This window comes from Prionailurus bengalensis, chromosome A1 (genome assembly GCF_016509475.1).
Source record: "Prionailurus bengalensis isolate Pbe53 chromosome A1, Fcat_Pben_1.1_paternal_pri, whole genome shotgun sequence".
Classification (NCBI taxonomy): Eukaryota; Metazoa; Chordata; class Mammalia; order Carnivora; family Felidae; genus Prionailurus; species Prionailurus bengalensis.
This window is the reverse complement of record NC_057343.1, coordinates 52,065,538-52,209,716: the sequence shown is the minus strand read 5'-3', so window position 1 is coordinate 52,209,716 and position 144,179 is coordinate 52,065,538. Positions and strand designations below refer to the sequence as shown.

At 40.0% G+C, this 144,179-nt stretch overlaps 1 protein-coding gene across 2 annotated transcripts; it reads right to left on the bottom strand.

Annotated features, from left to right (window-relative positions):
* Positions 1 to 77,648: 77,648 nt before the first annotated feature.
* SLAIN1 (SLAIN motif family member 1) lies at positions 77,649 to 139,825 on the bottom strand. Of its 2 annotated transcripts, XM_043581147.1 has the most exons (8): positions 138,980 to 139,825; positions 125,295 to 125,434; positions 96,741 to 96,890; positions 95,451 to 95,600; positions 93,039 to 93,380; positions 85,905 to 86,060; positions 80,452 to 80,734; positions 77,649 to 78,737 (listed from the first exon to the last, which is right to left on the bottom strand). In XM_043581147.1, the coding sequence occupies exons 1-8, from the start codon at positions 139,600 to 139,602 to the stop codon at positions 78,662 to 78,664; spliced, it is 1,920 nt and encodes a 639-aa protein (XP_043437082.1). In that variant the 5' UTR covers positions 139,603 to 139,825; the 3' UTR covers positions 77,649 to 78,661. The 2 variants fall into 2 exon arrangements, with proteins under 2 accessions (XP_043437082.1, XP_043437091.1); XM_043581156.1 differs by lacking the exon at positions 96,741 to 96,890 and having other exon boundaries at positions 138,980 to 139,823.
* Between the last annotated feature and the right edge of the window lie 4,354 nt (positions 139,826 to 144,179).

The window sequence follows — 144,179 nt, the reverse complement described above, 5'->3', positions numbered from 1 at the left end:
AACCCCTAGTGACTGATGTTTCAGTTGGATTATCTGTCCCGTCTGTCCCTCAGGATGAGCCCCATCAGCCCTACTTCACCCAGAAGATGTATTGGGACAGAGAAACAAGGTGCCTCAGATATGAGAAATTCCAGCCAAGGGATCAGAGAGGAGCTGAAACAACAGAGGTTTTTACCTTATGGTATTCCCGCAGTGGAAATGAATACACAGTTTCACACCACCAAGTATTTGCTGATGACCCCTCAATCCGCTATTTTCATTCTACACTATCCTGATTCTTTTAAGGGCACCAGCAAGTTTTCCTACTTCCAGTCTCTTTTATATATTACCATTAAACTTTTGTAAAGGAATTGATTCTTAATCATTTTCGGATGTTTACTGAATATTCGTTGAACTGAGCTAATCAGTACCTATAGCCTGTATGGTAATTAAGTACAAACCTTTTCACCCTCATTAAAAAACAACTTTTTAAAGTCTTCTATACAGCTCGAAATATATAACAACATATTTTTAATAGCAGAAAAGTGAAGGCTTAGCTCTCATATGCCGTACTTATAATTCTTGACTGATTAATGCATTGAATTATGTCTTGTTTGGGTAAAGTCCCAACCTAGGCATTCATTCAATTAGGCTCCTGTCTTTAATTCTATGGAGGAAACTTGTTATTAGATTAAATAAGATGAAAACTTGTTTACAATAACCATTATGGAAAAATATTAGGTAAGTCTATGCCTGGTTGCAAATCCAAGACTTCAGTTCAAACAAAGTGTTAGCACATCATTAAAAGTAAATCTGTAAATAATTTTTTCAAGTCTGGCTCATTAAAAATATGTCACTGAAAAGATCTTTCAGATTTGTAACCATCCTATCTGATGTTTGTAGAGTGCTTATATTGTCAAATAATGTAATTAACTTTTATCTTGGACACAATGTCGTTCTTTTTTTTAATTTCAATTTTATTTTATTTTTTATTTTTTAAAATTTACATCCAAATTAGTTAGCATATAGTGCAATAGTGATTTCAGGGGTAGATTCCTTGATTCCCCTTACCCATTTAGCCCATCCCCCCTCCCATAACCCCTCCAGTAACCCTCAGTTTGTTCCCCATATTTATGAGACTCTTCTGTTTTGTCCCCCTCCCTGTTTTTATATTATTTTGGACACAATGTAATTCTTAAGGGTACTCTCACCTTCCTACAAGTAGGAAATAAAATAGTAAATCTGGGTACTATGCTATATGACCTATACCAAAATATCAAATTTTAGAACCCCTTGTGGCAGGAAGTGGTCTTGTTCAAATCCTGGACTCCTATGGGCTGTGAGATCTCATTTGGAGATAAAGGTGTACTGGGAGCGGTATCCATCTGTCCTTGGGACAACTGTACTGGCCAGGGTCCCAGCAAGAAACAGAAGTCACTCCTTTGATTTTTTAAATGAAGAGATTGAATAAGGGAAGTCATTACAGAGGTGAGGGCAGAGTTAAGGGAACCAACAGGGGATACTGAGGCACTGAGGTTTTAGCAACAAAAGGAAGTCATTATTATCACTTTGGTTAAAGAAGCAAAGAGAGGAAATACTGTTATCAAACACAATAAAGGGTGGGCAACAGAGGAGGATATCCCAGGCAAGAGCTGCATTTCAGCTCCTGCCAGAGACAGGCTACCAGAGAGTGGAGGGAGTGGAGATGAACTGCCCCGATTATACCCCTTCAATCCTTTCATCTCCTGCCAGTGTTTTCCATTGGCGGCACCCGATCAGAATCCAGAAGGGAGCAGTCCTCAGGCCTTTGTCTTCTGGGGCACAAAGCAGGGCAGAGAAGAGAACAGGTTGTGGGAAGGGCATACAGATAAGATGGGCAAGAATCAACAAAACCCAAGGAAAGGAAACAAACAAACAAACAAACCCTCTATAGTTTCCCAGGTCGTTTTCTCCAAATTCTTAGAAACTTCACAATAAGTTCCTAAGAAAATTATAAATCCCTCCAGTTTTCAAATGGAAAATTCATCAAGCCATTCCCAATGGCCTTGGCCTGTACTGGCTGGGAAAAAAACAGCTGCAAGCTTTGGGCAGAGTACTTGGAGGTGTTAATCGGGACTCACAGAAACAGAAACAATCAACAAATCTAGTCTGTTCATGGCTGAACATGGAGTTCAGACTCTTATGGAATGATTACCAACCGAGGACCTGGAGAAAGATACACGTCAATGTACTCCAGGAACCAAGGGAAACACAGAACAACAATTTTATATCTTTCTCTGCTTCCAAACACCTCCATGGGGTGAACCATCAGCATTTCAAACTCAACACATACAAAAAACAAACTTACAATTTTTTCCTCTATCTAAATGCTCCCGTATCATGTGTCACCTAAGCCCACCACCAAATGTGCACACACATACTACAAACCAAACACCTGTTCTTCTTTCTAATAAAGAAGAACATTTCTCCTCCTTTCTAATAATGGACTTTATAATACTGTAGTCTGAGGAATGTATGGTCACATCGCCATGCTGGATTCCTCCCTATCCACCAAATCTAGAGCCCAACACTTCTGAGAGCCAACCTGACCCTACATGGGCACCCAATAAGAGTCAGCACCATGCACTGTGCTTTGCTCACTCCCTTGTCCTGAAGAAGTTTGGTTCTTCCCACCTAAAAGTTTCCTTCATAATCCCTTCTAGATCCCATGACCAGGGCTGCATCCATTAATGTCTTACATTAACTAGTTAATTAATTAATTAAGGCCCCACTTCTCTGGCACTGACTTTGGCTCAGCTGAGGGCATCATGTATACATGCCATCTGACTATTCTTTGTTTCCAGTATCTTCATGGAAATACAACCCCTACCTGATTTTGCCTAATCCAGCAACTGACTCACTTGATTGGTTCTTCCACCAAATTTGCTCCAGGCTCAGATAAGCCTAACTAAACAAATGCCCTGAACACCCACTAACTTCTAAATTTCAGATTCTACAAGTTCTCCATCCAGTTTTTTCTATAGTCTCACTAATTACTCTCCTTCAAGTCTATGTTGCTATATTTCTAGAGAAAAGCAATAATCTATTCTCTACCACATTCTCTGCTTGCATACAATCATCTAACTTTATAATGCTGGTATATTAATCTCAGTGAGGCTCGGCTGTGAACACTGAATTCATCTCCTCAAATATCTCTAAAGTTTTCTCACCTCCTATAAACTACAGACGAAATTCCTTAACATGGTAGTCAAAGTCTGGCCTCTACTTTCCTTTCCAACTTTATTCTTTATTGCTTTTCTTTCATCCACATAATATTCCAGCCTAACTCACTTACCATTTATTTCTGAAATACACTTGGACTTTCTGCTTTTAAGACTTTCTTTACACTACCTTCTTCCCTATAATGAATATCCCACTATCTTTATATGTCCAAATAACTCTTTTTGGTTATTTGAAGCCGTCGTTAATGGCTTTGCTTGAAAGCCACTAAATTTTCAAAACATCCTCTATTATCCTTAGATTTTATGAAGTTGTAAGGTATCCGGCATACGGTAGACTATAAATGCTAAGCGTCCCCTATCCTCTACCACTTTCTTCTATCTGAACAAAGGACATTATATTTTCCTCTTGTGAAATTCGTTACCTTCTAGCTTAACATTATAGTAACTATATATTTCATATTTCCCACGAGGCTATATTCATAAGAGCTAAATTATATGCTGTTCGATTTTATACATTCCATGCCATCTAGAGGAGAAAAATGTTTAATAAGTGCACTTTATACTTTGCAAACATTATCTCATTTAGGCCCCACAGCAATAACAACTGATATTCATACCCACATTGTATATATCAGAAAACTGAATTTCAGAATGATTAATTAGCTTGCATAATTTGAAACCAGGACTACAATCAATATCAGACTGTGTGAAAGCTATTGTTCTTTTTTAAAAACTCTGCAGCATTATGTGGATGGCTTCTTCATGGTACTGTGATGAGTTCTAAGGAAATTTAAGACCCTCTGGTCTGAAGGGCATTTCAACTCACCAATTATCTTCAGATACAGTTCATCATCAAAGAATATAACACTTTTATCAATTCTAATAGAAGCAACATCAAGAGATATACTCAGAACTAAAACCTGAGTGAAAACATTATAGACTTCAAAGGTTATGCTTTTTTTTTTTTTTATAAAACACGTTTATTCAAATATAAGGTACGTTAAAAAGGGCACACATCGGGGCGCCTGGGTGGCTCAGTCGGTTAAGCGTCCGACTTCAGCTCAGGTCACGATCTCAGGGTCCGTGAGTTCGAGCCCCGAGTCAGGCTCTGGGCTGATGGCCCAGAGCCTGGATCCTGCTTCGGATTCTGTGTCTCCCTCTCTCTCTGCTCCTCCCCCATTCATGCTCTGTCTCTCTCTGTCTCAAAAATAAATAATAAAAAAAAAACGTTAAAAAAATTAAAAAAAAAAAAGGGCACACATCGTAAGCGTCCGGTTTGATGATTTTTTACAAAGTGAACTCACCCATTTATCAGCCCCCAGATCAAGAAATAGAACATAATGAACACCCGTATGTCGCCCTTGTGTCCACTCCCAGTTTCTACTGGCATCCTCAAGGATAACCATTACCATGACTTTTAGTACCATACATTAGCTTTAACGGAATCAAACTTTACACAAGTGGAAAAAGAGTATTCACTCCTTTGTGTCTGTTTTCTTTCCATGAATGCTATGTTTCTGAAATTCATGTATGTGTTACATATAGATGTGCTATATTTATTCTCATTGCTGCATGCTATTATATTACATTAACATACTTTAACTTATTATTGATGAGCAACTGGGGAAATTTCCAGTTCAGAGCCAAGGCAAATAATTCCACTAGGAACAATTTGTACGTGTCATTTTGTGAACATATATTTGCATTTCTTTGGGAGAATATATGTAGGAGTAGGATTCCTGGGTCGTAGGATATGCATATTGATATGCCAAAATTTTTCCCAAAACACTCCTATTGACAGTGTAGTCAGCAGTGGACAAACAAACGTTCTGGTTGCTTTACATCCTCACTAGTGCCTTGTTTTTGGATTTTTGGGGTTTTGTTTTCCTTTTAGCCATTCCAATAAATATGGTTTTTATTTGCATTTTTCTAATGAATAATAAAACTAAGCACTGTTTGTTTCACAGGCAAACAGTTGGATATTTTCTTTTGTGACATATCCGTTCTAGTATTTTGTCCATTTTTTTATTGGCTTTTATACTTATTATTAATTTGTAAGGGTTCTTAATGTATGATTGCAAGTATTTTCTCCCATTCTGTGGGTTGCCTTTTCACTTCCTTAGTGGCATCTTATGATGAACAGAAGTTAATTTTAATATAATCTAGTCAGTTTCCCCTTTATGCTTGAGAGTTTTGTTTTTCTTCCTTTGGTTTCTGTCTCTGTTTAAGATATTTGCACCTGCTCCAAGGTCATAAAGATCTAGTCCTATGTTTTCTTCTAAAAGCTTTGTTATTTTTTCATATCATATTTAGACCTTGATGAAGACATTGATTTTTGTGTAGGTGTGAGGTAGGGTCAAGCTTCACTTTTTCCATGTGGATATCAGGTTCATCCTGAAACGTTTACTGAAAAGATCATTCTTTACCCATATATGGCAGGGTCACCTTTGTGACCAGGTGGCCATATGTAAGTATGTCTATTTCTGAACCCAAATCCAGTTCCATTAGTCCTTTGCTTTTCATCCTAATGCCATTAACACGTTCTGTTAATTACTTTGGGGAAGCACGAGTGTTTAAATCTGAAAAAAGTGAAAATACTTTTTCTCTTAAACAGAACAAATAAGGCAAACATCTGTGTCTTTTTCCCCCATGACTGTGAAATCTACATTCACCCAGGAGTTGGTGAAATCTATGGTCGGGTATTATTAACTTAAGGACTACTATTAGAAGTAGTTGTAGCTCAAAAGCTGGTCTTGTTTCTCCTTGTCAGAGTGATATTGATAGGCTAAGTCCGTTTTTTTCTTTCTCTTGCAATGACTATTGATATAGATCAAAGCACACAGACTGATAAATTAAGGAGGGAGTTTTACATAAACATTAGATTCATTTCCAAGATAAAACAATATCGTGATGATTCAAATTTTGATTATCTAAAATATCACCACAGTAAAATTTTCCAAGAGAAGACATAGAATTTCAAAATAGTTTTTTAAATGAAAGAGAGAAAAATAAAATCCTTAGTTCTGCAGAGAAGCAAAAACAGGGTAATATCCATTTGCTGGTCATAATTGTAGCTTCGATGTCTTAAAAAATGTCTGGTATGTAAGAGGTGCTGTATTAGTTTCCTAGGGCTGCTGTAACAAATTATCACAAACTGAGTGGCTCAACAAAACCAGGCATTTACTCCCTCACACTTTCATAGGTCAGAAACCCAAAAGCAAGTTGTCAGCAGTGCTGGCTTCTTCTAGATGCTCTGAGGGAGAATCCATTGCACACTCCTTTCTCCTAGCTTTCTGGCTGCTGCCAGCAACCCCAGGTACTCCTTGACTTGTAGAGGCATCACTTCAGTCTCTGACTCTGCCTTCACATCACCTTGCCCTCTAAGGCTTCTCCCTCTCTCTTCTCTTATGAGAAACTTGCTGTTGCAGTTGGGGCTCATTCAAATCCAAGATGACCTCATCTGGAGATCCTTAATTACCTCTGAAAATACATTCCCCCCACCCCCAAATGGCATCAAATCCACAGGTTCTGAGGGGACATTTTTTTTTTTGTAATCAGTGTGGGGGTGAGGCATCTTTCAACCTACTACAGGTGTCTACAAATATCTGTGAATCATCTGATAGACATCCTTTTATGTTTCATGATAATTTTAAAAGATAGAATCTAGCATTTTAAAAAGTTTGAATAAAAGTTGATTTTCCTGTTTTTATTCTGAGTATAGGGGTATAAAAACTATATGGAGATGAGCCACACTAACACTAGATGACAAGTTTTTGTTTTGTTTTTCCATGAGATTTTTTTTAAGAGTGAAGATGGGCATTTAAAAGTGGCATTTAAAAGTTGCAGAGAGGGGCGCCTGGGTGGCGCAGTCGGTTAAGCGTCCGACTTCAGCCAGATCACCATCTTGCTGTCCGTGAGTTCGAGCCCCGCGTCGGGCTCTGGGCTGATGGCTCAGAGCCTGGAGCCTGCTTCTGATTCTGTGTCTCCCTCTCTCTCTGCCCCTCCCCCGTTCATGCTCTCTCTCTGTCCCAAAAATAAATAAACGTTGAAAAAAAAAATTTAAAAAAAAATTGCAGAGAAAATTAATTTGATAAGGTTCAACATCCACTAATGGTAAAAAAAACAAAAACAAACCTTTCATCAAACTAGGAGTAAAAAAATTCTTCAGGGTGCCTGGGTGGCTCAGTTGGTTAAGTATCTGATTTCAACTCAGGTCATGATCTCATGGCTTGTGAGTTCTAGCCCTTCATTGGGCTCTGTGCTGCAGCTCGGAGCCTGGAGCCTGCTTCAGATTCTGTGTCTTCCTCTCTTTCTGCCCATCTCCCGTTCACACTCTGTCTCTCTCTCTCTCTCTCTCTCTCAAAAATATATAAACATTAAAAAAAATGAAAAAAATTCTTCAACATGATAAAGGTCATTTATAAAAACCTTATACTTAATGTCATTTTAAATAACCCTGAATATTTTCCTCTGAAGATGAGGAACAAGGCAAAGATTCTGCTCTCTTTTTCTCCCATTCCACAAGTTGTAGCCAAAGAAATGAGACAAGAAAACAAATTCAATGAAAAGGAAGAAATAAAATTGTTTACTTTCCATAAACATGACTATTTTATGTAGTAAAAACTACAGATAGAATGTACAACAACAACAAAAAGCTACAAGAACTAGTAAGTTAGGGAAGATGCAGAATGAAGGTCAACATACAAAAATCGATGATGTGTCTACATATATAGACTATGACATTGGACGGCCACTTTAGAAAACAATAAACATTTGGAAGATAACTTTTTAAGAAATACCACTTATAATAGCTTTACAAAGCACAAACTGCTTAGGATAAATTTTTAAAATATGCATAAAATTTTCTCAGTGAATATTACAAAGCGTAATTTGCTGAAACAAGTTAAGGAGGACCTAAATAAATGGAAAGGCTACCATGTACATGGATCGGTACATTCAATATTGTTAAATGTCAATCCTCCCCAAAATGAGCTATAGATTTGGTGCAATAAAAATCCCACTAGTTTATTCTTTAGGCACTGACAAGGTGATTCTAAAGTCCATTCTCACTAGTCAAACAATTATTAAAAAAAAGAACCAACTTAGATTGCATACAGTGCCTGACTTCAAAATGCACTCTCAAGGTCCAGTAGTCATGACAACTATGGCATTAGCATAAGGATAGAAATTTGTATCAATCGAACAGAAAAGGAAGTTCACAAAGAGACCTATCCATATAAAGTCAACAACTTTTAAAAGAGATAGCAAAGTAACTCAATAGGGAAAGACAGACTCTTCTAACAAATGGTATTGAAATGACTGGATAGTCACATGAAAAAAGAAAACACTTTGGTCTTAAACTCAAAGCAATCAATAAACCTGTGTGTAAAGCCAAAATTATATAACTTCTAGAAGAAAACATAGGTGAAAATAATATTTTTAAATTTGAGGTAGGCAAGATTTCTAAGAAATGGCAAAAAATAAACCATGAACCATTAAAAATGATAAATTAGGCCTCATCAAAATTCAAAATATCTCTCTGAGAGAGTCCAAGAAAACAATGAAAAGACAAAACACCAACTGGGAGAAAATATTATGCATTACATATATGTGAAAATGAGTTTTAACATGATTTTTCATCTGAAACACAGAGGACAGAAATGTATTTGTATGACTAGTTGCTCTATTCTCCCAAGATATTCTCCCCAGGATTGAGTATCACTTGCTCCATTGTAGAATCTTTGGAGAGTAGTTAATGTGTTACATACAATAGATGCCTTTGGGCGTCAGTGTTTCATTCTTTCACAGAAATCCCACTGAGAAGGAATGCCAACTCAATAAGAAGAAGACAATTAACCTAATTTAAAAATAGCTAAGAGACTTTTCACCAAAGAAGATATGTGAGTTGTCAATATTAATATGAGAAGATGCTCAACATCATTCATTAGTCATCAGAGAAAAGCAAGTTGAAATCACAATGAGATAGCACTGCATAGCCATTAGAATGGGTAAAATTAAAAGCCTTGATTATACCAACTACTTGAAAGAATGTGAAGCCACTGGAACTCTCATACATTGCCGATGGGAATGCAACATTGCGCAGCCACTTGGGCAACCAATTTCTTATACGGCTAAAGATATTTCCACTATATTAAATGCTATTCTATTCTTAGGTATTTACCCAAGAGAAATGAAACCGCATGTCTACAGGAAGACTTGTACACAAATGTTCTCTGCAGCTTTATTCATAAGAGCCAATAAAACTGGAAACAGTCCAAATGTCCAATAACAGGTTCATCCTCAGCACATATATATCTATTTTGACAGGAACCTAGCAATTCATCTGCACAGAACTTTGGAATGCAACCCTTCTTTTTATTGTATTTTATTTTATTTTATTTTATTTTATTTTATCTTATTTTATTATTTTTATTTTTATTTGTTTTACTTTTTAAATTATTATTATTTTTTTAATATTTATTTTTGAGAGAGAGTAAGCAGGGGAGGGGCAGAGAGAGGGAGACAAGATCTGAAGCAGGCTCTTCTCTGACAGGCTAACAGCAGCAGGCCTGATGTGGAGCTCGAACTCACAAACTGTGAGATCATGACCTGAGCCAAAGTCAGTCGGATGCTCAACTGACTGACCCATCCAGGTGCCTCGAAATGCAACCCTTCCAAAATTTCTAAGTTAAGGTAATTTTATGAATTCCTTTTCTCTCACATTAAAATGTGAAGGTTAGAGTTTATAAAAAAATACCATTTAAATCAAGAGGATGAGTTTGCTCTCACTCCTCTGTGAAGCAGGTATAGCAGGGATACGAGCTCTTCCTTGAGGTCAGTGGCAACTTGGGCTGCACAGTGGTACCACCTGCGAAGCATTAAAAAAAAATTACCAGTACCCGTCTCCCAACCAGGTTGTGATTCCATTGTGCCAAGAGTGGTGTGGGCAGAGATTTTTAAAGTTCCTTCCACCCCCAGGCGATCCTAATGTGCAGCCAAGGTTGAGAACCATTGCTATAGCATCAGCAAGCACCTCTCTTCCACAGTGGGAAGGATAAACTAGCAGAATGAATGGAGTTACTGCAACAATCAAATAAGTTCGCACACACACAAAACTGATTTTCACAAGGCCTAGCACGTGGTAGGTGCTCAACAAACGGGTTTTTTCCTAAGTTTCTACTTCCCCTCCTGTTTCCCCTCCAAAATTGCCAGTCTGGAGGCTCCTGGGTGGCTTAGTCGGTTAAGTGTCCGACTTCAGCTCAGGTCATGATCTCGCGGTCCGTGAGTTCGAGTCATGTCAGGCTCTGTGCTGACAGCTCAGAGCCTGCAGCCTGCTTCAGATTCTGTGTCTCTCTCTCTGCCTCTTCCCCATTCACACTCTGTCTCTCTCTCTCTCTCTCTCTCTCTCTCTCTCAAAAATAAATAAACATTAAAAACAATAAAAAATAAAATTGCCAGTCTGTCCTGGGCGGAGGCGGGGCGGGGCGGGAGAGGTCATGTTCTTTTTAGGTGACAGTTTAATCATCAAATAATACTCAGGCAAGAACCAACCACTAGAAGCAAATATCATTTAGGAATCAAAGGAAGAACAACAGCAAAAATGAGAAGAGGGTCATTCAGAGGGACGAGGGATAGATACCAAGAAAGGTTTGCCTAATCCAGACTCCTAACTCACTATCAGTCTCCTCAAGGAAGCCAACATCGTCATGCATAGAGATCCTTCCTTGGGAGTCTTTTTGTTCCTCAAAGATTCTACCATCATGGACTCAACATTGGTCATTAATGGAAGCATTATTAAACTCTCAAGAAGCACCGGAAAACCCTTCTTTCTATAGCTTTCCCACCTGCCTGCTAAAGCCACCCTTCACCCAGAAGGGCCCAGTCAAATCTCATGTCTTCCAAGGAAATTTTATAGATTCTCTAGAGTGGAATTTACTTTTTCCCTCCACCTTCATTGATGGTGAAGGTGGTGATGAAGGTGGTGAAGTTTCATTAACTCTTCATTGATGAGCACAATGCAACTTACCATGAAAGATATGTACGTGTGTAACAGTCTCTGACAGACCACATCATCCTAGAAGGCAGGGACCAGAATGACCGTCTTTGTATCCTTCACCACGTATGGCTCAGTGTCAGACATAACAAGTGCTAGCTAACTCCGGGGTTTGGAGTGCAATGACCTGCGTGTCACATAGGGTTCTTCTGTAATGTGATACATGCATTTCTTTTTTTTTTTTTTAATTTTTTTTTCAACGTTTATTTTTGGGACAGAGAGAGACAGAGCATGAACGGGGGAGGGGCAGAGAGAGAGGGAGACACAGAATCGGAAACAGGCTCCAAGCTCCGAGCCATCAGCCCAGAGCCTGACGCGGGACTCGAACTCCCGGACCGCGAGATCGTGACCTGGCTGAAGTCGGATGCTTAACCGACTGCGCCACCCAGGCGCCCCGATTCATGCATTTCTAAAAGTCCCTGTGCTGTGTGGTATCTTGCAATCTAAACCACGGAGTGTATAGGAGAATAGGGGTTAGGTGTACAACATTCATCAGCGACACTGAAAAACAAGATAGGAACTTGGTAGAAACAATCGCACGTGTTAAACAGTTGTAATTTTACACACACTGAATGAGTTTAGAATATGCAAATACTATAATGAATATGGCACTTTACTTCAAAAAGGCCTGAAGTTTGCCTGCAGGAGTTCTGTCTGGAAGGATTGCAGCTTGTGAGTCATTGTGGAGTGGTAGAAGAGGGGTTTTCTAAAACCGGAGGGGAAGTTACAATGCCAGATGTAGATGGGAGCCTCACGATGCACCCAGTGACCAGAGAACTGGTGGATGTCCGAGGTGTGTGGGGTGAGTTTTGTGTTCCTAGGCTGCCAGGGCCGGCTGAGCATAGTTTTCTGTGTTCGCCTAACGCTCCTGAGGGCAGAGTTGCACCTACGCAAATGTGAAATCCATTCATGCATAGGGGCGCTTGTACCCCAATGTTTATAGCAGCACTCTCAACAATAGCCAAAATGTGGAAAAAGCCTAAATGTCCATCAACTGATGAATGGATAAAGAAACTATGGTTTAGGGGCGCCTGGGTGGCGCAGTCGGTTAAGCATCCGACTTCAGCCAGGTCACGATCTCGCCGTCCGGGAGTTCGAGCCCCGCGTCGGGCTCTGGGCTGATGGCTCGGAGCCTGGAGCCTGGTTCCGATTCTGTGTCTCCCTCTCTCTCTGCCCCTCCCCCATTCATGCTCTGTCTCTCTCTGTCCCAAAAATAAATAAACGTTGGGAAAAAAAATTAAAAAAAAAAAAGAAACTATGGTTTATATACACAATGGAGTACTACGTGGCAATGAGAAAGAATGAAATCTGGCCTTTTGTAGCAACGTGGATGGAACTGGAGAGTGTGATGCTAAGTGGAAAAAAGTCATACAGAGAAAGACAGATACCATATGGTTTCACTCTTATGTGGATCCTGAGAAACTTAACAGAAGACCATGGGGGAGGGGGGAAGAAAAAAGAGGTTAGAGAGGGAGGGAGCCAAACCATAAGAGACTCTTAAACACTGAGAATAAACTGAGGGTTGATGGGGGGTGGGAGGGAGGGGAAAGTGGGTGATGGGCATTGAGGGCACCTGTTGGGATGAGCACTGGGTGTTGTATGGAAAAAATTTGACAATAAATTTCATATGAAAAAAAAACAAAAGAAATCCATTCCTATTCTAATTGTTTTCTGACATATTAATCACGTTGGAAGCAAATTCACGTTTGCAAAATAAGGGCTACAGCAGAATTGACCATATTATAGATATAGAAACATAATTAATTCATATTTGCAAATAGGCAGAAAGCTACACAAAGACACATGCCCTACTGTTTCCAAACAAAGCTAAAGTGAAATGAAAGTATGAGATTGTGAGCCAGGAATACAGTGTATCATCTCCTTGTGGGATGTAATGTAGGCAAGTCACTTAGGTTTACACTGCCCTTCTTTTCCATTCTCTAAGATGGGGATAATATTTTGTCTACTTACCAGACATGTGCAGTGAGACGACTGCATAATATTCCACAGACCAGTCAAGATGAAAGTCATTCTGGCAAATTCTGAGTCATGAGCTTTTATAAACTTCAAAATAAAGTTTTATTCTTTGCATATCAAAGACTGAGGTTTGTCCACAGATATGTTTTGTAATCTCTAGAATAAGCTTAGTAGTTGAGTGAAAGTCAACATTTCCATGTAAAGTGTACCAGTCCTGTGGTGCATTGTTGACAGACAAACAGCTGGTCATACGGGAGTCAGCCTTGCATCTGTCCATACTGACACTGAAGTGACCTGAAGCACATTGCTTCTCTGGCAGTAAAAACCTTACAGATTTGGACTATCATTCAATATTAAGTTTCCCTTTTAAGACAAATGTCAAAAAGGCAGCTTCATTTTCTCTTACCATACTGAGGAAATGAACGGATACTCCTCAAAAATGACTCAAGGCAAAAGACATTAATGGTTTTTCTATTCTGAGATTAGAAGAAAGTAGAGAACCACATGAATCCCACATGAAATCAGCTGGTCATTTCCTGAGATGCTGGCTTGGATTCATAAATGATAAAATGGGAAATAACTGTATTTTTCATTTATTGGCTATGATAGGGATATTTGTATAATAAAATGTTTTGTCTAATTTGCCATCTATCTACCAGGAGGTTATTTCCTACTGAAAGATGTGAAGTTTATAATTATCCTGCAGTCTACTTTTAGAAAACTGAGTTTCCTTTTCTATATATTCATTCCATATTTCTGAGACATCCTGTACTCCCTAAACAAAGTTGGAAATTTTATATTGGTTCTTAACGTCTTAAATTGACATACCTTTCAGAAGTTATGAATTTTGACACTTTGAAATGCTGCTAGAGTCAATATATTTATATTCTAATTTTCATATGACTCCTTACAGATTTTGCCAAAAGCTATATCAATAATAATAAATGGTCTAGTGCTTACTAAGTATTGTATTCTTCTTGTCATGTTATTATTTATCTATTTATGTATGTATTTATTTATAAAATGTTTTATTTGAGTATCGTTACATTAGTTTTAGGTGTGCAGCGTAGTGATACAGCTTTCCTACTTAATTTCTCAATAGCTCCATATGTTAGGTAATTAATCCTAGTATATAGACAAAGAAACTGAGGCACAAGGAAGTTAAGTAACTTGTTCAAAGTCCAAAAGTTGGAAGTTATGGAATGGTATTTGAAGCTAGGCAATCTATCTCCAGTGTTCATGCATTTAACTTTTGTGCTATGCTGCCCTCATATACATCATCATATGGTATACCTTATTAACCTTATGAAAAGAAAGCAATTTATAAATTTCTCCGTCGTCAATTCAGGATCTCAATCATGTTCCAAATCAGCTTAAAGTGCTCTTGCATCAAACTTACCTACCGTCACCCTTTCTTGCACACACTCATTTTATAGCTCTTGTTTCCTCCGCACTTTAGTTGATTTTGATGATTAAAGAGAACTGTTCATCTGCAACAAAAGCAGACATTTCTGCCGATAGCAATAAATGACAGCTGAAACAGCATTTAAAGTACATCTTGAATAAATGTTCAAAAGCATGGCCTTAGGGCAATTTCCTGTTTTACTGGAAAATCTACTTTGCTAGTGTCTGATAAAATTGTATGAACAGTGGAAGCTTAATTCTCCAAGGCATGTTCTATGAAGCATTTGACAGCTTATCTGATGAAATCCACTCTACCACCAGTTCAGAGAGACCATGTGCCCCTCACGGAGGAAGCCCAGTCTGAATGGCTCTTGTAGCCTTGGGGCTGATGTTATTAGTTCCTAAATGAACTGATTAGTGTTTCCTTGACTTATTTCCCAGCAACTGTACGAATGCCTGACACACCAAAGCTTTTCCATCTTGTACAATCAATCCACCGTTGAAAATGACTTGCTGGGGTGTGGAAATCTCATTAGAACTATTTAATATTTTGAGCCATCCAGGTGATTCAATCAATTTAGCCAAAATTAAATCACTACTTACATGAGATTAGATGAAGTGTCCATTCAGGCCCACAATTAAATGTTCCACTTCCCCTAAACTGTGGCAGGAATAAACAACCATTCTTATGCGGAATGCCAAGCTGTTGGCCCCGATGCCCCAGATCTGCCAGGAGGTGGTAGAAAAGAGTATAACACAGAAATTTGCCGTAGCATATTCCCCATTGCACAAGTTAATAATGTATTAACATTAATAACTCTTCAAATTCAAATGCAACTCCCAAGATTTCCTAACCTAGATGCAATGATCTACACCAGGGCTATGCCTCTTCTGATTTCTTTAACTGTCAAAGTTTATGATTACTCACATAACCAGTATCAGAGTCAGAGTCTTTGCATTCCAGGTAGTTGCCAGTGTGTGTGTGTGTGCGTGTGTGCGTGCGTGTGCGTGTGTGTGCGTGTGTGTGTGTGTTTCTCACCCTCCTTCCATCAAATGCTGATCAGTACTGAACGGCCTGGTTAGAGAGAACAGTATTTATGACCTGATGTAAACCTGATATTTCCAAAATGGCCCCTACAATGTATCCTTTGTGTTAAGCCATCCAGGACAGAGCTGGACAACCAAATAGCATTATTTTGGGGTCCCTATAGAATTTCTTTTAGGGTCCTCAAAGGATTATTTTTTTTCTCATTTAGGCTTTGATGTGCTGTCACATTATAAGGGTAAAAGTGAAAATTTTGGCTATATTTACCATATAGATACTATTGAGAATATTGTTCCTTATATCACACAATGTCTTCGTTATGAGAAAAGCCAAGGATATCTCTCTAGGGTCTCAAAATTCTTCTGCCTTTGAATCACTGGTTACTTTTTGTTTTATGAACACTGTGAAGACTGTAATCGTTCTTTCTCTTCCGGACAATGTAAAGCCAAAGGTCTGGCTTACTCTTACAACACGCACCAGTTTCTGATGAGCATTTTATGTACTGATCTCATTCGTGGCTTCATCCTACATTTTTAATCTCATCTACTCTTAGGATGCTTTTCCTCTTTCACTTATTTGACCATGGATAGTGTCTAGCTTCAGGGCGTATGTTCCTGAGCCACCTGAAATTTTACTAGAGCATGCCAGGGCATAAATAAATGAGTGAATAAACGACCTGGGGCTAAGCATATCGGTCATTCCCTCTCCAAGGTGATTCTTGCGATAATATGACAAGGGCAAAGAGGAGAAGGAAGATACAGTTATTGATGACCATGAAAATCTGACCAATTCAGTGATATAGAAAATTCTATTTGCTGACTCTGCATCATCAAGGAAATTGCTTAGCTTCTCTGAGTCCCAGTTTCTTTATTTTTTAGTAAGATGATATCTCATACAACGGTTATGAATATTTGATGCGACCATTCATTTATTCCAGCAGCAGAGGCACGACTAGGCTATAGTCAGTGTATACACACAGTACCACGTGTACTGCACATGGCTCTGGATGTTGGAACAGAAGGGCAAACAAGAGACGCAAAGTTCCTTCTCTTTGGAAGTGTGTAGTCTCATGAGGGGAGACAGAAAAGAAACACGTAAGCTGATAAACGAACAAGATCATTTCGGGTAGGAGTGAATGCTGGGAATGCTGTGACAGGGAAGTTCATCATCCAAGTCTTCTTGAGAAAGTAACCTTGAGCTGAGGCCTGTGTGTGGTAGGTAGCATCAGTTGTACCAAAGAGAGGGAGGTGCATCTCAAAGGGATTCAGGTAAAGTCATCAATAAATTCAAAGGCTATGAGACGGAACCCCTCTTGTTGCTATCAAAGAGCAAAAAGAAGGTCACAAGTCCGGGCATGGTGCCTAAAGACAGAAGGGTCAATAAGGAAAGAGGAGATATACAGCACTTTTTCTGTGCTTGGCCTACAGTCAGACTTCTTAAGTGGCAGATGGTAATTACCATACTGTAATATTTTTTTGTATTTTTTTAATGTTTATTTATTTTGGGGACAGAAAGAGATAGAGTGTGAGTGGGGAAGGGGAAGAGAGAGAGACACACACACACACACACACACACACAGAATCTGAAGCAGTCTTCAGGCCCTGAGCCTGACGTGGGGCTCGAACCCACGGAGAGTGAGATCGTGACCTGAGCCAACGTCGAATGCCCCACTGACTGAGCCACCCAGGCGCCCTTATACTGTAACATTTTTAAGCAAATGCTGGAAAACAGTGACTGCTTACGGTTATTTTTACCACGCTAGAAAGGAAAAAAAAATACTCTGTTTATTTCCCTCATAAGCCAAGACCTAGAGCACAGAGCAAGAACGGTGACAGATACAGTGGAGCAAAGTTAGCTTCCTAAAGAGGCAGCCAGAATTTGTTCCCTGGGCACAAATGTAAAATCATGAGCTCCGGAGAAGGTGCCTAAAGGCCTCACCAATACACACCCAGTGTCCACACAAAGTCCTGGCTCTTGATGAGGAGACAAAACTAGCAGCAAGATCTGGGAAAGGTTTGTCCTTAGCCCTGTGCCTTCACTAGTAGCCAAATGCCCAGTATGGAGACAGTCAAGCTCTGTCTCCCCTTCTGGAAAGGGTGATAAAAGAGAACCATAATATAGCCTCTGCTTTTCCAGGTAACTACTAAGATATTTTTTATGCACAAAAAAAAAAAATGAGAAATTACTATAGCACAACAGGCACAGCCAATACTCTGCAAAAGCTGAAGAATAATATGCAGGATATGCCATGTTTTACTAACACTAATTTGGGGGGATAGTCAAGAAAAATGTCTGGAAAATTCTATATAAAATAATCCTTTAGGAAAGCAATAGCTATTTATTACATCAATTAACACAATTGTAAGGGAGCTTTGGGAGAACATGAAGCCTTTTGATCATTTTAAACCATTTAAACTGTAGCCAGCATTCTGAATGGCCTCAAACTCTCTGGAGGCTTTTCATTGTTAAATGAGAAAAGTCTAGTAGTAGCCAAACCTGTGTAGCTGAACTATCAGAGGCATCTAGAATTATGTTGGATTCTTTCTTTCTGCCATCAACAGGGTGGGCTTTCCCAATAATGAATATGCTCTGTGTTAGAACACTTCTGATCTCAACCCAGAAAATGAAGCAACAATTAAAATGTCACTCCACACATATGGTTCTACTTCAGGCTACAGAAGCTTGTATCTCCCAGAGAGCCCGAAGACGTTCATTCTAGAGAACACACTCCCAACACCACTCCCTCGACAGTGTCTCAGGGGCCAAAACAAGCATTTGTTGCTGATATTTAGTAGAATCTGATGCCCTGAAATGGAGTGCTTTTCATCAGCCTTCACATTTCAGTCTCAGGGGGGGAAAAAGGGCAAGACTCCCCTCAATTCCAAAGTAGATACAAATGTGGAAGGAAGGATCTTATTTATTTCCCACTCCAGAGAAAATTTCTAGTTAAGATAACAAGTGGTGGAGGCGGGACAAAGAACAAAAACCAACAGGCCTGTCTACTGATGTGACTTCTTGATATCTCTGTGAGTTTTTATGAGATAAGAGCCATCTGGCAGTTGTTGGACAGTTGGGTTTGGGGTTTTGGTCTTACTCCTCTGTTGTTGCTATTGGAGTTTATTTTATGTAGAAAAATAGCAGCCAGAGCGGCTCTTAAAATCTTGCCCTTAACATTCTCCTTGAAATCTCTGGGACTTTTCATGGGGAGGACATGAAGTTGATTTATCACGGGGTTCTGAAAACAGTCAAGTCTTGGTTGATTAGCATTCTGTAAAGAGTTGAGTGAAGCTGCTCTGGATCTTTAAAGCGATTGATATTGCCTTTAAAAGACCCAAACTAGGCTTCACATACTTCATTGACCCAGTGTTCCACCTAGAACAGTAAATACACCTGTTTGTCTCTGTTAAAAAACGTTGAGAAGCTAACACCTTCAGGGACATGCTTGTCAAAGGACGGAACTTTCTGAAAATTTCAAATATTTCCTTTAGTTGTAATTTGTCGTGTGAATAAAAAACACAGTTATTTCCTCCAAAGATATAGCTCATTTTGTAACGGTGAGGCTTTCTAACAGAAAACTTGACTGAAATCATCAGGTCCAATATTCGCCACTTGGATTTCCCCCACCATTCAATCTAATGTGAGCTCCAGGATCTGGTAGCGCTGATGGGCTTCCGAGGTTAATGTTGCCCATACTTCTTTCTGAGGCACAGACAGAAAATGACATGAAGGTAGACGAGATTTTTCAGAGTTCTCCCAGCCCAGTCTGCTCTGTGGCCAAGAACTTCAACAGCAACTCAGTACATGTTTCTACAACTTCACATTTTCTTCATATAAAAACAACTCAGGGTATTTGCACATCAACTTACATCATGTGATTTTCAAGCAGCCTTCTCATCATCAACTCACAGTCTCTCCCACAGACCATACCAAAAGCTTGCTGCACAAACTTGGCCAAGATTCAAAATATAAATCACAGGTGCTGGTCAAGTTGATGAAGCATTGGAAGGCCATCCTAGACACATGCCCGGAAAACCTGCTTGGCTCCGAGAGGCAGCCCAGAGCCAGTCGGAATATGGGTCCCATTTCCTCCTGCACCTCTGAATCAGTTCTAAGCAAAGCCGGCCTCCTTCCTCTTCACAGAGCGGCAGCTGAGTGTGACAAAGACAACTTAGCCAAAAACAGGGGCTTACAAACTTGTTCAAGGGACATCTTGGAACATACTTGATCTCTCAGATTCGTTTACCTCCATGAAACAATAAACAAAAGAGGCGGGCCAAACCGCAACTCTTAGGAGAGTAATTGCTTCCCCAAGTGCTCCAGGACTCAGCTTCCTGAAATGTCCTCATTTGTCACCAGGCACAGAAGTCTTTCCGCTTCCTGAGCCACAACCGCGGAGTAGCAGTGCTGGGCAGCACGGTCAGCTGCTGGAAGTTTCAGGGAGCTGACTTTGGAGAACTAACGCGGCTGACTGACACCCTGGTAAAACAGGCAAAGGGTGGAGGCTCCACAGCTCCGTAAGTAGTTGACGACCCCGATTGCCCAGCTAGACAGATACTGTGCAGAAAGGAAAAGGTGGCAGGGAAAAGGGAGGTGTTGAAAGTCATCAAGAAGATCCATAGAACTTTCCACAGCAGTCTTATATCATGCCTAGTCACTGTCTGCTAAACGAGAACAGAAATGAGTTCCCCTTGCCCTCAACATCATGAAAGCAGGAGCAGCCAGAGGGGAGTCAAGAAGGCACCTGCTGGGAAATTCCTAGGGAAAAATTACCTGGCACTGCCCCACCAGTTAAAGGTATCTTTTAAAGAATTAAAAATGTCTCCTTTTCCCCCCAAATAAGTAAGTATTATTTGTAAAATCAGAAAATGAAAGGAAATAGAATACAGGACAAAGAAAGAAGAATATAGAAATATACAGAAGGATTAAGAGAAAGATGAGAGAGAGCGTGTGCACAGAGAGAGGGGAAAACCAACACAATAGCTCCTTCCAGGAAAGAGTTCTGAGCATAACAATGATAAACTATAACCACACTGGGATTAAGCTGAAGCTGACATTTGTTATGATTGAACTATTTTCATTTCTCTAGGATACAGGAAATCCAAGAAAATAGAAGCCCTTTGGTGTGAGCTTCAGCATTCAATGACAGAATGTTCATGAGCCTTGTCAGTAAGTCCTTAGAGAAGGAAACTAGGTAACTGTGCTACTAATCCCTTAGCATATGTTGTTCCAGTTAATTCTAGCAGCAATTTCTTGATGTGGTTAATATTCCTACTTTGTAGAAAGAAACCAAAACTCAAGAGGTTGATTGAGGGAAGGTTGCACAGGAGAAGAGCTAGGATTTAAATTCAGATCATGAGATTCTAAAAACTGTGCCCTATGTCTTTATCACACCCTGCCTGTGCACCTGAGCACCTGCATTTCAAGAACCCTCCTCCTGTGTTCATTTACTTAATGAAATCAAGCTTCACACAACGTAACAAAGACCCTGAACTATGGCAACCTCAGCTATTCTAATCTTTACATTAGAATATTGCTAACCATAAGAAAACTATTGGATTTTGGGGGGGATTTTGCATTCAGTGCATATCTTAGCCAGTTGCTGAATTGCTAAATGGTATCGACTGGCCCAGTTTAACCCTAACACTATCAGTCATTCTTGTCAAGGTGACCAGGGGTTCCATCTTGCTGACTCTGGTTGTCAGGACAGTCTTCACCTCACTTGGTATGGTTGACAGCATTTGACATTGTTGATTATTTCCTCCATTTTGCATGTCTTTATTCACTTGGTTTCCAGAGCATTACACGGTCCAGCTTTCCTTTTGCCTCAGCTGACGATCCTTTACAGTCTCTGGTGCAGGCAATTTTTCTTCTTCTGCCCCCTTCTCTACCCACATCAACTCCCTAATTTTATCCACTGCCTCAGCTTAAAGACCATCTAGATACCCCACTCAAAACTCTCCTATAAGATCCAGATTTATGTTTTGAATTGCCAAGACATCCTCCAATGGACATCTAAATGACTCTGCCACCTCTTAAAATCATTCCCCTTCCTCAGTCTTCCCAATTTTAGTAAGTGGAACCTTCCTTACATAGTGACTCTGGCTAAAGAAAAATTCAGGAGTCATCTTTAAATTCTTTTTCCTATTACACACTGTATCAAATCCAACGGTAATACTTTTGGATCAACCTTTAAAACTATTTCCAGAATCCAAACAATTCTCCAGAATCTACTGTCATTTTTTGAATCCCAGATCCCAACAACCCTCACTATATAACCGCAACAATCCTCATGTGTCTCACTTCCCATCAGCTTCCTCTCTTACACTTTTAGAGTCTACTCCAACTCAAGCCTCCAAGTGCCTGATCTTGCCTTGCCTGTCTCTATGATCTCATCTCCCATGTTCCCCTCCTTCATTGCCCTCCACTAATGTTCCTCTTCCTATTGTCCAGCAAACTCACACACTCATTTCTACCTCAGGACATTTTCATTTGCTATTCCCTCTGCCCAGAATGCTCTTCCACCAAATGTCATGATTGTTTCATTGATGCCTTTTCTCCTTAAAGAGACCTCCGCTAACCACCCACACCAAAAATATCTTCTTCCATCTTTGCCCTGCAGTACATGTTGTATTTGGTTTCACTAGATGTATCCCTAATACATTACATATTGTTTTGTTTGTAATCTGTCCTCCACTGAGATACCAATTCCATATGGAAAGTCAGCTGCCCCCTTTTCTCAATTGTATTTACAATGTATATAACAGTGCCTGATACATATTAGGTCCTCCAAAACTAAATCAACAAGTTAGTGTAAAAGAATGTAGGAAAGGAAATAGGTTAGAGATAACATTGCAGAGGTAAGCTATTGGTCAAATGACTTTGGGTTTTGAAGGCCACAGGAAGTAGTTTAGATTCTCTTCTAAATACAGTAGAAAACCTACACAAGATCTTAGAGACAAGAATCACCTAACTAATGTTTTAGGAGATGACTGCTCTGTGGAGAATGATATGCATGATTTCATGCAATCTCTTAAAAATCCATGTGCGAATCAGATGTTGGTAAATCAAATAATATTCTTAAGGCATTATAGTAATCCTCAATTGCATACAATAAAGAATCTGTGGGCAGCAGAACTTCTGCCTGTTTTATGGGCACAGATTTTCCCCGTGAGGTGGGATAAGAGCAGAAACAATTCCAGCTATGAACTAAGTAGATTTAAAAGAAAAAGTGTTAATACAGAAGAGGTACCCCTCAATTTTATCCCCTGAAACTTAGAGATCTGAATTTTTTTTTAATCATTTGTTTGAATAAGGAGAAAAGCTTCACTTCGTTGTCAACTTTTGAAAGTTACTTTCACCTTCAGCACATAGAAAGAATATATGGATAGAGAAGCAAAGTCCTAATGTGAAGGGAGCAGGAGGGGAAATTATAAGGCAAAGGAAGCTATCTTCACAATGTGGATTCATTTAAGCTTATTTTGTTTCATCAGAACAATATAACTTCCCCCAGAATAAGGATAAAGTCATGCCCCTGATTAATAAATTCAAAGCAAACATTGAACTACACAGAGTATGAAGCATTGCATATTCCTGCTATGTAACACGGCAATGGGGAACCATATTTTGTGGTATTGCACAATCTCAAAAACAGATTAAACACAGATGGAAACATTCCATGCCTAATTATGTAGTCTTTTCTTATCTCCAACGTCCATGAAATAAACAGAGCCATTACTCTAAAGGGAATTCCTAATTTGGGGAAATTGAGGCAAAGGCATGCCTAAGTAGCATGGGATACACAGCCAAATAAAAAGAGGCCTCACACTCAAAGTCCTTGCCTTCCCTTGCACAATTCACATTTCCTTTCAAAATATTTACATGCAGAAGATATTTAATGAAGATAATGGAAGAAACCAACTAACCCCAAGAGACGTGCACACGGAAATCTGAAACAGATGAGAAGCTCATTTGTAGCCAGTTGTATTTCGGGAGAAAGGAAAAGAAACACTCTCCCCCGCCCCCACCCCCACCCCACCCCATAAAAAGGATGGGTTTGAGGCAGACTTCCTAATTAAAGACAAAGAAACTCAAACCAAAGATGACACATCTCTCTGTGAACAATTAAAGGGGGATTGAACAAATGTGGGTGGCATGTGAGTTGTAAAAAATAAGTTTGGAAAACTCATGTAGGAGGATGACAATGTTTTTGCACAGGGACAAAGTGGGACAGAGCATGGAGAGTGCAATTATAAATGAAAAGGAAAATGGAAAATGAAAATCTGGCCCTTTGTGAAATATTTTCTCCTCTTCTTAACTGAATAACAACCTCCAAGGGAAATGCTATTGTATTGACTGTAAGCTCCTTGAAGACAGGAACGATGCCTTCCCACTTGTTTTTAAATCTCAAATATCAGGGACTCGGTGAATGTTAACTAATAATAACTGAAGAGAAGCAGAGAAGGAGGAAGAAACAACAGAAATTGAAGGAAAAGAGTTAAGTGTATTATCAGAGGCCTTTCCCTATCTTGCAACAGGAAGTAAATACGCAAAAACGGGGATTCACAGAATTCGGGGGCTTTCTTCATTTAAGTCTTTTGCCTTAATTGCTAAGTCAAAACCACTGTCTTTATAGTGAAGGCAACTGTCTAACCCAAAGCAGAGATTTTTTTTAATTTTTTGTTTTGTTTTTGTTTTTTAATTGGAAATACCTTTATTTTACATCCCTTTATAAAACATAATTTCAGTATATATTGAACCTTATTTGGTAGTTTTTTTTTTCCCCTTAGCATTTTAAATATGTTTTTTCAATGTCTTTCTGCTTCCATTGTTCCTAATGAGAAGTCAGCCATTAACTATATCATCTTATTTATTTTTTATTATTTTATTTTTTTGACAAATCCTATTTTATTTTTTAATTTTTTAATTTTATTTTTAATTTTTTTTAATTTACATCCAAATTAGTTAGCATATAGTGTAACAATGATTTCAGGAATAGATTCCTTAGTGCCCCTTACCCATTTAGCCTATCCCCTCTCCCACAACCCCTCCAGTAACCCTCTGTTAGTTCTCCATATTTATGTTTTGTCCTCCTCCCTGTTTTTATATTATTTTTGTTTCCCTTCCCTTACATTCATCTGTTTTGTCTCTTAAAGTCATCCTATAAGTGAAGTCATATGATTTTTGTCTTTCTCTGACTGACTCATTTCACTTAGCATAATACCCTCCAGTTCCATCCACATAGTCGCAAATGGCAAGATTTCATTCTTTTTGATTGCCGAGTAATACTCCATTGTATATATATACACCATCTTCTTTATCCATTCATCCATCGAGGGACATGTGGGCTCTTTCCATACTTTGGCCACTGTTGGTAGTGCTGTTATAAACATGGGGGTGCATGTGTCCCTTTGAAACAGCACACCTGTATCCCGTGGATAAATGCCTAGTAGTGCAATTCCAAATCAGAGATTTTAAAGTACACATTCGAAGAACAGCTTTGCATATCAGTACAGTATCTCAGGTCCTTTCAGATCTCAAAAGACTCAAGATTAGGTTTGGAGCCTGCAGACCAAAGTAAAGGTAGGAGATGCAAAGAGGCGCTTCATCCTGCTGGGCCCTGCAAGACTTCCCAGGTCCTTGCCAGAGGTCTGTCTGCATCTGCTCCTGGCCTTCCCTCTCCACCAAACCCCTGCAAGGTGATAGAAGGGAGCTATTGGCATCACTCCTGGATGCTTGTCACTCACTCCAAAGATGCTTTACGTACTAAAAAAACAATGACCAGAAGGAACTTTTGGTCCCTGTAAGACAAAGACAGACCTCTTTCACCGAACATGCAAATGCACAAGATTGCAAGCACTGTAGCTGTCCGTTTTGATGAAGCTGACCTTCCAGAAGGCAGAATTAGCCTGTCATCTGCTTTTTTTTTTTTTTTTTTTTTTTGGGACAGAGAGAGACAGAGCATGAACGGGGGAGGGGCAGAGAGAGAGGGAGACACAGAATCAGAAACAGGGTCCAGGCTCCGAGCCATCAGCCCAGAGCCTGACGCGGGGCTCGAACTCCCGGACCGCGAGATCGTGACCTGGCTGAAGTCGGACGCTTAACCGACTGCGCCACCCAGGCGCCCCTGTCATCTGCTTTTAAACACAGGTAAGCGTCATCTTCCATAGCACATCTGGATGCCTTATGCTGATGATCACGCTGAGGATTTGGTTGGGTGAGAATAATAATGCAATCCAAGGAAGCATTACTTGTGTCAGGAGACCTAGGACTGATGGAAAGATTCTGAAAGGAGGAATCTGGCTCAGCAGGTGAGCAGACACTGCAAGTCCAGGTGGGCATGGTTCAAGTTCCACAGCCAGTTAGTATCTGAGGAAGAAAGGAAGGAGGGTAGAGCCACCTAAGACACCTGAAGTGAGTTCTGCAAAAACAAGGGATACCGTGATCTGGGCTGACATACTCAAGCAGAGATTTCCAGCTGAAGGGACAGGATTAAACAAATACATTTATCTCTAGCACCCACTAAGCCCTAAAATTTAGAATGAAGGATAAAAAAAATGATACCAATTAATAAGAACAAAAAGACTTGCAGGTGAAACGGTAGGAAATAATATACATCAATAACATGTCAGAAGGTGGAAATCCCAAGGACGAGTTACAGTTGCCTCCACAGAGCCCAGATAACGGACTCCTCTCTGACCACAGCCAAGCCCTACCTGACTGGCTGGGATGTGGGCTGATCAAACAGGATCCATTCAAATCCTTGTAAGAAATGGTCAGACTTCCATTCCACTCCCCGACTCTTAGAGCTGGCCGACACAGTATAAACAGAATATAAAACAATCTAAAACAGGAGGTTTATTCTCTGGTAATGTTGTGCCAGAAAGGCTCTGTCAGGGGCAAAGGTGAAGCACCTCATGAAAACAAGGGAATTGTATTAATTTTGTATGTTGAATGTTTTAATGTTCTTCTCTGTGACTGAACAAAAGTTCCCAGGTCTGAGCTTGCAACACAGGGTGGGGGTTGGGGGGGAGAATAATTTATTGATACCAGTAGATATAAATTATCATATGGGCAGAGGGCTCTGTCTGCCTGGAGATCTTATGATGAAGCAGTTATACCTCATTTTTTATAGACAATAATAAAACAAAATGAGGAAAAATGAAGTGTAACAACCAAAACTCTTTAGCATCCAATTTTTTAATAAACACTTTATTATGGAGAATTTCAAACATGTATAAAAGTGGAGAAAATAATATAATAAACCCATTACCCACATTCAATAATTATGAATTTCAGCAATTATTAATTTTTATGGCCTATTGTTACATGTTTACTCTCTTCCTTCCCTGGAGCTTCCTTCTTTCCCTTATTATTTTGAAGCAAATCCCACATATCATGTCATTTCATCTACAAAGAGTTCAGTGCATGTCTTTAAAAAATAAGATGTATTTTAAAATTTCCTAGATTTAGAGCCAGCATGTTCTAAATAGGCACACTGATCAAAAATCATGTTTATTGGTTGCATTTTCTGTAGTCACATCTTTTAAATTAAAAACTAAGAAGAAGGTAAATCTTAGAGTCAGGACATCAAGGTATTGGAAAACCATTTAGAGATATGATCTCAGTGCCCTTATTTAGCCAATGCAATAGCTTAAGGTCAAGGTGTTTAAGTGACCTTCAAAAGGTAAGGTGCTGCTTGGAGGTGAAGTCTCAGCTAGAACCCAGCTTTATCTGGAATCAATGAGCTTCAAAGACATACATATTTTCAGTTGTATGGATTGTACAGGTAAGTAAAATCTACTGCCTACCGTGGTGACTTAGTATTTGCGTAACATTGACTAAGCCAGAACTGTTTCCCTGAATGGTTTGAGTTAGGATTGTCCAAAAGAGAAATTTATTCATGATTTAGAAGGTGGAAGAGAGGCAGTTGCCATGTTTACAGAAAAGATTGGTTGACAGTGAGGCGAGTTGCAGCTCACCGCATGCACCTTGTCACAGGTGTGCTGGGTCCCCTCATTGGCATGGAGCAACATCCAGGCCTTGATTCTTCCAGCTCCTTCCAGATTTTCAGCAGCTTCTCCATGGCAAAGCGTACCAGCTCTTTTGCAGTCACCCATGGCATCAAAGTAGGATGCTTGGAAGCAGTCAGAGATCACCACGAATTCCAGTTCATCCTCCTGGGTTTCACTCTGTCTGTGGCCATCCACATGCCATGCTCTTCTTCCCGTTTGAACTTCTCCCAGCTGACTTGGGCCCAGCACTCAGCCGCAAGGGCGGCATACTCAAGTAACTGCTTAACCAGCTCCCATAACTGCATAAGGTCAAATCCCTACAATAAGCCTTCTTTATCACCCAGTAGCGTTCTCCTTCTCTGATCAAACCCTTATTGGCACACCTGCATGACTAATTACACTGAAATCAATCAGTAATGTATGGTTTTGACACATTTGAAACATTGTCATTGACTACCATTTTGTACCTACGTAGGCTTTTTTAAGGTAGCACAATTCTCAAAGTCAATAAAAGTTGTCTCTGAAACCCACAGGTAATCTTTTTTTTTAATTTACATCCAAATTAGTTAGCATATAGTGTAACAATAATTTCAGGAGTAGATTCCTTAATGCCCCTTACTCATTTAGTCCATCCCCCCTCCCACAACTCCTCCAGTAACCCTCTGTTAGTTCTCCATATTTATGAGTCTCTTATGTTTTGTCTCCCTCCCTGTTTTTATATTTTTGCTTCCCTTCCCTTATGTTCATCTGTTCTGTGTCTTAAAGTCCTCATATGAGTGAAGTCATGATATTTCTCTGACTGATGAATTTTGCTTAGCATAATACCCTCTAGTTCCATCCACATAGTTGCAAATGGCAAGATTTCATTCTTTATGATTGCCAAGTAATTCTCCATTGTATATATATACCACTTCTTCTTTATCCATTCACCATCAATGGACATTTGGGCTCTTTCCATACTTTGGCTATTGTTGATAGTGCTACTATAAACATTGGGGTGCATGTGCCCCTTTGAAACAGCATACCCATATCCCTTGGATAAATACCTACTAGTGCAATTGCTGGGTCATAGGGTAGTTCTATTTTTAATTTTTTGAGAAACCTGCATACTGTTCTCCAGAGTGGCTACACCAGTTTGCATTCCCACCAGCAGTGAAAAAGAGATCCTCTCTCTTTGTCTGCATCCTTACCAACATCTGTTGTTGCCTGAATTGTTAATGTTAGCCATGCTGACAGGTGTGAGGTGGTATCTCATTGTGGTTTTGATTTGTATTTCCCTGGTGATGAGTGATGTTGAGCATTTTTTCAAGTGTCGGTTGCCCATTTGGATGTCTTCTTTGGAGAAGTGTCTATGCATGTCTTTTGCCCATTTCCTTACTGGATTATTTGTCTTTGGGGTGTTGAGTTTGATTAAGTTCTTCATAGATTTTGGATACTAACCCTTTATCTGATATGTTGTTTGCAAATATCTTCTCCCATTGTGTCGGTTACCTTTTAGTTTTGCTGATTGTTTCCTTTGCTGTGCAGGAGCTTTTTATTTTGATGAGGTACCAGTAGTTCATTTTTGCTTTTGTTTCCCTTGCCTCCAGAGATGTGTTGAGTAAGAAGTTGCTGCAGGCAAGATCAAAGAGGTTTTTGCCTGCTTTCTCCTCGAGGATTTGGATGGCTTCCTGTCTTACATTGAGGTCTTTCATCCATTTTGAGTTTATTTTTGTGTATGGTATAAGAAAGTCGTCCAGGTTCATTCTTCTGCATGTCGCTGTCCAGTTTTCCCAGCACCACTTGTTGAAGAGACTGTCTTTATTCCATTGGATATTCTTTCCCGCTTTGTCAAAGATTAGTTGGCCATACGTTTGTGGGTCCATTTCTGGGTTCTCTATTCTGCCCCATTGATCTGAGTGTCTGTTCTTGTGCCAGTACCATACTGTCTTAATGATTACAGCTTTGTAGTACAGCTTGAAGTCTGGGATTGTGATGCCTCCTGCTTTGGTTTTCTTTCTCAAGATTGCTTTGGCTATTCGGGGTCTTTTCTGGTTCCATACAGATTTTAGGATTATTTGTTCTAGCTCTGTGAAGAATGCTAGTGTTATTTTGACAGGGATTGCATTGAGTATGTAGATTGCTTTGGGTAGTATCAACATTTTAGCAATATTTTGTTCTTCCTATCCAGGAGCATGGAATCATTTTCCATTTTTTGGTGTCTTCTTCAAATTCTTTCATAAGCTTTCTATAGTTTGCAGTGTATAGATTTTTCACCTCTTTGGTTAGATTTATTCCAAGGTGTTTTATGGGTTTTGGTGCAATTGTGAATGGGATCAATTCCTTGATTTCTCTTTCTGTTGCTTCATTGTTGCTGTATAGGAACGCAACCAAATTCTGTGCACTGATTTTATATCCTACAACTTTGCTGAATTCATGAATCAGTTCTACCAGGTTTTTGGTGGCATCTTTTGGGTTTTCCATATAGAGTATCATGTCATCTGTGAAGAGTGAAAGTTTGACCTCTTCCTGGCCAATTTGGATGCCTTTTATTTCTTTGTGTTGTCTGATTGCAGAGGCTAAGACTTCCAATACTATGTTGAATAACAGTGGTTGAGAGTGGACATCCCTGTCTTGTTCCTGACCTTAGAGGGAAAGCTCTCAGTTTTTCCCCATTGAGGATGATATTTGCATTGGGTCTTTCGTATATGGCTTTTATGATCTTGAGGTATGATCCTTCTATCCCTACTTTCTTGAGGGTTTTTATCAAGAAAGGATGCTGTATTTTGTCAAATGCATTCTCTGCATCTATTGAGAGAATCATATGGTTCTTGTCCTTTCTTTCATTGATGTGATGAATCACATTAATTGTTTTGCGGATATTGAACCAGTCCTGCATCCCAGGGATAAATCCCACTTGGTCGTGGTGAATAATTTTTTTAATGTCTTGTTGGACATTATCTTGGTTAGCTAATATCTTGTTGAGGATTTTTGCATCCATGTTCATCAGGCAAATTAGTCTATAGTTCTCCTTTTTAGTGGGGTCTCTGTCGGGTTTTGGAATCAAGGTAATGCTGGATTCATAGAATGAGTTTGGAAGTTTCCCTTCCATTTCTATTTTTGGAACACCTTCAAGAGAATAGATGTTAACTCTTCCTTAAACATTTGGTAGAATTCCCCCGGGAAGCCATCTGGCCCTGGACTCTTGTTTTTTGGGAGATTTTTGATTACTAATTTGAATTCCTTACTGGTTATGGGTCTGTTCATATTTTCTATTTCTTCCTGTTTCAGTTTTGGTAGTGTATATGTTTCTAGGAATCTGTCCATTTCTTCCAGATTGCCCATTTTGTTATTTTTTTTATTTTTATTTTTTTACATTTATTCATTTTTGAGAGACAGAGCACAAGTGGGGGAGGGGCAGAGAGAGAGGGAGACACAGAATGAGAAGTAGGCTCCAGGCTCTGAGCTGTCAGCACAGAGCCCGATGTGGGACTCAAACTCACGAGCCATGAGATCATGACCTGAGCCGAAGTCGGACGCCCAACCGACTGAGCCACCCAGGCGCCCTCAGATTGCCCATTTTATTGGCATATAATTGCTCATAATATTCTCTTATTATTGTTTTTATTTCTGCTGTGTTGGTTGTGATCTCTCCTTTCATTCTTGATTTTATTTATTTGGGTCCTTTCCTTTTTCTTTTTGATTAAACTGGCTAGTGGTTTTTCAACTTTGTTAATTCTTTCAAGAACCAGCTTCTGGTTTCATTTTCTGTTCTACTGGGTTTTGTTGTTGTTGTTTTTTGTTTGTTTATTTGTTTGTTCGTTTTTGTTTTGATAGCATTAATTTCTGCTCTAATCTTTATTATCCTGCCTTATGCTGGTTTTGGGTTTTATTTGCTGTTCTTTTTCCAGATCTTTAAGGCATAAGGTTAGGCTGTGTATCTGAGATCTTTCTTCCTTCTTTAGGAAGGCCTGGAGTGCTATATACTTTCCTCTTATGACCGCCTTTGCTGCATCCCAGAGGTTTTGGGTTGTGGTGTTATCATTTTCATTGGCGTCCATGAACTTTTTAATTTCCTCTTTAACTTCTTGGTTAGCTCATTCATTCTTTAGTAAGATGTTCTTTAGTCTCCCAATATTTGTTACCTTTCCAAATTTTTTCTTGTGGTTGATTTCAAGTTTCATAGCATTCTGGTCCCCACAGGTAATCTTAGTTTGCACAATATTTTAAACTTTTCGTGGGCTGCTCAGTTCCATTTAATTTGATAAATTTGTAAAAATATGTAAAGATTTAGCAGAGAAAGTTTTGGAGGCTTCTCATTAATAATTGTGGGCAAGTTTAATGGTATGGAAGATTTTATTAGCACTTTAGAATAGTAGGGCTAGTGAGTTGAGTTTCCTATTTGTCTGCAGAGATGTGGCAGACCTTGACTTCAAAGTCAATTTGGGGTTTTCTGGAAAGTATATGTAAAATCTGAGGCTTGGCTGCAAAGAGGTGCCTAAGAAGCTCATGAAGATGAATAAGTGATGGAAGTAACAGAGAAAACTAGTCATTGCCTCATTTAGTCATTCAATAGTTTACCCAGAAATATTTATTGAAAACATATCTCTATTGTCTGAATATGAAGTAGTGAACAAGACAAACAGGGAAATGGGGGAAGAGCGTGAGCGGCCCTGGGGGCTGTTTCAGCTAGGGTGGTCAGGGAAGACTTCTCTGAGGAGGTGTCATTTGTGCTAAGACATGGGTGATGAGATTAAGCCAGCCACCCAAAGGTCTTGGAAAGAACATTCCAAGGATCAGAAACTGCAAAGGTCCTGCCTGAGGTAGAAATGAACATGGAAGTCCAATGTGGCTAAAACATGGGGAGGGCTAAGAGTGTGGAGAAGCAGGCACAGGCCAGATGGTGCAGGGCCTTATGAGCCCTAATTATTGCCATGGGGAACCATGAGAGATTTTAAACAGGGAAGAAATATAATCTGATTTATATGTTGAAGAATCTGTCTGGCTAGAGGGACAAGAGTGGAAGAAGTGAGACCAAGTAGAAAAATCAGGCATCTTCTGGAAGGCATTCTTCATGATGTGGTGAATCTTTTACAAGAATTATGGAGAACTACATCCCAGAGAACAGTTTTCTCTCAAGGCTGTCCAAGCCAAAAGCAAGATAACAATCTGTGGGCATCCTTAACATCCCAGCAGTGGCTGCTGGGTCAGCCCCACCTCTGTGTGACATCATATAACAACTGGGCATCAGTGCTGTTTCACCAAGCTGACTGGGCAGTGCAAGTGGGCATTCCCCCATGTGAGGATCTCCAAGAGCCTGTGAGGTCTGGAGTTGCAGTGCAAGCGGGAGTCACTGCTTTGAAGAATTATTAACCTCTGATCACTGCATAAGAGCATCCAGACCTCTTAGCAACTCCTCTGTCCTGTTAGGAAGTCACATGAGGAACTAGGATAACAGCAAGATGCTTAATTATTTGAGAATTATCTTAGCTGTGACTGATTTATCTCATAAGTGGTTTATTCTGTTACCCTGTTTATTTCAAAGCTATTTGAAGCTATTCAAAGTTATTTGAAGCTCCTATTTTACTGTTTAGGAAGACCACAGGCAAAACCCTTATGTTCTTATCTGCCAGGCAAGCTAGGGACTCAAAATTGGGCTGTCAGAAAAAAGGAAGTTAGCATGGATCTGAAAAGAATGTGCTAGAGGCTAACCTAGCCATGAGGCTAAGTCCTGCTGGAATGGTTCTAAGAGAGGAAGGGGTGTCACCACATGATTGGAACAGGATATTTGCACATATGAGGGCAGTAGCAGTTACAAAGTAGCCACACCCCCAGCTCAGTAGATGGTGGCTGAAGCTTTATCCCAAAGAAACAATAGAGAGCAAATCTGGACCCTAGACAGACCAAATCCTAGAATTACTCCAGAAACTACCTGCTGGTGGGGTTGAGGCCAAGTTGGTTATGACTGACTGAGGGCAATTCACAAGACCGAGCTTACAGCTGAATTTCTGAATTCCTGTAGCTCAGTAGATTGGAGGGGGTATGCAAGAGAGCCACATCTCAGACAGCTAGATTAAGACTGGCTTTGATAGAAAGTATCCTTTTTTGTTCACTATTGGTCAGTTCCCTTTAGTTTTTCTGTGCTAATTCTTGAGCCTCTTCATCACCACCTATTTTATAAAAATAGATTGATGAAATACAGGATTTTAGGTAATGACATATCAATCCCTAACTAAAAAGTTGATTCATGATCATTGAGATGAGACAGTGGGTTCTAACCACTTCTAGGCAGGACAGTAATCAAATACCAATTTATACTTAAGGTCAAAGCTTTTGCTTCAAAACTTCTATCATCTACTTCATGGTCTAAATCTGGGGTTGGCAAAAATTTCTGAAAAGGCCACATGGGAAATATTTTAGGCTTTGTGAGCCAAATGGTCTGTGATGCAACAACTCGGCTCAGCTATAAACCATATGGAAGTAAATAAGCATGGCTATATTTCATTAAAAGTTCATCAATAAAATCATATGATACGCTGGATTTGATCCACAGGCTATAATTCCCAACCCCTGATCAGTCTCAGCACTCTTCAAACTTTTTTGAGCACACATCTCATATATGCACACTCACACATTATATACCTACACATGCATTATATATGATATAAATAATGTATGTAATATACACATAGTATATATACTGCAATACATATACAAAGGAGTCATTTTAAAAAGCTGAGATAAAATACAACTGGAAGTTCTAATATTTTCTTCCCATACTCTCAACTGATCAGCCTATGTACCTCTCAGGGAACGTGCACCCCATTTTGGAAATCCCTTGTGTAAACACGATGAAAGCATGTAAGTGAATGTGTGTGTTGTTTGTGCACATGGATGCCCTCATTTGCCTTAGAATCCACTTTAAGGTCCAAATGTTGAATAGTAGAATAAACATAGCTTTGAGGTCAAGTACAAGACTAGATTTAAATTCTACCCACCTCCCATTCAGCAGACGTGTGACCTAAGAAAACCAAGCTTGGTTTTCTCCTCTAAAAGTTAACATAGTCATATACAATCACATGTTTGACAAGTGGATTTAAAACTTATTTTTAAGTACTCACAAAAGTGCCTAGAAATAATGAGAGCTCAAAAACTAAGTCACTTTCTCTTTCTTTTTGACGAATTATCAAAAGTCGAGTCTGACTGAATGTCACATCTGTAGGCATGGGCAGCAACAGTAGAGCTTTTCCACCTCCTTCTTTCCAATCACTGCCCACCAGGCCACCTGGCCCCATCCCTTAGATTAGAAACCTCATGTGATGCTTCCACAGTAAGGGCTCGGGGGTTCCACCCTTCATTTCTTCCTCCTTGGCAACCACTCTGTTCCCACAGAGGAAATTCCCTACATCAAAATTTGTTACCTGCCATCAAAAGGAGAGTGAGGAGTTCAATTTCTCTGCATTCTTTAGAATCACTTTTTTTTAAATTTTTTTTTCAACGTTTATTTATTTTTTGGGACAGAGAGAGACAGAGCATGAACGGGGGAGGGGCAGAGAGAGAGGGAGACACAGAATCGGAAACAGGCTCCAGGCTCTGAGCCATCAGCCCAGAGCCCAACGCGGGGCTCGAACTCATGGACCGCGAGATCGTGACCTGGCTGAAGTTGGACGCTTAACCGACTGCGCCACCCAGGCGCCCCTAGAATCATTTTTTATTAGGGAGCTGGGTCTAGAGTGGAACCCATATTCACCTGACCACATCACCAGCCTAAAGAAGCTGTAAAATTTGCATTATGATATTCATGGTGTTTTCTTTATCCTTTGGCAAAACTCAAACCATTCATTAGGAATCAAAAGATAGTTTATCAGAAAGGTGCCTGGCTGGCTCAGTCGGTAGAGCGTCCAGGCTATGAATTCAAGTCCCATGGAGCTTACTTTAAAAAACAAAAATGGGCACCACCGTGGCTCAGTCGGTTAAGAGGCTGACTTCGGCCCAGGTCATGATCTCATGGTTGCTGAGCCTGAGCCCCACATCAGGCTCTGTGTTTTCAGTGCAGAGCCTGCTTTGGGTCCTCTGTTCCCCGCTCTCTGCCCCCCTCCCATTTGCACATGCACACATGCACACAGGCATGCTCTCTAAAATCAATCAATCCATCAATCAATCAATAAGTAAAAGTCATCAGAAATTAGGATGATGGAGCACCTGGGTGGCTCAGTCGGTTAGGCATCCAACTTCAGCTCAGGTCATGATCTCACGGTCTGAGTTCTAGCCCCATGGCGGGCTCTGTGCTGACGGCTCTGAGCCTGGAGCCTGCTTCAGAGTCTGTGTCTCCCTCTCTCTCTTCCCCTCCCTCACTCACATTCTGTCTCTCTGTCTCTCAAAAATGAATAAATGTTAAAAAGATTGAAAAAAAAAGAAATTAGGATGATAAGAGCAGAAATATCTCAGCAGAGATGGCAAATCAAAATCGCATGCTAGTGCTCTCTGGCTCTCCAATTTAGTAGCTAATCTGTGATATAAATAATTAACTCTAAGGAGACTGGGCTAAACTCTATCATGTCTTGTCTTGCCCAGAAAGAATGACTAATATAGTCCTGATAAGCACAGATTTCTAGTTTTCCTGAATCAGCTGGAGGCAGCTCTTACTACATCTTTCACACAGAGAGCCCTCAAAACCCCGGCTTACAGACAGCAACCATGAAAACCCTCAGCAATGTTATGGCAGGCACTGAGAGAAAATATGCTAAGGCTTCGTCACAGTCAGAAGTATCCAATGCAAGTTTCTTTCAATAAAATCCAACAGAGAAACATACTGTCATTGTTCTCGACGTTCATCAATCCAGTAATGAGATGAGCCAAACGCAATCCAGACTAACCGATCTCGGCAGGACTTCCCATGTCATCTTTCTTAGAACAAAGCCCTTCTGGTCCCATATTGAACAGGACAAGACTGTTGTGATTAGGCAGAGTGGCACTGGTAGTATGATCTGAATCAGATTCCCAGGACCCCAGTGAAGCGCCAGGAGGGAATCCGTGTGAACCTGCTTTGAGCTGCTCAGAGGAACAACCTAAAGTTTTGTTATTGATATTTTTAGCAGCCTTTGTGTTCCTTGCACTTGGCTGGATATGCTGGATTGGTACAGGAAGATCAAAAGCTATCCTTCCCTTCAAAGAGTAACTATTTGGGAAGAAATAAAAAACTTGTTAGTGGCCAAAGACTTGTACGTGTTTGCATTTCTGCTCTCTCTTGCAGTCTCTCCTTTCTCCCCATGATTCTTCCCCAAGAAGAAGAGGGACAGGATCAGTTAGGCACAGTTTAAAAAAATTTCTATCTGAAAGGGCTGAGAACTGATATCCTGAGTCTCTTGGCAACAATTATTTATCTGAGACTGTTTTTAGATGCTTACTTTCATATGTCACCTTCATTTGATTTTTATATTTCAAAACCACCCCCCCAAAAAAAACTCTGTGTATCTATCAGAAAACTTTAATAAATTTTAACATTTTGCCATGTTAGCTTCAGAATTTTCTTTTTTCTTTTTAAAAAAAAATTTTTTTTTAAAAAACGTTTATAGGGGCGCCTGGGTGGCGCAGTCGGTTGAGCGTCCGACTTCAGCCAGGTCACGATCTCGCGGTCCGTGAGTTCGAGCCCCACGTCGGGCTCTGGGCCGATGGCTCAGAGCCTGGAGCCTGTTTCCGATTCTGTGTCTCCCTCTCTCTCTGCCCCTCCCCCGTTCATGCTCTGTCTCTCTCTGTCCCAAAAATAAATAAACGTTGAAAAAAAAAATTTAAAAAAATAAAAAGTAAAAAAAAAAAAAAAGTTTATTTATTTTTGGGACAGAGAGAGACAGAGCATGAACGGGGGAGGGTCAGAGAGAGAGGGAGACACAGAATCTGAAACAGGCTCCAGGCTCTGAGCTGTCAGCACATAGCCCGACGCGGGCCTCGAACTCACGGACCACGAGATCATGACCTGAGCTGAAGTCGGAGGCTTAACCGACTGAGCCACCCAGGTGCCCCAAGAATTTTATTTTTTTCAATATGACATTATAGTTTTGGCTACAATCCCAATCCCCTACCTCCTTCCCCTTCCACCCCCAGAAAATTAATATCCTGATTTGGGGATTTATCCTTCCTTGCAAGTATTTTCAAGTTGTGTGATAAATACATACAACTTATAATTTTTTAATATTACCATTTACATAAATATTCTCATTTTGCACATGTCCTTTGCCACTTGCTTTCTTCATTCAAAATCATGTTTTCCTTGTACCTCAATTGTATCTAAATAAACCTGAAATGAGATTATGCTTTCAAGACTTTTCCATGTTATCTCATATAATTTAGCTTATTCAGTTTAACCACCATATAGTCTTCCACTGTGTCCCATGGGTTTCTTTACCCAGAGTCCAACTGGGGCTTATCTAGATTATTTTCTATTCCTTACTATCACAAAAAATACTTCAGTGAGTGTTCTTGGATCTTTTCAAATATCATACATATTCCTTGCTTTTTAGATATTTATTTTATCATTCTCCTCCTTTTAGGTATAGTTATGGAAAACAAAATTTAAAAGAAATTTAAAGGAGAAATGTTCAACTCATCCTTTGTCCTAATGACATAGACATCCATAACAAACAATCCTCTGTACCTTCCCACTTACTCTGAACTAGGAAAAACTCAGTTGGGTTACATCAACTGATCACCTGTGACAGCAGGAAAACAACTCCGTGTTTATTCAGTAACTTTGTGATGGTTGTTATTTTCTAAGGGTTTGCTATCCCATGACCAATGGGAGAACATCTGTATTCACAGAGGAGAAACCATCCAATTTTCAGAATATTATTAGTAATAAGAGGGTTTTTTTCCAAGACATCTTAAACTGTGGTTCAAAATGGTGGATTCTGGGATTCTGTGTTTCCAAGGATTGTAATACAGTGGTTGATTCTAACTATGGAAATACATGCCATTCTATGTTCCCCACATAGCAGGTCCTGAACGGCTCTCCTCCAAACGTAGGCTATTCCCACTTCAAGCACTGATGGGACAGTCTCCATGCAGGGGTTTCTCAGTTGCTCAGACGCTTAGGCTCAACAACCGTGCTTGTCAGGTCACTTCTGAGAAAGAAGGAAATATGGGCTCAGTCTGGCTGGGCTGCTCCTGGAAACCAACCCCTGTGTGGCTGGGTGGAATGAGAGTTTGGGGTTGCGTTTTTAGGTTCTGGGACCTGGGAGAGTGTGTATGAAGGGACAGATGTGATGCTGAAGAGTTACAATAACTTTTTTTTGAAGGATTTGGAGTTTTATAATGATAGTTTAAAAGGAAGAGAAAGAAAAAAAAGGAGCATGCGCTTTGGAGCACAGTTGACACGAGGAACACATAGCCCTAGCAAACTTGGAGTCTGGGGTTTTTTCCACCAGGCATCTCTTTCAGAATATGAGGCTCCTCCCCTCCAGATTCTACTCAGGGTTCAGGTCAAGAGCCCGTGGTGCAGAGCGTGAGTCCAGGGCTTATGCCACTACACTATAAATAATTCACTTAGAATTCCTGCTCAACTAGAAAACAACACATTTAAGTTAAGCCGAAAATATACCTAGAACACATGCTGCCCTCGTGTGGACTGTAGTGGTATTGCTAATCATCTCATAATTAGAAAACTTCCGAAGATTACATATTTGTTTACCCATCCACATCTATAATTAGTACACATTATTTTATTCGTAAGTAATTATGTTTGCATAAATACATTTGAGTGTTTCTATAAATATATCTTTCAAGATTGAAATTAAAGCTAATTAAAATTAAATGTGTCTATTAAGACCATGTTTTTCAAATCATGAATCATACAATTTTTGAAATTGAAAATTGTGAAATCCATTTTTTGAGTTATTATCAGATTTTTTTCAAGTTATAAAATAAAACAAAAATAAGTAAAAAATATTATAAAGGATTGCACGGATCCTCAGCAAGACCCACGCCCACTGAGAAATGGTCATTGTGAAGTGCAAGAGGTGTAAGGTTCAACTGACACAATAATGTGATAAATCTGTGTCTCCGCTAGGGAAGATCATTTGATCTTTTCCTCACCAGTTACTCACTTGATTTTCCGGCCTGTAATAGTCAATTTGAGCATCAGCATAAGGAACCCAGGTGGTAGGCAGAATTCTAAGGTGGCCCTCCAGAGCTCTACCGCCCCCTAAGGCACACACTTTATATGAACACGGAGTATCACTCCCACCATTAGGTTACTAACTTGTTGACTTTTGGGCTAATCAATGAGAGATTACTCAGGTGGGCCAAATCTAAGCAAGTTAGCTTAGCCCTTAAAAGAACCGGGGCCTCTCCAGAAGGATCTGAGGCATAAAGAGGGAGCCACATGACCAGAGAGGGTCTTTAAGCTGACCCTAGGCTGACAGCCAGCAGAACAGGGGTTTAAGTCCTACCAATGTCAGGAAGTGAATTCAGCCAACAACATGAGTGAAGGTACAAGAAGACGCTGAGCTTCAGAAAGGAAAGCAAACCATTAAAACACTTTGACTTCAGCCTTGAGAAACTCTGAGCAGAAAACCCACTCCCCGCCAGTCTGGACTTCTGACCTCCACAAACTGTAAGGTAAAAAACTGGTATTGTTCTAAGGCCTTTAAGTGTTTGGCAATTTTTATGCAGCAGCGGAAAACTAACGCAGTTAATATCCCACAGCTTAATTTTATATTTTATGAATAATTGTGAAGCAAAATGTAACACAACTTTATCCTGTCAGTGGACTTTTCACTGAGTTATTTCAGTATTACTACGGGGTGCTTATCACCTGTTCTAAGTTCTTGAGGTAACTTTGTCATTAAATAATCCAATTGCCCTTTAGATAATTTGTTGTTAGAAGGTAAAAAGAACAATGGCATGTAAAATACAGAGGTGTGACCAAGTTCAAGCGTAAGTGGTGGATCTGAAAATATAGTGTATTATGAGAAAATACCGACTAATCAGTAAATTTTGATTTCATGTGAGTCTCCTAAAAGGAAAACAAGTGGAATATTTTGTAATACTATCGCATGTTTGTTTTTTTATTGAAATATGATTAACATACAATATTGGTTTCAGGTGTACAACATTGCAGTTCAATAATTCTATACATTACTCTATGCTCTCCATAAGTTCAGTCACCATCTGTCACCATTCAATGTTATTACAATATTATTGGGGCACCTGGGTGGCTCAGTCAGTTAAGCATCCGACTTCAGCTCAGGTCACGATCTCGCCGTCCATGAGTTCGAGCCCCGCGTGGGGCTCTGTGCTGACGGCTCAGAGCCTGGAGCCTGCTTCCGATTCTGTGTCTCCCTCTCTCTCTCTGATCCTCCCCCGTTCATGCTCTGTCTCTCTCTGTCTCAAAAAAAAAAATAATAAACGTTAAAAAAAATATTATTGACTGTATTCCTTATGCTGTGCTTTTCACCTCTGTGATTTATTTTATAAATGGAAGTTTGTGCCTCTTAATCCTCTCTACCCACCCCCCACCCCCCATTCTCCTACCCATCTCCCCTCTGGCGATCGCCAGCTTGTTCTCTGTATTTAGGGGTCTGTTTCTTTCTTTGTTCATATCTCCTATTGCTTCACTGTGCATGAAAATAACAAATCAGGATTATAATCTTTAAAATAGTCTTACAGGTGCCTGGGAGGCTCAGTCAATTGAGTGTCTCAATTTTGGCTCAGGTCATGATCTCACGGTTCATGGGTTCAAGCCTCAGTTCAGGTTCTCTTCAGATGTCGGGTTCTGTGTGCTGACTGCATGGAACCTGCATGAGATTCTCTCTCTCTCTCTCTCTCTCTCTCTCTCTCTGCCCCTCCACTCGAACTCTCTTTCAAAATAAAGAAAGAAACTTTAAAAATATAAAATAGTCTTAAAACTGAAAGCTTACCCACTTCAAAATTAATGAGACACCTGGAAACACAAAATGTGAATTTATTAAGTCTCTTGAATATTATTTAAGAAAACAAAAAATAACGAAGCTCCTGGGACTATTTCCTAGCCATTCTACAACTATTAGAAAGCCTCATATTTACCATGTAACAAAGGAAGAAATATCATCTGGCAAAATAAAATTATTTTGACACGTATGAATGTGTTTTCTATGACTTTCCATGCTAAATAAGCTACCATGTGAAAATCCATCTCTCAAGTAGTAACAAAATACAATGGATTCGTCCTGTTGCATAATAAGCATTAAAACTTAATGTTTTAATTAACGTTACAGTCTGGTCTAGAATTTTGTGACCAACTTGATGCTTCACTACTGTGCAAAACTTTGAGTTGATGTCAGGTAAATGTGGCAGGATTATTTTGTGAGAATTTGTTGTGTGGTTTAAACTATACACTTAGCTGAATTTTAATATATTTACAGAGTTGGAAGAGAGTAGAGTTGGTCAGTTTAATTAAACAGAAATTTTAAAGGAATTACAACTGACAGTAGTAGATCCTTCTGTACTAATTTCTGATTGTGTTAAAAATGTCTCTAAGCCATTAATAAGAGTGCCGTTGGGAATCACTGTCTTAGACACAGCATTCCTTTAGCATCTAAAGAAATTCTGCTTGTAGGGGCGCCTGGGTGGCACAGTCGGTTAAGCGTCCGACTTCAGCCAGGTCACGATCTCGCGGTCAGTGAGTTCGAGCCCCGAGTCAGGCTCTGGGCTGATGGCTCAGAGCCTGGAGCCTGTTTCTGATTCTTGTCTCCCTCTCTCTCTGCCCCTCCCCCGTTCATGCTCTGTCTCTCTCTGTCCCAAAAATAAATAAACGTTGAAAAAAAAAAAAAGAAATTCTGCTTGTCATAGTATATTGAAAGCCAGTGAAATATACTAATTTTATTAAAAGAGTTCCACTGAATAGCCCTCCTCCCCTTTTTATTCAGAGATTGGAACTGACCATAACAACTTACTGGATCATGTCAGGTTTGGGTTGTCATAAGGGACAGTAGAATAAATGAACTTGATTTGTGATGCATTTTTTTTATTGAAAAACAAAATATTTGGGTAACCAAATGGACATCTTTAACGCTTTCAACATTCTTAATGAATAAAATTTGAAATTACAAGAGAAAAATTTCTAACATGTTTAGTGGTTCCAAAAGACTTCGTTGTTATGTCAACCAAGACTTAAAAAGTAATTGCCCGAGTTACTCAATTCCTCAACGTTATTTGCAACATACTCATGAGAACATTATTAATGAAGAGAAGTTAAACAAAATGAGAAAGTGTCCTGCCTCACTGCTCAGCCTCAAACTTTTAATCATTACTTTTCAGAACAGAAATCTAAGAGTAATACTAATCCGTTTTACTTTTCAAAATCTAAAATCAATTAGTGATTTAATTTCCCCAAGGAAGAAAATAAACCATTGCAGCTTATTTATTCATTTACATGGAATAACCAGGCTTTTCATTTATACTCAATAAATGTATTTTATTATAACAGTAAGTTTATCATAATTTTAGGTTAAAAGGAGAACATGGAGCATGATGCCTCCAGCTTTGTTCTTTCTCAAAACTGCATTGGCTATTTGGCGTCTTTTGTGGTTCCATACTAACTTTAGAATTTTTGTTCTAGTTTCATGGAAAGTACTGTTGGTATTTTAATAGGGATTGCAATGAATCTGTTGATTGTTTTGGGTAATATGGACATTTTAACAATACCAATTCTTCCAATTCATGAGCATGTAATATCTTCCATTTATTTGTGTCTTTTTCATTTTCTTTCTTTATTCTACTTTTTCAGCATACAGTTCTTTTACTTCCTTGGTTAAATTTATTCCTAGAAATTTTCATTTTCTTTTATGCTATTGTAAAGGAGATTGTTTTCTTAATCTCTCTTTCTGGTAGTTTGTTATTAGCATATAGAAATGCAACAAGATTTTTATGTATTAACTTTGTATTCAGCAACTTAATTCATTTCTTCTGACAGTTTTTTTTTTTTTGTGGAATCTTTAGGGTTTTCTGTATATAATGTCATCTGCAAATAGTTTTCTTTCCTTCCATTTGTCCCTATTTCCTTTTCTTGCCTAATTGTTCTGGTTAGAATATGCAATACTAGGTTGAAATAAAAGTTGTGAGAGTGGGCATCCTTCCTGGTTTCTAATCTTAGAGGAAAAGCTCTCAGCTTTTCACCATTGAATAAGATCTTACCTATGGGCTTATCATATATGGCCTTTATTACATTGAGGTATGTTCCCACTATACCCACTTTGTTGAGAGTTCTTATTAACAGGTGATGAATTTTATCACCTGCTTTTTCTGCATCTATTGAAATGATCATATGATTTAACCATTTTATGAAGGTGGTGGATCACATTGATTTGTGAAGGGTGATCATTTTTGCATCCCTAGAATAAATCCCACTTGACAATATTGCATGATCCTTTTAAAGTATTGTTGAATTCGGTTTGCCAACATCTTATCGAGAATTTTTGCATCTATGTTCATCAGGGATATTGATCTATAATATTCTTTTTTTCTGGTATCTTTTGTCTGTTTGGGGCATCAGTGTAATGCTGATATCAAAACATGAGTTTAGAAGTCTTTCCTCCACTCTATTTTTTTTTTTTTTTTTGAAAATTCCAGAAGGACTGATATTAATTCTTTAAATTTTTGGTAGAAAAGTTGGTAGACCAGTGAAGCTATCTGGTCTTGGACTTTTTTTGTTGGGAGGTTTTTAATTGCTGATTCCATCTCCTTACTAGTATTTGATCTATTCCAATTTTCTTTTATATTTTAGTCTTGGTAGGTTTATATACCTAGGAATTTATCCATTTCTTCTAAGTCTAATTTGTTGATGATAATTATTCATGATAGTCTCTTATGATCCTTCTCATTTTTGATAGCAATTGTAATGTGCCCTCTTTTATCTCTGATTTTATTTCAATCCTCTTTTTTTTTCTTGGCGAACATAGCTAAGAGTTTCTTAATATTTTTTTATTTTTTTCAGTGACCCATCTCTTAGTTGCAGTGATCTTTTTTATTGTCTTTTAAATCTCTATTTCATTTATTTCTTTTTTTTTATTATTTTTATTATTTTTTTTAAAGTTTATTTATTTTTGAGACAGAGAGAGACAGAGCATGAATGGGGGAGGGGCAGAGAGAGAGGGAGACACAGAATCTGAAACGGGCTCCGGGCTCTGAGCTGTCAGCACAGAGACCGACGCGGGGCTCGAACTCACGGACCGCGAGATCATGACCTGAGCCGAAGTCGGCCGCTCAACCGACTGAGCCACCCAGGCACCCCTATTTCATTTATTTCTGCTTTGATGTTTATTTCCTTCCTTCTACTAACTTCAGGTTTCCTTTGTTCTTTTATTTTTTAATTCCTTGAGTTGTAAAGTTAGGTTGTTTGAATAACTTTCTTACTAGCTATATAGGTTGTTGATCCACTGCCTTTACCATACATTTACCATTACCACTGTGATTTTTTTTTTCATAATTTTCTAATTTTTTGAAATGGCCTTTTCTTTTGCACGCAAAGAAGTCCCTTTAACATTTCTCATAAGCTGGTTTTGTTGATGATTTCCTTTAGCTTTTGCTTGTCTCAGAAACTCCTTATCTCTCCTTCAATTCTGAGTGATAACTTTAGCTCATAGAATATTCTCGTTTGGAAGTTGTTTCTTTCAACACAGTGAGTATACTGTGGCATTCCCTTCTGGCCTATAAAGTGTCTGCTGAAGATCAGCTAATGGTCTTATGGTTGTTCCCTTGTGCAAAGTCTTATTTTTCTCTGGCTGCTATGAGGATTCTTTCTTTAGCTATTAACACTTTGGTGATAGTGAGTGTTGGTCTCTTTGCATTCCTCTTCTTTGGGATTCTCTGTACTTTCCGGACTTGGATATCTGTTTTCTTCACCAGGTTGGGGAAATTTTCAGCCATTATTTTTTCATATAAATGTTCTTTTTCTCTCCCTCTTCTCCTTCTGGGACACCTACAATGTGAATTATAGGAACACTTGATATTGTCCCTTAAACCATTTTCTTTTTTGTTTGTTTTTGCTTTGTTTTTTGGTTTTTTTTGGGGGGGGTGTTTTTTTTTTGTTGTTGTTTTTTGTTTTTTGTTTGTTGTTGCTCTCCTGATTGGGTGATTTCCACTATGCTGTCTTCCTAACCACTGATTCATTATTCTGTGTCCTCTAATCTGCTATTGATCCCTTTTTCTGTATTTTTCATTTCAGTTATTGTATTCTTCAGCTCCCATTGGTTCTCTTTTATATTTTTTGTCTGTTGGTTGCTGTTCTTGCTGTGTTCATCCATTCTTCTCCTGAGTTTGGTGAGCATAATTATGACTATTACTTTCAACTCTTTATCAAATAGATTGCTTATCTGGGGCGCCTGGGTGGCGCAGTCGGTTAAGTGTCCGACTTCAGCCAGGTCACGATCTCGCGGTCCGTGAGTTCGAGCCCCGCGTCGGGCTCTGGGCTGATGGCTCAGAGCCTGGAGCCTGTTTCCGATTCTGTGTCTCCCTCTCTCTCTGCCCCTCCCCCGTTCATGCTCTGTCTCTCTCTGTCCCAAAAATAAATAAACGTTGAAAAAAAAAATTTTAAAAAAAATAGATTGCTTATCTACATTTCACTTCATTCTATTTCTGAGCTTTTGTCTTATTCTTTTGTTTGGAACATATCTGTCTCCTCATTTTGCTTAACTCTTTGTTTCTATGTATTAGGTAGGTCGTTTACATCTCCCAGTCTCGAAGGAGTGACTTTATGCCCAAGATATTTTGTGAGGCCCAGTAGTGTAAACATCTTTCCTCGTCTGAGCTGAATAACCCCTGAGGGTGGGCTACATGCACCCTCCTGTTGTGGCTGTGTCATGATCAGTGTAGAGTGACTAGTGGGCCTTCATTCTGGCCATGATTGCTATGAGTGTTCTGGTGAACATGTGTGGCCCCAACCTGTCTGGCTGAGAGGTCCAGTCATGACTTTTGTAGCCATGCTAGTGTGTAAGATTGGTTCTTGGTTCGATTGCTGTGAGGCCCAGCTGTGACACCAGCATGCATGCTGGTAGGCGGGGAAGAACCGTGGTGTGGCTTCTCATGAGGTCCTCTTGTTACTACTGTAGGTATTCTAGGGTATATGGCTGGTGGCCCAGGGCACGAGAGCTTGGGAGGGGCTCCAGTGCCATCTGAGGCTCCCTGCCAGGTGCGGCAGAGAGGAGGACTGCTTGAGGTAGGCTCCAGTGCTGTTCAAGGGGACCCAGAAGCAGTGGCAGGGCAGAGACCCACTTAGGTTGGTCTTTGGGCTGGGTGGACAATTTGGCAGGGTGAGTTTGCAGGGGAATGCCAAGTGGGGTGAGTGGTGCTAGCACGCTAGATGGAGAGTGTCAGACATGGCTTCTACCAACCTCAGCGCAGCTAGGTAGAAGGTAAGTGGGGAGGAAGAAGACAAAACAGGTGTTTACCAGTGCTTCCATCCCCAAAGAATATTCTAACAGATCGCTGCCCCTAAAATAAATAAAATTAAATAAAATAAATAAATAAATAAATAAATAAATAAATAAATAAAATAACACATGCCCTAAAATTAGTCAGTGGATCTTCATGTGTAACCCGGGGTCTTTTCAAGCCGTTGCCTCTGGTAGGAATCACAGTGAGTGAGATCATGTATGTACCCTCTAAGTGCGGGGTCTTGGTTTCCCACTGTCCTTCAACCTTCCTAACTATAAGCCCTGTTAGTTTCAGAGCCATATGTTATGGGAGCTCCTCTTCCTCGTGCAGGTCCCCTGGTCTGTGGAGCCCAATGTGGGGTGTGGACCCTTGTTCCTCGTGGAAGGTTCTGCTATCCCTTCCACTTGTGTTTTGTTGTGCTAGCAAAGGGATCTTCGCTAACCCACATCTCTATCCCTCACACCCATCTTGATGTGACTTTTTCTTTATATCCTTAGTTGTGTCTGATCTGTTAGGATAATTTCTGATTTGTTATCAGAGATAGTTGTGTTATATGTAGGGGTGTCCATGGCAGGAGAGGAGCTCAGGATCTTCCTATCTTGATCCCGCCTCCTAAAGTAGTTCTTTAAAAGTATATACCTATTGTCATTTTTGTTCATTGTTTTCTGGCTATTTTATAGTTTCTCTGTTCCTTTATTCTTGCTCTTTTACCCTGTGATTTAGTTATTCTCTCTGGTGGCATGCTTAGATGCCATTATTTTTAATTTTCTGTGTATCTACTATAGGTTTTTGCTTTCTGGTTACCATGAGGATTACATATAACAACTTATAACAGTGTATTTTAAATTGGTAACAATTTAGGATTAAATGTATTCTAAAGCTCTACATTTTTACTCTCCCATGTTTATAATTATTATAAATTTTAAAGTTATACTTTTTAATTTTTTAAATGTTTTTATTTATTTTGAGGGACAGAGAGAGAACATGAGCTGGGGTGGGGCAGAGAGAGAGGGAGACACAGAATGTGAAGCAGGCTCCAGGCTCTGAGCTGTCAGCACACAGCTCCACGCAGGGCTCAAACTCATCACCTGCGAGATCCTGACCTGAGTCAAAGTCGGACACTTAACCAACTGAGCTACCCAGGTGCCCCCAAAGTTATAATTTTTTAAAAATTAGTTCTTTTATAATTATTATAGTTACTTTTTGTGTGTTTTAACCTTCTTATCAGCTTTATAAGTGATGAACCTACCTCCTTTACAACATTATATTATGCTAAATTTTACTACATATTTACCTTTACCAGTGAGATTTATATTTTCATATACTTTTCTGTTACTAAATGACACCCTTTATTTTCTGCCTAAAGAAGTGTCTTTAACATTTAATACGTGTTTGTTGGTGATGAATTCTTTTACCTTATGTTTGTCTAGAAAACGTTTTATCTCTCCTTCAATTCTGAATGATAGTCTTGCTGGATAGAATATTCTCAGTTGTAAGGTGTTTTGTTTAGTTTTTCCTTTGGTACTTTGAATATGTTGTGCAACCCTCTTTTTGCCTGAAAATTTTCTTCTGAAAAATCTGATGGAGATTCTCTTGTATGTAACAAGTTTTTTGTTTTTTGTTTTTTGTTTTTCCCTTGCTGGTTTTAAGAGTCTCTCTTTGTCTTTGATTTTAGACATTTTATTTATAAAGTGTTTTGGTATAGATATCTCTGGTTTTATCGTATTTGAAACGCTCATTCAACTCACATTGAAATGTCTTCCAGGACATGGATATCTATTTCCTTCCCAAGTTTAGGGAATTTTTCACCAATTACTGCTTCAAATAAGACTTCTCCCCCTTTCTCTCTTCCCTCTTTTTGTGACCCCATTATGTGAATGTTATCCTGTTTTATGTTGTCCTGGAAGTCTCTTAAGCTGACTTCACTCTTCTTTACTCCTTTTTTTTTCTTTTGGCTGCTTTGATTGGGTGAGTCCAACTGCACTGTTTTCAAGTTCACTGATATTTTCTTCTGCTTCATCTTGTCTGATGTTGAGCCACTATAGCGTTTTTTTTTTTTCAGATTAGCTATTAAATTCTTCAACTCTGTGCCTTTTATTTGGTACCTTCTCATGTTTTCCATCTTTTTGTTGAAGTTCTCACTGTATTTGTCCATTATTCTGAGTTTGACCATCTTTATGACCATTTTTTTGAAGTCTTTATCAGGTAAATAGCTAATCTCCATTTCACTAAGGACTTTTTATGTTCTTAATTTAAAACATATTCTTTTTCTTCATTTTTCTTGATTGCTTATGTTGGATTTTATACATTAAATAAAACAGCCACCTCTCCCAGTCTTGAAAAAGTGGCCTTCTGTAGGAGATGAAACTTCTTGTTCACCTCTGCCCTAGCTCTTGTCTTTCAATCTTTGTGACTGTCCTTTGTGACTTTTTTTAAAGTGGCTCCCAATATCTGAAGGTATGCCAAGACCTGTAAGTGTCCCAAAAGAGAGGATCTGTCAGCACCTAGATTCAGGCTGATTGAAAGCCAAACCCTCAAGAAGCAGTTTTTAAAGTATGCCAATATATACAGTCTGTGGGATGACGAGCATAAATCCCATTGGCCACCAGAACCAGGTATATGCCAGTGTCCCCCAGATGAGAGCCAGCAAATCAGGATGACAGAAAAGTGTAAATATTCCTTTGGGGAGATACCGGTGACCTGTAATAAAGCAGAGGGAGAGCACAAAGTGGCACCCATCAGCCACTGTCCCCAGAGAACACCTCAGTAGATTTCTAGATGTGTGCCAAAAGAGATGCCTATCTCTCCTGCCAAACCTCCAGGACAGGCAAATAGGCCTCTCTTCTAGAAAGACTGGAGTGAGTTTCGGTCAGGTCTGTGCATTGCCTTGAGGGTAGTGGCCTGCCAAGAACTGTCTTTCCATTTGTTACCGTTCCATTGGATCTAGGAATGCATGGCCCCTGGCAGCAGTCAGGGTGTCTCCTGGGCAGCAGCCATAAAATCTGTGGTGCCAGACATAAAAACCAGAGCACCAGATGTGTTAAAGCTCCCCCCTGGGAAATACTGACACTCTGGAGCATGGCAAAGAGAGAATGCAAAGATGACACTTGCCAGACTCCATCCCCAGAGAGAACCCCAGCATGTTCCTACATGTGTGTTAACTGAGATGTCTTGCCCTCAGCTCAGTGTTTTAAGATAAGAAAATAATGCTGGGTGTCTTTTAATCAGCTGCTTCTATACTGATCCCTGGGGTGAGTGAGGTCAAGAGTACAAGTCCTGTAACAGCCATTTCTCAGTGTAGGTCCCGTGGATACAAGCACTGTTGGTTTTCAAAAATAAGATGTTTTGGCAGCATGGGGCACCTGGGTGGCTCAGTTGGTTAGCCTTTGGACTCCAGCTCAGGTCATGATCTCACAGTTCATGAGTTCAAGCCCTGTGTCAGGCTCTGTGCTGACAGCTCAGAGCCTGGAGCCTGCTTTGGATTTTGTGTCTCCATCTCTCTCTCTGTCCTTCCCCAGCTGACTCTCTGTCTCTTTCTCTCTCTCAAAAATTAAAAAATTTTTAAAAATTTCGTAAAAAGATGTTTTGGTGGTTTGTTTCCTCTGTGCAGTCTTATAAGTTGGGGTACCCAATGTGCTTAATCCCTTTTCTCCTCAGTGAGAAGCTCCCTAGCCACTAGCAACTGCTGTTGATTTGACTAATCTAGCTAGGCACCTCCTGTAAGTAGAATCCTACAGTATTTGTCATTTTGTGACTGGCTTATTTCACTTAGTATAATGTCCTCAAATTATATCCATGTTGTAGCATGTGTCAGAATTTTCTTTCTTTCTAAGGCTTAATAGTGTTCCATTACATGTATATTCCACATTGAATTTACCCATTCGTCTGCAGATGAACACTTGGGTTGTTTCCACTTTTGTCTACTATGAATAAAGATGCCATAAACATAGGTGTACAAATATCTGGTTGAGTCCCTGCTTTCAGGTCTTTGGGGTATGCACCCAGAGATGGAATTGCTGGATCATGTGGTAATTCTGTGGTTTTTGGAGAAACCATCATAATATTGTCCATATTGGCTGCTTATTACTACCAGCAGGGTTTCCAGGTTTTCTACATTCCTGCCCAAACTTGTTTTGTTTTGTGTTATCCTGTACTGTTTATGAAAACTATTCTAATGGGTGTCAATTTCTATCACATTGTGGCTTTGATTTGCATTTCTCTAATGATTAGTGACATTGAACATCTTTTCATGTGCTTAGTGGCCATTCGTTCTTTAGAAAAATTGTCTATTCAAGTCTTTTGACCACTTTTTAATCTGGTTGCCTTTTAGTTGTTGTAGTTATTGCTATACCTGTTTTTACATATCAAAATTATATTTGCTATAAACTTTTTTTCCTTTATACCAATTGTTTCCGTACGTTAACTCTGTTTCATTTAAGTATGTACGTGAAGAGGTTTACTGAGTGGTGATAAGAACTATATTCCAGGTCAAAAAAATTTTAGAATTCAGAGCTTGAAGGAATCTTTGATATAAATATAAGTTGTTATTAGAAGAATTATAACATTTTATGAGAAGAAATTATTAAACATTAACCAAGCAAGGCTTTATTTTTCAGACAAATAAAGACATTTCGTAGCACTTCTCTTTTTAAGAATTGCCCCAAATCAGCAGAAAGAACAGAAAAATCTACTCCTGAAATTATCGTTGCCTTATATACTAACTTGGATGTAAATTTAGAAAAATAAATTAAATAAAATTTTTTAAAAAAGAACAGAAACAAAAAACTAACTCCATTTTTAATGAAATTAGGAGACATAATACAAATCAGAAGATTTGAAACAGAAAACTGACAGACAAATGTCAAAAGATTTAGCTGATTAAAAAAAAGTTTAGATATCCTGCATGATGAGGTTTTGGGGGTGATAGTGGAGGTCGTGGTGTCTGGAGCCGATGGCCAAGAAAGAATTCTTGAAGACATCTTTGGTGCTAAAAGGTGATTTTTATTAAAGCATGGGGACAGGACCTGTGGGCAGGATGAGCTCCCCTGGGACCAGAAGGAGAGACTGGTTATATCCTATGGAGTTGGGGGAGCTAAATTCCAGGGGAAGTTTCCAGTGAGATTTTCATAAGCTAAAGAAGACTCACAAGATACTGGAGGCCTAGCTATTGTCAAGCTAAGGTTGTCTTTCTCTCTAGAAAATCATTAGCATTAAGACAATTGGGAGTTCCTGGAGAAAGGTTACTCTGCTGGCCTCAAGAATTTGTCAGTGTGCTGCAGGTTATAAGGAAATTTAATTTTATCTGCCATTTCCTTCTGCCTTTGTTCCTCACATCACTGCAGACACTAACTGTACTAAAATTTAAAAAGTATTGATGTCGGCAGGCCAGGTCTGAGGAGGGGGTCCCACAGTACCAGCCAAGGGAGTCCTTGGCTTTGCACAGTACGGAAATCAAATGAAGCCTGCAGGAAATGAGAATAGAGTTTATTGAAGATATAAAGAGAGCAAATACGGACAGAGTGGGAGACTCTGAAAGGAAAGGAGCATGAGCTTTGTCTTTGCTCGGAGTCTGGGTTTTTTTCATTGATGACTGTGGTCTGTTGTACATGTCCTCTCAGGCACCCAGGAACAGATTACAACAAAGACGAGGACCCAGGTGTTACTCTTTGGAGCCAGGTCATCTTGGCGTGGAGATGTCTAGGCTGGTGGCCTGGAATATGCACGTGAAAGCTTTGTCTGGCCATTCTCACCTGGTCCTTCCTTAGATGTGATTTATCTACTCTAAAGAAAACATCAACTCCTTGTCCCTTACAAGGACATACACTATTTGCATTATGAGGCATGTGTAACATGGGGGTGGGGGTGGGGTGGGTACGGGTCCTAGAAAGATAGAAGCAGGAAAAGGAGCAAAAAGCAGATTTTTATGGAGTCCTTCAGTTTCCCTGATTTAGGATTCAATTGGTTTAGCAGTTAAGCAGTGAGAGATTAGGAAAATGGCATCTGAGCTAGAAAAATGGAGACCCTTATTTTGCTGTGGAAAAAAAATGGTACAGCTGTAGCCTTCAATGATTTTTCTTGCTGGGAGGCTGGGGGAGATCACACCACAGCCCTCACCTCCAGTCAGTCACTGGATGTGATGTTCACTAAATGAATCTTTTGAGCATAAGCTGATAAATTGCCTTAGCTCTGTTTAATCCAAAGTCTATCTAATAAGTCACTAAATCCTATCTGTCTATCTATATATCTATCTATCTATCTATCATCTATGTTTCTCTATTTTTTTCCTTCCAGTCTATCTACTGTCCACTAGGTGAATACAATCCTCTCCATGGTGAATGTGGGGCTCCTTTGAGTATGTCTTCCTACAGTGCAGAGAAAGCTAAAAACTTCACTCCTTGCTGCAAGGATTCCAAAAGCAGTGGTAGGTCCACCTCTTAGATGTACTTGTAGTGAAAGGTGACCATTCAGGGAAATCTAGTATTTTCAATAAGCACAGCCAGAGAGGCATTGGCTTTATTCTGTGGCAGCATTACAGAGATCCCCCTATGTGGTCATTGTTTTCACGGGTGGGAAACATGAGACCTGTGGCCAATCTATTTTTTGTTAGTGCAGATCTGGAAGGCACCATGACAGCCTGGATACAGCCTGATCCGTGGACCAGAGCTAAAGAGTGTATTAGTGAAACGGGTGGTTCCAGTTCCCCACATCCCAGTCTCTTACAACCTCCCTGTCTCTTGGTCTGCAGTGCTATAAAAGCCATTCTCAGAGGTCCAGCCTGACCCAGCCAAACTGTCCTTCCAATAATTTCGTAGGTACTGATTTCTACCATCCAATACTTTCTGCTTGAAAACAGAATAGTCTGTGCTACCTGGACTAAACCCTGGCTAACAGAGAATTAGAAGGTATTCTTGCTTTCAAGCCTTTCCTTGGAAAAATCTGGCTCTCCATTTATACATTGGATAGGATAAAAGGACATCCAAAAGCTATATCCTGCCCATTTCTAAGCTTATTTTTTTTATTTTTTATTTTTGAGAGTGTGTGAGCAGGGGAGGGGCAGAGAGAGAATGGGACAGAGTATCTGAAGTGGGCTCTGTGGTGACAGCAGTGAGCCCAATATGGGACTCAAACTCACAAACTGTGAGCTCATGACCTGAGCCAAAGTCAGATGCTCAACTGACTGAGCCACCCAGGTGCCCCATAAGCTTCTTTCTTATAAACACTCCCTTGCACTGCAGTGTAGCTAAATGAGACAATCTTGGATTCACCAAGCATTGCAACTTCTATACTTTGCACATCTGTTTCTATGTACAGCTCCCTTTACAAGATATGCACATATCACCTGGGCTTGCTTCCAGTCCTGCACTCTTGAATCCGTTGTCAGTATAAAGTGAGTCTTTACATTGATTTATTAACATAAAGTATTATATTGGTTTCAAGTGTACACGTAAAGATATAAAAATTCTAAATGCTACTAACTGCTGATCATAAGTATAGTCACCAGCTGTTACAAAACGGTGTTATTACAAGGTTATGGACTCTATTCCCTATGCAATAATTTTCACATACCTGTTATTTATCTTATCACTGGAAGTTTGTAACCCTTGATGCCATTTATCCATTTAACCTCAAAACTGTGCCCATCATCCCACTAGTGACCAGCACTTTGTTTTCTGCATTTAGTAGTCTGCTTTTGTTTGTTTGTTTCTCAGATTCTACTTGCTACGTTGGTTGGGTTTGTTTTTGAAATTTCAAATGTAAGGAAGATTCTGTGGTACTTGTCATATCCTATTTCACAAATTTCACTTAGTATAAGGCTTTCTAGGGCTGTTAATGTTGCATCAAATGAAAGATCTTTTTTCAAGGCCAAGTAATATTCCATTCTATGTGTATACCACTTGTTCTTGATCCATTCACCTGTCGATATATACTTGGGTCTCCTCAATATCTAGACTATAATGAGTAATGCTGCAACCAAAATCAAGGTGATTATATATTTTCAAATTAGTGTTTTCAGTTATGTATGTATGTGCATATGAATATATTTTTGAGTGAGTACACAGCTTTGGAAGTAATGGATCCCATGTTATTTCTCTTTGTAATTTTGGAGGAATATTCAGACTGTTTTCCCCATAGGGTATACCAAATTACACCCCCCGCCCCAATAGTGCATGAGGGTTCGTTTTCTTCATACCCTTGGCAACTCTTGGTATTTCTAACCTTTGGGTTCTACCCATCAGTTGTCAGCTGATATCACATTGTGGATTTGATTTTCCTTTACTAGATGACTAGTGATGTTGAGCATCTTCCCATGTGTCTGTTGGCCATCTGTATGTCTTCTCTGGAAAAATGTGTATTCAAGGCCCCATCTACGATTTCATCTAATGATTTGATGGTTTTGTGTTGACTTGTATAAATTCTTTCAATACTTTGAATATTCACCCCTTATCAGTCTTTCAGTACTTTGAATATTCACCCCTTATCAGATACAGCATTTACAAATGTGTCTTGCATTCTGTAGGTTACCTTTTCATTTGATTGATGGTCTCCTTTGCCGTTTAAGAGCATCACATTTTGATGCGGTCCCAATCAGTTGATTTCTGTTCTTGGTTCCCTTGCCTGAGGAGACCTACCTAGAAAAGTGTTGCCAAGACTAATATCTGAGTAGTTACTGCCAGTGTCATCATCTTGCAGTTTTATGGTCTCAGGTCTCACATGTGGATCTGTAATGCATTTCAAGTGTGTTTGTAAGGGGTCAAAAAGTGGTCCAGTTTTATTCCAGTTTTCCCAGCGCTGTGTATTGAAGAGACTCTATTTTCCCCTTAGCCTATCCTTGCCACCTTTGTTGTAGATTCATTGACCATATAAGTGTTCTGTTCCATGGCTATTTCCTTCCATTGATCTATGTGTTTATTTTTGGTGCCAGTTGTGGTGCCAATTGTGTGTGTGTGTGTGTGTGTGTGTGTGTGTGTATGTTTGTGTAATTGATAATAGGATTTTTTCAAATATTCTGTTTCTGTTATTAGTGTATAAAATTACATGTTTCTCAGGGCACCTGTGTGGCTCAGTGGGTTGAACATCCGACTCTTGATATCAGCTCAGGTCATGATCTCACGGTCCGTGGGATTGAGCCCTGCATCAGGCTCCCCACTGACAGCACAGAGCCTGCTTGGGACTCTCTCTCTCTCTGCCCCTACCCCACTTGCACTCTCTCTCTCTGTCTCAAAATAAATAAATAAACATTTAAAAAATTTTAGGTACATGCTTCTCTATATTAATTCCATAACTTCTGGCTTTACTGAATTTATTAATCTGTTCTAATGGTTTTTGGAGCGGTTTAAATTTTGTTTATACTGTACTATGTCATCTGCTTACTGACAGTTTTACTTTTTCTTTTTTTTTTTGCCAATTTGGATGACTTTGATTTCTTTTTCTCATCTGACTGGTGCATTTAGGACTTCCAGTACTACACTGAATTAAAGTGGTGACAGTGGATCTTGTCTTGTTCTTGACTTTTGAGGAAAAGCTCTCAGTTTTTCACCATTAAATATGATTTAGCTTTCTGTTCATCAAATATGGTGTTTATTATGTTGAGTTATGTTTCCTCTAAACCTACTTCATGGGAGTTTTTGTCATGAATGCATGTATTATTGTGTCAAGTGCTTTTTCCGTATCCATTCAGGTGTTTTTTATCCTTTGTCTTATTAGTGTGATGTATATGTATCACATTGATTGATTTGCAAATAGGGAACCACACTTGCATCCTGTAATAAATCCTACTTGATTTTGGTGAATGAATTTTTAATGTTTTTTAATTGTTTTTGGTAACATGTTGATAGTTTTTGCATCTATGTTCATCCAATTTGCTATTACTGAACCATTCATGCATTGCTGGAATAGATCCTACTTGATCATGGTAAGTGATTTTTTTTAATGTATTTTTGAATTGTTTGCTAAGATTTTGTTAAGAATTTTTTTCATGTAGGGGCACCTGGGTGGCTCAATCATTTCAGCATCCGACTTTGGCTCAAGTCATGATCTCGTGGTTTATGAGTACAAGTCCTTCATCAGGTGTGCTGACAGCTTGGAGCCTGGAGCCTGCTTCAGATTCTGTGTCTCCCTCTCTCTTTAGCTCTCCCCTGCTCATGCTCTGTCTCTCTCTCTCTCTCTCTCTCTCTCTCTCTCTCTCTCTTTTCTCTCTCCCTCACAAATAAACTTAAAAAAAATTTTTTTAATATTTTTCATCTATGTTCATCAGAGATAATAGCCTGTAGTTTTCTTTTTTCTTTTTCTTTCTTTCTTTCTTTTTTGTTTTTTGTAATATCTCTATCTCTAATATCTTAATATCAGGATAATGCTGGCCTTAATATGTTGGAAATTTTCCTTATTATTGTACTTTTTTGGAATAGTTTTAGAAACATAGGTATTAACTCTTCTTTACATGTTTGGTAGAATTCACCTGTGACGCTGTCTGGTCCTGTACTTTTATTTGTTAAGAGATTTTGTTGTTGGTGTTTATTATTTAATTTTATTATTTGTAATCAGTCTTCAAGTTTTGTATTTTTTTATTCTGTTTTAGAAGATTGTATGTTTCTGAGAATTTCTCTCTCCTAGGTTATCTGATTTGTTGGCATATAATTTTTCATAATATTCTGTTATAATCCATTTTATTTACATTGTGGTTATTTCTCCTCCTTTATTTGTGATTTTAAGACTTTTTTGGATGAATCTAAAACTTTATTTTATCTTTTCAAAGAACTAGTTCCTTGTTTCATTGGTCTGTACTTTGCTTTTATAGTCTATTTCATTTTTTATCTCTGCTCCCATCTTTATTATTTTTTCCTTCTGCTAGCTTTGGGCTTTGTTCTTTTTCTAGCTCTTTTAGGTGTAAGGTTATGTTGTTTATTTGAGAATTTATTTTTTTGGTTTCTTGAGGTAGGCCTATATTGCTATTAACTTACCTCTTAGGTCTGCTTTTGCTGTGTTTCAAAGATTTTTCACCACTGTGTTTTCATTTTCATTTGTCACCATATACATTTTTTATTTCCTCTTTGACTTCTGGGTTGATACATTGATTGTTTAGTAACATGTTGTTTAACCTCCATGTGTTTGTGTTGTGTTCTTTCTAGATTTCTCCTTATAATTGATTTCTACTTTCACATGTTGTAGCCTGAAAAGATGCATGATACGATTTCAGTCTTCTGAAGTTTGTTGAGACTTATTTTCTGGCCTAACATGTGATCTATCCTAGAGAATGTTCAATGTGCACTTGGAAAGAATTTGTATTTTGTTGGTTTGGATGGAATGTTCTATATATATCTGTTAGGGTTTTCTTGTCTAATGTGTCCTTCAAAGCCACTGTTTTCTTGATTATTTTCTTTCTGGATGATCTTTCCATTGTTGTTAAGTCGGGTGTTAAAATGCCCTACTATTATTGTATTACTGCCAATTTCTTTCTTTGGGTCTGTTAATATCTGCCTTATACATTGGGTGCATCAATATTTACAATTGTTATCTCTTCTTCTTGTTTTATTTCCTTTATCATTATGTAATGTCCTTCTTTGTTGTTGTAGTATTTGTTTTAAGGTAAATTTTTTTCTGATATAAGTATTGCTGCCCCAGTTTGTTGTTGTTGCTGCTTTCATTTGTATGGTATATGTTTTTCCAGCCCTTCATTTTTGGTCTGTATGTGTCTTTATTTTTTTTTAATTTTTAAAAAAAAATTTTTTTTCAACGTTTATTTATTTTTGGGACAGAGAGAGACAGAGCATGAACGGGGGAGGGGCAGAGAGAGAGGGAGACACAGAATCGGAAACAGGCTCTAGGCTCTGAGCCATCAGCCCAGAGCCCAACGCAGGGCTCGAACTCACGGACCGCGAGATCGTGACCTGGCTGAAGTCGGACGCTCAACCGACTGCGCCACCCAGGTGCCCCTGTATGTGTCTTTAGATCTAAAATGGGTCTCTTGTAGGCAGTGTATAGATGGGTCTTGTGTTTTTTGTTTCTGTTTTTGCTTTTTTTTTTTTTTTAGTCCATTCAGTCATGTTATTTCTTTTGATTTGAGCATTTAGTCCATTTATACTTAAAGTAATTATTAATAGGTATGTATTTATTGAAATTTTGTTAATTGTTTTCTGTGTTTATGTAGTTCTTCTCTATTCCTTTCTTTTGCTTTCTTTTCTTGTGGTTCAATTGCTTTCTTTAGTGTTCTGCCTGGATCTATTACAGGTTTTTGGTTTGTGGTTAGCGTTAAGTTCATGCATAGCATCTTATATGCATAGCAGTCTATACTAAGTTGATGGTTATTTAAGTTTGAACACATTCTAAAAGCACTGAATTTTTACTCCCTTCTCCATATTTTATGTATGTGATGTCATATTTTATATCTTTCTGTGTATCCCTTTACTGATTTTTGTAGATGTGATTGATTTTTACCACTTCTGTGTTTTAACCTCCATAGTGGCTTTATGAGTGATTAGCCTACTACCTTTATTAATGTTTGCTTTTACCTGTGAAATCTTTTCCTTTCATAATTTTCTTACTCCAGTATGTGCTTTCCTTTCCACTCAACTTTCTCTAATATTTCTTGTAAGGCTGATTCAATGGTGATGAACTCCATATTACTTTTGTTTGCCTGGGAAACTTTTTCTTTCCATCTATTCTGAATGATATCCTTGCTGGTTAGAGTATTCTTGGCTGCAGGTTTCTTTTCATCACATTAAATATATCTTGCCACTCCCTTCTGGTCTGCAGAGTTTCTGCTGAAAAATCAGGTGATAGCCTTATGGAGTGAGTTTCCCTTATATGTAACTCTTTTTCTTTTCTCTTGCTGCTTTTAAAGTCTCTTTTTTTATCACTACTTTTTGCCATTTTAATTATTATGTGTCTTGGTGTAGACCATCTTGGGTTAATCTTTTAGAGGCTCTCTGTGCGCTTGTATGTGTGTTTTCTTCTCCAAACTAGGGAAGTTTTCAGTCATTATTCCTTCAAATAAGTCTTCTGCCCCCTCCTGTCTCTTCTCCTTGTAATAACCCTAAACTGCAAATGTCATTATGTTTGATAATGTCACTGAGTCCCCTTACCCTATTCTCATTTCTTATTCTTTTTTCTTTTTGCTGTTCATCTTGGTTGCTTTCTATTACTTTTTCAGATTACTGATTCTTTCTTCTGCATCCTCTGATCTGAAGGTGATGCCCTGTAATGTATTTTTAATTTAGTTATTGAACTCTTCATCTCTGTTTTTTTTTAATGTTTTCTGTCTCTTGGTGAAGTTCTCATTGAGCTTATCCACTCTCTTTTTTTCAAGTTCAATGACTCTCTTTAAGTCCATTACTTTGAATTCTTTATCAGACACATTGCTTATCTGTTTCATGTAGTTCTTCTGCTATGATTTTATCTTGTTCTTTCATTTAGAACATTTTCCTTTGTCTCTTTATTTTATCTAACTCCAAGTTTCTTTTTTTTTAATGTTTATTTTTGAGAGAGACAGAGACAGAGTGTGAGCAGGGAAGGAACAGAGAGAGAGAGAGAGAGAGACAGACAGACAGACAGAATCTGAAGCAGGCTCCAAGCTCTGAGCTGTCATCACAGAGCCCAACATGGGGCTTGAACCCACGAACAGTGAGATCATGACCTGAGCTGAAGTCAGATGCTTAATTGACTGAGACACCCAGGCACACTTCTGAGTTTGTTTCTACATATGAGGGATCGCAGTTACATCTCCAGGTCTTGATTGTAGTGGTCTTGTGTAGAAGAGGTCCTGTGACCTGTAGTACAATTTCCCCTCATACAAGAACCAGGAGCCTTATGAGTGTCTCCTATTTGGGTTGCATGTGTCCTACTCTTGTGACTGTAGCACATTCACTTTTAGCCCACTTAGCTGCAATGGCCTGCTTTGCCTGCTATTGACACACTAGTGAGGGTTTGGTCCCTTTGCTATTGAAGGGCCTGTAGGAGGTTGCTGTGGGCTTGTAAGTGGGCAGTGTCAGCAGTTAAGCTAGCCATCTGCAGTTAGCCTCTCTGCCACAGCTATGAGCACATTAAATGCCTGGGCTTTCTCCCTGTGCAGCCAGCTAATAAAGCCTTGGCTGCTTGAACCATGGGTATGCTGGTGTGTGGGGCTATCTCCCCCTCTCCCCAGGGCAGGAGTTATTTTGGAGAGGAGCCAGTTCCTGACAGGCCTGCTTGCAGAGTATGGCAGGGCAAAAGTGGCTTCATCGGGATGCCTGCCAAGATGGGTGGGTTGGATGGGGTGGGTCTGCAGGCGAACAGTGAGTTGGGCACATGGCACTAGCAAGATGGAGACTGTTAGTGCTGGTTCCTGCAAATGTCTAGCTATCTAGGTCGGGGAGGGGAAGAAAATGGTATCCACTAGCATGTTTGTTCTTGGAGAAGTCTCCTGAAGATCCCTGCTCCTTTAGCACAGGTACTGAGATTAGCAAATAAGTCTTCATGCATCCCCCAAGTGCTTTTCAAACTACTAGTTCTGTGCTGTGTCTTGGGCAGAGTTATTATGCTAGCTTTTTAAGAGTGAGGCCCTTGGGGCGCCTGGGTGGCACAGTCGGTTAAGCGTCCGACTTCAGCCAGGTCACAATCTCGCGGTCTGTGAGTTCGAGCCCCGCGTCAGGCTCTGGGCTGATGGCTCAGAGCCTGGAGCCTGTTTCCGATTCTGTGTCTCCCTCTCTCTCTGCCCCTCCCCCGTTCATGCTCTGTCTCTCTCTGTCCCCAAAATAAAAAAAAAAAAAAAAAAAAAAAAAAAAAGTTGAAAAAAAAAAAAAAAGAGTGAGGCCTCTGTTTCCTATTGCCCTCCAGGCTCTCTTGAAGTTAAGGTCTGTTAAGTTTTCAAGAAGTGCACTTATGATGAGCACAGGGTGATGTATGAAAGTGTTGAATTAGTATATTGTATGCATGAAACTAATATAACACTATATGCTAACTAACGGGAATTAAATGTTTAAAAAACAAAGAATAAAGCTAAAAACGTAAAGTACCCAGAGTTAAGCCCCACTAGTTTTATCTTTTCCTTTTCTTTATTTTTTTTTTCAGATGTAAGTTAGTTAACATATAGTGTAGTATTGTTTCAGGAGTAGAATTTAGTGATTCATCACTTACATATAATATGCAGTACTCATCCCAACACGTGCCCTCTTTTTTTTTTTTAATTTATTTTTCTAATTTACATCCAAGTTAGTTAGCATATAGTGTAACAATGATTTCAGGAGTAGATTTCTAATGCCCCTTACCCCCTTTATCCCATCCCCCTCCCACAACCCCTCCAGTGACCCTCTGTTTGTTCTTCATATTTAAGAGTCTGTTATGTTTTGTTGCCCTCCCCGTTTTTATGATTTTTGCTTCCCTTCCCTTATGTTCATCTGTTCTGTGTCTTAAAGTCCTCATATGAGTGAAGTCATATGATATTTGTCTTTTTCTAATTTCGCTTAGCATAATACCCTCCAGTTCCATCCATGTAGTTGCAAATGGCAAGATTTCATTCTTTTTGATTGCCGAGTAATACTCCATTGTATATATATCCCACATCTTTATCCATTCATCCATTGATGGACATTTGGGCTCTTTCCATACTTTGGCTATTGTTGATAGTGCTGCTATAAACATTGGGGTGCATGTGCCCCTTTGAAACAGCACACCTGTATCCCTTGGATAAATACCTAGTAGTGCAATTGCTGGGTCATAGGGTAGTTCTATTTTTAGTTTTTTGAGGAACCTCAATACTGTTTTCCAGAGTGGCTACACCAGTTTGCATTCCCACCAGCAGTGAAAAAAAGATCCTTTCTCTTTCTCCGCATCCTCACCAACATCTGTTGTTGCCTGAGTTGTTAACGTTAGCCATTCTGACAGGTGTGAGGTGGTATCTCATTGTGGTTTTGATTTGTATTTCCCTGATGATGACTGATGTTGAACATTTTTTCATGTGTCACTTGGCCATCTGGATGTCTTCTTTGGATAAGTGTCTATTCGTGTCTTTTGCCCATTTCTTCACTGGATTATTTGTTTTTGGGGTGTTGAGTTTGATAAGTTCTTCATAGATTTTGGATACTAACCCTTTATCTGATATGCTGTTTGCAAATATCTTCTCCCATTATGTTGGATGCCTTTTAGTTTTGCTGATTGTCTCCTTCGCTGTGCAGAAGCTTTTTATTTTGATGAGGTCCCAGGAGTTCATTTTGCTTTTGTTTCCCTTGCCTCCAGAGATGTGTTGAGTAAGAAGTTGCTGTGGCCAAGATCAAAGAGGTTTTTGCCTGCTTTCTCCTCGAGGATTTGGATGGCTTCCTGTCTTACATTGAGGTCTTTCATCCATTTTGACTTTATTTTTGTGTATGGTATAAGAAAGTGGTCCAGGTTCATTCTTCTGCATGTCGCTGTCCAGTTTTCCCAGCACCACTTGCTGAAGAGACTGTCTTTGTTCCATTGGATATTCTTTCCTGCTTTGTCAAAGATTAGTTGGCCATGCGTTTGTGGGTCCATTTCTGGTTCTCTATTCTGTTCCATTGATGTGAGTGTCTGTTCTTGTGCCATACCATACTGTCTTGATGATTACAGCTTTGTAATACAGCTTGAAGTCTGTCAACATATGTCCTCTTTAATGCCCATCATCCATTTAGCCTATTGCCCAACCCAGCACTCTGCCAGCAACCCAAACAAACCCTGTTTGTTCTCTACAGTTAAGAGCCTTTTATGGTTTGCCTTCCTCTCTGTTTTTGTCTTATTTTTCCTTTCCTTTACCTATGTTCATCATTTTCTTTCTTAAATTCCACATATAAGTGAAATCATATGATATTTGTTTTCCTGTGACTGACTTATTTCACTTAGTATAATACATCTACGTTGTTCCATCTACGTTGTTGCAAATCATAAGATTTCCTTCGTTTTGATCACTGAGTTATATTCCTTTGTGATTATATATACACCATTTTCTTTATACATGTATCAGTCAATGGACATTTGGGCTCTTTCCATAATTTGGCTATTGTTGATAGTGCTGCTATAAACATTGAGGTGCATGTGCCCCTTCGAATCAGCATTTTTGTATCCTTTGGGTAAATATATAGCAGTACAATTGCTGGGTCATAGGGTAGTTCTATTTTTAGTTCTTTGAGGAGCCATCATAATGTTTGCCAGAGTGGTTGCACCAGTTTGCAGTTCCACCAACAATGCAAAAGGGTTCCCCTTTCTCTGCATCCTTGCCAACATCTGTTGTTTCCTAAGTTGTTAATTTTAGACATTCTGACAGGTGTGAGGTGGTATCTTGTGGTTTTGATTTGTATTCCTCTGATGAGTGATATTGAGCATTTTTTCATGTGTCTGTTAGCCATCTGGATGTCTTCTTTGGAAAAGTGTCCATTCATGTCCTCTGCCCATTTCTTCACTGGATTACTTGTTTTCTGAGTGTTGAGTTTGATAAGTTCTTTATAGATTTTGGATGCTAATCTTTTATCCAATATGTCATCTGCAAATATTTTCTCCCATTCTGTCAGTTGCCTTTTAGTTTTGTTGATTGTTTCCTTCACTGTGCAGAAGCTTTTTATCTTAATGAGGTCCTGATAGTTCATGTGTGCTTTTGTTTCTGTTGCCTCTGGAGACCTGTCTAGTAAGCAGTTGCTGTCACTGACGTCAAAGAGCTTGTTGCCTGTGTTTTACCACAGGATTTTGATGGTTTCCTATCTCACATTTTGGTCTTTCATCCATTTTGAACTTATTTTTTGTGTATGGTGCAAGAAAGTGGCCCAGTTTCATTCTTCTGCATGTCGTTGTCCAGTTTTCCCAACACCATTTCCCATTGGATATTTTTTCCTGCTTTGTTGAAGATTAGTTGGCCATACATTTGTGGGCTCATTTCTGGGTTTTCTATTCTGTTCCATTGATCTATGTGTCTGTTTTTGTGCCAGTACCATCTGCCTTGATGATTACAGTTTTGTAATACAGCTTCAAGTCTGGAATTGTGATTCCTCCAGCTTTGGTTTTCCTTTGGCTATTCAGAGTCTTCTCTGGTTCTACACATATTTTAGAATTGTTTGCTCTGGCTCTGTGAAGAATGTTGGTGTTATTTTGATAGGGATGGCATTGAACATGTAGATTGCTTTGGGTAGTATAGACATTTTAACGATATTTGTTCTTCCAATCCATGAGCATGGAATGTTCTTCCATTTCTTTGTGTCTTCCTCAATTTCTTTCATAAGAATTCTATAATTTTCAGCATACCTAGGTTTTACCTCTTTAATTGGGTTTATTCCTAGGTATCTTATGAGTTTTGGTGCACTTGTAAATGGGGTCAATTCCTTGATTTCTCTTTCTGCTGTTTCATTATTAGTATACACAAATGCAACTGATTTCTGTACATTGATTTTATGTCCTGTGACTGCTGAATTCATGTATCAGTTCTAGCAAATTTTTGATGGAGTCTTTTGGGTTTTCCCCGTAGGGTATCATGTCATCTGCAAAGAGTGAAAGTTTGACTTCTTCCTTGACAATTTGTATACCTTTTATTTCTTTTTGTTATGATTGCTGAGGCTAGGGTTTCCAGTATTGTGTTGAACGACATTGGTGAGAGTAGACATCCCTGCTGTGTTCTTGACCTTAGGGGGAAAGCTCTTAGCTTTTCCCCATTGAGGATGATATTAGCTGTGAGTCTTTTGTATACGGCCTTTATGATGTTGAAGTATATTTCTTCTATCCCTACTTTTTTGAGGGTATTCATCAAGAAAGGGTGCTATATTTTGTCAAATGCTTTTTCTGCATCTTTTGAGAGGATCATCTGGTTCTTATCCTTTCTTTTATGAATGTGGTATATCACATTGATTTTGTGGATATTGAATCACCCCTGAAGCCCAGGAATAATTCCCACTTGACTGTGGTGAATAAGGCTTTTGATGTATTGTTATATTTTGTTTGCTAGTTCTTGTTGAGAATTTTTGCATCAAGTTTCATCAAGGACATTAACCTGTAATTCTTTTTAGTAGGTTTGTCTGGTTTTGGAATTAAGGTAATGCTGGCCTCATAGAATGAGTTTGGAAGCTTTCCTTCCATTTCTATTTTTTGGAACAGTTTCAAAAGAATATTCTTTTGAATTCTTCTAAAGAATTCTTCTTTAAATGTTTGGTAGAATTCCCCTGGGAGCCATCCAGCCGTGGACTCTTATTTGGGGGATTTTTGATTACTGATTCAATTTCTTTACTAGTTAGGATTCTGTTCAAAATTTCTATTTCTTCCTGTTTCTATTTTTGGTAGTTTATATGGTTCTAGGAATTCATCCATTTCTTCCAGATTGTCCAATTTGTTGGCATATAATTTCTCATAATACTCTCTTATATTGTTTGTATTTCTGCAGTGTTGGTTGTGATTTCTCTTTCATTCATGATTTTATTTATGTGAGCCCTTTCCTTGTTCTTTTTGATACGTCTAGTGAGGGGTATATCAATTTTTTAATTCTTTCAAAGAACCAGACCCTTGTTTTCATTGATCTGTTCTGTTTTTTATTTTGATGTCATTGATTTTTTTAAATTTTTAAATATTTATTTACTTTTGAGAGACAGACAGAGAGAGAGAGAGAGAGAGAGAGAGAGAGAGAGAGAAAGGAGACACAGAATTGGAAGCAGGTTCCAGGCTCTGAACTGTCAGTGCAGAGCCTGATGTGGGGCTTGAACTCACAAACTGTGAGGTCATGACCTGAGCCAAAGTCGGATGCTTAACCGACTGAGCCACCCAGGTGCCCCTGATGTCATTGATTTTTGTTCTAATCTTTATTATTTCCCTTCTTCTGTTGGGTTTGGGCTTTGTTTGCCATTCTTTTTCCAGCTCCTTTAGTGTAAATTTAGGTTGTATATTTGACACATTTCTTCCTTCTTTAGGAAGACCTAGATTGCTATATACTTCCATTTTATGACTGCCTTTGCTGTATCCCAAAGGTTTTGGACTGCTATGTTTTCATTTTCATTGGTTTCCATGTACTTTTTTTATTTCCTCTTTAAATTCTTGGTTAGCCAATTCATTCTTTAGGATGTTCTTTAACTTCCAAGTATTTGTGGTTTTTCCAAATTTTTTCTTGTGGTTCAAGTTTCATAGCTTTGTTGTCTGAAAATATGCATGGTATGATTTCAATCTTTTTGTACTTGTTGAGGGCTGATTTGTGACCCAGTATCTGATCTATTCTGAAGAATGTTCCATGTGCATTTGAGAAGAATGTGTATTCTGCTGCTTTAGGATGAGATGTTTTGAGTATATCTGTTAAGCCTAGCCAGTCCAGTGTGTCATTCAAAGCCTTTGCTTCCTTGTTGATTTTCTGCTTAGATGATGTATCCATTGTTGTAAGTGGGGTATTAAATAATACAATAATAGTATGGGACTTTAACAGTGAGTTTTTTTATATTTGTTAGTAATTGACTTATATATTAGGATTCTTTCAAGTTGGGGCCATAAATATTCACAACTCCTAGATCTTCTTGGTGGATAGACCCCTTAATTATGATACAATTTTCTTCTTCATCTCTTGTTACAGTCTTTATTTTAAAATCTAGTTTGGCTGAGAGAAGTATGGCTACACTGGCTTTCTTTTGATGTCCATTAGCATGACAAATGGTTCTCCATCCCCTCACTTTCAAACTGCAGGTTTCTTTACGTCTATAATGAGTCTCTTGTAGGCAGGGTATAGATAGATCTTTTTTTTTTTAACATTTATTTATTTTTGAGAGACAGAGACAGAGTGGGAGTGGGAGAGGGGCAGAGAGAGAGGCAGAAACAGAATCCAAAGCAGGCTGCAGGTTCCAGACTCTGAGCTGTCAGCACAGAGCCCGATGCGGGGCTCAAACTCATGAACCATGAGATCATGACCTGAGCTCCAATCGGACGCTTAACCGACTGAGCCACCCAGGCGCCTCAGTCTTGTTTTTTTTGTTTTTGTTTTTGTTTTTTAATCCGTTCTGATACCTCATGTCTTTTGATTGGAGAATTTAGTCCATTTACATTCAGAGTGATTATTGAAAGATATGAATTTAGTGCCATTTGTTGCCTGTAGAGTTGGTGTTTCTGGTGATTTTCTCTGGTCATTTCTAGTCTCTGTTGCTTTTGGTCTTTTTTGTTTATTTTTCTTCTACTCTAAGAGTCTCCCTTAAAATTTCTTACAAGGCTGGGTTAGTGGTCACAAACTCTTTTAGTTTTTGTTTAACTGGGAGACTTTTTATCTCTCCTTCTATTCTGAATGACAGGCTTGCTGGATAAAGAATTACTGGCTGCATATTTTTCCCATTCAGCATGTTAAATATATTCTGCCACTCCTTTCTGGCTTGCCATGTTTCTGTGGACAGATCTGCTGCAAGCCTGATCTGTCTTCCTTTTAGTTAAAAAAAAATTTTTCCCCTTGCTGCTTTCATGATTCTTTTCTTGTCTGTGTAATTTGTGAATTTGACTATGATATGCCTTGGTGATGGTTGGATATTGTTAAATTTAATGGGAGTTCTCTGTGCATCTTGGACTTTAATGTCTATGTCCTTCCCCAAATTAGTGAAGTTTTCAGCGATAATTTGCTCACATAAACATTCTGTCCCTTTTTTCTCTTTTCATCCTCTAAGACTCCAATGATATGAATGTTATTCCTCTTTAATAAGTTTCTGAGTTCTCTAAGTTTTGTATCATGATCATCTGCCTTTGTTTCCTCTTCTTTTCAGCTTCATTATTTTCCATAATTTTATCTTCTATATCACTAATTTTCTGCTCTGCTTTATCCATCCTTGCCTCCATGGCATCTATTCAAGATTGCATCTCAGTGATGGCTTTTTTAATTTTGGCCTGGCTAGATTTTAGCTCTTTTATCTCTGCAGAAAGGGATTCTCTGATGTCTTCTATGCTTTTCTCAATGCCAGCTAGTATTCTCATATCATAGTTTTAAATTCTAGTTTTAGATATCTTAGTTATATCTGTGTTGATTAAATTCCTGGCTGTTTCTTCCTGTTCTTTCTTTTGGGGTGAATTCTTCCATCTTGTCATTTTGGAGGAAGAAAAAAATTAATAACATTAAAAATAAAACAAAATCAAATAAAGGAAGCTAGTCCTAGGTGTGTTTTGGTCTGCTTATTAAGAGAAGCTTGATAGAAAAGAGAAAGAAAAGAAAAGAAAAAAGAGAAGAGAGAAAAGAGAGAAGAGAAATTAAATTTTTACTTTAAACAATGAAAGAAATAGAAATAAAATTTCTTTCTGTATCCAAGAAAGAAAAACGGAAAGAAAGAAAATTAAAAAAGAAACAAAAACAGAAGCAAAGAAAATGAACAATTTAACAAACAAAACAAAACCCAAAACCTAAGCTAGATCCAGTTTCCCCTGGAGCTGAAACATTGCAGCATACTATAATCTGTAGAGCAAGTGGGTAGAAAGGATTTGTGCTGGTCTTCTGAAGGACGGGCCTGCTGTGCTGATTCTCAGGTAGACATGTTTTAGTGGAAATGAGCCTCCAGGGTGCAGGTGGGTGGGACTTGGTGTAAGTGGTTCCAGCCTCCACCAGATAGTGCTGTGTTTCTCTCTAAAGTCTGACCATGCTGTTGGGGGGAGGGGGAGGGGGGGGGACAATGGCATCACCCCACTAAGGGCAACTTGTGGCTGCCTCTGTTCAAGAGGCCCTCAAAGAAAAGTGTCCCAGGCTTTTGTCAGATTCCTATTCTTAACCTGTCTGTGCCCAGAAGTTGGCACACCCAGCACTACAGTTCTGCTCTCTTTCTGGCCCGTGGCTGGGATTCAAAGCTCCAAATCTTAAAGGGCATGGTAAATCACAGACCCACTCCCCTCTTCCAACATGCCCAGTGGCTGGAGTCTGCTGTCGCACACAGTAAAAAGCTGCAACAAGGATATCTGCCATCTACATGTGTTTCTGTTTCTTGATGTTGAAAGGCCACTCAATAGCTCCCAACAGGCCCTTAGTCCTCAGAGAGGCAAAAAAAAAAACAAAACCTTCTTCCAAATATACACCTGGAATGTCTCCCAGTGCCACCCAGGGGATCCCCACACCACAGACTTTTGCCCAAACCTTACACGTAGCTCACACCCTACCACTCTCCCTTTTCATGACCACTCTCTGGGGAAAGGGTTCCCTTCCCTCTACAGCACCACAGCTTTCCTCTCCCCAATTCACAGCTCTGAACCTCACATCTGCCATGTTCTCTTCCTCCAGTTGTGTAGATTGTTTTCTTAATCCTCAGCTCAAGGGATGTGTTTGAGGGATGAGGTCGACTCAGGGTCCCCCTACTACTCTGCTATCTTAATTAACTTCCCTCCCAAGCCCCACTGGTTTTCAAAGCCAGATATTATGGGGACTCATTTTCCCAGTGTGGGCCCACAGTGCCTGGAGTTTCTGGCATAGGGTCTGATCCTCTCTCTTCTCTGTGTTTGTGGTGTCCCCCACGTTGTGGTTAGTCTTGCCAGGGTTTTGGTTCCCAACCATACGTCCTCCTCTCTGGCATTAACTGTGGAAGATCTGTTCTGCCAGCATTCACATCATTTTCAGAGTTAGTTTCACAAGTACAGCTGTTACCTTGGGGTGTCTGGCGGGGGGGGGGGGTGGTGGTGGGAGGGGAGACAAGGTGAGCTCAGGATCCTCCTAGTCCACCATCTTCCTTTTGCCTCCATATAAAGTGAGTTTGAAATTCACATTCGTCCTAATTACTGCTTTTTGCCAGGCTCTGGCACTTAATAGTTCTATGATCACAGGCAAGTTTTCTAACCAATCTGTACCTGAGTTTCCCCATCTTTAAAATGGGAATAATAGACAAATCTGCATGTGTCACCACTTATATGTAGAATCTTTAAGAAAAAAAAAAAACTCAGAGATAAAAGAACAGAAAGGTAGTGGCAGAGGGTGGGAAGTGGCCAAAATTGGTGAAAGGGGTGAAAAAGGCCAAAGTTCCAGTTACAAAATAAGTCATAGGATGTAACAAAAAGATAAAATGGAGATCATCAGTAGGCGTTCGAAGATTTGTTGCATCTATTTGACATCCATTCATCACACGGCCAAACTATCAAGGTGCTGACCTCTCTCCTGTAAGCTTACCTGTGCAGACCTGCTGATCTGATGCTGCCTACCCACTTTCTTCGGCAATTCTCATACACCAAACCAAATTTCTCCTGCCCTGAATCATCCCAGGGCAACCAGAAACCACCTCTCCAGCCCTGAACCCACTGGCTTTAGTCAAACGAGCCCATCCTAAAATGTTTACTCTGCTTTCCCCACAGGAGCTCCAATAAAGTCTCCAGCCTATACTTTCCCCTCGCTCTTGCTTCTGCCCCCTGAACAAAGCCTGATACTTCTCACATGGCCCTGCGTGGCATGACTGCCCCTTCCTCTCGGGAAGTGTCACTAATGAAATCTTGCAAACGTGGTGATTTCTTCATGTCCTCCATCACCTCCATAAATCCCAAAGATTTTAGAACAGTAAGGTTGTGTGAGGATTAAATTAGGAAAAACTAAAGAATGTAGCAGCAGAGGGTCTAGCCCACAGGAAGAGCATGATGTCAGTGTTACACAGTTTCCCAGTGAACTTCAAATACAATTCACAGCCCATCCGTACTTGAGGTTCTACAGGATCATGCCCATCTCTTCTCCTAACTCAGCTCTCCCCACTCTCCCTCCAGCCAGGGCTGGCTCCAGGTCCTGCGACCTGCATAGGGGCATGTAGCCCTGTGCTCCGAGGGGCCCTTTGATTGGCTTAGTGTTCTGCTGTTGCCATCCTAAAATTCTGAATGTCTTCGATATTCATTTTACATTTTAACTTTAATTTTTTAACGTTTATTTTTACTTTTGAGAGAGAGAGCATGAGCGGAGGAGTGGCAGAGAGACGGGGGGAGACACAGGTTCTGAAGCAGGCTCCAGGCTCCAAGCTGTCAGCACAGAGCCTGACAGGGGGATCGAACCCATGAACCGCCAGATCATGACCCGAGCTGAAGTCAGATGCTCAACCGACTGAGCCACCCAAGCACCCCTACATTTTCATTTTGTACTGGACCCCAAATTCATGTGGCCAGCCCTGTCGCTAGCACCCTAAGGTCCAGCCCCACCAGCCTCCTTTTGCTTTTTTTACACTCCAAATTCTCCCCCATCTCTAAAATAATCTTTCTCCTTCTCCTCATTTGATTAATCCTATAAATCCTCAGCTTAAATACCCTCTTCTCAGGCCTTTCTGAAGCACCCCCTTTAGGTAAATCATCCTCGTCCTCCTCTTCTAACCCCTTATTCTATATAGGTAGGACATAGTATTTTGATTTTACCCTCAAATGAATCAACAGTGTAACTTCCACGAAGGCAGGGACCAGACCTGGTTTATTGACTGTGATACCCTCGGCATGTGCCACAAAGCTGACAAATACTAGTCAATAACTATCTGTTGGGCAAGTAAACTCGGGCCCTGGTTTAAGATGAAATACAAACACTGCCGGGGAAACTTGCAACTTCACCTGCTGATCATTCCCTTGGTCCCATCACTTTCTCTAAATATTTTTTAATCATACGGTGTTGCACTGTTTACATGGCTGACTCTGTTTTCTCTGAATTTCGGAGAGCCCCTAAATCTATATATGATCTTCCTTCCCCAATCCCTGGCTGAGACTTAAATTGCGTATACAGAGATTAGGTGTCGGGAGGCTAATGTCTAGTATGACACTAGATTAGATGTAAGGATGTCCTTGTTCTGCCTAGGAGGATGGGAAATGTTAAGATGAATATTCTTTGATAGGTTACAATGAAAATTGTAATTCCTTGGGGAACCACTACAGACGGCAAAAGAGCATTAGGGTATACTTTTCAAATTAATAGGAGAGAAAAGCAACACGTAACAAACGGCTCATGAGAAGGTGGTACGTTTATATTCAAATATGTCAGGAATTTTCTATACTAATGGCTTAAATACTCAGGCAGAAGGGCAAAGATTTTCATACTAGGTTAAAAACTGAACTATATGCTGTTCTCACATAAAAAGGATAGAAGTTTGACGGTAACGGTTTAAAAATCTATATCCTACAAACACTAAAACAAAGCTGATATAGCTACTTAATATCAGAAAAATAGATTTTGAGACCTTAAAAAAATAAGAATAGTTCCAATAACAGAGTGAACCTGTTTAATGTTCTAATAATACCTAAATATATATTCACCAAATCCTATGCCCTCAAAAGACATGAAGCAAAATTAGAACTATGAGGGGTATATAGATGTCCACCACTGAGGTGGGTTTTCTCATAATGCTTGGGGAAGTACAATAAGTAGACACAATGCCAGGCTTCTAAAACAGACCTGGGTTCCAGGCCACAATGGCTTCACCACTGAGCCATATCACCTGTTTTAAAAGAGAAATAAGGGGCACCGGATGGCTCAGTCAGTTAAGCATCTGATGTTGACTCGGGCCATGATCTCATGACTCATGAGTTCGAGCCCCACATTAGTCTCTGTGATGACACCTCAGAGCCTGGAGGCTGCTTCGGATTCTGTGTCTCCCTCTCTCTCAAAAATAAAAATTAAAAATGTTTAAAAAAATAAAAGAGAAATAATGCCAATATTACACAAGCTCATCCAGATAGAACATAAAGTACTTCCCAATTCATTTTATGAGTCTAACACTATTGTAATTCCAAAACCTAATACAGATCAATCGTATTCAAAATACTGAGTAAAACCCCTAACCGTTAGTAAATCAAATCCACCTATCTTTTAGAAGAATAAAATGTCCCAAGTTGGATTTATGTCAATAATTCAAAGTTGATTCAATATTAAAAAATCCGTCATAAAGTTGGCATATTAAGACTAAGATATTTTAATAGACATAAAGGTTGTTCAAATTCACTTTTACAATTAAAAATTCTCTTAGCAAATTTGAAAGTTAATGGTAAATAGGCTTTCTTTTTGATATTAGCAAAAAGAAAAATATTCTCCTTTATATTTAATACAGCATTGAAGATCATAGTCAAGAAAAAGAAAGAAGTTAGGACAGGAAAGTAAGAAATAAAACATTCACACATTTAACTGTGAAGTAAAGCCTCCAAACATAAATTAATATAACTGATATAAATGTAAAGTGGAATAAAACATGCAAAACCTCAGAAATGAAATTTTAAAAAATATGCCTTACAATTGCATAAACATACTAACTATCCAGAAACTCAACTGACAAAAAGTATACAAGTGTTCCATGGGGAAACTGCACATTTTAATTGAGAGATTAAGGAATACCTCGATCAATAAAAGACGCAAACTATGTCCATGGATTGTAAGACTCAATATTGTAAAGAATCAATTTCTCCCAAACTAAGTTCAATGCAATTCCAAAATTCCAACAGGATTTTTTTTTTTTCCTGGAATGTCACTGACTGAATGTCTATATATATTTTTGAACAAAGCTTAAAGGGACAAGAATAACCAAGACCTTCTTAAGGGAAAATAAGACACAAGATTGCTTTGCTATTCAGCGAAACTTATTGTAAGGCTACAGCGTTTAAAACAATATGGTTCTGGTGCAAGACTAGATAGTTGAAATAGATACACACAAAGGCATCTGCTTTTTGACAAAGAAAAACTAAGGTAAGGATGAAGTTTTCAGTGTTATTAGAACTAGACAACCACATGGACAATAAAAAATTATAGGTGGAAAGCAAAATAATAAAGCTTTGGGAATACAGAATATAATCATGATTCCAGGGTAGGAAAATACTCTTTAAATCAGCTATAAAATGACTAATCTTAAAGGAATGACACGTGGTACTATACTTAGTAAGTCTATAAAAATACACCATCAAGAGAATTAATAGGTAAGCTACACAGTGTGAAGATGTAACACATATAACTGACAAAAGGCTTAGACCAGGCTTTATAAAGAACTACAAACCAGTCAGAAAACCCCAACAGAAAAATGGGCAAGAGACCTGAAAAGGAATCCATGAAAGATATGCCAATGTTCAACATAACAAATGAAAAAGTATTCGATCTCAACTAGCAACAAAGGAAATGCAAATTGAAATCATGAGACACTACTACATGCCCATAGGTTAGAAAGTTAAAGACATTATAACACTAAGGGTATATAGTAACAGGAATTCTCATACTGATGGCAAATAGGTACAGTGTGACAATCATTTTGTAAATGAGATTGGCATCATCTAGTAAAGTTGATGGCAGTATTTTGCAGACAGCTTGTAAGATCCTTGTCTCCAGGTATTAACATTCGTGTGATATTCCCTCACCTTGAATGAGGGCTGGACTTAGTGACTTCTTCCAATGAATAGACTATGGCAAAGGGAAGGGATATTGCTTCAAGTTATAAGGCTAATTTTCATATTTCTGGTGCACTTTCTCGCACCTCTCACTTGTTTGTTCAGAGGAAGCAAGCACTGTGTTGTAAGCTGCCTAAGGAGAAGTCCATGTGGAAGAAACTGAGGACAGCTTCTGGTCAATGGCACACAAAGAAATGAACCCTGCCAACAACCCCGTCAGCAAGCATGGAAGCTGATTCTTTCCTAGGCGAGTCTCCCCATGACTGCAGCCCTAGCTGACACACTGCAGCCATGGTAGAGACCCTAAGCCAGAAGACTGAGCTAGGCTGTGGCTAGATTCCAGACCCACAGAAACTGTGAGATACTCTCTTAGGTCACCAAGTTTTGTGGTAACTCGTTAGACTGTGATAGCTATTATAAATAGAAGTCATGCTAGATTCTGTGTGAAACCAACACCATAGCTCCCTTCCATGTTTGAAAACTAAGCTCTCAGGATGTATTTACCCAGTACAAGGAACTCCCATAAGCTAGAAGCACATGTGGCTAGCTGTCTGTCCTTAGTCCTCTTATCTAAACTCACTCTGGTGATAGCCGGAACCATGGCTTTCATGCGTACTTCCCCATGGCCTTCCCCATTTCTACCAGAGAGACTCCATCCTTCTGATTGCCAGCCCTAAATGCTTGTTTTCATTTCTGAACAGAGTATGTCCAATCCATAAAGAATCACGATGGCTGTACTTTTAGAACATATTCCAAAACTGACCATTTTTATCACCTCCACTGTGATCCTCCTGGTTCAATTCCTTCTCTCTTGCTTGGATTACTGAAGTAGGTTTGTCTATTCCCACCAAATGCCAGGGTAGCATATTTAAACATAAGGCAGATCATGAACTCTGTGGCTCACAACTATGCACAGCTCCCATTCCAAAGTAAAATGAAACTCCTCATTGCAGGCCACAAAGCCCTCATGATCTTGCCCTGATCTCTACTACTTTCCTCCTTGTCCTGTCTGCTTGCAGCCACATTGGCCTTGCTCTTCCTAAACCTTTGCATAGGCGGTTTCCTCCTTCCCAGCAAGTCTTTCTCGGAGGAGGTTCTGCAAATCACCTTGAGGGCTGTCCCAACAGGTCCGGGGAGGAGCTTGAGAATCTGCATTTCTCATAAGTTCCCAAGAGCTGATGTGGGCACCACACTGAGAACCACGACCCTAGGGCATCCATTGATGATGGATACCGCTCTGTGTTCTGTAGAAGTCCAGGGGAAAGGCTACGAAAGAACTTTAGGACCAATTCTCCTTCTTCCTCTTACTAAGATTTGTCCAGATGACATTTAATAGCGTGATCTCTTCCTATCTCTGTTTTCTCTTGCTTTGACCGCACCTCCTTACCTTGAGCACCTCTTTTCCCTCCCAGACCAGTATGGACCAATCATGTGATTCACTTACTGTTTACTGTTTCTCCCACCAGCTAGAATGTGAGATCCAAGACGTGGAGATCTTTTTTATCCCAAGGGCTAAACAGACTTTTTTGAATATATTTGTCCTAAAAATGAATTTAATCCTTTAATTTCCTCAGAATATGAACCCATTTTTTAAAGATGTATTAACGATATCTGCTCATAGAAAGAGCACAGCGGTAAAACAGATTTTTGAGATCAGCTAAACCCGGATTTGTAAGTCAGCTTCACTAGGAGCTAGATGTTTATATGAGGTTAATGTGCTATCTGGGGCTCGGATCTTTATCTTGTAAGAACAGGTGATCTGGGATAAACGAACGTGAAGTCTCTAGAACAGTTTTCCTCACCAAAGGAGTACTCAAGAAACATAACTCCCCCCCTTTGGTATCTCCCCTCCACTAGCTCACGTTTCATTTACCTTGCAGGTTAAATGCCATTCTAGATGGGATTATATAGAAGTTTCTATTTTAAAACTTACCATTAAAACCTTCGCCTAAACTTTCCCTAGTACCTTGAGGTGAAAAGTTTTCCAACGTCTACCAGATATAGTGTATAAGATTTTGCTGATACTGAGACAGTATTTCAAATTCAACCCCTGTAAAATATTAATCTCTGTGGACAGCGTTCATCCATATATGTATTTCTGGGCAAGAGGCTACTTGAATTTTGATGGCCTGAGACCCAAAACCTCCCATTTCTTATCAGGAGCATTCTAGAGGAATAATTCTCACAAGTGTAAGTATTCTGCCTACCTGCTTCAGATCTAAATGCTGTGTGCGAGATACACAGCGACAATGACTGCTTTCACAATTATCGTGAAACACAGAAATGGTATTTATATTGCTTATGCTGCACATTCATGCGTGACCTGGTATTGCTGAAATAGTCTTTATTTCGGAACATTCCAAAAGAGCAATGTACACAGTAACAAATATTAAGTCATATACCATAAGAAAGCATTCATTAGTGCAAATGGGTTTTGTAAAAGGTCTATCAAAAAGATTTATTTGCTTTAAAATGCATCCATTTCCAGAAGCATTGTTAATAAAACATTACAGTTTCTCATCCTCTGTAATAAAGTATTGAAAATCAATTGTGGTACAGTAGCAAACATTGCAGGTATTAAGTGCAATGAGCCTGTGATGCCTTTATAAATCTGAAACCCACGTAGGACAATAAATTAACAATGAAAAAGACAAGACCATCTAACTGCTGTCTGGCTATCTCCTTGCAATGCTTCAGCTTATGTTGTGCTCATTCAACATAAAATTAGGTCTTTCAAATTGTACGGTGGATTTTTGCTGATATATCCCTAGAGCTAAAAAAATAGTACCTTACCACAAAAATATTTTTATGGCACAAAATTTAAGTTGTTCCATAGTGGTTCACATAGGTGTAAAAAGAAATAGGCACAAAAAATAAAATTCCTGTAAACTATAAAAAAGTAAATTTCAAAGCATAAATTATAGAACCTAGTTGTAAATATGCAATGTATTAAAATACAGAACATGTAACGGGAAGATGTTTAGAACACGTAAGTAAATAGAACAAGTTACTTTAAAAAACTCATGGCAAAGAAAGCATTATTGATACATCTCAATTCTCTCAAAAAGTATTCAGGTACATAGCAGTTCTACAAAAACTTCCTAGATCTAAGTGTCACAATACTGCAACCGTGGATTTGAGAACGTTGCAGTATTATCTCAGGCAAATATTAAGTGCAATAATTAGTCTCTGGTGCTTGGTCCATTGGAAAACAATGCAGTAAATATGTTAAAATGCAAAAGGGAAAGAATATCCCGACGTTCACGGTTACCTAGCCAGCTAGGTAACTCAACCCTCATTTCCACGTCTTTCCCATTCTTCAAGGGTACGCGAGACAGCGTCAGTAGCAACCGTCTCTCCAGTTTCCATCCCTCAGCGTGCTGAGTGAAGACAGAGGCTTTGGAGGCTGAAGGAAACTGAAGGGACGAGACAAGGAAACAGACCGTTAATGCTGCCAGGAGTCCCAGCGCTCGCTCTCATCCGTTCTCCACCCCACCAGGGACAACTCACTAGCACCTTCCCAAGCGCGCCCTGGGTTTCACGCACCCGACCTTTGCACCGTGCTCCCCGGCTGGAAACCCCGTTCGCGGCACACTGCCATGTGTGCTGTGGGTGCAGGAGTTGCAACAGAAGTGAAAAACGACCAATGTCCACTGAGGATAAAGAATAGCTTAAAATCAGAGAGAAAAAGATAAACTTTGTCTAAAAATAAAGTTGCTTCCTTGAATGCAGATAGCAAATTACCAAGAAGAAATTTTCCACCTTCCAGATCAAGATCTGCCTATCACACTGGCAAAGAATCTAAAATGAATCCTACCCAGTTTCTGCCTAACTCTGGGGAAACCTCTCCTATAGTCTGGCAGTGACAACCTTCACAGAGGCTTAGTTTGGAGGTGGCACAATAGCCTGTATACATCAAATGTGACGGTAAACACAGATCTGCACTTACCGGGGCAGAATAAGCCAGAATTTATGAAGTTTGCAACGAAACGCTTCCTAGCTGGGTAGCAGGATTCTGGCATTCACTTTTGTTTACTTTCACGTGTTTTTTTGATAGGGGCTCAGATCAAAAAGTCAGAAACTAGCACTTCTAATTGAAAAATAAAGACTGTTTACACGTCCTGACAACAAAGAAGGAAAAACTGCTTACTGGCGCATCCCTTTTCATCCTGTCACTAAGGTCCGGCCCTCTCCTCAACAGCCTAACTTCTTGGGGAAGCTGTCTGTGGTTACTGCCTCCATAGTCTCATCTTCCAAATTATCCTCAACCCACCTCCGTGGAATCCTGTTGACCCATGGAATCCTGCTGATGACTCCAAGATCTCCAGTTCAAGAAGGGGTACATCCTGACCATGAGCTTGTCTAATATGTGCCTTGCAACTAATCTGGAATTTTAAAGAATAAAAAAATCCTACCTGGACCATACTACAATTACCAACATAAGCTAACCCCGGCTTAGTATCACTGAGGTGCTTTTGAAAGCATGAGTGTGGGCAAGGGTGTGCATGTGCCTGAGATTTGCTTATTTTGATAAATTATTGCTTCAGAAGTATTTGCAGTTCTATCCTGTGCTAGACATAGTTCTTGGCATTGGGGATTTAGAGTAGTGAACACTCCTCTCCCCCCCACCCCACGCAATTTATGTTCTAGAGGGGACAGACCACAAACTAATGAAGAGGTAGAATCTACAGTCCCTCAGCTGCGGATACAGGCTCTGGGGGGAAAATGGAGAAGGAGGGTAAGAAAGAGGAGTTACAACGGTCAGTGGAGTTGAACTTGTGGACAGCGTTCATGTGGGTGAAGTCCTGTGGTCGGGCGGGGGTGGGGACAGGCTGTACAAATAAGCTGAAGAAAGGAAAATACACAAAAGCTCTGGAGATGGAGCTTACCTGGTAAATTAAAACAAAAGCCAATAATGCGTCAGGAGTGAAGTGATGAGGGAGGAAGGGAAGACCTGACCACGCAAGGGACCACCCCTCCCAACCCCATCACTTTCCAGAGGAAGGAGGCCACACATCAGGCCACAAAGGGCAGCACGTCAGAGACAGGAAGAGTGAGGACAGTTCCCCAGCAGTCTCCAATTTCAAACTGCGAAAGAGGTGATGGAGACAAATGAACAAAGGTTCCTACCTTCTAACAGGCTGTGCAATTTTGCTTCGAGGCAGGTTACTCCCATTTATTGCCAGCGAAGGTCTCGGAAGAGCACTGCGGCCCATTATCCCAGAAGCCGCAGCTTTGTTTGGCGCGGGGATCCCCGTGCTGGAATATAACTGCAGGCCGTTGGATACAGGCATGCTGCTGCTGCCTTGAACGGTGGGGCTCACGTAGGCTGTGGCTTTCAGAGGCTGTCGGACGGACACTGGGAAATGACCCACGCTGTGGATTCTGTGCTGAAGCTGTCCCGGGGATGGAACTAGAAGAGGAGATGACAGAGATGTGAGGGAAAACCTGTACTGCTGTCCAACTGAGGAAATGCGCCTTACATCCACAACAAATAGGGTCGGAAAGGGAATATAAAGAGAGAAATAAATGAAATACGGGTTCCAGACCACATTTAGCACTAGAAAATTCTCGCTCTTGACAACAGTCTCCTATCCTGTCAATCAGCAACGTTTCTGGGCACCTAACTATATTCAAAAGCCAGATCTAACACCGACTTCCTTTCCTTTAACAAATGGAATCATCCCTGAGTTCTCAGGGACAGTTTCTTTGCTTGGAAGATATGAGGATTTTCTTGATGGGTGCTCTGGGGATGGTTTCACGAAAACAAAACAAGGGGACAATTAATAGCTGTGACATAAAGACAGGTGTACCTATTGGCCTCAGTAGGTCCAAACAGCTTATTACAGATTGAATAATATCATAATGACATTTACCTATCTTATCTCCTAAAGTTGGCGGGAAGAGTAAATGAGTTAATCCACATACAGCCTTACAATGGCACCCGACACTTAGTAACCACTCACCAAGTGATATTATCTTGATAACAGCAAAATCTGTAAAATGAAGGGAACTCTCTGGGTAAGAACTCTTAAAAATTTCATCAATATACTTACACGCCCAACGGTGCGTACCATTTCACGTGAAACAGTGAACTGTTTGGCAGAAAGTTTAAACTGTAGAGTCCTTTTCTCCAAGGGGAAAAAACTGAATCACAGATTTAATGAAAACTTACACATACAACTCTGCCTGTTTTTACAAACTATTCTAGCCTTTGCTGCCTAAGATTTGCAATTCAGTTAAACATGGATGCACCATTTTCTAAAACAGTTTAACTGATTTTGAACTTAACGATAAAATATACAGTATCTTTTCGAAATAAAAACAGAAAGGGAGAAAAAAAAATCCATGGTTTTATTTAATGCCTATTGAATGATTTCCTTAAAAAATCAGTTTCATGTTAAGTGCATCCGAGGTGAAATCTATACATAGGAATGCTGATGACACATATTCATCAGGCTCAATTCAAAGTACCTGCATGGCTCAGTCAATTAAGTGTCCAACTCAATTTCAGATCAAGTCATGATCTCAAGATCAAGTTTGTGAGTTTGAGCCCCACATCAGGCTTTGCACTGATGGTGCAAAGCCTGCTTAGGATTCTCGCTCTGCCTGTTCTCGTGTGCGCTTTCTCTCTCTCTCAATAAACTCAAATTAAAAAAAAAAAGGTTCTATGCAAGATTCTGCTATAGTTTTGATCCAACCAAGTTTTTGTGACACAGTAAAATTTCTGTTGGTTGACAATCTCTAAGTTCCTTTTCCCACCAATTCTACCATTCCTTAGTTAGGTAAGCTTTTGACAATGAATATGTCAATATATTGGCTCATCAGGTATAATGAATGTACCATACTAATGCGAGATGTTAGCAGAAAACCAGGAAAGGAGGGGATGTGCAGGGATGTATGGGAGCTCTGTACTTCTAATTTCGGTGTAAGCCTAAAACAGCTCGGAAAAAAAAAGCCTAAATTAAAAAATTCAGTATGTCAATTTGCCTCAATTTCTTTTGAAAAACATACATAAAGTGCACAAATCTTAAGTCTAGTACTCAATTTTCAAAGTGAACACACTTGTGTCACCACCAGTCACTCCAGGCCATGGAAGTGATCTGCACCCCAGAAGGCTCACATGCCTCTTCCCACAACAGTAACAGTTATTCTCACTTTATCACCACAGATGGGTTATTCCTACCCTGAACTTCAAATAAATGGAATTATACAGTATGTCCTCTGGCTTCTTTCACTCAACATCATGTTTTTGACATTCAGCCATGTTTGCACCGCTATGCAGTACTCAATTGTATGAATGTCACAATCTGTCTGCCTAGTGACGAAAGGCTGGGTTATTCCAGTTTGGGATTTGTGAACCTTCTAGAATCTGTGTGTCAGTGTTCATATGTGCTCATTATATAAGATATATTCTGAATTCTACCATCATCACGATAAATGAAGTTAAACAAAGTCACTGAATACGACATCAAATGCAAAAATCAACTATTTCTAAACACCAGCAAAGTAGAAACTAAAGTTTGAAAAAACACTTAAGAATAAATTTCACTATGATGCATTAAAACTTCCTTTCAGAAAGCCATGAACACTTAGCCTGAGAGACGTGAGGAAGATCTAAATGAAGAGATGTTCCATACTAATGAAACAGAAGAATATTATGAAGATACCAATTCTCCTAAAATTTATCTACAGACTCAATGACATCCCAATCAATATCATTTGAAATGAAATTACACAAGTTACTCAGGAAAATCATCCTATGAACTCTTCTAATACACAAACAAAACAGACAACCCCTTGAGTATTTTAAAAGAAGAAAAAATGATGAGAGTTAAACAGACATAATCCTAATTTTACAAATAAGAATCAGAATGGACTTATCACTTATCCAAGAGCATATGATTAAGACCCAAACTCAGATTGTTTTACTGCAAATCCTGTGTTCTTCCTTCTGTACCATGCTGCCTTTCCAACATTATCTTACCTCTGTGTTTTCCAAAGTAAAATGGTCCAGAACTAGGAATCGTCAGGGTATAAACTTAGAACGTATAAAGAATAATCACTTAGAATGCTTACAAATGAAAGTAAATGATGGGGCGCCTGGGTGGCTCAGTCGGTTAAGCATCCGACTTCGGCTCAGGTCACGATCTCGCGGTCCGTGAGTTCGAGCCCCGCGTCGGGCTCTGTGCTGACAGCTCAGAGCCTGGAGCCTGTTTCAGATTCTGTGTCTCCCTCTCTCTCTCTGACCCTCCCCTGTTCATGCTCTGTCTCTGTCTCAAAAGTAAATAAACGTTAAAAAAAAATTAAAAAAAAAAAAAGTAAATGAGAACAGAATCCTAAGATTTGAAAGAAGCATATGACCGACATATTGCACATCAGTGCTCTAAAGGATTTTTCTTCTCTCATTATGTTTGACTTTCAAACACCGATTTTTCTACCTTATTTTTTTACACTGATGAATTGGAATTCTCCTGTAAAGAATTTTCCCTTCTCAATTTATGTATTTAGTCCATTACATATGGACCTGTGATTATTCTGTTGGTTATAATCCTTCACAATTATTTTTTTCTGTGGCTTCAACTGTCACTGACTTGGTCGCTGGGAACTTGTTCAAGTTGTTTTTTATGTTCTATATTCCCATAATTTTTTGAGCACTTCGACCATAACTGGCCATTCTTTGTTGTGTGCATTCCATTTTGGGCTACATATGTTCTTCTGGTACTCGAATCACACTATTAAGCCACACAGAGTCAGAGTTAACAAAAATTCCTAATCATTACTACATTTGCTACTATAAAAACTATAACATAGTGACTGAGTGGCTTAGTCAGTTGAGCATCAACTTCACCTCAGGCCATGATCTCATGGTTCAGGAGTTTGAGCCCTACCATCGGGACAGATCCTCTGTCCCCGTTTTCTCTGCCCCTGCCCCTGCCCCACTCACGCACTCTCTCAAAAATAAACATTAAAAAAAACAACAACCCTGTATTTTCCTAGTCTACACTAATACGATCAACTCTTGTACTCAAGTATAGAACTGTGTACTAATCTCAGTTAAATTTCATCATGATCTCATCTGGCCTATTGTCCCAGCTGCCTGACATGAAATTAGTAGCTCTGTTTCCCACCATTAACAAATTTCACAGGTCGTCTTCCGAGTCTTTACACAAGCCATTAATTCCAATATTAACAGATTAAGCCCTAATCTGATACAGCCCTATGGCATTCGTCTACTCATTCATTCAAACGTTTACTGTGAACTCATTATATACCAGGCAGCATGCCAGGTGCTAGGCACAGAAAATCAGCTAAGCTGATAATCTAGTATGGAAGATAAAGACCATAAAATATGACACACTGAAAAAGGTAAGCACCAAAAATCTAATCCATTCTAGATATGTTTTGGGGGTTTATGGGGAAGTCTGTTAGGGTCATCAACAGAGCCTTTTCAAAGGTTATGTGTCTGGGCTGTAGGACAAAGGTAAACAGCAACAAGCTGCATAAAGAAGGGAAAGATCAGTGTAAACTCTGGGGTGATCAGAACAAGCTTCTGCCTCTATTCCTTCACCTGCATGGCCTTGTGCAAACTGTTCCTTTATCTGTTTTCTCAAAATGCAAAATGGGAACGAGGACAGAAACGACCTCATGGGGTTGTTAGCAGAACCAAGTAAGACAATAGCTGTAAACCGGTTAGCACAGTTCCTTGTGCACGGTAAATGTTGTCAATTTGTCTTTAGCAACTAAGACAATAAGAAATGAAAATCCGTCTCATGTGGGGCAAATGCCACGTGAACCCCCAAAATGGATCTGAGGTAGAAGGGCTTCAGACCACCCTGGTTGATGACTTGGCCAGCACACTCTGAACATGCGTCAGGCCTCCTACGTTTCGGTACCAACACTGGGACTGTGACCGTGAGTCTGCCTCCCAGGGATCAGTGTCGGACTTAACCCCAACTACTCACGTAAACAGCATGAGCGGGAATGGGAGGGGGGCCCTGGAGCCACCACATCCCCACACAAAATAAAAACGTATGAACACAAGATTTCACACTCATTGCATGGCTCACTGCTGGGTAAAACATCCAGAGAATGAATGACAGACTGTGTGGTAAGCTGAAAGGGAGCAGGTAAGTACTACTTTGCACGCTAAAATATAACTTCATTTTGAGAGAAACAAAGCTAACACTAAGGTGAAAAACAGCACAAAGGTACGAGCAAGACTGAACAAATATGCTTTCTTCAGAGAAAAGGGATCAAGCAGAGATAGCTAGAAAGCAGCAGATCTGCAAGGAAAGAGGTTATTTTTGTTCATACGACAAGCAAACAAATTAATCATCGTGTATGCCTCTACTGCTATCCTTGGGTTTAGAGGATTAAACATAATTTACTAATTATTAATTGATAACATATGCACTGATGAAAATACCACTCAATTGTAATGGTGAAGTTAAAAAAAAAAGTCACAAGGAGAGAAGTTTCCTGCCATGTTCACAAAAGAAAAAAAAAATGAAATAGTAAGATAGTTTTCTAACTGTATTACAACTAAAAATTACTAATGAATTACAAATTGTCACACTTACTGCAAGACTGTATTCTTGAAATCCCGTTCCCAGCTCCATGCAAACTTGAGTCAAAACTCTGACTGTTTCTCACGGCGACTGGAGAACTCGCATTGCTACTAACAGCAGTTGTACTTGGCATCCGAGCTAGATTAGGCATACTTCTTCGGAGCTTGTCTAGAAAAGAATTTCAGTCGAAAATCATAAGTTTATGTCAGTTAAAATAGGAGCTTTCAAAATTAAATATAAATATTATACTCAATAACATAAAAATTATGTGTGTTATGAACTATAACAAGCTACCATAGAATTAACCTTCTGTATAGAAAGCACACTCAGTATCTCCAAGAAAGGCTCTACCAAGCAACTGTTTAAAAAAATGTGTTCTGGGGCGCCTGGGGGGCTCCATCAGTTAGGCGTCTGACTCTGGCTCAGGTCATGATCTCGCAGTCCGTGAGTTCGAGCCCCGCGTTGGGCTCTGGGCTGATGGCTCAGAGCCTGGAGCCTGTTTCGGATTCTGTGTCTCCCTCTCTCTGACCCTCCCCGTTCATGCTCTGTCTCTGTCTCAAAAATAAATAAACATTAAAAAAAATTAAAAAAATAAAAAAAAATGTGTTCTATAAAAATAAGTAGGAATTAGCTAATCAATTAGCTATTTGTATACAAATGGATAAATTTGTATCAAAGTGAGGTTAGAGAATAATCTTAACAGCCACTTAGTTTTAAAAGACACTAGAGATTACTGCATAGTAATTAAAAAAAAAAAAAAGAACCAAACTAACACCTACTGTATCTCTTGCTAGCATAGAAAAATGGGAAAAAAATTATTAAAATCCTAACTTGACATGTTCTGAGATACCCACTCATCACACCAAAATGACTACATTAACTTCTGGAAAGTTTTAACTATGAGTAAGCCACTAAACCTCTTGAGACCTGAAAAGAGAACGCTTCCATTTCATTGTCCTGGCTGAGCACACATGCTGCCACAAGAGGGCAGCAGAGAGTCGCCCACAGATTCCCCGTGCTGCTGAGCTGTGAATTCAGCACAGGACCACAACCCTGCAAGACACACCGTCCCTAAACTGAAGTTCCCCGAACAGGTCGCTCAAGCTCAGAAAACAAAAGATATATTTGAATGCTAAGCCAAAACCATTCAAGTACAAAACCGGATTCACTTCTTCCTCCCCTTCACACACGGCGCCTTCCACACTTACTCAGACCGGCTGGCTGCACCCTCCCTGCCCAGCAAGTCCTCTAATCCGAAATTGGGGCCATCTCCTCAGACGCACCTCCCTTCTATACCCCCGGCCCCCGCGTCCTGTCAGTTCTGCCTAATAGTTAATGTATCATCCACTACATCTGGTTCGGACCTCATTATTCATCACTCACATTTTGACAAAATCCTCTTAATTGGTCTCCACGCCCCCTACCCGGTTCCTCGGCCTCCTCTCCCACACAGCCTGCTCTAGTCTCCCAAGAGCGCAAGCACATACCCAGTCACCCTCTTAAAGCCTTCCAATCACGCTGCCACCTTCATCCGAAAGTCCAAGCACTGGGCGTGGCCTGCATGAGACCCTCCAAGGTTTTGGCCCCGCATCCTTCTCCAGCCTTACCTCCTGCTACTCCCACCCCTCTGCCTAGTCTCCCATGCAAGTGGATGAAGGAAGTTGCCCAGTGCTCCACACTCTTGCATCTGTGGCGTACTCCAGTCACAGACTGGACTGTCCCTCTACTGGGCCACCCTTCCCCACTTTGTGGAGTGACCGAATGAAAAAGGGCACAGGAATTTACCACGTATATACTAAATGCCAGGCACCCCAGAAGATGCCGGGGGGACCACCCTGTACCACAGGTCCAGTCCCTGACTCTGAGTTTATAGTCTAAACCAGGTCTTCTCAATCTTGTTTCCATTATCCATCCTAAAGAGAAAATCTAAAATTTAACGTTAAATCTTATACAGAAAAATAACATTTGGAACTCTGCGGGACTACAAACCACAGTACTATCTCATGCTGTCCATGCACCCCCTACACTCCAAGATATTTTTATTTGTATATGCCCTAAAACACCAACAGACACATACCAGGGCACTCAAGTTTGTGGTCACTTTCTTTCAAGCTAAATTGGAAAACAAATGATATACTTGAACACTAATCCAAAATGTGTCCAAGGACAAAACCAAACTCATCTTCTCCCCCCTTCTTTGCACTGCTTGTTTCACATGACTTCTACCCAGTCACTGGAGCCCTGCCCAGCAATTTTTGCCTCTTTGCCGGAGTCTAGGGAAAAGACAGAAAAGTAAACAAGTATAATAAGTATACTTACATAATAAGCATAAGAAAGTAAAATAAAGTGTAAAGAGCGCTATGAGGAGACCAAAAAGAAGATTATGTCGGCCTCACTCTTTCTGTATATCTCCTAGCGGAGGTATTTCCACTCCCACAACACATCCTTATTCCCGGTACGTATTTCTAGAGTTAATAATGCTCAAATACTGCCACTGACTGTTAGTTTTCTTGACCATTTTCCTCAATATCTCCTTGAGGCCTATTTGGCACAACCATAGGTTTCATATTCCTAAATTCTTGTGAAAGTTCCTAACCCCAGGCAGCAGGCATTTAATACATTCAGCACACGTTATTTATGTGTATGTTGGCAGACGGTGTGTGGTAGGAGAAATAAGGGAGAAGGGACTGGTCTTAGAGTCTACATCCAGATCTTTGGAACATCACACTAACTGGATGAAAACCGAGCTTCTATTAATGCAAGACTAAATTACTTTGACTATATATATTTAAGCTGCAGGGAGACACAAGGAAAGAATTATATGCTACCATTTAGAATATGAATTGAGTTTCTACATTTCTAAGTTTCCAAACTATTTACTATAAAAGTGTTCATGCGGCATCTGGGTGGCTCAGTTGATTAAGCGTCCGACTCTTGGTTTCCGCTCAGGTCATGATCTCACGGTTCATGAGTTGGAGCCCCGCATTGGGCTCCGCGCTGACAGTGCAGAGTCTGCTTGGGATTCTATCTCTCTCGTTCTGCCCCTCTCCAACTCACTTGCTCTGTGTCTCTCAAAAATAAATAAATCTTAAAAAGCTGAAAAAGTTTTCATATATACAGAAGTGTTGAAAAGCAGTGTCGTATCTGCATGTTTTCCACCTAGATATGCTAGTTGTTTTCATTTTGCCATAATTAATTCATCTCCACATATATACATAATTGTTTGCTGTGAAGCCACATAAAAGCTGCAGACCTCTGGACATGTGAACACTAATGCCTTCTCCCTCAGTTTTAATATGATGTCATGACTTCCATTAAGCACATGGAATACATTTTCTTCCTGGTATTTTGAGCTTCAATAATAAATTAGTCACTATGACCTTCCCACTGCCACAATTTCTTTTAAATTTTAAACCTAAAGGTACCCGGGCACTTTGAAATCTTAGGTAGGGCCAAAGAATAAGAAAATTCTGTACAATCACAATACTTTCATTCCATGTAAACAAATTAACAATAGGTTTTAATAATTCACATACAAAATTTTCCCATCAAGAATGTCCTTCATAAGCATTTCCCCCTAAACCACGATCAGTCAAGGTTCACACATTAGATGTGGTTGTCGTGTTTCTAATCTCTATTAATCTAGATGTATCTGTTTTTAGAAACCAATCTTTATTCCTGTAAGCAGCAAGTCAGTCTCACAAAGCTTTAAATCTGAAATACGCTCTTAAAAGTAAACGCTTCCGAGTGTCAATATCTAGAACACTTCTCCTCTGGGTGAAGCTCCCATCTACAAGCGATGTCAGGGACCATCTGGAAATGAGGTACACTCTTCCTGTCAAACAATGTGGATCACATTAATGACCATATATGCTTTAGTGTTCAAGGAATCAAAAATAACATTCTATTTCTATCTTCACAAGAAATCAGCAATTTGCACTCAAGGACTGAGGTGCAGCAGGGAAAGCTGGAGGAACAGACAGAGGAAAGAATTCAAGGGAGTCTTCTCATGTTATTATTTCTCAAGCAGCAGCAAGAGTTACCACTCTAGGAAACAAAGACTCAAGAGTATTCAGAAATAAAGGGGACATGTGGTTACCCACCAATCAGATCTAGCCTTCCAATCAGTACAGGGTACAAGGGAGGGCCCGGGGCTAACAGTGCTAACCTCATGCCACAGACAACCCCTGCCATACCCTAAAAGGATCCTACAAGAGTTAGTCATTGTTCACATCTGGAAAACTATTCCAAATATGCTTTTAATTTTATAACCCCTATAAATAGTCCCATAACTGTTTTTTAAATTTTTTTTTAATGTTTTATTTATTCTTGAGAGAGAGAAGGACAGAGCATGAGCAAGGGAGGGGCAGAGAGAGAGGGAGACACAAAATCTGAAGTAGGCTCCAGGCTCTGAGCTGTCAGCACACAGCCTGATGCAGGGCTTGAACTCACAACTGCAAGATCATGACCTCAGCCAAAGTCTCATGATGCTCAACCGACTGAGCCACCCAGGCACCCTGATCCCATAAATTTTAAGAGCCCTCTTTTCTGAACCTAGGCAGCGCTGGAGCTACAAAAGCAATAAACATAAATATGCACTGGTGACTTCTTGTTAGTCATTTTTATTTAGTTTTTAAAGTTGATTTGAGAGAGACAGAGATAGCATGAGTGGGGGAGGAGCAGAGAGAGAGGGAGGGAGGGAGGGAGGGAGAGAGAATCCCAAGCTGCCCCTCGCTGCCAACACAGAGCCAGATGCGGGGCTTGAAAGCACCGAGCCAAGAGGTCATGACCTGAGCCGAAGCCAAGAGTTGGACACTTAACCGGCTTAGCCACCCAGGTGCCCCTTTAGTCATTTTATTTCAACTTTTTTTTTTTTTTTTTTTTTTTGGGACAGAGAGAGACAGAGCATGAACGGGGGAGGGGCAGAGAGAGAGGGAGACACAGAATCGGAAACAGGCTGCAGGCTCCGAGCCATCAGCCCAGAGCCTGACGCGGGGCTCGAACTCGCGGACCGCGAGATCGTGACCTGGCTGAAGTCGGACGCTTAACCGACTGCGCCACCCAGGCGCCCCCTTTTTTTTCAACTTTTTTTTTTTTTTTTTTTTTTTTTTTTTTGGGACAGAGAGAGACAGAGCATGAACGGGGGAGGGGCAGAGAGAGAGGGAGACACAGAATCGGAAACAGCCTTTAGTCATTTTAAATGGATCGCTAATTTATTCTCTCCTATCCACATTATTTTAGGAATTTAGAAAAAATATGATGGCCTAGTTTCAAAGCTGCCACTCTTATTTCACAATTTTGTTCAACTGATATTCCATGGTAACAAATGAAGGGTCAGTTATCTGAGTCACATTTTTTTAAAATGAGGGTGGGAGGGGAGACAGTCAGTCATTATTTACTTTCCCAGCACTTTTCATCCAGGCAGTGCAAGGGTCATTATTTCATTTGTTCCTTAGGTTGGAAGAGTGTGTACCAGATGATTTGATGTGAAATTACACCTAAGTTTTCCGAGAAAGAGGTATTATTTGTCCACATTTTAGAGCCAAAGAAAGCAACGTGTATGGAGACCCGAGGGACCTGTGAAAGACGGAAGTGGTGGGACAAGACTGGACTCCAGAGCCTGCACTCTCAACCCCCAAGTTAATCGGCCACAAGTCCAGTCCAGAAAACCGTGGTCGTATTCGATTTTCCTTTGCGCATGGAGCCCAGGCCTTTTAGGAAAAATGAAACTGCCACTGTTGGACGCTAAGCTGTGGGGTGCCTCTGCTTTCCTTATGGGAGTCATCACAGCGCAGGTCCAGGGAAACCGATCCTTTTCATCGTGGTGCTCGGTGTAAGGTGAAACCCCTCTTCTGAGGGAAGACAACAATCCGCTGGCAACACGGACCAAGCAGCGGAGCCAGCGTCTGCTGGGCAACTAGGATACGATGTTTTAAGACACCTGACAACCATCAGAGCAACAACTCGAGGCGTCCTTTTCCTCGATTTCAAAGCGAGGCAGACTTTCAAGACGCACATGGAATACACCGCTTTTCTGGCATTATGAGCATTAATAAATTAGTTACTACAACATGCCTTAGCTGCCACTTTTTTTCCTTTTAAATTTGATATCTAGAAATACTAGAAGAGAAATTATGACTGAAATGTTCAATAGTTTCAAAGGATCTCTCAATTAGCACGAATGATACAAGTACAGAAGAAGAGAAGGTAAAAACAAAAAACATGGTTAACAAGTGATCATGAATACAATTTGTATTTGGCCCTGCAGTCCTTTTAAATAGGCTGCTTCACCACTCCTGGGCCCAGCTTTGAGAAATGGTGCTATGTAATAATTAAGAGCTGTAATTATAAATACGGTTTATTTCTCCATATTATACAGGATTTGCATGTGAAATCTGACCGGTCATTGGTACAAAATCATAGCAGGCTTAGAATATTACATGATTGTTCTCCCTAGTCTGTTGGAGGTCAAGGACCGTACCTCCTGGATTGGGGAAGTAAGACTAACAGTGAATATGGAGAAAGGAAAAAACACACAAGAGAATGACACATACTCTGACCCACCACGTTGACAGTCACACTGGGGCAGATCAACTTCCTGTTACCACGCCAAGTATCAGCCTCCGTATCCCTCCTGGTACACAGATCTTACTTCTAGATGTCAGAGGGAAAGACACATCCAAACTTGTCCTAAATCGGGATGTGCACAAGCATCACCATCCATGCTTCCCATCCATTACCGCATGACAGGAGCAGGCAGTGCGGGACTGAGGTGGCAGGAGAGGAAAGGAGACACCGCTCAGTGCGATGGGCTCCACGGAGCTCCACTGTGAACTCAGCCAGCACCACCTGCCCGTCCTGCCTCTGAACTAGCAACCACATAAAGATGCCCCACATGCATGACTCATCCTGTGCTGGCCACATCGTGGTGGTTTTCTTGAAGCTGTAAGTCTGTCAGTCTGGGACACGTGATCAGAAACTGGTCAATTTTAGATTTCAACTCAGACCATACTGGTAAGTTCTTGAAGATATACTTAATAAATCTGGGAAACATTTAGCAATTATTTATACTGACATTAAAACCATTTCTTGGCCCTATATGAAAGATCAAAGCACACTAAATACCAAAGGACACATATAACCTACCTCCATTGGTCCTATTTGGTTGCTGATCTGGAGTTTGGGCTTGAGGTGAATAATACTGTTGTTGCTGGTAATTATTTGAAGGAAAATACTGGGAACTGGGGCTCCTCCTACAATCCCGAATGCTGGAGAAAGTCTGTGAATGGGGAATTCCTCTTTGGAAAGGCGAACACCTTGGAAGACGAGGCTGAGGTGGTGGCAAATGGTCAAATTCTTCCTCGTCCTCCAGACTGAATCGATCATATTCTTGATCACTACATGTCCCTTTTTTTCCTGAATTCAGTGACACGCTGGAACTATGTCTGGACACAGATGCTGAAGTGGACGCATAATCTTGCCTGAGACCTATGACAGAACAAGAAATAGTATCACCTCATGAGACATCTCAATCCAACAAAAATTAAGTTGCAGTTAAGCATCAGAAGAAAATTTCTGTCAAATAATTCAAATGAAGGCCACTATCTTGTTCATAGTTTGTTACGTCCCAAGAAAACAGATACATTTACCTACCAAACAGATGTCTAAGATTAGACTATCCTGTTGTGCAAAAAAATTGCCCCAATTCCAGTGAAGAAGAAATACACTGCTACAGTTCATCAATCAGTGTCTGTCAATTTCCCCAAATGATCCCTTAAGAAACCTGGAGAGATACTCAGGAAAAGCTATTCATCATCATTACAAACAGTATGTTATAAGTTAGACAATTCAAATAATCCAATCTCTGTCCAGGGGGTATTCCTCCTGCTCCCCACCCCAGCTTTCAAAGTCAAAGCAAAGTTCAAAACCTGGGGTACAAATATTGTCTAACGAGGTCACCTCTCTGTTCTATTTGTTACTAATATTATCTTTTTCAAAGCACACAGACACTTCAACTCTTCAATAGTTTTGGGTTATCCTAAATGAAAACCAACTAAAAATAGTCAAACTGGAAGTTTCTAGTTATTCCTTTCATCTCACGGTCAATACCACAATTTTTTAAAGTAGTCTCTCCCTGACTAACTTCTGAAACTCACATTAATTGTCTAGTCATATATTTTCAGAAAGCGTTACTGTTATTTTACTATTCCTAAATAACAACATAAAACAATCACTTTCTCCCTCTGAACGGATCTTATCAAACTCTCCATAAGCATTACCATGTTTCTCATAGTAGCCTTGACTAATTTTGAAAACAGGAAGTTGTTGTGCTTGAATGAAATGATACTTGGCTGTTTCTACTTATGTTGACCTGAAAAGATAAAACTCCAAACCAAGCCTAGCCCAGTTCTGTGATCTACATCTTATTGTGCCTTTAATACCTTGCGGTAGTTCGCTCCTCGATTTGTTAACTTTCCTGCAGAGCCACTGATACATTGTCCCACCGCTAATGATCTCTTCTATGTTTATATTTATCCTGAGAAGCTTGTCGATGGATTTTAATTGAGTTTATATTAAGATAACTATAGACTCACACGCAGTTCTAAGAAAGAACACCGAGAGATCCCTTGTGCACTTTGCCCAGTGTCCCCCAATGGTAGCATTTTGCAAAATTATAAAACAATATAACAACCAGGATATTGTGATACAAACCCAACTTGTTTAGATATTTTCAGTTTTACTTATATATATGGAAGTATTAAGTTCCGTACAATGTTATCACCTGTATGATCAAATATTCACCACCAGTGTCAAAATACTAAACAGTTCCAAAAATCCACAAAACACGAAAATCCCTTGTGCTGCCCTTTTATAACCACGTCCCCCTCCTTCCTGAGATCCCACACCCTGTCTCTAACCCTCATCAACTGTAAAATTTTCTCACTCCAAAATGTTATATAAATGGAATTACACAGAATGAAATCTCTTGAGATCTTTTTTCACTCAGCAGAATTCCTGGGAGATTCATCCAAGATGCTGCCTGCATCAACAGTCCACTCCCTCTTACTGCTGAGTAGTACCTCCCTGGTATGGGAGCACTGACGCCTGATTAACCATTCACCTCTTGAAGGACATCTGAGTTCATTCCAGTTTGGGGCTGTTACAAATAAAGCTGCTACAAACATTCATGTATAAGTTTTTATGTGAACAAAAATTTCCACTGTTCTAGGACAGGTGCCCAAGACTGCAACTTGCTGGGGTCTATGGGAATTGCATGTTTGTTTGTTTTTTAAGAAGCCGACAAACGGTTTCCATAGTAACTGTACCAGTGATGTCTTTATATTCATGTATTTTGACCAGAGTATGTCCTAACAACTTATGATGCCCATGAAAGCCTGAGGGGCATTAACTGGCCCATCTACACGGTAGGGTAGGCATGAGAAAAAGAATCTAATGCTTACCCATTACCTTGGGAGAAATGCCTAAGCCTCCCTATCCCCTCACATTTCAAGTAGAAGACTCTAATTTAAGAAGTTTCCTACTTTAAAGAGAACATACTTTCTTCTTGGAGACGAGCCATGATCTGGACATCAGTGAGATCCTGTAACTTATATCCCATGGAGATAGAATCATCTTCCAATTCTGAAGTACTCAGCTCACTGTCTATAGAGGACTGGGGACTGAGAGGGGAGCCCCTGGAAGTGTAACCTGAAAAACAAAGGAAACAGGTTTATCATTTGGTCTGAAGAACTGATATTTACATAATGCTTTGCAATTCATGTATCAAGTCAGCAATTTTCTTCCTATTTTCATAATGCCACTGAAGGGTGACCAACACGTAACCATTCAATGGTGAGACAATATGCACGTCCTTCACACGTTCATGATTCACATATATTTTTTCAGGTTCAATTTTCATAATTAAAAAATATCACTCTGCACTATACACCAAAAAAACTGTTAAGAGGGCAGATTGAATTATGGTTTTACCACATCAAAATGTATACATATCACTAGTGCTGAAATCTGCATCCCATTAGGTAAGTATATATCTGAAGACATTATAGAAGAATACTTAGTTCCATGTTCACTTTTGATTAATAATCACATATGCTTCTCTCTAGTAGTAACAGATTATAAATTATAAGATTAAACTATAATCTGGTCCGTTTTTCAAACAGGTACAAATAGAGCTATGAATGAATAAGAACATCACATGTAAAAGGCTCACATATATACACAGAAGCATATATAAAATCTCAATGACAGAGGGTACAGTACTCCCAGGAGATGGGAAGTCACCCACAAAAGTAAAAAAAGCAATGGCTTGGGTAAAAGAACAAAGGAAGAAAGGCCCCAAAGGGAGAAAAACTGTAGGAATGGAATCACACCAATGCTGAGACAAATAAGGAAATGGCGAGAATTTCATCTCATAAGAAGCTACTGTGGGTATTTTTTTTTCCTGTGGAGCCCTGGCTTAATAAAAAGCTACCAGAAAAAATAAAATTTTAAAAATTAAGACATACAAGGTTTACATTCCTGAGTCATAATAAAAACACTTGAGTTGTGTTCGACATTTAATTTTAAAGGCACACTAGGCATTTGGAAATCTAGCCATATACGTATAGTTTTGCTAACCAGGAAAACTGCCTGTTGCACACACTTGGGAGCACACCAATGGTGCTCAAGCACAAAGGAAGGCTAGCCTTCTCGGTGCCCAAAGTAAGTGTGCAGCACACAATCTGTGTCACAAGATCACCCTCAACTTTTCAGTAAGAGAGGACAGGTGAGCTGTTTTTGGTGACTGAATGATAAAGCAAGCAGCTGGTCAAGAAGTTGAAATATTACCTGTTCTTTCAGGTGTTAGTATTGCTTTATTTGAGGTTTTAGAGAAGCTGGGAGTATTAATGCCATTGCTATAAGGGCTGAGTCTTGCAACAGGACTATAAGGAAAAGCCAGGGAGACATTTGAAGAGAAGAGACTCCGCCATCGGCTAGCTGTCACAGAAGCAGAAAATAAACAGCAGCAGTTAGCTATCCGGAAGCAGGTGCTTATTTGTCAGAAGGAGAAAGGGGAGAGGTTAAAAAAAAAATGAAAAGACAAAGCAACTTTTCATAAGGATAACTTAAATGACTTCCACATATCGAAGGTGAAAATACTTAAAAACAGGCAATTTGTGAATTAGAGTCCTACTGATACCTTCATTTAAGACCTAGGAATCAGCTTGATTAAAGCCAATATACCTGTGTAATAATGAAAACCTGTTTTGAATTTCTACATTAGAAATGCTTTCTATTTCCTATTTCTGCATAAGGATTTAAGTGTTTTGTAATAATATAAACGTTCAGTGTCCAAAAAAGCTCAAGCTTAAAAACTGTGGGGAATGTTACTGTTACCTATACACAGTCCCATATTTTTTCCTAAGGTTCATTTTCAACCCATTTAATATGGAAAATGTTGATCAAGCAATATTTAAGGAAACCTGTTCTTGGCTTATAGGACACAAACTTAAAGGAACTGCTGCGTTTCTTAACAGCCCTGCATCCAAACCAAGGATTGTGGAAAAACAATACAAAATCGCAGGAGAAGGATACAAAATTTAATGACAGCTATTTTTGATGGAAGGTGTAGAGATGAACTGGCAACTTGTTGCATTTTTTTTAATAAAAAACATTTTCCAGATTTTTTGTATTGAACATGTATTACTTATGTAACATTTAAAGGTAGGATTATATATACTATTAATTTAGTACTTTAAGGAACAACAAGGAATTTTACCTACAACGGGCAAATGATCTAATTCTTCGTACACTGCTTCACCTGACAGAATTAACGTATCTCCCTCGGCCCAAAATGCCAACCCCTGCTATTTCCGAGTTCTTGGGATCATGCAAAAGACCTCAAAACCGTAAAAACTTGAGGAAGTCACACCAAGCATCACATAGTCTTCCTTCAAGGCATACGGATTACTTTGCTAAGCAAAATCCATTCTTCTAAAAAGCAATCACTTAGACGTGGACTAATAATAATAAGCAGGGCAGGAGGGAACAGATAAGAATTACAGAGGAGGTTAAATTTCACATAAAGCAGTTAGTTGGACTGTATTTGCTGGAAATCTCACCAAACCTGAAGCAGCAAGTATGAAAAGGACTGCCTGACTCGCATCCCCAGATCACTTTTTTTTAATGTTTTTTTTAATGTTTATTTTTGAGAGAGAGAGAGAGAGAGAGAGAGAGACAGAGAGAGAGAGAGAGAGCAGGGAAGGGGCAGAGAGAGAGGGAGACAAAGAATCCGAAGCAGGCTCCAGGCTCTGAGCAGTCAGCACAGAGCCCGACATGGGGCTCCAACTCAGGAACCGTGAGATCATGAAGTGTTGACGCTCAATGACTGATCTACCCAGGCGCCCCCCCCCCCCCAGACCACTCTTAATGAGCGCCACTAATGAGCCAGCGGATGGCTGAGGAGCACTTCAAACTGGGCAGTGCAGTTGAAGGGACAGAAACGATGGGGTGTGGGAGTCAAGAAAATAATCTGCTCCAAAATGGGGATACTTAAGAGCCTTGCAAAATATCACCAAGGTTATTTCAAAGAGCAAAGTGTTTCCTCTTATTCCAGCAAGAGTCGTGGAGGTAAGTACCGCCCCATTCCAACAATTACATGCAAAACAGCTCTTCCTCCTGCAAGTGAAAGAGGAAAGCAGCCGCCTGCACAAGGATCACACTTTTCAGAATTCACCAGTGTCCAGAAGGGGACCCTGCAGCACAGCGTCACTCCTGACTGACAGCAGTCACCTCACTTACCCAACCTGTAATTAAGGGTGAGCTCTTCTCAAGCTCAGCCAGAGCAGAGACCCAAGAGGCTGCCATTCTCCGTCCTGTAACTTCTAGACACACAAACCTGATTCCCAAATACACTGCAAAGTAGGGCTTGGTATGCAACACACCCAAGGTAGCCACTCCTGCACCTTTAATCTCTAGGACTCAAAGTTTCTCATTAAAATTCTATATTTAAAAAAAAAAAAAAGATCAATAGCTCTTTGTGACTGCTAACTTGCTTAACAGATGATGTCTGATCACTTGCCAGGCAAATTACAGTAACTGCGTGTTCTCACCCACAGATGCAGGCGACAATGCATCCCAAGTAAACAGCATTCACTACTCTGCACAATAACTACTGTGACCCAGCCTCCCAGCACAATGGTACAGTGATTGTGGCAATGACAGCAAGATCCTGACTAAGAACACAATTAGCATCTATTGCAAGAAAGAATGCTCTACATTGTCCTTTGGCATGGAGGCTTTTAAGAAGAGGGAGGAGAATTATCGTGGGGCAAGCTAACAAAACAACAACATTAGACTAGTACCCAAGGCTGTGGCGGAGGAGGAGAGGGGAAAGGACAGGAAGCCATCACATCCTACTTATTCTTCACTATGTAGCTGAAGAATTGTAGGAATTGTAACAGGAAGCATTTTTATTTTTTTGCTAATACTTTGTGAGTAAAATTCTACTCCCCGACGTAGGGCTTGAACTCACAACTCCAAGATCAAGAGTCACATGCTCTACCAACTGAGCCAGCCAGGTGCCCCAGAAAGCATTTCTATAGCGAATAAAACAAAACAACCTTCTAAAGGGCAATTTTATCTTTTTCAGTCAATTAATTTAATGGACTTTTCATATCAGGATGTTTTTTGAGAGGCTCAGGGATGATTGAAATGACCCTAAAAAAGGAGTAAGATGGCATTGCTAAAGAAGAAAATGGGAAACAAAGTTCTGAACAACAGTTATGTTTCCTTACACTCTACTGCAAAGTACTACCAGTAAGTAGAGGGCTTCTCAAACTTGGGATGAGGCTTAGGACTATGTATGTGCTTGTTCTATTCCAAGCCCTAGATATAACGGAGCTGGGCCCAAACATCAGGACATGCTGAAGGTTTTCCTTCCTAAATACCTTAATTTGGACAGCCTCCCAGGACACTCCTTCCCACATGCTCTCTGTAGTCCTACTGCAATTTCCTTGACCAGGATGCTCACCACCTCGCACCAGATGAATGTCATCTACTCCTCAAACAACCTGTAGCCGCCATCACCGTCCCTGGCAAGCCCACCCTGAATGTCATGACCAAAGCTGTGTTAGTCGGATACTAGTACTGCGGTGGCTTTTCAGGGCACACAGGATCTAGAAGGCGCTCCGGATCACCTCACAGGACCCTTCCCCACTGCCATGCCCTCCTACCCACCTCTAGTGTTTCTGAACTTCCTTGCTAACACACCTGTACTGCAAAACCTTCTATGTTGCCTCCCTGATCTAACAAGCATCTTCTATGGAAATAAATGTGATTAGGTACTAAGGTATGGACTGAACCCTCATCTTTCTACAAAAAACAAAAATGGTCAATTATTTTCGGTACATCTTCAAAGTTGCCAGACTGAAAAAGTAAATTACAGATCTGTGAAGCTATTTTTGTTTTGTGTTTTTGTTTTTAAGAGAAAGGCAGAACTCACACGAGCAGGGGAGAGGGGCAAAGGGAGAGAGAATCTTAAGCAGGCTGCACACTCAACACAGAGCCCAATGCAGGGCTTGATCCCACAACCCTGAGATTATGACATGAGCTGAAATCGACATCCAAACATTCAACCAACTGAGACACCCAGGCGCCTCTGAAGCCATTTTTTGGAAATCATTAAGTATAACAACCCCCCCACCCCAGAAAAAACTTAATTCGATAAATGTTCCAGTGATGACAATAATAAGAAAAATCACAAAGGACAGATGATGGGATAGGTTTAAGAATCTAAATTTCTTTAATTCTCCAAACTGAGAATTATTAACAAATACGTTTCCAGCCCCAATGACATTCCTTCTATGCCTTGCCTAGATTCATAGCAAATACAGCAAATATTCAAATTTTTGTTGAACACGTAGGTCTCTGCATATAATCAAAATCAAACTTAAGAAAGCAGGAATTCACACGAAAGGAAAAGGAGTAACTGATCTAATGAGAAGCTCAGTGGTCATCCTCAAAAGATCAGTAACTCCATGAAGCTAAACGAGTTCAAAAATAAAGCAGTGCTAGGACATCTTCTAGAAACAATTATTTTCACATTTTCTTCTCACCACAGGGATAGACAGTTCAGTACTGAACACAATGTCTGGCACACAGTATAAAATCAAAGTGCAATGCGGTCAAAATCTTGGTGAGTTTACTAACATTTCCTTATTTCAAACCATTTTACCATTCCTACCTTAACATCTAAATGGTTTTGCCCAATTTCTTAAACTTTATTAACTATAACTTAATATACACAGTATCTCTGAAGACAACAGTTAGTTTAGACATTTCAGCCCAGCTGGATAAAGGCTCAATGAAGAAATATACCTGTAGGAGTACAACTCATTAATACTTCCTAATAGCCACTAAGTTGTTGAACTTTGTGTGTATGAATCTTCCGGTTTCCACCTAAATGACTTTATATTACTAATGGCTAGGGCCTATGATCAGGTGATTGACACATCAAGATTTAACAGGAGTCCCTGCCTAGGGTGAGCTAGGTCCTGCCATGCTAGGTTGCAACGTTAAGGTGAAGGGTCGTGCTAAGGACACTAGTTGGCAGGAAGCCTTACAAGAAGGTGACAAAGCTTACTCAAATTCTTGAAATGTTACCATCTCTTACAATCAAAGGAACTGTTGGGGCGCCTGGGTGGCTCAGTCGGTTGAGCATCTGGCTTCGGCTCAGGTCATGATCTCACAGTTCGTGAGTTCGAGCCCCGCGTCGGGCTCTGTGCTGACAGCTCAGAACATGGAGCCTGCTTCGGATTCTGTGTCTCCCTCTCTCTCTGCCCCTAACCCACTCGCATTCTGTCTCTCTCTCAAAAATAAATAAACATTAAAAAAAAAATAAAAAAAAAAAGAAACTGTTCATAAAACAGCTAAAAGAGGGTTTAGTAGAATTTCTATAAATGCTACCTCCAATAGTGCAGCATCTGAGTTGGGTGAGGAAGTCCTGGAGGGCAGTGCTCTTACTCTTTCTAGTAGCTTCTAACAGTACAGCCACATTTCTAATCCAGGTACCATGGTCTGAATGTTTGTGTCCCCCAAAATACATGCTGAAGTGCTAACCCCCAAACACGAAGGCATTATAGGTGGGGCCATTGGGAGAAGCTTAAGTCATGAGAACAGAACCCTCATGAACTGGAGCAGTGCCTTATAAAAGAGGCTCCAAAAAGCTCCTGAGCCCCTTCCACAACGTGAGAGCACAAGAAATCTGCAACCTGGCAGAGGGCCCCCCATGCCTGCGCATGCTGGCACCTGGTCTCAGACATCCAGCCTCCAGAACTGTGAGCAGTAAAGTGCTGCCCACCTCCTCTGTGGGATTTTGTTTCATAGTAGCATGAACAGACTAAGATATAGGGGGAAGTTATTTTAGAAAATAAGCCCTGATCTTCCCTACTTCCATCTTCTTTCTCCTTTCTCATTGACGAATAAGACTGTCAAAGGCAAAACTGCAGCCTGCAGAGGCTGGCTCAGTCTAATTTGCCACGTTCTCTTATCTATCTCTCACACAAAGCAGGCGATCCAGGACCATTGTTTTGAAAGACAGAAGGATCACATGTTAAGAAATCAGTCTAAAGCAGCCCCTGTGAGTGTTTTACTTCTTCAGCTTTTAATAAGTCTGATGAAAACTCGTTAAAAGCAAATTTTAGATCTGTTGTATTAAAATTCACAGAACTGATTTCTAAATAACTTATAATTTTGTATCTCCTCGCTTGTGGCTCTTCTCAGCTACCCAAATTTATATTCTCCATCATTCCCTAACCCAGGATCTTCCCTGAGAAACTGGTCAACTATCATTTAAATCTTCACAGGCAAGACCCTGTGCCCCGTGAGCCAAAAATAAAGCGGCATGCTCTAGCATTATGCAGACACCCTACATTTATAGAGCACAGCCAGAGTCGTTCCTTCATTCAAAATTTACCAAGAGATAAAAACAAAACAAAACAAAACAAAAAACATTAAAGGTCAGTCTCGAGTAGTGACGCAAATATCTTTCAAAGACACACACAGCACATAGTTATTTCCCTGCTCCACAGTCGTTCTCAGAAATCTGGCCCTGATGCTCCCACCTGCTTTTTAAAATTCATTTCTCTACTCATTTGAGCAGGCACCCACCATGGGACTATAAAGTACCAGATGCTGCAGATACGGAGATGAATAAAATATGATTATTGCCCTCCTTTCCTTCCCACTCCAATTTCTGAAGACCAGCTAGTGTAGAAGGCAGGCAAGTAAGATATGCATATGATGTGATACAGTAAGTGGAAAAAAGGCACCGTGAAGTACACTCACAGTGAAGACCATGATTAACTTTCCAAGGGAGTCCAAAGACTTCACCAGGAGAGATTATGTTTAACATGGCCCTTCAAGGTTGAGGAGGTTATCCTACAGGGTCCGAGGCCATTCCCATTCCAGACAGAAATAACTTATGTGAAGCCACGGAAACAAGAAGAAGCAGTGCGCGGTCAAGGAAGGGTGCGTGTTGTTAGGACTGAAGCACAGGGACGCAGGAGAAGAGCTAGGGCTGGAGGATGGGTGGCGGCAGCTTCCGCACGGTCATTAGGAGGATGCGCTTTAATATTCAATTTGTGTTTTGACTGAGGAGGAGAAAGGCCTGGTCAGATATGTATGTTATGAAGACGGCACAAATGGCCATATAGATGGTGGACAATTCGGGCAGGGAGCAATGACTGAAAGACGAGTTAGGAGGTTTCACAGCAGAGTTGGTGAGGGATCAAACTAGGGATCAAACAAGGGATCAAACTAAAGTATCAGCAGAACATTTGATGAAAATATTTTAAATAAGCCACATCTGAGCTAAAGAGGAGATGTCTGGTGACCCAATGAATACAGGGAGTGGAGAAAAGGAGGCGGCCAAAGCTAATGCCATGGTTTCTAAAACACTGATGCCATCCACTAAGACAGGGAACATAAGATAAGCATGCTTAAATGAAAGGAAAAAAGCAGCTGAATTTGAGATGGTTATAGGACATACCTACGTGCTGGTGCCCACTAAGGGGTGGAGAGTTCAGGAAAGCAGCTAGAGAAAAAAAGATTCGGGGCACATCAACAAGTAGGTGTTACATGAAGCCACAGGCATGAATAAAATCACCCAAGAAGAAGGTACACAAGGAAAAGAGAAGTGACTTCAGGAACATTTACAAGTGGATAAAGGGAGACTCAGTAACAAAGACTGGGAAAGGCTGCAGAGTTCAGGGATGAGCAGAGCCCAAAAACACTAAAGATAATGAAGGGTTGCAACATGGACGCAGAAGTTACTATGGGATGATGACTAAGAAACGGCAACTGTCTGGACAACTGGACCACCGAAGAGAGCAGATTCAACAGAGGAGCTAGAACGGAAACCTGTTTTAATAGGTCAAGCAGATGTAAGATGAGGAAGAAGAAATAACTCTTCCTAGAGAGATCAGGCTATAAAAATAAGAGAAATAGGGTTGTAGGTTTGCAGAGCATGAAACTCAAGGGAGGATAGTTCTTTAGGATAAGGGAGACCTACATACTGATAGAATGAGAACAGAACCAGTAGAGAAAGCAAGAGTCTACAGAAAAGGGGAATGCACTGAACTGAGGTCCTGGAGATCAGAAGGAATGTGACAGAGAGGTAAGGTAGAGGGAACAGCCTTAGAAAAGGGAGAGTTATTTCTTCCTATGCAACTAGAAGGCAAAGCTAGTGAGGATACAGAGAATGCAATATTGGCCTCCGTTATCTGTAAATTAGAAGGCAATAAATATGCTCAGAAGGCACAGGCTGGAGTAAAAGACCAGTGTAGTAGTAATGGTGTGGCCCCCATGGGGAGAAGTCAAAGTAATTGCCTAGGTGACTCTGTAACAATAAGGGAGCCTAAAAAACTATTTGAAGATATTAGCAAATGTTTTATGTTTCTGTAAAGGCATTTATGTCCTAGAGGTTTAGGTTTAGAGAGTTGACCACCTTAGCGACTGCAGGCTATGTGTCATTGGGGAATTTTAGAGATCTTTGGTAAGACCTTGGTAAAGGGAATAAAATGAAGGGCTAGATGGCTGTATTCAATACCAGTGAAACTCAGGGATCATGGCAACAGTCTCACACAGGCGTTGGCCAATGTTTTCTACAAAGGGCCAACTAGTAAATATTTTAGGTTTTGCTGGCCATATAGTCCCCATTGCAACTTCTTAATTCCACCATCATAGCATTATATAGCAGCCACAGGCAACACGTAAATGAATGAATGGGACTATGCACTGATATAACTTTACTTATATATACAGAGAGTTGAATTTCACAAAAATTATAGGTCATGAATTTTTATTTTTTCCAACCATTTAAAAATGTGAGCCTCTTTTTATCTCCTGGGCCATACAAAAACAGGTTGAAGGCCAGACAGGGCCACAATTTGCCAACCCCCAGGGTAACAGACATACCAGTTTAACAATACTCACTCTGGAGAACGCACAGGATTCGAACTGCATCATAAGGGTATGTCACATGATGTGATATAACAATGATGGCCAATAGTGTACCTCCTTACTGTAATTTTTCATAACATATTATAATAAAGATCAGCAAAAGACTAAAAGGACCCTGGACTAAGAATCTAGATACCAGAATTCCAGTCTCCATCCTGCCACATGCTAGTTCTCAAATGGAGCAAATCATGCAGCATCTTGCTTTTGCAAGGTTCCCACGTTTAGGTGTGTTTGTGGGACGATAACAAACAGGGCAAGCACCAGACAAAAGCTTGTGGCATGCATTCACCCACTGAATTTTTTTTTTTTTTTTTTTTTTTTGGAGAGTGCTGAAAAGTTAAAGTTGTAGCAAAATCATTCTCTAAACCCAGAGGGGAAATGTTCTAGAAGCTAGAAAGGAAGTGCAGAAATCTGCCCTTTTACTCTTCCCAATTCTCAGGCATTTTAACATGTCTTGTCAAAATGATGAGCATGCTTTCTGCATTACGTCTTCTTATCTAGACAACTTTACAGACTCAGTCTTTCAACTCAGAGGCAAAGTACTAAACCTTGAACATTCAACGATTTGATCAGGGTAGGTCAACGGTGCTCACTTCTGTATCCAAAGACTATCTCAGAGGAAGCATATGTCCCAAATGCCACATTCTAACAAGTATGGTTTCTTCAAAACCACGGGCTGCTAAGGTCCTGTCTCTGACTCTTAAATAATGGTGTTTTTTAACCACAGAGTCCTGCAAAGTAAGGGAAAGAGGGAAAGGGGAGATAAACTTTCAATCCTCTGTTTTTATTCCTTCTTCATACAACAGGTGGACAGGCCTCAATACTAAGCCAAACAATCAGAGGAATCCCATGCATGGCCCTTCACAAACACCAGTGACAGAGTGGTCTAAGATCAGTGAATGGATAGGAGACATTCCTCTTCTAAAGCTTGCTATTCTCCCTTATGGTGGCAGGAAATTTTATCCAGACTGCAGCATTTTGACCTAAACCCAAACACCACCACTCTATTTTCACGAACCATCGCCTCAGCTATAAATTTCCCAGGTGATCAGATTATATTTGTCCATACCTACAGGCAAGAGCCTATAGAACGCTTACATGTAGATGCACTCCCATGTCTGCACTAAACTTAAAGGGACTCAGGAACCTGGGTAAAGATAGTATTTTACTGGTTCTCTCATCAACTCTGACCAGACTGAAATACAAGGTTTCCGAAGGGCCTTAAGTTCACATTAAGCAGGCACTGCTGACTCGGCCCCAACCTGAGCAAGCCCCCTGGGGTAGGTACATATGGCTCGCAGCTTATCTGATCCTCTAGGTTTATTGGGTAAACTTGAAAAGCATTAATTTCTCCACAGCTCTCCATGGCCTGATGAATGAGCACACGGGACCGGGAAGTCCTGCTGCTTCTTTGAAACAGGTGTTCTTAAGTTCTTTCCCAGACACACGCAAAGTAAAGAGGATTCAAGCAGTATGCATTTGCCAGTGTATTCCTACAAGGAGAAGGGCTGCAGAAGTAGTAGACATCCCTCCCTGATTGGTATTCCTGGTGATTGTTTATTCAGGGCAAGTTAGTTGTAGTCCCCAAGACCCTCATTCTTCAAATTATAGGTAGAAAAACATACCAGGTTAATTTGAATCTTTCCCACAGTGCTAGTTCATTCAACCTATGATGACAAATGAAACATTTTCAAATCAGTAACCATGGTATATGTACCCATACACATAGTATACATATATTTACTTGCTATATGTCAATATAACATGTTTGTTACATGTTAACACATATTCATGTTTATAAACATGTGTTTGTGTGATAGGCTAATATATATATACATATTACACACGCTTAACATATATAATATATATGCATATTTGTTATACAGGTTTAATATACATGTTTGTTATATTTATATAAACATACAGCCCCAGAACATTGTGATACTCAGTATTTAAACTTCCATTTGTATTCAAAATGTAATAACTTACAAAAACATGATATATATACCATCTTTCAGAAACGTCTAGCTAAAGAGGTCATTTACCCATATAAATAATACCTAGAGCTAATCAAGAAAGTCACTTTCAACATTAGGATTAAGTTTAAACAGGGCGCCAGGGTGGCTCAGTCAGTTAAGTGTCCAACTCTTGGTTTCGGCTCAGGTCATGATCTCCCAGTCATGAGATCGAGCCTGGCACTGGGCTCCACACTGGGCGTGAAGCCTAAGATTCTCTCTCCCCCGTCCCTTTGCCCTTCTCCCATGGGCGTGCATGTGTGCATGCACTCTCTCTCCCAACCCCCCCCAAAAAGTTTTATATTAGGTTTAAAAGTAACTAGGGTGTTGTATACCTGCAAGGATTGGAAGATAAATGTTTAATTTTTGAATAAGTTATAAAACTTCACCATAGAGTATTATTTAACAACATTTATTCCATTGGGCTCTTTTATAATTATTCTTCATCTTGAATTTAATACATCAAATGTTTCCTAGGACTTAATAGCAAAGTGAGACTTGCTGGTTAAAGTGTCTAGTCATCATCATTAAAGCACTAGACTTTTCTTCTTCTCAGCCTTTAACCAGTCTCAAGACCACAGGCTGAATGCTCTTCTCTCATTGCCACTACTGGATCTTCCTGTGAGTCTTCTCTAACCAGGACCATGGTCTAAAAACTGAAAAATGTGGGTTGGAAAGGAGAAATTCTCTGGAATGTCAACTTGTTTCCACTTCATCACTGGTCAGAACTGAAGCTGCCAACTCGAACCACACATGGACCAAATTCAGTGTTATCTAAGACCGGAATGAGCCCTGCAACTCCACAGATCATCAGACTTCCCATCTCCAATTAGCAAGGGAGATTAGAAAACAAGTTTGACTTCAACAGTAATTACACTTCAAAGGCATGCTTAAAAATTCCCTTTTATAGAAGCTGTTTTTCTCTTAGACCTAACTGCTGTGGCTTTAATCAAATGTAAGGACAGTGAAAGTGGCCACAGAATGTGAGGAGTCAGCCTCTGTCAGAGTCAGAAAGTCCTAATTTAACCTGAAAAGAACAAGGGAAAAGAATGACCTAATAATCTGCTCATGATGTGATATTGTCATGCAGATTCTAAACAGCTGCTTCAAGTTGGACTACAGCCACCCCTGCAAGCCAGGACACCCAGCTAGAGGAATTTCCAAGTTCTACATGGCAATAATGTGGTAAATTAAGGGGTAACTGGGTGGCTCAGTCGGTTATGCATCCAACTCTTGATCTTGGCTCAGGTCATGATCTCACAGTTTGTGAGTTTGAGCCCCACATCAGGCTCTGTGCTGACAGTGCGGATTCTCTGTCCCTCCCACATCCGCGCTGCCTCGCTCTCTCTCAAAAGAAATAAACCCTAAAAAAAAATGAGGTAGGTTAAGGAAGATGCTACAGAGTCCAATTTCTAGAAGAAACAGTCTAGATTATCTCATGTCTGAAAGTGTTTCCTCTTCAGAAAGGATAGACTGGATAACCAATAAGAACCTTCCTGCCTTTGACCATTTGGTATGTTAGGAAACACAGGCCCAGCAGGCTACTAGAAAACCCTGTACATTCCTGAACAGAAAAGTGTTGGAAACAGAATTTGGATAATCCTTCCTCTTCATCATCTCCTGGGCTAAAATACTTTCTTCCAATAAGGGACACAATGCATGTGCTTACAGTCCATGGCAGAAAAGGCCTCTGACCCACTAAACTTGAGAGGTGGTAGAAAGTAAATACACATAATTAAGAATTTTGACAAGGAAAAAAACTTATTTTTTTGGCCCTAGAAGTAGCTGCTGCATGATTTTACTAAAATGCCTGCACATGGAAGAACATTAAAATATATATAAAGGTATAAACAGGTATCTCTTTCCCTTTCCCATCCAGATCCCCTTTCCAGGAGTTTTGTTTGAGAAGCTGGGGACAATAATATAACTACTATGAAAGTGTAACCTCTTTTGTTTGTTTATTTTGAGAGAGTGTGTGTACCCACAAGCAGGGGAGGGGCAGAGAGAATCCCAACAGATCAATGCAGGCTCCATCTCACAAACCATGAGATCATGAACTGAGCCAAAATAAGAGTCCGACACTGAACAGACTGAGCTACCCAGGCGTCCCTGTAAGTGTAACTAGAAGCAGACAAATCAACCTCACCTTGTTGCCATCTGACTCCCCATAGTGAAAAAGGTTAGATATTTAGCCCATGTACTCTCTCTCTTCCCTTCCACTACCATCACAGTCCTATTTTTACATTGTCAAGGTTTACTGTATCTCCATTCTGTTCAATAGCTGTGATCAGGACAACTTTAAGGTCATCATCAAATGTTAAACCACACACAACTGGCATTTCAGTGTTCTGATAGACGCATCTTTACTGGAGAGCTGGGTATGGTCAGAAGACCCCAGGAAAAGGAAAGGAATTGTCTGGCACTAGGCCCCAAACCACTGGGTGAGAAATGTCACTAGCCTTGAGAGTCAACCCATTTTCTCCTTTCCTTGTTCCTGGCTTCTCCTGGGTCATCTCCACGGCCACTCTTCTTTAGGCCTCATGGATCTTCTTCCTTGTACTTTTCCCACCATTAAAACAGGGTGTGTAAAGTAAATTTTCTAAATCTTTGCAGAACTAAAACCCTCTTTCGTTAGTCTCCACAAATCTATGATTTGCCTGGGTACAGCATTATAGCTTGAAAGTACCTTTCCTTGAAACTGAAAGGACAAGATTCATTATTCAGCTAGCATCTAGTATCCCTGATGAAATGTCTGAGGCCTATGACACTGCAAACAACCTGTTTCTTCCTTTGAACATTTTTAGAATTTTGACCCTGGAAATTCAACCAGGATGTCTAGGGTTTAGGTCTTTTTTCATCTATCTTAGTTCATGCTGGGGAGTTGTCTTTCTTCAGCTCAAAGAAATTTTCTTGTATTCTTTCTTGCTCTCAACTGTCTGTTCCAATTTCTAGAACTGTTAAAGACTGGAGGTTTGGGACATGCCCTCCATGTGCCCTAGCTGCTCTCATGCTTCCTCTTTTGGGGGGGAGATTTCCTTATGGATAAGCTTGGTTCTTAGCCCTGTCCATCCCTATTCCAGTATTTCCAAGAAATTAAAAATGACTAAAAATAATGATTTGACTGCTGCTTTGCCCAGTAATGTTGTTTAAAGGTGTAGTATTCTCTTAAATCCAAGCAAATGGAGTTCTCTATTCCCTTAGTTTTGTTTCCTACAAAGTCAGCTGATCTATTCATTTTGTTCATGCTATTAGTTTTCCCAAAAAGCAAATGAGACTTGGTTCCTGGTCTAAATTTATGGATATGGACTATGTTAATCTGAATAAGTAACTGGCATGACTTTCTTCTGTACCAGTACAGCTATTACCCCAACAGGCCTCCAACTGAAAACATGGACAATAGGTACTATGTCAATGCCTGGATTATTCCAGAAGCAAGCTTCCCGTGAGGTGCCTAGACATGCAGTGGCAGAGTGGCTGAGGACTCCAGCAGTGCAAAGGAGGGAGGTCTTGATCCTTGGAATGCTGTACAAGTTCATCTAACAGCGCCCCCGCCCCCAACCTTCTCAGTCTAAAGTGGGCATTACAACTCAAGTCGCCTCATGCCTTGCTTCTCAGTTAGGGGTAGGAAGCCCATGCTGAGACTTCTCTCCCTTCTTTAAGAACAGGTATCTGGTTTTACCCTGAATATTCTTGGAAGTTTGCACCTGGTTTCTTCCAGACTTTGCTCCATGTGCCTTTTCCCTTTGTTGATTTTGATTTGTATCCCTTTGTTTTAACAGATCCTAGCTTTGAGTACAAATATACACTGAGTCTTGTGAGTGTTTTTAGTGAATTACTAAACTGGGGCAGGGGGGTCATGGGGATGCCCAACATACTAAGTGAAATCTGAACACCATAAACTCCAAAAAATCCATGCCAAGACACATCATACGGAACTACTGAAAACTAAAGATAAAGAAAAATCTTGAAAGCAGTCAGAGAGCAGTGACACGTTACCCAGGAACGTTACTGAGGAACACCCATTTGAGCAACAGTGGATTTCTCATCAGAAACCACAGAAGCCAGAGAAGCAGCAGAGCCTCTTTCAAGGAAAGGCCCGCCAGCTGCGCGTTCTGGGTCTGGTTGACCAACTCACCAGGAATGAAAGAGAAACAGCCTCAGACAAAGGAAAACTCAAAGAATTTGTTGCTAGCAGAGCCACCCTCAAATACTGGCTAAAGAAGGTTCTTCAAATCGAAAGGAAATGGTAAGAGAAGGGGTCTGGGGCACCAAGAAGACAAAACAAGACGAAAACAGAACTCTGGGTCCAAAGAAGAGACCATCTTTTTCCTCATGGCTTGCTAAATTATATTTGATGATTGAAACAAAAATTATAATACCATCTGATAATGATATTTAAAGTGGAGGAAGTTACACTGAGTGTTGTATGGAAACCAATTTGACAACAAATTATATTTAATATAACGAGATAAAAATAAAAGTGGGGGAAGATAAGATACCTAAATGAAAGTGAGGTTTCCATATTTCACTCAGAGTGGTAAAATGTTGGGGCGCCTGGGTGGTTCAGTTGGTTGAGTGTCCAACTTTGGCTCAGGTTATGATCTCACAGTTTGTGAGTTCGAGCCCCACATCGGGCTCCACACTGACAGTACAGAGCCTGCCTGGGATTCTCTCCTTCTTCTTCTCTCTCTGCCCCTCTCCCCCTTGCATGCACATGAGCTCTCCCTCTCTCAAAATAAACTAAAAACAAACAAAAAACAAGATAATTCAGTTAACCCTCTGACACTTTCCTCTTCACAGTCATGTCACTCCTTTGTTGAAAACTATCCAAAGGATTCCCAACCATCTTAAGACAAAGTCCAGAATCCTTAAGTGCCCTGAAAACCCTGCCTCTCATTTCATGCAGAATCACCAAACACCAGGCTCACGTTTTCCCCCCGCTCCATTTCTCTCCACCACACTCCCACTGCAACAGTCTGCTGCTCCCTCTCACGTCTGGAGTCTCACCCCATCTCAAGATCTCTCCACATGCTGTTTCTGTGGTCTGGCCACTCCCTGCCCCCCGCCAGAATTACCTGCTCAAATCTTGCTGACTTACAACAAACATGTCACATCCTTGGGAAAGCATACCCCTTCCACTTGGGCCCACTAGCACCATCAGGCCTGTTTTAAGAGAAGGGAAGAAAAAAAGAACCAGAGCTGCTATCCGTGCAGTCAGTTATACCAGACTGCGTGTTCCCAGCGCAAGGTACTGAGTTCGTCTTGCCACCGTACCCCTCATATGTAGCACTGTGCTTGCAGGTAGCAAGTGCTCAATTCATTTATTTCATGGTTAAGCATTTGAATCGTCTCTCTAATCAAGGCCCCATGATTCCAAAAAGGAGAATCTACTAATTCTTGCCTAAACTGGCTATTCTGTAGAGGTCCCAAGAAATAGACATGAACATCTACCAAAATAAAGTTTCACTGCCATAGAAGCAAATTCCATCATCAGAGTACTATAAAAGCAGTAAACAACTACTGTGGGAGAATGTCTATTGTTTTACTTTTTCCTCTTTGGGGTAAGAAAATAACATGTCAGTTATATATTCATTACAACAAACATGAACTGTCATAAGCTGCTTATTTCACTACTGCTTATTTTAATAACTTTCTTGTGGTGGAAATGCAAAATAAAAACAGAAAACCACAGAGAAACACATGTAACTGATAAAGGAAAAAGAAGAAAAGGAAACATCCATGTTGCTGGATATAATGGGATAGAAACAGCAAATTCCATAGGATCACAATCCCTATTAATTTGCTACTTACTGTACATCATTCCCAACACTGAAGGAAACGCAGTGGGACTTTTCCGAACATCTGAGCAAAGCAAAGATGTGATGAAAGCCCACAGCCATGACAATGTGTCTTCAATTTCTAGCACACAGGAATAATAAATAGCAAATGTCAAGACACCCTGTCTCTGCAAATTTCAGTAGGATTCCAGATTATTTTCCCAATGAGAAAGGGACTCCTTTACAAAGCTTACCTAAAATGAACTACACAGACTAAGTTTTAATTTTGTGTTCCCAATTTGACAGAGCACCTCAAGACTGGAAACATGAGCTGATGAAGATACTATCTCGGGCCAGGCAAGGAGAAGCTGGACAGATTCCAGGAGACAGACACTTGATAAGTCTCCTAATGTCTCAGTTCAATCTGTGCAGCTTTCAACAAATGAAAAGGCCACCTTCAGAGCACTGGATTCGTCGACAACTTTCTTTTCCATTGGCTAAATTTAGAGAGGGATACTACCTCATAACAACTAAGAATAGAAACTGGTATCATAGGAAGATGAAAGAAAAACTCAATAAAGAAGCAATATCTGTTTACATTTGCTTAGCATATAATCCCAGAGGAAATGAGAGATTGCTCATAAGGAAACACAACCCAAGATAGTAATTGTGTAGGGCTACACTATTTGTGAAAACTATACCCACACTCCTCAAATGTGACCTGTCCTGATTCAATAGTTATGGATATTCAAGTATCTCCAGGCAAGATAAGCTTTTATTAACCGGCCCCAAATTAAGTGAGCCACATATTGGGCATCTCAAATTACTCAGATAAGCTCTTTTATCATTATTTGGTTATTCAACGTCCCAGCCTCATGACACAGACTCACCACCGACTCTAGATAAGCCTTATTTCAATTTAGGATATCGCAAGAGCCCATGCTACCCATGAAAGTTCTAGAGATGTTTGTTACGTACAGTCTAAAAGGGTGGGGGAAGTGGGGAAAAAGAAGAGCAGAAATGGAACATATATAGACTTAAGAAGAAGCATAAAACAAAAAAGCTAATGAAGTTGCCTTAACTTTCTACTATTCTTAAATTACACTCAAAACTTACCAATTTGAGATCCTAACTCTAATAAAATATGTTTATTTATAGGTAGAGAAAACAAACCTACCCCCTCCCAAAGGAAAAAAAAATGCTATTGGTTTTCTATAAAGTGTAAACAGCCAAACGAAGAGGGTTCCCTGTATGTTTTGGCTCACATTCTGAATAAGAAACTGCATAGCAGGAATGTGTCCACGTATGTACACAGCATTTCACATTTACCAAAATAATTTCAAATTTAACATTTCCTGAAACCTTTCTAATAGGCCTGTGAAATCTGTGAAATATCCCCACTTACAAGGCAAGACATGGAAACAAGTGAAATGCTTTCTGTCTTTTCTTATTTAAACTATACCAATGAGCGATCACCTCACACCTGTCAGATTGGCTAGTATCAAAGAAAAAAAAAGTAATCACAAGTGTTGGTGAGGATGTGGAGAAAAGGGAACCCTTGTGACTACTGGTGGGAATAAATATTGGTGCGCCCACTCTGGAAAATATCATGGAGTTTCCTCAAAGAATTAAAAATAGAAGTACCATACAGTCCAGCAATTCCACTTGCAGGTTACCCAAAGAAAACAAAAACACTATTCAAAAATATATATGCACCCCTACGTCCACTGCAGTATTATCCGCAACAGCCAAGATACAGAAGCAACCTAAGTGTCCACTGATAGACAGATGGACACAGAAGGCGTGTACACACAACAAGATATTACTCAGCAATAAAAAAGAAGGAAATCTTGCCATTTGAGACAACAGGATGGACCCAGAGAGTATTATGCTAAGTGAAATAGGACACAGAAAGCCAAATCCTGTATGACTTACTTCACTTATACGTGGAATCTAAAAAGCAAAACAACTGAACAACACAGAAACAGACTCAAATACAGAGAACTGGTGGTTGTCCTCGGGAAGGAGTGGGAGGGGATGGGCAAAATAGCGGAAGGGAATTTTAAGAGGTATGAACTTCCAATTACAAAATAAGTCATGGGACAAGTGACGGTGACATGCTCTTAATCAGAATTAAGTAACACTGAGGCACTAGTGGGCACTATGTCTAGCTACTAAATCAAAAACCCTTCTACCATCTTCATTCACTCAACAATTAGCATTCAATACCTACAACATGACAGGAACTATTCTAAGCACTGGGAGGGTTATAGCAGCAAACAAAACAGACTCAAATATCTACCCCCAACACCATCATTTTAATGATACCATCATGTAATTGTTTTGGGTTGGCTAGTTGGATGCCATCGATAACACCAATGTTCAATTAGTTTCTTCGCTCATGTAAGACATTTAAATGTGTTCCAATTAATAAATCATAAAAAAACAAACATTCAGAACATAAAACATGTTTGACAATTTATTAAGCACTGGCAATTGGAAAGGAAACTGAAGTGCAGCCCTCCATTATCAGAGACACACACACACACACACACACACACACACACACACACACACACTCTTATACCCCTTACTTGAAAGAAGGCATATATGCATTAAAAATTAAGTAAAAAGATGCTCAAAAACAAGGCACTTCCAAATGGAAAATAACAAACACTGTTAGGACCATTTTCAACAGAGAAAAACCAACCAAGATATAGTGTTTTGTCTAAGAATGTATATTCAAATCAGGGTCCAATGTTTTTTTCTGGGGGGGGGGGGAGAAAATATTATTCTAGGCTTTCTTAATTTTATACGAATAGACTGTAGATTAAGAAGTACCAAAAGATTTAACTTTTGGCAATTACTTTCTTTTAAATGTCTATGTATTTATTTTAAGCGGGAGAGGGGCAAAAAGAGGGAGAAAAAGAATCCCAAGCAGGTTCTGAGCTGTCAGTGCAGAGGTCAACACAGGGCTCCATCCCACAAGAACCATGAGATCATGACCTGAGCTGAAATCAAGAGCTGGACACTCAACTGACTGAGCCACCCAGGCACCCCTAACTCTAATAAAATCACTTTTATTAGAGTTTTTTCACTTTTAACATTACTTTCTGTACATTATCAAAAAAGCCATTTACATTATTCAAATGTATCAGGAAAGAAACCTAATATTTAAGCTTTTATTATGTCTGCTTCACAAATATCTTTACTTACTGTCTACAACAACTCTACAAATTTAAGGTACGTGTAGAGGATGCTGGGAAAGCTTAAGTACCCGGCCTGTGTGGACTACTTGATATAGAAGACCTTATAAATTATGAAATTTGAGCATGAAAAGATCAGTTTGGAAAAGGGGAAAATAAGTTGGGGATCTACAATCAAAGTTTCAATTTAATTAATTTTCAATTAAAATATTAAGTGACTTGCTCAATTAATGTTTCCTTTGAGAATTTAGGAGCATTGGATACATATGAGTCATCTGTAGGGGTGTGTGTATACATATATGTATATACACATATATATGTATATATACACACACGGATATATACACATATACATATACGTATACACACACACACACTCACACCCTTACACCAAAAATAATTGTCCTATTGTATCTTAAACACACACGTTTAACCAAATTGCAAAACTGTAGCTGTGAAGACAAAGCATTTCTTTTAGTAGTATCTTGAAAAAGGTCTCAATGCAGGTGCTATCTCCCAATAAAACTTACACAAAACGTCCCTTTCTGTTCCTCATTTTCTTCAGAAAAACAAACTTTCTTCAGAAGGGTAGGATTTTATTTAATAAGCCTGTTCTCATAACCTCAAGACAAAATGTGAACACTTCCCATACATTCTCCCACAATTTACCAGGTTTTGTTACCTAGTTCCAGGGTCATGAGGTTGTCAGATACAGCATGAAGGACTAGGATGGCCCCCCGACAGAAAGCAGGCAGCAGGAAGAGAGCCAGGGGTCCTTCACAAAGTGACAATCAAAGTAAACTTATTGGCAACTACACAGAGAACCTTGGGAGAAACGCTACCCGAAGCAGCCACAGAAACTGAGCTTGACCAGCTCCTACGCAGATGTGCTCCCGGAGAAGTTTACTTCTTAAGCAGGGAAGACTGCTAACTTGCAACCAAGAAAACAGTACATGCTACATTCCTAGGGTCCAGGAAGGAATAAGGAAGGGATGTAGGACCAGGGGACTGAGGGGTAGAAGGTCCACCACAGAAACACCGGCTCCTCATAACTACGGACCCCCATCCACACATTCTACAGAGAGTTGGTCTCTAATTTTTGAGTAATTTTCTTCCCAGAAGCATCAGGGTCAAGAAATAGAAACCAAATATCAACATATTTGCTAATTATGAAAGCAACATCTAATCTAAAGCCCAGGCTAGCAGAAAAGAACATTTACTTACCCCTTGGTTAACAAGTGAGAGAGATGGGAAAAGTGAGGCAGAAAGGGGAAAACACTTCCCTTTCAAAAAATCTAATCTGTCATCCCTCCTTGTCATGGCAGCAGATGGTCTTAGTGAACAGTCTTTAAATTCGGGGAGGGGGTGGGGAGCAGGTACAACCACTCATTTCCAACAAAAGGCAGTAAGTAAAACCTATTTTAATATAAACATGCTTGTGAATGGTAAAACAAGGCTGCAAACTAATACTTCAAAGGACACTGAAAAGAAAAGAATGATATGGTTGGTAAGGAAAGTGGTGCAAAGACTCCATTCCATCTGAAAATGTGCAAAACCAAAACTGAAATTTGCAGTAACTGTGACATTAGGCTCAAGAAGAATTAAACAGGGTGGCCTGGGTGGCTCAGTCAGTTGAGCATCCGACTCTCAATTTCAGCCCAGGTCATGATCCCAGGGTCGTGGGATTGAGCCCCATGGTGGGCTCGGTGTGGAGTGTGCAACCTGCTTAAGATTCTCTCTCCCTCTGTTCCTCTCCCCTGCTCACTCTCTCTACAAAATAAACAAAAATTCATTTATTTTAGCAACAGTAATCACTGTTCCCTTTTAGCTGGTGTGACCAATAAAACAAGGTCACTGTCCTTGGGCAATTTCTATTCAAATTAAAGGAAACAAACTTGCTCTCAAAGAAAATGCTCAATAAGAGTTGTTACTTGAAAATGTTGATTGCTCAAGACAGAAATGAAGTCTGAACAAAATGCTTTGTTAGAATTACTTGTAAGTTCTAAAATATGGAATGTTTACATAATCCTAATTAAATATTCATGTGACGATATGAATAGTTAAAACCATAATTTCTGTTACCTGTTAATCAGCTATCATTGACAAAGGATCCCCTTCATTGGAAGCCAGTAGGAATTCTTCGATATTGAAGACTATCAATTCCTCTCTATTCTCTTAGAAAACCACACTAGATGTTCTAAGGAACCTCCATACTGTTTCCCATGGTGGTGGCACCAGTTTGCATTCCCATCATCAGTGCACCAGGGTTCCTTTTTCTCCACATTCTCATCAACACTTGTTTCTTGTTTTTTGATTTTTAGTCATTCTGACAGGTGTCAGGTGATATTTCATTGTGGTTTTAATTTGCATTTCCCTAAGGAGTGATGTTGAACACCTTTCATGTGTCTGTTGGCCAGATATCTGTAGGTCTTTAGCAAAATGTTTAATGGGGTCATTCCTCTGCCCATTTCAGTTGGGTTTTTGGTGTTGAGTTGCAGAAGTTCTTTATATATTTTGGATAGTCACCTCTTTTTGGATATCATTTGCAAGTACCTTCTCATTCAGTAGGCTGCGTTTTTGTTTTGCTGTGCAAAAGCTTTTCATTTTGGTGTAGTCCCAATAGTTTAATTTGGTTTTTCTTTCTCTTGCCTCAGGAGGCAAATCTAGAAAAAGGTTTCTATGGCTGATGTCAAAGAAATTATTGCCTGTGTCTTCTTCTAGGAATTTTATGGTTTCAGGTCTCACAGTTTAGTTCTTCAATCCATTTTGAGTTTATTTTTATGTATGGTGTAAGAAAGTAGCTCAGTGTGATTTTTTTGCATCTAGCTGTCCAGTTTTCCCGACACCGTTAATTGAAGAGGTGGTCTTTTCCCCATTGTATATTCTTGCCTCTTCTGTCATAGATTAATTAACCATAAAGCATGGATTTATTTCTGGACTCTCTATTCTGTTCCATTGATCTATGTGTCTATTTTTGTGCCAGTACCATACTGTTTCAATTACTATAGCTTTGTAGTATAGCTTGAATCTGGTATTGTGATACCTCTAGCTTTGTTCTTTTTGAAGATTGCTTTGGCTATTCGGGGTCTTTTGTGGTTCCATACAAAGTACAGGATTATCTGTTCAACTTCTGAGAAAAATTTTGTTAGTATCTTGATGGGGATATTACAGTACATCTATAGACTGCTTTGGGTAGTATGGACATTTTTAACAATATTGGTTCTTCCAATCCAATACCTTTTATTTGTGTCATTTTCAATTTCTTTCATCAATGTTCTATAGTTTTTGGAGTGCATATGGCTTTCAGGTCCTTGGTTAAGCTTATTCCTAGGTATTTTATTATTTTTGGTGCCAACTGTAAATGGGATTGTTTTCTTAATTTCTCTTTCTGCTGCTTTATTATTAGTGTATAAAAACACAACAGATTTCTGTACATTAATTTTGTATCCTGTGACTTTACTGAATCCATTAATCAGTTCGAGTAATTTTCTGGTGGAGTCTTCACGGTTTTCTATATATACTATCATATTATCTGCAAATAGTGAAAGTTTTACTTCTTCCTTACCAATTTGGATGCCTTTTATTTCTTTTTATTGTCTGACTGCTGTGGCTAGGACTTTAAAAATAGAATTACCCTATTATCCAGTAATTCCAGTAAAAAATAGGTATTTACCCAAAGAACACAAAAACACTAATTTGAAAACATATGTACTATTGTGTTTAATGTAGCATTATTTACAAAAGCCAACATATGGAAGCAACCCAAGTGTCCACTGATAGATGAATGAAGATATGGTATATATAGAATGGAAGATTACTCAGCCATAAAAAATGAAATTTTAACCATTTGTAACAACATGGATGTTGAGAATAGAATATAATGGTAAGTGAAATAAGTCAGAAAAACAAATACTATATGATTTCACTCATATGTGGAATTTAACAAACAAACAATGAAAAAAAAAAAGACAAAGAAACAGACTCTTAAATACAAAGAACTGGTGATTACCAGAAGAGAGGTAGGAGGAATGGGTGAAACAGATAAAGGGGATTAAGAGTACACTTTTTTTTTTTTAATGTTTATTTTTGAGAGAGAGCACGAGCAGGGGAGGGATGGAGAGAGTGGGAGACAGAGAATCCCAAGCAGTCTCCTCACTGTCAGCACAGAGCCTGACATAGGGCTCAAACTCATGAACAGTGAGATCATGACCTTAGCCAAAATCAAGATTTGGACACTTAACCAATTGAGCCACCCAGGCGCCCCAAGAGTACACCTACTTTGATGAGCCCTGACAAATATATAGAATTGTTGAATCATTATACTGTGCACCTCAAACTGGTAATTATACTTGAACAAACAATAAAATTCAGTTAAAAAAAACACACTAGAATGACAGCTAAACTCAAAAGTCTTCTAAACCTACAAGTAAGACCAAACAAGAAAAGAGACACTATCAGTCTAAGAAGGTCATTTCACTGACAAACGGAAAATAGATAAACATTAGGTAATGGGCTTGGGTTTTGACATTCTCTGCTCCAAGGTCCCAGAGTGGGGGATAAGCCAACAAGAAACTGGAATGTTCTAGAATTGAATGTGCAGGATACCACACACCCTTCCCTCCCTGAAGGCATGGAGCTTCAGAGTAAAGCAAAAACAAGATGACTGCTGGGAAGTCTTTAGGAAAACACTCCCTCTCAACTCCCCAAAGAGCTACCCCTCTCCTGCTGTTATCAAAGACAGGTTCCATTGCTTAAATAAACTGAAGTAAAAAGCTACTGGAGTTAAGATACCTTACACAAATAACAGTACCTTACAAAACCAGGAGGACTGAGTAAAGGTGTGCATGCTAGAAGGTAAATTCAGCGACGGCATGGACTTAACACCTGTTTGGTCCCTGCTGCACCCCCATTCCCTCATTCCCTACAATGGTGCCCAGCACATGGAATGAACTTAATATGCAGCAAAGAGGTTTCGAAGAGGAATTTTTACAATCTCCAAGAAAGTAGAATACCAATATCATGGCAGAAAACAGAAGAGAAGAATATAAAATCTGAACATCAAAGCAGGCAATTCAACATTTGACTTAAAAGGAGTGTCTAGAATGAAAGAATAGAGAAAACTGGAGGAGAGGATGGATTTACAGAGAAATAACACAAGACATTTTGTAGAGCTAAAGTTTCCTTGTTGAAAGTGCCCACTAACTATATAGCACAAAAAATGAAAATTTCAAAGTACTAGGAATGAAGAGATTCTAAAATTATATCTAAAAGGTATTTTAAAGAGAAAGCTCACAGGAATCAGAAATTAGAATGGTACGAGGACTTCAACAGCAATCCCGAAGCTAAAATATAATGGAGCCATGTCTCCTAGACTCTGCTGGAACTGGTTTCTAACCTAGAGTTCTACACCTAGCTCAAAGAATAATCAAGATCAAAGATATAATTCAGACACTTTCAGACATAGGAGGCTCTCAAAGTTTCTGTCTCCCATATCCTCATTTCTCTTCTACTCCCCCAAAAAGGCAAGAGGAGAATGAATTTTCCCCAAAGAGGGAATATAAGGAAAAGGAAGTTTGCATCCAGGAAACAGGCACTGTGACACTGGAAAGGGGACAGGATCCGCAGAACGAGGGTAAGAGGAAGTCCCACGAGAGCCGCATGGGCCTGCGGAGAGCCAGTTCAGAGCACATCGTGGGCCAGCCGAGGGCACTACCAGGAGGAACGGCTGGAAAAACAAAGGGAAATAAAACCCTTGGTGGATTTGTATGTCTAGCTGTACTGAGGATGGTTCATTTGGAGTGTGTGGGGTTAAATTAACGACAAAAACCAAAACCAGCAAGTAAGGGTCCTTTTACTTTTAACTCCAGAAAAAAACCAAAAGATTAGATGAAAAAACAATAAAATGTTGCATGACCTAGATAAGATTATTTCTGTTGTAATCAATATTAAACAATCTATTTAAAGATTGGCAAAAAGCTACATGGGAAGATGTGCAGAGAAAAGGTGTAAAGGGAAGAAGGTAGTAAAAAGAATTAAACCTTCACAACTCAAAGCAAGAAGTTGACAACTTATAGGTATGGGAATTTAATGAGAGATAAATAGCAAAACCAAAACAAATAGCTTTTGTTAAGTAACTGAATCTGGGTAATCAAATGGGCATGAGAGGTGGGTAGGAATATGCTATTTTCCCTGTAATACTCATAAGAGTAAATCTAAATGATAGATTGCTTTATAAAATATAAGTTAAATTTCAAAAACAAATTTCATCCAATGAACAACCTACTGTAATCAGTGACTTCTTATCTCCTAAGGGGGTTATGGATCTTTGGAACAAAACCATTTAGTCTCACAGCAAAAGAGGATTTAGATTTATACACAAATTTCACAAAACACTAATGTAGGTTTTGGAAAGCTAGTTCTCTGCTTAAACTCTTACATGAAATTTAAATTCATTACATTATGAATAAAACTACAGCACATTAAATCTTGTCCTCATGACCTCACAGTTCTGCTTTAGCCGCCTGTCAGTGAAAGGAAAATTAGATAATCAGGCACTTAGTCTCAATTCTCAAAAGCAGCCACCAATAAGGATTATTTACATTAAACTTAACAAAGCCTCTATTTTTCTTAAATGTTTATTTGAGAGACAGAACACATGAGGGGGGAGAGAGGGAGAGAGGGAGAGAGAGAGGGAGGGAGGGAGGGGGAGGGAGGGAGGGAGGGAGAGGGAGGGAGAGAGGGAGGGAGGGGAGGGGAGGGGAAGGGAGGGAGGGAGGGAGAGAGGGGGAGGGAGGGAGGGAGAGAGGGGGAGGGAGAGAGGGAGGGAGGGAGGGAGGGGGAGGGAGGGAGGGAGAGAGAGAGAGAGAGAGAGAGAGAGAGAGAGAGAGAGAGAGAGAATCCCAAGCAGGCCCTCGCTGTCAACAGAGAACCAGATGTGGGGCTCAATCCCACAAACCTTTTGACCCTGAGCTGAGCTGAAATCAAGGTGCCACCCAGGTGCCCCCAAAGCCTCTATTTTTTTTAAGTCAATCTTGTATGTAAATCTACCTTGTGTGCAAATGAACTAAAGCAGGGGTCACAAACTAAGGCCTGGGTAGCCCAAGTCCAACTCATCCCTAGTTTCATACCTCAGTGTCCACTCCAGTTCCTACTCCAGTCTCTGATCTCAGTGTCCACAGATAAAGGTTTACTGGAACTGAGCCTTGCTCATTAACGTTTGCATTTATGGCTGCTTTCTACTGAGGGTAGAGACCGTGCGGACTGCAGAGCCTAAAATATTTACTATCAGGTCCCTTTCAGAAAAAATTTGTTGATCCCTCAACTAAAGGATTCTAGTTCTGAATTTCATTTGAACTTTACTTCAAATGAAACTGAGCCAAATTCATATATAAGAGTGTCCATATAAAGAGTAGTTGAATCAAGAGATGTTTGAATAAGGAACCTTAGAGACAGTCAACATAACCCTTTAAAAAGCCCAGAGGGACTTAATGGTTTGCTGAGGGTCAGCTAGGTAGATGAACAAAGTCTCCTAACTCAGATGGTTGCTATCTTAGATAAGCATCTGTCACCAAAGCTTTAACCCTAATACTTCTCCTTTGTTCCTACCCCACTCTTCAACTAATTACTAAATAAGTTATTTCGTTTTAGTTACAATGTTAATAAAATGTGCCTTTTAATTTGATGTTTCCCAAATATTTAAAACAGATTTCTGTTGATATTCAGTCATGGCTGTGCCAAAAAAAGCAGAAGACTGATTAAGGACAGTCGTTAGGGTCAAGGAGACCCAGGTTCTGGCTCTGCCCCTCGGTGTCACTCTGGCCCCAGTAACCCTCTTAACTGCCCTCCACTCCACCTGTCCCTTCTCTAGGAGTGGGTATAGTGCCCACTACAGATGAGTGTGGTTAGGCTGAATAAAATGAAGGATGTCAAGAACCTAATGCACTGACTGTCACAGAATTAAGAGCTCAAGAAATGTCACCTTTTATACTTTGTCTCCTGTCCAAAATTTGATAACCATCGTTATCCCCGAAAGGCTGCATAGGTGATGTTCTCAAACTACAGTGTGCGTAAGAATCACACTGGTGAACTTGTCGGTGCAGATTCCCATGACCCTACTCCCAGTTATTCTGATTATTTAATCTGGAAGAGGCAGGAATCTGTAATTCCAAGCTCAAGTGTGATACGGATAATGGAAACACTGCTGCTAGATAATGAAAGAGATACCAAGAGTTAAGAGATGAGCAAAAACCTAAATAATCACAGCCTTAATTAAATATAAATGGCAAGGAGCTAAGTCCTGCTTACTAATTCCTTTTACTGCTCTTCCTTCCACAGCAGTCCATTTTTGTTTGTTTTGTTTTACTTAAACTTATGTTGGGCTCCATAAGTTAACTAATGTTATATACAGTGTGAAGATTATTTCCCAGTTTATAAAGGTTAGGACTTCCAGTTATACAACCCAATTAAACATTCATGGAACTCAAAAAGGTCAGAACTCAGGTCCCAATGAAACTTCAGTTTTCTATCCTGGAATTCAGCCACACAACCACCTTCTTGCTGTCCCCAGAGAATTAAAGGCTGACCCATTTTATTTATTGGTATATTTGCAAACAGAAAGAAAGAAAAACACAGAAAAATAAAGTTTATTCCTATCTTTCAATACAAACTAACACAAGCTAAAAATGTGGCTAAAAACAAGCATGAATCTAAATACATTTTACACTGGGAAATCCTGATGTGTAATAAATGTGAAGCAAATTGCATGTAACAGCTATACCTTTGGGCAGGTTTTTTCCATTTAACTGTCAATTCCAAAACCAGCAACAAAAACAGAGTTGACGGTGGCAAGAGTTCGAGAATGTAAATGCGCAGGTTCGAAATTACCTTGCTCCAGTCTAAAGCACAGGGAACGCCTTGCTGCTTCCATCTCTGGAGTCGGATTATCTAGGACGTGTCTACACCACTGCAAAGGGCTCAGGGATTTCTCTGATGATGTGAATGTCTTTGAAGAGCCAACGTATAACCTTAAAAAGAGAAATCTACATTATAGGTATTATATAGGTATACAGAGATGACCCCTCTTCTAGGGAAAACAACATGTATTTAACAAGTTTCTAGTGAAACAAAGCTCACATTTGATTACTTCAAATACCAAAATTATTTTTTAACAGGGAAATGCCCCCAAATAAAATAGTATGCTCTCTGTAGCTTGGTGGGAAGGAGGACTTCAAAAAACTATAAACCAACATCTCATAGTCAGAAAGGAGGCTTTTGTTATTGAACTGACCTTGAACAGGCACCGCGATGATCTGACTACCTCACTTGCATTTGTAGAAATGGACACTTTCATCTCTTTGGTGACAGAATCTTACGTGAACTGAGCTCATGTATGTAAACATGACACGGCAAACGAGGCAAATCTTATGTGCTTTTTAAAAATATAAGCCTAAAACTAGTGAAAGTCTGTTGATCCTCTCAACCCTTAAATAATCAGTTATTCCCCGTCTCAAATCTGTACTAAATCTGGTATGTGCTTCTTTCTCAAGAAAGCCAAACAGCTTTCAAAGATATGTTGTAGGGAAAAGTCTGGTTTCAGCATCTATACCATTAAACAGAATAGGCAGAACTCAAAATAACCGTAATATTATTTCTGATATATGGTGCTAAGGTAACTTAGAGAGTATTTTCAGTCACAGGGTTATACAAAAGAAGTTCATCGCCTTAGCTGACAAAAAAAGAAAGAAAATTATAACCACTGGTTCTAGTAATTAACATTTGTAAAGCTGCATTCTAATTATAAATATCGTGAAAGTAATACTTCTTTAAACAAAGTTACCACAATTCTAATGAGCGCATTTTCTTAGAACACCTTAGTTCATTATTCATTCTCATACTGTTATAGTCAGGACTCCCATCTGTCAAAATAATTTCTCAGTTATCCAAGATGGTTGGGGAGTGGTACTATTCTTCAGCAAATTCTTCTTGTAGATCAGAGGTTGACAAACATTTTCTATAAAGGGGCAGCTAGTAAATATTTAGGCTCTGTGGGCCACACAGTCTCTGTCACGACCACTCAACTCCACTGTGGCAGCTCCAAAGCATCACAGACCGTATATAAATAGGACTGTGCTTCTCCAAAATATTTATAGACACAGGAACTTGAATTTCCCATAATTTTCAATGTCATGAAAGAGTATTCTTCTGGGTTTTTTACCCAGTCTTTTAATAATGTAAATATCTAGCTGACTAGCCATTCAAACCACGCAGCCGGCCTGATTTGCCCCAGGACACAGTTTGCCAACTCCTGCTGCAGATGCAGATTTAAAATATCTTTTAATCAATTTAGTAGTAATCCTAATAGAACATTCTTCCCTTAGAGAGTGAACCGCGGTCCTCCCTTTATCAGGAATATAGTCATTAGTCAAAACTTATTCCTGGGCCCCGCCTTGGTCTACTGTGACAAGATTAATACCTACCTATGTAAATCCATCCTTTTCACCCTCCCTTGCTGAAAGACCTCTGAACTGTCCAGTACTGGGTGGCTTGCTGTAGACTCCCAAGTAAAGGCTAGCCTAAGTCAGTTGTTCTCAATCTCTGGTGCATTGGGATCTCTTAGCAGGCTTTTTAAAACACAAATTGCTAAACACTTGGTCGCAGGCAGGTCTAACCTACCCGATTCAGTATGTTTGGAATGAGGTCAAAGAATCTGAACGTCTAGTAAGTACCCAGGTGATGCTGATATTACTGTCTGGAGAGCTCACCTAGAGATGGGTGCACTGGGCTAAGCCAATCTGAGTATTTCCATTATTCCTAGTTGCCTGATTACTGGTTTAGGCACAAGCTCTGGAAACAATTCTAGCCAATAAAAACTAAGGGGTATCTTCTGATGGGCACGTGAGCACATTTCTCCTCATTTTTAAAGTGATCAGAAAAGACCCAATTATATGCTGTCTACAATATATGCACTCTAAATATAACCACACAGGTTAAAAGTTAAAGGATATAAATGTAAAAGACTACCCACAACAAAAAGCCCAGGTCCAGAAGGCTTCACTCCTAAATTCTACCAAATATTATAAAGAAAGGAATTGAAGACCAATATCCCTCATGAACACAGAAGCACAAATCTGAATATTTTAGCAAATTGAGTCCAACCGTATGTAAAAGGGATGCTTTATCAGTACCACGTGGGGTTTATCCCAGGAATGAAAATTGGCTTAACATTCAAATATCAGTGTAGCTTATCACAGAAAAGGCATGTAATAATCTCAACAAAGAAAAAAGCATATGACATCCATCCATTAAACACTCTCAGCAAATTAAAAAGGAAACACCCTTAATCTAATTAAAGGCATTTACAAAAACAGTGTCTTTACAGTGAAAGACTAAACACTTTTCCCCTAACATCAAGAACGATATAAAGACTAGAGGTTCTAGCTAGTACAATCATGCAATAAATAAAAACATTTAGACTGGAAGTCGTAAATCTATCGTTATTCACAGATGACATGATCATCTACCTACAAAAAAGATACCAAAACTAAGAAGGGAGTTTAGTAACACGATTGTAGCATACCAGATCAACATACAAAAGTTAACTGCATTTCTATACTAGCAACAATCAGCATTTTTGAAATTTCACTTTCCATTTACAATAGTATAAAAAAAAAAAGATACCTAAGGATAAATCTGACAAAGTATGTCAAGCCCTCTACACTGAAAAGTACAAAGCATTCTGAAAAAAATTAAAGAAGATATAAATAAAAATACAGACCAAGTTCATGGATTAGAAGGCAGAATATTGTTAAGATGTAAATTATCCCTAAATTTATCTATTTAACAAAATTCCCAAATTTCAGTAAGCTTCTTAAAGAAATGTAAAAGCTGATTCTAAAATTCATATGGAAATGCAAAGATCCTAGAAGAGTCAAAACAACCTTTAAAAAACAATGAAGTTCAAGAGCTACCACTGACTGAGACACATTACAAAGCTACAACAGTGAAGACAGTTTAGTATGACGCAAAGATATACAGCTCAATGGGGAAACAAAATGTCCAGAACTATACACATATGGAAAACTGATTCTTGACAAAGTATAAAGACAATTCAATGAAGAAAAGATGGTCTTCTGAATAAATCATGCTGAAACAAATGGATATCTATCTGCAAAAAGCAAATTTTTTAATTCTTTTTAGAGACAGAACACCCAAACGGGGGAGAACAGCAGAGGCAGAGAGGGACAGAGGGAAAGAATCTTAAGTGGTCTCCATGCTCAGGGCAGAGTCCAATGGTGGGCTGAGCCCCCAACCTTGGGATCATGACCTGAGCCTAAATCAAGAGCTGGACACTCAACTGACTGAGCCGCCCAGGCACCCCGCAGAAAGTACTTTGACTCAGCCTTCACACAAGAGCCAAAGTTAACTCAAGACACGTTCACAAAAATGGAAAACCTGGAACTATAAAACTTTTAATGAGAAACCATGGGCAAAGTTTTTGTAAACCTGAGTTGGTAAATATTTCTTAGATACAATTTCTTATATGGAAAGTATGATCCATAAAAGAAAAAAAAATTTTATCAATTAGGCTTCACTAAAATTAAAATTAAACCTTTGCTCTCTGAAAGAGAAGGAATAAAAGATAACCCACAGATTGGGTAAAAATATTTGCATATCACATATCTGGTTTAAAAACTTGTATGTAGAATATACATAAAAACTCTGCAAACTTAATAATGAGCAACTCAATTTTTTAAAATGGACAAAAGATTTGAACATTTTACCAAACAAAATCTATGAATGGCAAACAGCATTATAGGAAATACGCTCATCATTTGTTATTAGGGAAATGCAAAGCAGAACCACTACGAGGTACTACTGCCCATCTATTAGAACGGTTAAAACTAAAACGACTGGCCATGGCAAGTTATCGGTGATAATAAGGTGCAATTGCAACTCTCATACAGTGCTGGTGGAAATGTGAAACAGCATAAGCACTATGGGAAAGACTGGCAGCTTCGTAAAAAGTTAACATATACCTACTCTGTTCCAGCCTCTCAACAGCAAGTACTTAGTCAAAAGATATGAATGCATGGGTCCACACAAAGACTTATTTGGAATAGCCAAAACTTGAAAAGAGCCCAAGTGTTCATTTAAAGATGAATGGATAAACAAACCATTGTTATATCCATACAGTCTAACAGCTCTCACAATAAAAAGGAATAAACTATTGATTCATGTAACAACACAGAAGAATTTCAAAATAATTATCTTGATTGTAAAAAGCCAGACCAAAAACCAACAAAAAACAATACATACTATATAGTTTCGTATATATGCAAGTATAGAAAATGCAACTAATCTAAACTGACCAAAAGCAGACCAGTGGTTCCCTTGATGGGAGGTAGGCAGGAGGAGAGAGGGCATACAAAGGGCCACAAAGAAACTTGGAGCATTAAGATATGTCCACTCTTCTTAATTGTGGTGATGGTTTTATTGGTGTGTACATATGTCAAAATCTATCAAATAATATATTTTAATACAGGCAGCTTATACTTCACTACTGTCTCAATAAAGCTAAAAAATTCACAAGACAGGAACCTACTGTTTTCTGTCCCTCAGTGTCCTTGAGACTTGAGTAGCCATCTCAAGGTGAATCAGATGAATTCAGGTGAAACAAGTAGGTGCCACAGCCCTGACAGAAATGAACCACTAATTTAGTCAACTGTGGAAATTATCTTTAGACTTCTTTAGTAAGTTATCCTCACTGTTTAACGCACAAATTCAGGTCACCACCTGAGTCTCTGCTTTTTCTCAAATCCTCTCAGCTGCCACAGGAAGCTACTGTCTGAAGCACTGCTCTGCCCATTACCTCTAGCATCATAAGAACTGCTCTTATCTTCTATAAGAAAGCTTCCACCAACCAGGTTGCCTCAGTTGGACATTTGAGGTCATTTTTTGTGGATTTTCTTACTTATAAGGGAACTCTTTAAGAAGATTTCCTTAATCCCTTAGGCCTATGCAATATAGTTCTTTAATTTGACCACACAGCCTTGTAGCATATTCAAAAGCATTGCTCACTCCCAACAGGCTCAGTCCCACCACCTCTTTGCCATCACAACTTAAGACCAGAGCCAACTTAAGATCTGGACAGGCTGACCCAGAAGTTCTGACTTCAGGCACATCAATTTAGCAGAACGAAGGATGAAGTACTTTACTGAGCCAGAGACGTGAAATGAAAGTCTACATGCTGACTGGTTAAAACCCTAGCCCCATTCTCCCTTTACATTCCTAGAATTGACTGAATTACTTCTATCTCTCAGCAGTATAGAATCATTGTGTCTGGAGAAACAGATGAACCCAAGAGAAGACCTAGAAATGCTGAATGAAACGTGAACTGACTACCCATCCAATCACTTATGAAGAGCTCTACCCATGCCGAACTTCAGATCAATTTCAGTAACTGTCTCCTTTGGGTATAAACAGATAATCAATGACACCAGATACCTAGACTATTCCTTGTAAATAGAAGGCTGAGACTAAAAGTAGAGAAAAAAAGAACTGAGAAATCAATGCATGGAACTGATGAAAAATCTAAAACAACTAAAATTGGTATCATCTGAGAGAAAACATTGCTTTCACAAAAAAAAAAAAAAAAGGAAGGAAGGGTTTCTTCATTCTTGGAAAATGAAACTATTTTAGCAGAAACAGAAAATTCAATAAGTGAGTTTGAAAGATCAAGAAGTCTTCCAGATGCAAAACAAAGACAGATTTACTTTCAATGAAAGAAGACAGATTAAAAAATTAAATGATTGTACAGGTGGGCCTGCACCTTATTTTACAGGTTCTAAAACACACACACACACACACACACACACACACACGGGAAAAAGTTTTTTTTTTTTTTTTTAAAAAGGCAGAAAAATTCTGAGAATTGAAGGCAGGCCACTGGGCTCTAAAGTGAAAACACCTACAAAGTCCAGTACGACAAATAGAGAGGCCTCTATCAAGGTACAACATGACATTTTAGAAAACTAGGGATAAAGAAAGCTAAAGAAATCAAGAAGGATTAGGTATCCAAATCACAGTACACTTCAATATATAAAACACAATAAAAATTAGAAAACAGAACAATGCCTTCAAACATAAGGAAAAGTAACTGACTTAGACTTTTATATCCAGCCCAACTATGAATCTTTATGAGAAAAAAGACATTTTTATTTTTTTATTCATTTTGAGAGAGTCAGAGACAATGAGAGTTGGGTAGGAGCAGAGAGGGAGAGAGAGAGAATCACAAGCAGGTTCCATACTGCCAGCACAGAGCCCAATGTGGAGCTTGAACCCATGAACTATGAGATCATGACCTGAGCCAAATTCAAAAGCCAGACACTTAACTGAGCCACCCAGGCACCCTGATAAAGACATTTTGAAATATACAAGATTTCACAGTGTACTTCTCATAAATGTGCCCTTTCTCATAAAGCTATTAGAAGTTGTGTCCCACCTACCAGAATAAATGAACTATGAAGACAAAGAATTTTAAAAATGGGGGATCCTACAAAGGCAAGAAACCTAAAGAATTCCCATAGAAACAGCACTGTGCCTGCAGCCTAAGAAGCAAACAGTAAAGACTAGAGCAATGGGCTTAAAAGTTCCAGAAGGAATGGCATAAAAATTTTTAAAACAGATATGAGACTCAAATGGGGGTGCCTGGGTGGCTCAGTTGGTTGGGCATCCCACTCTTGGTTTCAGTTCAAGTCATGATCCTAGGATCATGGGATCAAGCCCACTGAGTGTGGAGCCTACTTAAGATTCTTTCTCTCCCTCTGTTCCTCTCCCCCACTTGCACACACACTTCCTCAAAAAGGGGGGGAAAAAAAAGAGAGAAACTGTCAGATATATATGACCTAATCAAGGAATATATGGCTTTTATAGAGTATTTTAAAAAATTAGTAATAGGGATTAAAGAAATTGAAGGGGAAAACAGAATCCATTACTAACTCTTGGAGCAACAGAGAGATTAGAGGAAAATAAATGTAACACACAATTCACAGGGCTCAGCTAAGAACAGTTATAATACAGGCGTTACATAGGATTTAATCCAAAGATCCCATTAGGAGTAAGGAAAGCAGATATGACGGTTTGGGGGTGAAGAGAAGAGAGCTTAGTCTTCATCTTCCAAAACAAGTCTACAAATGTCTAAGACAGTATGGAGGACTGTTTAGAAATAAAAAGTGAAACACAGAGCCAGACGAGTATCAAGTGATGCCTCTGTGGAAGACTCAGAGGTAGGAACGATAGAGGGCTGCTGCTTTCTATAAAAAGCCTTGCCGTATTTGTTGCATTACCTTAATAAAACTTTAGAAGCATTGTGCAAATGGATGATATGAAGACAGGTGATCATTTTCAGGAGCACCTGGGTGGCTGAGTCGGTTAAGCTTCTGGCTTGATTTCAGCTCAGGTCATGATCTCACGGTTCATGAGTTCAACCTCCGAATAGCCTCGGGCTCTGCACTGACAGTGCTAAGCCTGCTTGGGATTCTCTGTCTTTCCCCCTCTCTGCCCCTCCCCCACTCACACTGTCTCTCTCCCCCCCTCCTTCCTCCCTCCCTCCCTCTCTCTCTCACAAACTTAACAAAAACAAAAACCAAGTGATCATTTTCAGTCAGTCTCCAGACAACCTACCCAGGATAGCTCTGAGCCTACTATTTCTATGGCTAGGCGTAGAGCTGGATGTAAATAAAGAAAAAAGGCAGATGGAGATCACATAACTCCAGACTCCTTGAGTACAACATAACTCCAAAATTAGATAAGCAAGGTAAAACTTGTATTTCTCCTACATGGTTCCAATCTTCCTAAAAGTCATAAAAATCACCTTATTTGTCATCACAGTATCCTAATTTGCCATCATTAATACAGCATACCTCCTGCCTTCCAAACTGCTCTTTCAAATTCTATAGCTTCATGGATGAAACTATATTACAATCTGGCAAGAATATAAGAAAAACCTTCATCTAGGGGCGCCTGGGTGGCTCAGTGGGTTGGGCAGCCGACTTCGGCTCAGGTCATGATCTCGTGGTCCATGAGCTCGAGCCCCGCGTCGGGCTCTGTGCTGACAGCTCAGAGCCTGGAGCCTGTTTCAGATTCTGTGTCTCCCTCTCTCTGACCCTCCCCCGTTCATGCTCTGTCTCTCTGTCTCAAAAAAATAAACGTTAAAAAAAATTTAAAAAAAAAAAAAAAAAGAAAAACCTTCATCTAAAACTTGAGAATTCTTCAAATATTAGAAAAGCTATCTTTAAAATGTCACACTCTTAAGTTTCTTTAACCTTGCTTCAATAACTTCCAAAAACACATGACTAGAAACGGTTAGTTTTCTCGCAGAATCTCTTCTTTTCCATACATTTCATTCTTGATGGCCTCACTTAATACAAGTGCTAACATGGGGAGGGACAGGAATAACCAAAATAATAATCCGAAGGTTTCAAAGGAAGTATTACAACGACCCAGAAATCTCAGTTACTCTCAAGTAGACATTTGGTTCTAAAGTCATCCTTCTGATAACACAAAAACAAATGACACAGCAAAATATATACACAGATTTTAGGAACCTGTCATTGAGAAGTAATATGTGGCAGTTTTCAGACATGTAATTTAAGAGTCTTCAATCATCGCAAGTTCTATTTTAAGAAAAGCTAAATAAAACATTAGCACTGATAAGCACAATCGATCAATCTTTAGTCAAATTCAAGTGTTTGATTCACCAGCACCTGCTAGGGTCAAAATGGTCAGCCACTGCAAAGCAAACTTTCCGCCACTAAGCTATTAAAAGGACACATGAAATCCAAATTTCAGTTATGGAATTGTCCTATAAGACTCTCCCCCCAACCCTCCACAGTTCAATTTAAATTTTTATTTCTATGTCTCACTGCAGTGTTTCAAAGACCTCAGCACATGCTTCAGTCAACTCCATTTGCTTCTAGAAAACACTCAGGTTTTCAATTAGCATTGTCAGAAAGTGAAGCACCCTCTGGTCTTTTCGCTGAAAATCAATTATGGAAAAAACAGTTTAGGTGGTCTAATTTAGCTGTGCCATATGCATAGTACAAGGTGTTCAGCAGCTCTGATAAAGAATTGGCAATGATTTAGCCAGCTGTCCAGGGTCTTGGGTGTTACACATGAAAGATGAATATCTCATTCATTAAATTTTCCTTAGTTTGTACATATCACTATTTCTCCCCCTTGTATAATTATGAAACTTTTCTCCTGTCCTTTCCAATTGGGCAAGTTCAAAACCTCTGCCACATCCTTTTTACGTAAGTCTCAATATTCTTCTAATTGCCACTTCAGTAAAATAAAGGCCCTGTGGGACTGTATTTTATGTTAGCTGGCATATTTTTATTTGGCATTTTCTGAATATAGACCTGTCTTCCTGATTGAGGTGTGCAAGACCTGACTTTCCCCAGTGCTGCCCTATCTTCAGAGAGCTGTGCTTCTCCACCTACTTTCCCCAAGACTGTCTTGCTTTCAAATGGTGTAAAATTGAATTTTCCTGACTGTGATCATATCGCACAAATACAATTACTACTTCAAGCCAGGGCACACACATGTAAAACTGAAGTTTAATAAAGACAAATTTGTGTTATAAGACACGATGCATTCTGATTTTATATTCTGCTCTTCATTTTTTAAAAAAGAAATGCTGGTCAATCCACTAAACTGACTTTATAACACACTAATGGGTCATAACCAAGCTAGGGGAAAATATCAGTGGTGTAAACGCTTCAGAATCTGTGTAAACAACCTGAAATGTGGTCTTAACCTTTCAGTAACTAACTGGTGGAGCCTTTGGAAATCATTCCACCTTGGAGCTTCAGTCCCTCGATCACGAAACAGGGGAGCTGAAATGGGTCATGGAAAGGTCTAGTACACAGTTAACTTACTGCTCCCCTTACCACTTCATACCAATCTGATTTCTCCTCCTTATACACTGGTGCCTCTCAGCCTGGCGACACTGGGACAGTGATCCTGAAACCATCCTTCTTACAGGCTGGCATATCATGCAGTCACACGGTCCATGTATGTATCAACACTTCAATCCTTGGACCTTTGTATTTGCTCCTGACACTCACAGATTCCCCCTTTACTTTCTCACCTAGGGTCTTCTGGAAAGTGAAGGCTGTCAAATTAGTAGGAAGATCACTGAAGATTCCGTAGAGCAGGATGAGAAGTTTACTATGGGATCAAAACAACTGGATGGATTAAAGAATTAAGGTTCTGGAACCAAAATCTAGTTTTCTGAGACACTGATTTCTAACAGCCTTGTGCTAAGATTAAAGCAAAATCAAACAATTCAAATTCAACTAGGATGAATATTTGAAGACATGAGACCATTATTTTCTTTCAAAGCTTTTCATCAAAATGAAAAGCAGACCACACCATCCTTCTTACAAAGTTTTGTTTTTTGTTTTTTGTAAACAGAAGATGCTTATAGATTAAATAATTGTTTGGGGAAAAGATCTAAGAGGCCTGATTGATCGTTCATTAACTAATCAACCATCATCAAGCAAATACTGATTCTACGAGTCACTGTTTTCCTTCTACACATAACTCTTGAGCCAAGAGTTGTCCAGGTTAATAAAATGTGAACAGTTATAGTCCAAAGTTTTATTAGAATAAAATGGACCTATAGGAAAGAACTTCTTAAAATATTCAAGAATTAATCTAAGTTTGTGAATTTCTTTCCTGAAGATAAGACATCTTAGTGGGAAATACTATTCTAAATAATCAAATATCAATTTTGTTTAGCCCCCAAGGATGAAATCATGATAAAAATGCATGAAAAATTATAAGCAATATGTTAACAGTAAGCCGATCCTTACTACTGTTACTTTAACAATGATGCGATTGTCACAGGGAGACAAAGATGTCCAAGATATGTTCAGTGAAAGGTAAGTAAAAAAATTGAGGTGTGTATATTTGCATATTGATTGGTATAATCATGTTTTGATCTTGAAGGATCTACAGAATGTTAACAGGGGTAAACTCAATCATGGCAGTGAACTGAACAAGAGGGGAGACTCCTGTGACTTGACACTCACTTCTGTGTTGGGTTGTGTTGTTTTGTGTGTTTTTTTTATAGTGAAAATGTAAAACTATTTTTAGATATTTTAAAAATATTCAGTTACTTCTTATCCACTACAGTTGTTTCTTAACAGGGGAAATAAAAATACGTTGCTTCCCTGCAAACATCTAGGGAATCCAGTGAAAAGCACCTTATCTGTGACACTACAGGACAGGCACTTAAACAGTTTGCAGTGATGAAGGAAAATCAGAGCTTTGCAAGCATTTACAAGCGGGTTAAACTTGAAAATCAGACCCTGTTTATTTGTTTATCAACAGGCCAAAATACTGCAATACAAAAATACCGTAGTGTACAAAACGCCATGAAAGGTTTCTGTAAATCAGGCGACCTTAAATTTTTAAGTTACATCCCACCTGAGAGTAATGATCCCTCTGTTTTTCCACATGAGATTCTAATCCTAGGTTTGTTTTGAGAAAGATACTCCATAAAACAGTATGCCACTTGTCTGGAGAAACATTTGTAAAGTGTCAAGGCACTGATTTAAGCAGTCACCTAACTACTCGATGAGTGAAATCAGTAGAACCTGCTATAATTAATTTACATTCACTGGGAACCATCTGAAGGGCTAACAGTAATCCTACTAAGGAGGTCATTGTTTTTCAAAGTCATTTCAATACTATTTTGAAGAACAGAAAACTACAAAAGGAAAGCCTACATACCAAAATTCTAGCAATAGTTAGACAACAGTAAGTATATCATAACACATTTTAAAATGCTAATATTTTTAACGCATAGGATCAAAAACACAAACAAGTTCTCCTTTACTATTTAAGTACGTTATCTCTAGGGAAGGCCAAGTGGGGACTAAATCAACATAAAATAATCTGAAAGTGGCCTAAGGGCTTATAGTTTTCATAGAACCCAAGAACAACCAGCATGAGAGCATCTTCTAGTACCATATTCAGGTTGAAACTGCGTTTACAATACAGCCTGGGCTTCACAAAAATAAAGGTGTAACTTCTAAAGAATGGCTTAACTCTCCCCAAAGTGGTAAGCGGTTTTGATTTTTACAACTTGAGCTACCAGCACAGCTGCGGACAAGTACGAAGGAGGAGGAGGGGAGGAGGAGTTTGCTTTGGACGAGTACTGTGGAGGAGGGGGAGGGGGAGGGGGAGTTTGCTTTGCTGTAGCTCCCGTACATTTTGATTCTCCCAATCAAATCAATTGGTTACTAAACTTTTGCAGTCTGAGTTCTAAGAGTCTAAAGAAGCACTACAGTTCTCAATAGGAAACCAGGAAGGTTCTCCATTTCTCATTCCCGCTGTGTGTTCATGCAACAGGAACACAGAGAGTGAGGAAAATCCAGCTGACCCAAAACAGGAAGGGTCCTAAGTAAAACGACCCTAGATAAAAGGACTACAACCATTCCATGCCACATAGCTCTGCAGAGGTGAATGCTGTTGGTTTTCCTGCAGGGACCAAGTTCTACCTCACCTGGGGCTTCTGCTCATCTTACCATATCCCACTACCTCTAGTGACGGAGGAAAGCATATGAGCCAACTAAAAGAAATCAGTCATGAAAGGACTTACTCCACGAGTAAGCAGCATGAAAAGGGAACTAGACCTCCCCAAAGTGAGTCACGGTTGGAACACAGAAAGGGCGAACCAGATTTCAAATGAAAAGATGCTACCAGCCACAAGTTTTCTGATAACCAACTTACGGCTTCTAAAAAAATTTTTTAAAAGTTTCTCTAATCTCACTTTTATTCAATCAACAGTTTGATTTTAAAAAAAATTAAAGACAGATCCTTGGTTTCTAAGTAACAGTGTTTTCAAGCTGCTCACTCCATTCCCCGAAAAGCCCTCATTTTTTGACATCAGTACTGATAGGAAAGCCGGTGGTGGCAGCACATTTCAAAAACCAAGTCAGTCTTTGAAATGAGAAGCTATCAATGAAAATGCAGCAAAAGAGGACATGCGACAGCACAAGTCAAACTGCAAGAACGAATCTCTAAGGAGAGATCCATCACCAGGCGGCTCGGGATGCCACGGAAAGGGACGATACGCAAAGCCTGTCCAGCGTTCGCTGGGGAGAAAAGACAGGGAACGGTCGCAAACTGAGGCCAAATCCTGCCCATCCCCCGTTACTCCCAAAAATGACTGGGAGAAAAACGCAGGACTGGGTAGCAAAAAGACGGCATATTTTTTCAGTTAATGCGAAAAAGGAGCTTGGGACCGAATACTCAGCAGAAAGCAGAATACAGAGAGATGGAGGGGACCAATCCATCCCCAGCTGGGTCAGCCTGAGCTATGAGAAACAGGTTTCCGCCCTCATGAAAAGCCTCAGCTCGTCGCCGAGTTGGGCACCTGCCAGGCCACCACGTCCGGGGGCAATGGCGAGGTCCCCCTCTTCCTCCCAGCCCACGCCCTCCCCGCCGTCCCGGGGCCTCGGAGGCCAGGGTTCCGGGGAGGGAGCGGAGCTCGGCAATACCAGGTGTAGTCGTCCTCGTCCCGCCAAGCGGCCACGCTCTCCAGGTCCAGCGGCTCCACCTCGTCCAGCAGCGTCGGGGGCGGCGAGGGAGGCGAGGGAGGCGAGGGCGGCGCGGTGGCTCCCCCCGGCGGCGTCCCCGCGCCCCCCGGCTCCGGCCCGCCACCGCCCGCGCCGAAGAAGCCCGCCGCCGGCTTGAAGTAGACGAAGGGTGCCTCCGGGGGCTGCGCCAGGCTGCAGAGCAGGGAGGGCGCCGGGCTGGGCAGGCAGTAGGTCCCCGGGAACGCGGGGCTGGAGCCGCCGCTGCCGCCGCCGCCGCCCCCGGCGCCCAACGCCAGCCCCAGCCCCAGGCCCCCCGAGGCGGCGACGGCCGGGGGGCTCCGCGGTCCCAACGGGCTGCAGGCCCCGGCGGGGGGCGGCGCGGCGGGCGGCGGTGGCGGCAGCAGCAGCAGGTGCGGGGCGGCGGCCGCACTGGCCGCCCGGCTCCGCAGCTGCTCGTTCTGCTTCTCCAGCTTACGCACTAGCTCCTGCAGCTTCTTCACCTCCAGCTCCGCGTTCACCACCGGCCCGGAGCCCGCTCCGGAGCCGCCCCCTGCCGAGGCGCATTTCACCTGCTCCGCCATCATCGTGGGCCCCGAGGGCGCCGCGGCCGCCGGGGGGGGGGGTGGGGGCGCACCGCCGCGCCTGCTCCTCGGGCCGCGGGGAGGCTACGGCTCCTTCCCAGCCGCCCGGGCCCGGGGCGCCGACCACGCTGGGGTAGAGGCCGAGTCGGGTGTTAGCATCAGCACCGAGCCCCAGCCTCCGGCCGAGGGAGCCGCCGCCAAGCAGCTCTGCACATGCTCAGAGCGTCCCTCCGGTCCCCTGGGCGCAGCGGCGGCTCCGGGTTTTAGCCGCGGCCCGGGGGCGGGGCGGGGCGCGAACGCCGGGTGGGCGGGGCCGGTGGGGTGGAAGAGGAGCTCCCTCGGGCCCCGCTAGCAGCCTGGGCTGGAGTCCTGGGGTCCTGAGGCCCCGCTTCCGCCACCTAACCCCACGGTGCTTGATTGGACCTGGCCTGAACTTTCCCGTCACAGGCACTTCCTCCCGCAGCTGCGGAGAGTGCGAACTGCGCGGATCTCTGAATCAGGGGCGGGGTTCCAAAAAAGTCTCTGCAGGTGCCTGCTCTAGAGGGGTGCACCTTGTGCCAGGTGGTTTGCTACCGTCCAAGAGCTCTTGTGCCGAAGGAACTTAGCCACTAGCCACTGGTTTATGAAACCTATAGAGAACCAGAGGGCCAGGGAACTATAAGGGCCGAAAAGTGAAAACGTGGAACATAAAGACTTTGAGACGATGCTATTAATCCATTAATTGGTAATACAGAAACAAAATGGTGGGAGAGAGGCGGAGAAGAAAGAAGAAATCCTTCGAAGACAGTGGCCAGCTGCTAAAGAGCCAAGTGTTTAGTTTATTCTAAAGTAGTCAAATTTAAATTATTTTGTTACCGCCAGTGTTTGTTATAATGAAACAAGAACGTTTTCCATACTATGTATGTTCTTACATTTATCAAACCAAAGATCCTTGACCACTTAACTGTGCCAGACACGAGTTGGCCGTCAAGCAGTGAGCAAAAAAAGCAAGACTCATTATGGGCGAAACATGAGTAAAATTGTACAGTGCTCCATCTCTTTAATAATTTACAAGCTATTAGGTCAGACTTACGGAGCGGGAGACGACAGAGAAAAATAAAACCTTAGACCTCCATCCCAATATCCCTAATCTTGCCTGCCAGCCTGCTCTCCTTACATCTTTTGGAAACCATTGGCAAATCTGCTTGGGGAGGGGGGCGGTGGAAGGGGGACGCTTTTAAGCAGAAGAGTTGAATCACTAGTTTCATTCAATTAATATTGACTTAGCATTGCAAGTGTTTAGCACAGAGAAAAGTCTAAGATTTTATTATAAGAAAAGTGCACAGAACTGGTTCTCATCCTCAGATGATACGCTATCTAGTGAAAGTTCCTTCTCGGGGACTTTACATACCAATCTTTGTAACAATGTACCGCATCCTTCTGGAGCTGCTAGCACATCCTATCATTCATTGGTTTTAGATATGGCTCTGTTCAGAAATACTTGGGTCTTCTCAGATATCAATCTGTATCTCTAGCTTCTGCCTGTAGGGTGGGTGTTCTGCATTTAACTTGCTTGGCGAGAGCCTCCAGAAATTAGATTAACATGTGTGGCAGCTGCCCTGACCCTTCCTATCTGGAGTTCCAGCTTGCTAGACCACCACTTAACCACCTGTATCACCTTTCCAAGTTTCAGTCTATCTTCTGGATATTCTGGCGACTACTAAAACCTGGAGAAGTGGAGTAATACTACTGAAAGTCCTAAGTAAAGAATCTATTGAAGGATTTTTCCCGCATGCTCAGTGGCAGATGCGGGTAGCAGTATCCCTGCAACACAAAGAAAGGGAGACAACAGACACAATGAGAACAAAGAGCTGCTGGGTTCCACATTAGCAAAAGAAACTGAGAATAGGCACATAATAGTAAAGACAACAAGAATTAGGATGTAAAGAAAAGCAGTCCTTTCACTACAAAATTTATATACCCTAGCGGAGTGAAATAAACAGCCTGCTCCTCCCCCATTTACTCAATATGGTCTACAGAATACATCCAAACAACCAGTGGTCAAGTCTTAGAAATTGTTTTCTAAGTAACAATTATCAGATAAAAATTTTAGTGTTCAGAAAGAAAGCATTCATTGAAATTTAGACATAGAACAGAGATGACACATTCTGCCCTAAATTTCTATTCTTCATTCTTCTTCTGAAAAGACAGACTTGCCCTCTTCCTAACTGTTTGAAAAAGTGTGAAATGATTCATGTCTGGAGAAATTTTAAATATTTTTTTTTCTATTAAAGCACCTCTTTTCCCCCCTCTGTGAACTACTCATGTGCACACAGCAGAGACAATTGGGATGTACACAGATTTTAACTGGGATCCCCAGGATGCCTGTCTCTTTAACACATAATTGAAGAGGTTGATGGTGTCAAGGTTTTAATTAAGCAGTCTTGATTTTTTATTTTGATGCAAATTTGTAAAGCTTTGTGTTTTGAAAGAAATTGAATGCCTAGTGGCTCCATTTTAAATTATTTTTATTTTAAATGAAATATATGATTTCAGAGGTTTATGAAACATGAAAGAACACGTCCCATTAAGAACTTTGCATTAAGAATGTATTTGAAATACGATAAACTGATGAGAAACATCCAGACGTCACACATTCACAACGAGATGAATAAAGGCATATTTCTCTGGTGCCTCCCATTCCTTACACTTCAGAACCATGGTCACTGGGTCACTCTACTGAATTTTAGGAGAGAAAATGTATGTTCACGTATACTTCTAATAGTGTTTATGGACATCAAATTGACCTAGGCACAGAATTACAAAGGGAGCATTGTTTCTTCTTGAGTTTGTAAATCTAATTCTCTGAGGAAATCTAGGAACAGCTTGCTATTATCCTAGTTTTACTGATGACCTAACAAGGTTAGGCTACTTGCCCACATTCAGGCATGAAAATGATGACAGTTCTCAGCACAGTCTCTAGTGGCCCAGCCACTCTTCTCCTTATACCCTTGTCCTTAGAGTAAAAGTCCTCTAAGAGCAAGCCCCATATATTTTAAATGTAGATTTTCCATCTACATTTCCATATCCTAATATGAGCACTATGTTTATCAAATTGATAGATCCGATTACTGCAAGAAGAGAAAAACACCTAATGTGTTAAACTAAGATCAAAGATCCCCAACAGGGTTTTCAAGTTCATTCGGACAGAGTACAGTGTTTGATTTTGTTTGCCTCTTAAGGAAAATGCCTGTTTATCCATACAGAATGGACTTGAGTACTGCGGGTCCCCACTGCCCCAGTGCGCTGTCTAGCACGTAGCAAAGGCACATTGAAATTTTTTATAAGAATAAATGAATAAATAAATAAACCTCCAAGTTTCAGCTGGAAGTTGGACAAATACCTAAGTAGTTATTTTCATAAGCCTCATTTATCATGTGGTAACAACATGGAAGAATTAGAAGGCTTTTAGCAACCCCATAATAATTAATTATTTCACATCTGACCCAATTAAAAGCTAGAAAAATACTTGCTGCGTCTAATGTGTGCATTTTAATGTAAGGGTATAATGCAGAGAGAAAACAAAAATACATGAAGCCACAATTTATGTAAATAATCCCCATGCAGTCTGCTCCATTCACACCCCACCCAACTCTACCCCTAGAATTCATGCCAACAGCCCACGTAATTACACCCTGTAAAGTCACATAGTGTAGTAGTTATAATAGTAATAATGATAATAATTCTATGTATTTGTCAAGCTAAGTTTGTCAGAACCCTCTTAATAAACACTTATTACATGTCTATTATGTCCAAGTCACAATGCTAGATGATTTTTAAAAGTGAGTAAGACAGTGTCTCCACCACCAAGACTTTATCTAGTTGGAGAAAGAAGCACATCAAGAATTTACTATAGTACAAGACTTAGTGTGTTAAGTATCATGATGAAAATATGAGTCAACAGCATAGAGAGTGCCCAAGAAGGGGCAATCAATTTGGGCTAAAAATTTTAGGAAGACTCATGCGGTAAGTGAGCTTTATTCCATTTGGTTCTCTTTATCAAACGGTGGGACATGGGGGCAAGTAGTGTGATACTCATTTATCAGCCAGGATATAGGATGTATCAAAGAAACAATAGACTAGGATACAGCATCCAGCTCTAATTTCTAGTCAATATTGTTTTCCCTGTAGTCACTTTGTTTTATTTTTGTAAATAGCTCACGTATCTATCGTTGCCATTAAAATGAAATTTTTTACAATTTATCTTAACAGTAGCAATTGGTGCTTCCCAAATGCCAGTAGCTGTTCTAAATCCTTTACATCACATGGACTCGTTTAATCATCAAAAAACTATTTGAGCTATTTTCTATTATTATTCCTCTTTTATAAATGAGGAAACTGAAGCACAGAGAGGTCAAACACTCTGAACCAGCCAGTAAGCAGCAGAACCAGGATTTGAAGCTAGGCAGTATGGGTTCAGGGTTCAGGCTTATAAAATGCAGTATTTCTCTTCCAGTCTTAGGCAGCACCTACCAGAATACCCTGCTCTGGTCTCAGTGGCTAATCAATAAAACTATTGACTAAGGCGAAATCAATAGCCA

Coding starts and splice junctions, on each gene's coding strand:
- SLAIN1 (XM_043581147.1), bottom strand. CDS start 139,602: ATGATGGCGGAGCAGGTGAAATGCGCCTCGGCAGGGGGCGGCTCCGGA. Junction 125,435..138,979: donor GACGAGGACGACTACACCTG/GTATTGCCGAGC, acceptor TCTCTTTTTAAG/GTTATACGTTGGCTCTTCAA. Junction 95,601..96,740: donor ACTAACACCTGAAAGAACAG/GTAATATTTCAA, acceptor TTTGTTTTTCAG/GTTACACTTCCAGGGGCTCC.